The sequence below is a fragment of the Phoenix dactylifera genome, unplaced genomic scaffold (genome assembly GCF_009389715.1).
Source record: "Phoenix dactylifera cultivar Barhee BC4 unplaced genomic scaffold, palm_55x_up_171113_PBpolish2nd_filt_p 000357F, whole genome shotgun sequence".
NCBI lineage: Eukaryota > Viridiplantae > Streptophyta > Magnoliopsida > Arecales > Arecaceae > Phoenix > Phoenix dactylifera.
In genome coordinates this window covers 191,431-335,609 of record NW_024067815.1, presented here as the reverse complement: position 1 = coordinate 335,609, position 144,179 = coordinate 191,431, and the positions used below count along the sequence as shown (strand labels likewise).

Here is a 144,179-nt window from a genome sequence, read left to right as displayed (position 1 = left end):
GTTTATCTCATCTCTGGATCTTTTGGATCCTTTGGCACTCACATCTTGCTCGGTAACATTCACAGATACATCCATATGTAAATGATAGAGACTGTCAATCATGAAACCACGTGCGACTATTTTATTTCTCAAATAAATAGAACAGCAGTCTTTGTCAAATGTAAAAACATGACCTTCCTGTGCTAGACATGAAACAGAAATCAAATTTCTGCTAGCAACAGGTACATAATAGCAGTCTCTAAGTATTAAACTAAATCCAGACGGTAGTCGCAGATGGTAGGTGCCCACAGCCACAGCAGCAACTTTTGCCCCGTTGCCAACCCGAAGGGTTACCGCACCTTCCGCCAGCCTTCTACTTTCCTTTAGACCCTGCATGGTAGTGCACAAATGAGCACTAGAACCAGAATCTATAACCCAACTAGAAGTAGAAGAAACCGTTAGATTAGTTTCAATTATGAGCAAGTCTATACCTTCTGAAGGTATGACACCTTTCTTGTTCTTTAGGCTCTCGAGGTATGAAGGACAGTTTCTCTTTCAGTGGCCTTCGACATTGCAGTGGAAACATTTTCCTTTGTCGTTAGCCTTTTTCTTTTGAACTTCCTTTTTTGCTTCTTGTCTTTCTTCTGCTTCTTAGCAGGCTTCTTTTTCTTCCAAGTAGACTTTCTCTTGGAACCAGAAGTCAACTCAGCAGCAAGGACATTGCCCCTTGAACCTTTCAAGGCTCCCTCAGCAGTTACCAACATGTTGATTAGTTCAGTCTTAGTGCATTCAATCTTATTCATGTGGTAGTTTACTATAAACTGACCAAATGAATCAGGAAGTGACTGTAGGATCAAATCCACTTGCAATTCCTTGTGCATGTCCATACCGAGCTTCTCAAGCTCCTCTAGGTCCTTGATCATGGTCAGACCGTGATCATGGACAGACTGCCCTTCGCGCATCTTCGCTTTGAAAAGCCTCTTGGACACTTCAAAACGAGCTGTGCGACTCTGCTCACCATACAACTCTTGCAGGTGTGCCAGTATGTCCCTAGCAGTCTTTATATTTTCATGCTGGCATTGGAGTTCATTAGACATGGATGCCATCATATAGCATTTTACTCTAATGTCATCATCCAACCACTTTTTATGCAACTCACGCTGAACATCAGTAGGACGTGCTGGTAGTGTGGGGATATCTGAATCGAGTATGTAGCCTATCTTCTCACAGTCCAAAACTATTTTGAGATTTCTAAGCCAGTCTTTGTAATTGGTTCCGGTCAGTCGGTTGGTCTCAAGAATACGGGTCAAAGGGTTTGAAGCTGACATTGTATCTGCAGAGAGTAAAGATTCTAGTTAGACTTTTGTACTTGATCCTAATCTGTTCTAAGGTCTTTTAGAACAAATGTAACTCCCACTATTTTCTCGAATCCCTCACACTCCCCTGGTAGGGAAACGGAAATCCTACACGACTAGGGTTTCTAGTGGGTACTGCGGTCCCACCAATTTACATGCCACCTCACCTAACAGTTATTGGTGACACATAGATTGATGAATGTACAACTCTTGTACAATGCTTCTCAAGCATGTTGCAGTGTAACTTGGTCTCTAAGCCATGAAAACCTCACCTAACAGTTATTGGTCCCATTTCTTAGTTAAGTCAGACCCACCGTATAACCGTAGGAATAAAGTCGTCATTGGGTCCTCACCTAACAGTTATTGGTGCCCAACTCCACCTTTACCCTACAACATCTCATGTCTATAGAGAGGTCCAGCCCCCCGATGCAACTTGACCACTGTGTCCAGCCGAGACAAATCAACATCAGAAAGGCCTTAGCAGCTCTACTACAGTGGAAGACCTATTGACTTAATATTGGTTAATCAGGTCTTAGTGTTTGCAACCTGAGCCCTTCATAAGAGGTAATCGAACAATTGGCCAGGTAAGCAGGTGGGAGGCTCCCCTTACTCAGAGAGTAAGGTCCTAATTAAGTAACCACCTTTCATGCTTTCCTAGACACCAATTAGATCAATTAATCTAATATGACTTGCTCATGTCGGTTCACTCTCGACTTGATTGAGGAGGTTTTGATTTAGGTCTCAATTGGGTTTGCTACATCACATGTAAACCTATCTACCCGACTCGCATTCACATCTCATGCAAACGGTACATCACAGGCAGTTATAATCGCAGCATCAAATAAAGTTAAACTTTAAATAGGTGATGATCATGGATTCTAATTAGGTCGTATTACAAGCACATGCACATCAATCGATCAAGTGGTCTTCAACTCTTGAATTGGTTCTAAGCCACCTTGATTCGATCCTTGATCAACTCTTGATCCCATCGCCATCAACCGCTTAGATCACCTTTCATCTCATGCCTTTGCTTCAACTTGATCGTTGATGTACATCACATCACAGAAATACAACCAGATGTAAAATAAAAATAAAAATAATTTACATCTCCTTTTAGGAGGCACGCAGGCCTCTCAAAACATCAAACAAGATGCATGCAAGCATCTGAAAAATTACATGACATCGCAGATCACATCTCAGGTCATTACATTTGATACCAAAAGGGTTTGAATCCTATGATCATCACCGTATGCAACAATTATAATTTTCAGATCTGAAAACTAACTGATTGTATCATGACATAGGTCGCTGATCATGCTAATCATGATTCTAAACTTTGTAATCCCATTAACAATGCATTTAGAATCATCTTTTTATCACATAAAAATCAGCATGCAAAAAATCAGCACCCCTGAAAAATCTGCATGCAGAATTTTTCAGCATGCATGATCATTCAATTTTCAGATCTAATATACCTTTAGATATTTAATTCTTACCTTAATCTACGAAGCCTAGGCTCTGATACCACTGTTGGGAACCCGCCCATGCCGCTGATATTTCAAAACAAAAATCAGATGGCAGCGGAATCGGCATGCACGGGTTCGACGTTCATCGCATGAACGTTGTTTCTAGACCTTTCGTAATTAGGTAAGAATTAAAACTTTTAAAACTATTAGGAAGATCAAATCTTTACCTTGCGCTGGTAGATGATCACCGCAAATCTGAATTCGTGGTTTTGGAAGAGGGTTCGCTTGAAGCCGTTCAAACGTCCGGCCTCTACGGGTATCCACACGAAGCAGGATCCGATCCAAGCTCTCTATCTCACCGGGGTGCTAGCTCCCTTGCAGAGATAGCTTTTGATGGCTGATCTCCTCTCTTTCAATCAACCCTTGATTGTGCTTGAGAGGAGGAAGAAGAAGGATGAAGATGGGAAGAAGATCAAAAGCCCCTGCAGCCTTCTTCTTTTTCCATGCGTTGGAGCCAAGGAAGAAGACCAAGAGGAGGGAGACGCCTCCTCTTCTTTTCCCTTTGCTGATGGCGGCTGAACCAAGGAGAGATGGAGAGGGGGTGGCCACGTGATGAAGAGGAGAAAGGTCCATCTAGGGCGCCGGCCCTAGTCCTCCTTTAATAAGGATGAAGGGCTCCTACAAGTTAGGAGCCCTTGACTACTTTCCAAGAGGGGGCGCCGGCCCCCCTTCTCTCTTCATGTCGCACCAACTAAGTGAAGAGGGGCTGATGCCCCTCTTACTTGGTTAACCCAATCCTCTTCCAAAAAGGATTAGGTGCCTCTCTCATGGTTTAATCCTAATCTAATTAGGATTAGCCAAATTTGGGTTCAATCTACGCTAGTCCTAATCCAATTAGGACTTGAATGAATCATGACTTAATTGAACTCTTCAATCCTAATCCAATTAGGAGTCATGTTGATTCATTAGATTAATAATTAATTTAGACTTAAGAAATCCTAATCCAATTAGGATTTGTTTAATTTTAGTCCTAATCCAATTAGGACTTTATTTGAATTCGAAGTCCTAATCCAATTAGGATTTCTAGGAATCCTACTCCAAGTAGGAATCCAATTTTAATTCAAAGTTCCTAATCTCATTAGGATTGTAGGAATCCTATTCCAAGTAGGAATCCCAGTCCTACTCCAACTAGGATTCCCAGTCCTAATCCAATTAGGACTCTAGGAATCCTACCCAAAGTAGGATTCTTGTTTCAAGTCCAATTAATTAATTCCCTTTCCTTCTTCAACTTCTTATCAATCAAATTGATTACTTGTGATTCCTAATCACGATTTCAACCATCGGATCGGTCAATACTTCTAGTGTGCGTGACCCCATAGGTTCTACTCTGACTGGTAGTGAGATATATTGTGATCTCTATCTCAATATCATTGAAAACTCCTTTCAATGGGTTGGAACGATTCCAACTCAACTCATTAGGGTTTATCGATCATCAAGATAATCCCTATGAGTCCCACCATCCACCAGTGACACCTAGCAGCATGTAGTGGCTACCCAGTAGAATAGAAAGATGAACCTCTAGGTGCAGTTAACGTGTGATACAGTCCTACTATCGTGGATCCCTACAGGACGGAGGTCATGGACAACTCGTCAAACCCCATCGTCTGTCATATGTCAAGATTTATTCGACTTGAGTTCGATAGTGAAAAACTCTTTTTCACTTTATATTACTGCCCTGGCCAAGGTCTTAGAACTCAGTCTAACAAATCACATAGGATCACTCCTTTTCTATCAAGGTCGATAGATTCCTTATAGGTGCATACCCTACTCCTACAGTGAACCTACTGCAGCCAATCTACACTGCATGGACCCATATGGCTAGAGACCATGTATATGTGCAGTCAAACTACAATAACCTCACTGTGAGTAGCCGAAGCACCGCAGGTCAAAGGACCAGTCACACTACTGCAACATCAAGCAAGTCACTGACGAGTGGATAGACATCCAAGTGACTTCTTGTCTTGGTCACGCTCAGTACCCTTGTTCTCTAACAAGCACCTGCACTATCACTTCAGTGTCCCTACACTGTGGACTCAAGTCTCATCCATCTAGAAGGAAAGTGATCTGTGCACTGATCGGATCGATCACCGTCCTCGTGATGATTCATTGATCAGGAGCATTTAGAAATTAATCACCAATGATACATGGCTCAAATTCTCAACTCTTGAGAATATGTATCATCATCTTATTAATTTCTTGGACGATTCATAGACACATAAACAATATGAATGAAAAGATGCCTTTTATTTATTCAATAATAAATAGTCAAGTACAAAATTATGTCCCTAGAATCAACAATGTGTCAGCCAAATTGGCTTCTAGGGCATACATCTAACACTTCTTAGCACTTGCTTTCATCCATTTTAATTTATGCCAAAATTTTTCTTTGAATAGTTAAACATTTCATGAATTTATAAATGCTCTTTGATTTCTAAGTACTTGTCTTTTTATTATTTTTAAATAAAAAAAATTCTCTGGTAAATTAGAGAATCTATCATCATCCCCGACATCATGTTTTTCTTTAGTTATTCAAAAATCGATTTTGAATCCGAGTGAACGTTCTAATTTTTAAGCAACTCCAATCGCCTCCCTGTGGATCGACCTCTTACAACCACTATTCTTCGAGTAGGAAAGGTAAGAGTAGAATTTAAATTTAACTTTTGTTCGTCGGTTCTAACAACGATCTGTCTAGCATATTTTTAGGTAGACAGAAATCGGACGAACAACCCCAACAAAGTTTGGGTCGACCCCAGCACAAGCAAGGGCATAACGGCTAGTTCTGCGAAGTACTTTTTAACCTTCCAACGGCTAGTAACGGCTAGTTTTTCAAATCTAACCAATGGAGAATGACCAATAGATGTGGAAAAGTATTTAAAGTGATACTATTCATCAGAGGAATCATCTTTTGTAAACAAATCAAAGTTCATTCAAGAAAAAGCAAGTCCTAGCCATCTTCAATCAAGTGCTTCATTCAAAGAGCCAAAAAAAAGTGGTTGAACAGATTCTAAGAGGCATTAAGAGCTCCACGAACCCTTGAAGAGTGAAGTAATCTTGACAAAGAAGAGAAGAGCCTTATCAAAGCGATAACTATATTCTAAACTCTTCTTTGTAGCTCATAATTGTTATATTTGCTCATCTAAAAGTTTCAACTCTCTTCTTCTTAATCAATTTGTAAGGTTTGTTAGTGAGCCCGTAAAACCAACGGTGTAGGTTTATTGGTGAACCCGTAAAACCAACGATGAAGGTTTGTTGGTGAGCCTGCAAAACCAACATAGGTTTTTGGTAATCCCGGAAAACCAAAGTATAAAGATTTTTGGATTGTGAGTCCGAAAAACAATCCAACTGTAATCCGCGGGATTGTAGTAAATTCCCAAGGGGTCGCTTGGGGAGTGGACGTAAGTGCTTAGGAAAGCATCGAACCACTATACTTCTTGTGTGTTTGCATTGTGTCTTGTTCTAACTTCACTACATGCACTCAATCAATATTAACTAAATCATTCACTCATCAATTAACTCAATTAAGTAATTAAAAATTTAGAAAAACCAATTCACCCCTTCCCCCTCTTGGCTTGTCACCTTAGGCAACAGTAAGTTTGGTACTTACTATTTAGGTCTTGATTAAATTCAATAAGACCCATGCATGTTAGATAGCAGATACAATATTTAAGCAGAAAACTAGTCTAATCTTAGACAAACTTAATCTAGCTCAACATTTCAAAGGGAAATGAGTTACATAGGTCTTTTGCCATCCAAGTTCACTAAAATTTCAAAATGAGTGGAACCTAATGCAACTATCGATGGTCTATCTAGATATATCATGAAAGGAAACATAAATTATTAACATGACTTTTTCTATTTGGTATCATCATCTATCTTGTCTTACACCAAATAATTATACATGTATTAATTTATGTACAACTATGATATGCCAGTTGTTTCGCGATAAGAAAAATATCACAATTCAAGCTATATTTCAAGTTCTGACTCACAAGTTTAAAATCATTTAGTTTCAAGCTAAGATATTCCAATTTCTCTTAAGTCGTAAGTGAGAAATCAAAGTGGATATATCCTTGCTGAAAATGTTCAAGGAGCCAAATTTGGCCAAGATTTTAGTTACAACTAGAAAATGGATACTAGCCAGCTTTCAATAGCCTTCCCTAAGTTTTGCCCACCAAAACAATTGAGAGTATGGCATTTTAATGTAAGGGAAAACAAAGAATGGCATAAGATTGAAAGGGTGAGATAAGTGATACTAGTCCTTAATTACAAAAGGAAAATTGAAATGCACAGAGGCATCACATTGATCACCAGAAATTTGACTCGACTCAAAAGTTAGCCGAGTCAGGTTGATTCAAAGACTACCATGTATATATATATGTATATTCGAATATTAATTTTTAAGAATATAAATATAGATTTTTATATACATAAGCACATAGAACCATAAATCTATAATTTATTATTATCATACAATCTATATTAATTTCATAATAAAAATAAAAAATTAAGACATATCAATGACTATTTGACATGTTATCAACTACATCTCGGCATCGAGTGCTAAGAGTGATAGCTAGCAGAACCCTCAATAGATGATGCTTGATGGGAATTAGAAATGCTTGAATTATGAGAATGGGTGAGAATGCTGGAAAAAATCGGATTTTGGGATGGGTAAGGAATATAAGCTCCAATCCTTCAAATTCCATTTGCATTCTTATATTTTTATGCTAAGTATACTAGCATACATACTCCAATAACTTGCTTTGGATGAATCTGAAAAAAAGATGAAACTAAAATGGACTATAGTTAGTTTCTAAGACTTGATTTAGTGAGACAGTTTGGACCAAGTTTTGAATAATTAAAAAAGGCAGCCGAGTCAATACTGATAAATCTGAGTTTTCCACAAGTAGAGCCTTGCCAACTCAAATACTTTCAGAGTCAAGTTGATTTGGCCGAGTTTGAAGTCGATTTGATGAATTTTTGAACTATGGATGAAGTTACCATGTGAAGGTGCCAACCATACTATATTTTGATTTTGCACCCTGAAAGCTACTGATCAAGCGTATGGACTATGGATGCATAGGCCAAAAAGTAAATATTTATTTTATATCTAAAAAATGAGAAAAGTATCTTTAGATTTTTGTCTAGATTGCCCGATTGAATATTAATCAGCTAAAATAGAAATTCAGCCAATCAAGAATTACTTTTTTAGAGTAATAAATTTCTTATAATATTAATTCTCATTTCTATATATTTATCTTTCCTAACTTGATCACTTTTTTATATTTTCCAATCAAAATCCAATCAAATCATTCATGATCAACTAATGTCTAATGTTTTTTATTTTCTACTGTTTTAAAGATTGAATTAAAAATAATATCTTCATATGAATCTGTTCAAATCTCTCCTACAACAATTCATTACATATAAGATGATTTTTAACATTATTTTCTAATTTATATAATTATAATTTAAAATTTTATATTCACGATTTTCTCAAACATGTATTGCATTAGTTACCACTAAACCAATAAAAAGGAAGTGCAAAAGCCCAAACAATAGGATATTGGCAGGTATGAATTCTGCTGGTTAATTTCAAGATCCGAAGCATCGAAACAATTGCAATTGTCGCGAATGAAACTCCAATTTCTTCCGGTTCTTATCATATTTTTCACTTTGAATCTCTTCACCTTATCTTACTCATCTAAAGCTTCAACAGGATAGTTTCTACAAGCATTCAGCATGCTACCAAAAGGAGCTTCCGTTTGTATTTTCTGGTTTTATTTGGTTGCAGTCGTTTGAACCCATAAATAAAAAAATTAAAAAAATAATAAAAAAAAAAGCTTCAGATAGATGGAGTTGAAGAACGTTCACATGTCAAGGAAGCAATCACGCGTTTTCTCATGATGGTGGTCGTTGTTATACCATGACTCAAATGATTATTACACAGAAGTCCTTATCAGACAAGTCATTGAAATCTTGTCAACATGTGAGCATTGTTTGAGCCCAAACCTTTGGTATTTTTGTTGGGTCAGCGGGTTGGGTTATGGATTTGCCACCCTACATGCACGTTAAAAATAGGAAATGAGATTCTAAAAATTGAAAAAACAATTCATGTGATGTTAAAGAACAATAACAATGATTTAAGAGTTTAAACATATCATAAGAATTCATTTGACAACCATTTTATTATCTATTATTTAGTTATAATGACTGTTTTCGGACGAATATTGATTACTTTTTGATCTCTTCACTATTTACATAACAAAAAATTATTTTTATTACTTTGAGTTCTAATGAGTCATTAACTAAAAAAAAACATTATAATTCATTCATGGCGATATCTTAAAAATAATATTGTAAAATAAAAGTAATGCAGTATCACTATAGTTTTGTTGGCCGTTGTTTCTTGCTATTAAAACTAATGAAATAATAGCAATTATAACATGCTATGTCTACATTCCATTGTGTAGACATAGAAGAGACCAACAAAGTTTAGATTAGATTCTGTGTAATTTGTTGTTTTATAAAGATACATGATGAACGAGAGATTGCATTGATATTCAGGAGAATTGGAACTCAATATATATACTCAGCATATGTTTGGTACTAAAAGATAGGAGTATTTAAAACATTTATTTCTTCGTTACTTCGAAAAACTAATAAACTTAGGATTTTGTTGATGTATTTGGTAAAATTTCAGCGAAAAGTTATAGTTTATTTTTTTATTTGCAAAAAATTCCATACTACCAAGCATAAGATGGTGAATAGTGAAATGTACGGTGGACTGACACTGTCAACCACATAAATGAGGCTGGCAACGGGACCCACATTAGGCGCTGGGCCCGCGCACGTACATATCCAGCTGCCGGATCGTTGACTTACAGGTGGAGAGCCACGGGCGCAGGCGCGTAAATCTCGCCTCCAATTTTCCCATCCTTCCCAAAATCTCGTCGCACGTCGCTCTCCGTCCATCGCCGGTTGCTAAACGCCAACTGTGCCCACCTGTTGATGGCTCACCCAATTGAGTACTGCCTCGCCGAAGAGCCGTACATTACAAAAAAAAAAAACATGAATTCATTAACCAGTGACTTGATAAGATATTAGAAACCCTCGCCATCTACGCTTTCTTTAACAAAATTCTTCCTCTGTCCCAACTTTGTATACCTTTAGCGCATCTTAACATAATTTTTCAGGTTATTTTTTAATCTAGAAACTAGATTGTCGGAGGAGCCAATGATTGGTATTCCCATAAGTGACGCGCCTTTGCTGGCAGTCATATACGGCATCGGCTGATGGATTGTCGAAAAGTATAATAATAATCTGGCACAAGGACGTGGGAACGACCAACTTCATGCAATTTGATTGTCAAGCTGTACATGGTATGGTTAGATAAAATTTGGGCCCATCTTGAGTTCTAGGGGTTGTATATACCTGTAAGATTTTAGGACTGGGCTCGGTCCACTTGATCGGCCAGCCATAAAGTTTTGGCCTCACGTGCGACGCACATGAGGGCACGCGATGAAAGGGAAACCCATTCCGAATACTCCGGAACCTCTATTTTTTTTAGGGCTTCTTCTTCTCCTTGAGACCACCCACTGAAGAGGAGCTGCCAAACTCCGTTCTGGTTTGCAGGTTCTCTTCTTTGTGCGTCACCACCAGTCGCCTGAGAGAGAGGGAGAGAGAGCCGAAAAGCCACGACACGGGTGACCCTTTTCTTCCATTGCCGCCGGAGAGGAAGAGAACCTCCGGTCTTCATCGGGGCTGAGGTAAGAGTTCCTCGCCTTCTTCTCCTCCTCTTTTGATACTTAGCCATGGTTTATCAAGGTTTTGGAACCGGCCAATCGTCGGAAACTTGGGCCCAAAAATGGGTCGGCCGAGTGCTCCACCGTTGGCTTTGTGCGCCGCCGCCAGCCGCCAGGGGGGAGGTCGCCCTTGCTCCGTTGCCCCCTGCCGCCATCGGGGCCGGCCACCGCGGCCGCCATCGGGCTCGACCGAGAAGAAAAGAAGAAAAAATGGGAAGGGGGTGGTTTACGGTCCCTGTTTTAGGAGAAGAAGAGGAAGAGAGGGATCTCCTCCTTCCTCTTTCCTCTCATTTTGGTGAATGAAACCGAACTCGGAGTGCCAGGCACTTCTACAGGGTCGGCCACGGGAGGATGTTAAAAATTTAAGTTATATATATATATATATATATATATATATATATATATATAGATATATATATATATATATATATATATATTATGATGAATTTTAAAAGAAGAATATGATTTTTGGATATTAGGTTCTGCGAGGGATTTGCATAATTAATTGGATTTGTTGTGGATTGCATTTGCAAGGTAAGTGATATAACATCTTTACTAGATTTATCGGCAAACTATATATGTTTTACGAATCGAATTATTCATGATTACGAATTTGATAAATGGGTTATATGTATATTTTTAGAATATTGTATAACTCTGATTGAACGTATTTGCTTCTGATTTGGATTGTGCTTGATTGCTCTGACATTATACCTTTTTGTTTGGAACACTGAATATAATGTAAGAAAGGACAATAACATGAAATAGATTCAGACTCGCAGTCGGGCTATGTTGAGGGCCTTGCCAATGGGGGCTAATACATTGGTACCGCAAGAAGATTAGTCAGTGATATGAGCCTGCCATAGGGAACATATGGTCATAGTTTCTGGCTGTTGAGTTGAGTCTAAAAAATTGAAAGAAATGAAGATATGAATGATATTTGGTTTTGACATTGCATGTTTTCATAATTGAAATATGAAATAGGGAACTAATTGAACTTCGACCTGGCTATGTTGAGGACCGAGGATGGGGCAAATATATTAGCAATTGACTATCCCTAAGGACTCACCGCAAGAAAATTAGTCGGTGTTGATGAACCTACGACAGGAAACATGTGGTCATAGTCGAGGATCGATAAGATGAATTAAATATGTGAGAGAATATCGAAACCATAAAAGGAATCTTAAGTATGTAAGAAATATTTGACTTGTACCTTAGAACTGAATATATATTTATTTTCTATATATTATTGCTTGATTTATCTAGCTAGAGTGTTTATTACTTACTGGGCTGTTTAGCTCATTATACAATTTCTTATTGTTTTACAGATTTCAAGAACTAGTCTATTGGGGTTCCAAAATGGAAGAGCGACTAAAAGAATTGTAGCACAAGTTATCTTAGATTAGGGTTATTTAAGTTGAACTGTTATCTTGAACATTTATTATGATTGCTGAACATTGCAAGGTTTTGTTATTTTAAGAACTAAGTTTGCATGTTGCTAAATTATTATTCCGCTGCATTTTTAGAACTGTGAAACTTTATGACTTGAGTTAGTCAATGAAATAAGATTGCATTTATTTAGTTGAATTATTTTATATATAAGATCTTTGGTTAAGATGCCTTGCATGCTTGTGATGAGAGTTTTCTACGGGTGTGTGGCGGTTGGCGCGACCCCCGGCTCGCGATCTCGGGTCGAGGGCGTGACAGTACCAGTACAAATGGTATATACCGCAAGGTTGTGTGGAATTTAGCGATTGTTGGGCTTGCCTACATTGCATTATATATGCTGCTGATAAGAAGCTGGAAAATAAATTGTTATCAAATCTGGAACTATGATGATGAGAAAAGGATGGTAAGACACCTGTAACCACTATTGGATAAAAGATTTTTTTTGTTGGTATTCATGATATATCTCTTTTGATAAGGTGGATGCTCGATAATATATTTGATGATATATGTCTATGTTGTTTTGAATTAGTCTTTTAGATATTGTAATGATATTAATTTGTTTCATCCAATATTGTTTATTTGCTATTTTAAATTATATTATGTTGGCGTGGGTGTGCAAAGATTCTTAAGCGGTTGTAAAGCCCACACCCTTCAATTTTCTTCTCAAAGTCACATGATGCTTGTACTTGACTATGGTTAGGATCACGGGCGAAAGGATTGAATAGATAGAGTATCACCAATATTAGTTGGATAAATAAGTTTTGTATATAGTTTTGTTATTTGCTAATATGGAATATTTTATTATGCATTGAGATCATTATTATTTAGTTATGTTGAGGTTGTGATGAGCATTCAAGCCTTGCATGCATGATCTTTAGGCATCGTTCTGAGAGTCATGTGGCTATGTTACGTGATTGACATAGACGGTAAATTTAGGATGTGACATTGGTGAAAAGGCTACTTGATATGCCAAAGTGAACAAGTGTGGTACAAGGGAGCTGCTTAATCCAATTCAGAAATACCTCAAAGCATGGATGATTGTGGTACAGGATAAATAAAAGATGGATAGCGTGAAAAATCATAGGAAAGGCCGAATAAAGACTAATGATAGACCGAGACCAATTGAGCACGATTGTCGATTTATTAGAGGACACAAGATTAGCCACTTTAAAGAACATGGGTAGTGAAAAGATAACTGGCGTTAGTTACCAAAACTGTTAAGAGAGTGAAGGCCAGATATGGACTATTGCTACGAGTGGGTGGTTACGTTCGGATTATCTTCTAAAATAAATAAGTGAATGTACTTTGGATAACTTGGAAAACTCTAGTAATCTAGATCTTTTAGTAGGATTTTTCTCCCTATAATCATCTGCCCTAACTTCGAAGTTTTGCATAAGTAAGACAATATGGGAGCAGAATCCATAAAATATAACATTATTTTCCACTTCTGAAGAAAGATTATCGTGGAGCTAAATAATTCTAAAATTATCATTTTAGAATGTGGAAGATAAGAATATAATAAAAAGTACCATTATAGATGGACTCTCTTTTCGTTCAAAGAATATAAATTATTTTATTTCCTGCATGAATAAAAATTAATGATTTAAAATCTTGCTTACTTTGTTACAATCAAACAATCAATTTTTGATAACATTTGCATCCTTAATACTTTCAAATTAAGAGAATTGGTTCAAGAAAATAGACCTAACTCATCTTATTAATAGAACAAAGAATAGAATCTCCAGATTTTTCTGCTGATATCATTTATTTATTCTCTACATAAGGAATATAAGCAAATTCCAAATTTAGCACTTGTCCTCCTTTGATCTCGTCATCTCTGCAGCAAAGAGTAGTGGACTAGCTAAGGCTAGCTATCAAATGGGATTGCTGAGAAATGATATTTGCCATGGAGGGGCTTTCTGAAAATATTATCTCATAGCCATCTCTAAAGTTATCCATCCCTTGAGCCAGCATTTGCCAGAACAATCCACCTGCGCATGGTCCCCCAGCTCTGGCTGAGTTGTAGATCATGTTGTACACTGCCCAATAGAAGGAATCCTGCTCGGTCTTTCTCCCAAATTCCGTGATCATGAGTGGTTTTCCAAGTATCGCGCCAGCATCATCAATGTGGGATTGGATCCAACTTCGGAGGAATGCCATTTGAGCATCATCAGAGCCTGAAATCCTGTGGCAAAAAATGCCAACTAACATAAGTGTCTTGTGAATAGAAGCAGATTATCAGTATGAATAATATGCTACTATAATTCACAATTTGCCAATTATACCATGCACTCTCCTTGCAGAACATATAGTACATGTCCATCTTTTTTCTAACTTTTATCTTCAAGAAGTTAATGATCAGAGACTGATCAGCTTACCATTGATCAGGGTAGACATGAATGGTGGCAAAGTCAATTTCAGATATCTTGTTGTTGGAGATGTAATCAGTGCCGACCTCATAGCCAGGGTTGAACTGCTTTCTTTCTGGCATTGACTCCCCATAAAATCCTTCTAATCCAACTTCAAGCATGTGGTTGCTATCTATTGATTTAACATAAGCAGCCATCTCTGCAATCCAATTCTGTATTATAACAAACAAAATTGTCAATAGGATCCATTGACCAACTTTAGCTCAGTTTGTTGGCATCTCTCCATGAAGTGGAGATCTGGCATTCAAATTGCCCTAGTGCTAACGCCTCCATATTTCTTTAAAAAAGTTCGAGGACCATACAGAAAAAATACCAAGACTTCTGGCAGCTGGGTTTGGAGATAATATAATAATTCAGCAGAAAAGAAGTGTGTAAGTATTGTTATGGACCTGTACTGTCTTGCCAGAGAGGTCGCCATCACATCGGGGTTCGTTTATAAGCTCCCATGCAAAGATGGTGGGATCATCTTTGTATGCGACTCCTGTTATAGTGTTGGTCCTCGTGAGGACCGTCTGGAACAAAACATGACAAGTATATTCATGTCTGAAGTTATAATACTTGAACAAGCTAGCTTCTACTTAAGTACGTGGCAAAAGAGAGAGAAAATACTGTAAGCTAGCTTACAGCAAGAAAGGAGTCCATGCTCACTTAAAGGCCAAAATTAGAAAGGATCAATTTTGTATTCACCTTGACGTGACTCTTGTAGTAACCCTTGACAACTTCATGCCAGTAGAAGTCGTTATCCCAGTAGACATCTGCTCCCCTTTCCTTCGCCCACTGAACATACTGCTTCCTTCCCCCAAAGTCGGCATAGTTATTCACCAGACTCAGTATGAGAAACACTCCATGCTTCTTGGCCTCAGAGATGACAAAGTCCAAGCCCTACAAACCGAAAGAAATAAAATAACTTATTTCAAGAAAAATATAGGGTCGAATAAACTAAATAAGAAAAATCCATAAAAGTGCTCTGAAATCATCAAATGCAAGCATTTTTTCGTAAAATCTGAATCTGCTGTAGAGCATGCTTGCAAACACCGGAAGATGTAATGGATTAATGATAGGCTCTGGGCCTGATGCCTACCATCGAAATATGGACCAAATTACACTATAATTGCAAAGGACAAAAGATAAAAAAAAAGACCATTCATGATGAAAAAATCATCACCAAAAAAATATATTATTATAATATTTAGTGATAAAACAATTCGTCAAAGACACTCATCCCGAAAAGTGCGCCGCTGAAGATATACAGTGATGAATATAATATATTCATCAACAAAGGTGAATATTTGGTGACAAATTTTTCTAAGAAAATGGTTTTGGCCACACAAATAATTTCCGTAATACTATTTACATGAAGCTAATTTTTGACATCAAAATAAACTTTTGTGGACGAGTTTTCTTTGGTCGACAAAATTTTATCAGTAATTGTCTTTTTTTTTGTTGAAGTGTATACATTTTCTTAAGCAAAGCTAGTAGTACAAGTGGGGCTACCGCCACCTGCATGGACAGGAAGAGAATCAATTTATTGGTCGTAGTACATAGTCTCACATTAAGCCAAGTGACCAAGTGTTTTTGACTTGCCTAACTAAGAGAGAAACCTGACTACCATGAGGTACGGGTTTATATATATCATATATATACCTGAAACATGTTCTCATTGTAATAGCCTGGAGAGTACTGCAGGGGATTGCTCCCACCATCGCTGAAGGCCCACGTCCTTACCACACTCATTCCATAATCGGAAGCTTGTTGGAGAACAGATGACACCTTATATCTCTGTGTCGGGTCGGAGGCCATCAACATCAGCCAGTATGCATTGAACCCATTGGAGTAGAATGAGCGCCCATCCAAAACAAAATGGGTTCCGCTTGTCCTCACAAAACTAGACCCAGCATAAGCACTACAACCTTGGAGTACAAAGAGGGCCAAGAGACCAAGGCTGAAAAGGACTCTCTTTGCCACCATCTTTGACCTACAAAAATGAGATATAATATAACAACAGGATCGTGGAAGGGGAGGAGAGGCTACTCAGAACGCCCAAATGTTTGAGCTTGTGATGGTGAGGCCTGTAATGGTTGGGGGTTTATATAGAACTCAGACGAGTGCAAGAAGACAATAGATACTCCTCGTCTCACTAGGAAGATCTGGTGCAACTTGGATAGCTGTACGCATGGCCAACCAAAGGAATACTATGACCTCATGCAAAGAAATCCTGATCAAATGCGTATATAAGAAAGCAATCCATGGAAAACTAACTTCCCAAGAGGTTTAGTATAGCTTATGAGACTATTCTAGTCGTGCATGGTAATGACGTTGGATAACGATGAGCCGGCCTACATCATCACGTACCGTTACATGTGGAGCACATCCTGAATACGGAGACGCCATTTTCCTTTTTATATGTCGTTACCTGAGCTTTTTGTTCCGTCCCCGCGAGCTTTTACTTTAAATCGTTATGGCAGTAACAATGTCCACAAAAGTTCAGTCGCAGATAGATCTTTATCCTCAAAATTGGATGAGACTGGGCAGCACTTGTTCTCTTTCTAAAACCAATTTGTCTGCTAACTTTTTTTTGTTTTCTTTTTGCATCTGAAAAGAAAAGTATCTTTGCTCCTTCCATGTAGAGAATTCGACAAAATTGTATGCAAAGAGTTTGGTGACTCTGAACCGTCCGATCTTAGAAGGTGAAACCCCCCATCCGCCTGATTTGGGAGTGCTCGGGATCGCCTATGAAGGGCCAAACTTGGCCTCATCTCGATCTAGATCTAAAATATTTTTCATGGGCCTAACACAACCTGATGAGCCAATAGGTTGAGTCTTGATTTGAAGTCATGACCCAAACATTAAATTGGGTTAAGCCAAACCTGCCTACGGTAGGGTCTCGCTTTAATATCGGCGCTGGGGCCCTTTGCTTTAATATCCATGTAGCAATACATAGTTTGTGCCAAGCCACGTAGAGCCTTGAAGGATGTGTAGTGGCACATAGCAGGTGCAATCATGAAGTCTCGTGTTTTAAAAGCATATGAGAGAACTCAACTGACCTCATGCAATCAAGATTTTGGGATCATTACCTCATTCAAATGATGGCAAAATAATTAATTGACCATTCCAAATTGGTGGTCATGACGGACAACTAAAAATGTATGAAATAAGCATGAATTCATACCTATCTAACATAAACCTTAGATGTACTATAACGGTAGGAGTAAAATCTAATCCAAAGCAAAATCTTTGCTTCAATACATCTCGAAGGATGCAATGGGGATCTTTTATCATGATATAATGCAATGGAATAAAATATAAATCATGGATAAGATCGCTTTTTTTTTCTCTATAAATTGCCATGCTAATATAGATTACATCCATAACATGAGAAAAATATATATACATGTTATGAGATACGAAGATAGTGAAAGCACACAATCCTCTGAGGGACACTATCCCAACTACTTCAGTCCATGTATCTATCTAGAGCTTTGCATAGTTTTGAATCTTTAATATTGTAGGCCAAGGGGATGCTTTGCTATATAAGCTTGTTTCACAAGTTTTCTTCCTTTGTTTCACATTGAATCTTGGAGAAGGAGAAATCTAGCCTTAACACTTCCCTTCTCTCCCTTGGCGTGTGTGCGGGGCTTGGATGCCTCAATCCGGGATGTCTCCTTGTATGAGTCCTAAGAGGACTCAGGCAAAATCCAGGATGCCTCCCTTCTCTCCCTTGGCGTGTGTGCGGGGCTTGGATGCCTTAACAAACTTTAGACCTATAAGTTTATGCAATACCATCCACAAAATTGCCGCTAAAATTTTGGTTAATAAACTCAAGCCAATCTAACCTACCTTGGTATGTATCCCCTATGCAAGGTGCCTATTGTCACCTTATTCATTCATTATGTGCTTTAACATATTTTCTAGATTGTTGCAGCTAGCTATAGACAATCATGTGCTTAGGGCTTTTAGGTTGCAAAGGATGGGTCCATCTATCTGACATGTATTTCTCACTGATGATTGCTTGTTGGTAGCCAAGGCACCAACAAAAGATTGCTTAACCTTGAAAGTGCTTATTGACATATATTGTGCAGTATCGGATTAAGCAATTAATCAAGCCAAATCTCATATTAAGTTCGGCCCATCAATACCACTAGCAACTAAATCACAAATTAGGCGCATTTGGCATATTCCACTGAAGAAGGGTGTATGGCAATGCTTAGGCATTCCACTCATGGGCTCCAAACTTGTGCGTGTAGATTTCAACTTCCTCCCACATAAGAAAAAGGCCTGATTTGAGGGTTGCATAGAAAGTTCTCTCCTTTGCAGGGAAAGTAACCTTTGCTTCAATCAGTACTTGCATATATTGTTAGCAATATATCTCCTAACTAAATAAATAAATCTATAAATTCAATTAATAAAAAAAAATCTTAAAGGAAATAATATACATGCATATCATTCGGCATCCAAATAATTCTATTTTAATACAAAATAAATCTATTCTAGCACAAAGTAAATCTATGCATTTAATAAGTTTATATCATAGAATTTCAAATCCTACCAATCTACTAATATTAAATTAAAAATAAAGGTAGAAGAAAGTAGCCTGATTGAAAGCAGGTCGAAGCGCGTAGACGCTGTCCCAAAGAAGTATTTGCCCCCACGTACGGGTCACCCGGCAATCCTTCTCGGAGATACGACGACCCTACAACCTCTTCTTCGGCACGTCTCGGAAGAAGTCAAAGCGAACCCGATCGAACTTGCAGATCCAGCAAAGAACGGAATGAAAAGAACTAAATAAACTGAATAAAAATGTAAAAATAAAATTTGGAAGTGGCTAAGAGGGAGAAGAATTTTTCCAGAATTTTTTTTCACTATTTTTCTGAAATTTTTCGTGCTTCCAAAGAGATGAAATCAAGGGGTTTAAATAGGGGTTTTTACAGGGGCCGTTTGGTCATTTGCGGACGCGTTTTCAAACGCGTCCGTTTTCAAATGCGTAACGCCCGCTGGGCGTTACCTTTTTCTCAAACGCGCACGCGGCCCGAGATTTTGGCCGCGTGCGCATTTAAGTTTTTTTTTTTCAACAATCCCCCACAAAAAAAAACTTAAATAATTTTAAAATCAAAATAAAATGCTGGATATCTTATATTATGTAATAGGTGTAGGTACCTTTCGGTTTGAACCTTCACCTAGTGACAATTGATTACATCTGTGGAGCCAAGGTGGTCTTAACCTTGAACCTCGGTCCATGGCTCAGATTAAATCAACAACACACATAATATAGCCCGATCTGGGTTCTAAGCGGGTTGCGCTATTATGGCCATGCGCAGGTATCTATCATGTGCTTTTTAGGGAATCGCCCATTTCCCATAATCGCGGCCTCACGATTGCACATATAGGTGAGTCCTAATAAGGAAGCTAGCAAGGAAGCTCCTGCCTCTTGGGTCTCGGACTCATTAAGAGTTATACAAACGAACTCATCCTACCGCTTGCTTTTATGAGCACTAGCGCCATAGGGATGAGGAAAACATGAAATAGTGCTCCTCTTAGTCACACTCCGGTTTGTTTCTACCCATTGAACCTTTTAAGGTTGGGTTCCCACCGTGGTGATCTATCTTTATGGGCTAAGCCCCATCCCCCTCGACGACTCTAGAACCACTGTTCTAGATAAACCTTTTGTAAGCTGATCAGCCAAATTATTTTCTGATTTTACAAAATTCAAGGCAATAACATTATTTTTTAATTTATATCTCAATGATTTATGACGTACTTTTAAGTGCCTGTTCATTTTTACATTGGCATTTTCTTGGTTGCACTTATCTATTGCAGATTTACAGTCACAATGTAAGGAGACAGGTGGTAAATGTGACTCATCTATAGGAAGGTCTATAAGTAGATCTCTGAGCCACTCAGCCTCAGTGCTAGTAGTGTCTAAAGCTATCAGTTCAGACTCCATGGTACTCCTAGATATTAAGGTTTGTTTGGTGGATTTCCAAGACACAGCAGCACCTCCTAGGAGAAAGACGTATCCTGTGGTGGATTTAACATCTAAGGTATCGCTGATCCAGTTGGCATCACTATAGCCTTCTAGAACAGCAGGAAACCCACTAAAGTGCAAACTATAGGACTTGGTACCCTTAAGATACCTAAGAATTCTCTCTAATGCTGTCCAATGATCTCTATTTGGATTAACAGTATATCTACTAAGTCTATTTACAGCATATGCTATGTCTGGCCTAGTGTAGTTTGTTAGGAATCCGAGTGAGCCTATGATTTGAGCATATAGGCTTTGAAGGATAGGAGTTCCTAAGTTCTTCTTAAGATGTGTAGAGGGATCAAAGGGAGTAGAGACAGGCTGACAATCCGAATAATTAAATTTATTGAGTATCTTGTCAACATAATGACTTTGGGATAACTCAATTCCATTTGCACTTCTAATTATTTTGGTATTTAAAATTAAGTCAGCTTGTCCCAAGTCTTTCATATCAAACTTATGACTTAAAAATTGTTTTACTTCATCAATTATCTGAAGATCTGTCCCAAAGATCAGTATATCATCTACATAAAGGCACAAGATCACAAATTTGTGTCCAACTCTCTTATGATATACACATTCGTCTGTGCTATTGATTTCAAATCCAAATGTCATTATGGTTTCATCAAATTTCAAATGCCATTGCTTTAGGTGCTTGTTTAAGACCATAAAGAGATCTGACTAGTCTGCAAACTTTATTTTCTTGGCCTGGGGTTTTAAATCCCTCTAGTTGGTCCATATAAATTTCTTCATTTAAGTCTCCATTTAGAAAAGCTGTCTTAACATCCATCTGATGAATCACTAATCTATGAATGGAGGCTAATGCTATAAGGACCCTAATAGTAGTTGATGCGGGATTTGCACCCCGTCACCAGCAGAGCCCACACACCAGCCGAGCAGGGGAAGAGAGAGTGTCCCTCAGAAGGTATTGTCCGCTTTGGGTCCGATTTGGGGGTCGAGCGCACCCGGAGCCCTCCTCACGGCGCCTCACGGTTTTGCCCCACAAAAGGCGCCTCCTGAAGGAAGGGTTATTGAGCCCCCCATTATATGGCACAAACCTTCCCGCTGATTAGCCGCTAGAAGGAGGGCCTCGGCCCTCCGCCTATCCAGTAAGGAGCCGACCCGGGCCCCGAATTTAGTCCCACATCGGCTAATCAGCGGGAAGGTCTGTGCCATATAATGGGGGGCTCAATAACCCTTCCTTCAGGAGGCGCCTTTTGTGGGGCAAAACCGTGAGGCGCCGTGAGGAGGGCTCCGGGTACGCTCGACCCCCAAATCGGACCCAAAGCGGACAATACCTTCTGAGGGACACTCTCTCTTCCCCTGCTCGGCTGGTGTGTGGGCTCTGCTGGTGACGGGGTGCAAATCCCGCATCAGATGGCGCTAGAAGGAGGGCCCCGAATCTCAGAACGATCGTAATGGCACGGCGAGGTGGTCGCGGAGCTTCCAATGCTTCCGGTCGCGGAGCCTCTCGCGCCTCTGGCCGGGAGGCTGCTGCGTCCCCAACACACTCTCAGCAGCATTCCACCGCTTCTCCTCCCATTCAGACGGTCGAACCTGCTCAGTTCGACCAGCTAGCCCAGCAGGTTCGCACCCTCGCGGAGGCAGTGCAGAATCTACAGGGTGTGATCTCTCGGGTGCCGCAGCGGGCTCAGGAGCCGCTGCTCCCCGAGCACTCGCCTCTTCCTCACAACCCGCGCTCCTTCCTCTCCCATGGAGAGGAGCGCCGGCGCGAGGAGGATTCTCGAGTGCGGTCCATTCTGCCAGGACTTTCTCATCGGAGCTGCGCGGGGTACGAGAGGCGGACCCGGGCGCGTTCTCAGACACCCCAGTCCTCGAGGGGCCCGCACTCCAGTCGGTCCCCCTCGCGCCGCTCCTTGTCTCCCACCCACCGGTCGCGCTCCCTGGACCGGCGGGTGGACGATCTCCACAGACAGCTCCAGGTCCTGAAGGGCCACTCCAAAGATCCCTTCGCCGACTTGGAGATCTCCTCCCAGCCGGCGCTTGCCTCAAGGATCCTGCGGACCCTAAACCCGCCGGGGTTCAAAATGCCGGCGATCGAACCCTACGACGGGGCGGCGGACCCACGGGACCACGTGGAGAGTTTCAGGACTCTTATGCTCCTCCCTGGAGCATCGGATCCTCTCCTCTGCAAGGCCTTCCCGGCGACCCTCCGCGGCCCGGCAAGGGCATGGTTCGCCGGCCTGGAGGCTAATTCCATCCAGTCCTTCCACCAGTTCACCCGTCTCTTCATCAGCCATTTCGCCGTCAGTAGCCGGCGAAGACTGGTCTCCGACTCCCTCTTCGATGTCCGGCAGAACGAGGGAGAGAGCCTGCAGGATTATCTCACCCGCTTCAACAAGGCAACACTGGAGGTCCGGAATTTGAGCCAGGAGGTGGCTCTCTCAGCCCTGAAGCGAGGCTTCCGGAAGGGCAGACTCACCTTCTCCCTGGACAAACGCCTGCCGCGGAGCTTCCCGGAGCTGTTGTCTCGGGCAAACCAGTATGCAGACGCCGAGGAGGCAGCCTCCCACCGGAACAAGGAGGCCGCCGAGGCCCCTCTAAAGCCCGAGAAGAAAAGGCGAAAAGAGGCACCCCAGAGGAGGAGCCCGACGCCTCAACGCCGGCGCAGAAGCCCGTCACCAGCAAGGAACCACGGCGCCACACGCCCTCGTTCTCCGCACCGACGCTTCAACCGGTACACCCCACTCCTGGCCCCCCGGGCCCAGATCCTCATGGAGGTCAAGGGGCGGGAGGACCTCCCGGTCCCGAGGCAGATGAAGAAGATCCCTGGGAGGAAGCCTTCTCGGGCGTACTGTGAATACCACCGAGACCACGGCCACGATACCGAAGACTGCTTCCAGCTTCGGAACGAGATCGAGGCTCTCATTCGCCGAGGGCGTCTCGGTCGATATGTAAACGACCGACGTCCCCCCGCAGATCCGCGTCCAGCCGACCCGGCCCCTCAGGAGCCTCGGGAGCAGAATCGACCCGTTGCGGGAGTGATCCACACCATCACTGGGGGCTGCTCTCGGCCCGTGAGGAACGCAGGGGGCTCGGCGGAAGTATCAGGAGTGGCCGTCGCGAAGAGGCAGCGGGTCGGAAATGTAATCACTTTTTGTGATGAAGATGTAAAGGGGGTTCAGACTCCCCACGATGACGCCATGGTGATCTCTCTCACTATGGCGGACTATGATGTAAGGCGTGTTCTTGTGGATAGTGGAAGCTCAGCTGATATTTTGTATTACGAGGCCTTCCAAAAGATGGGCTTGTCCCGACAATTGTTGCACAAAACATCCACCCCCCTCATAGGATTCACTGGAGACGCTATCTCGGCCGAAGGTGTCATCGAGCTGCCTGTGACTGCGGGCATTGCACCCGCAGAAGCCACGGTGCGGCTCGAGTTCTTGGTCGTCCGTGTCCCCTCGGCCTACAACGCTATCCTCGGACGACCCGGACTGAACGCCCTTCGCGCGGTGGTTTCTACCTACCATTTGCTCATGCGGTTCCCCACGGCGGCCGGGATTGGAGAGGTCCGAGGTGACCAGCCGACCGCACGGCAGTGTTTCCTAGCAACTCTCAAAGGGAAGAAGCCCATGGAGGCCCTAAGCGTCGAGTCACTTGACGCCAGAGACGAAGTGGCCTTGCGGCACGGGGAGCCGGCTGAGGGCGTAATCGAAGTTCCCCTCGAAGAAGGCCGCCCGGACCGCACGGTCCGGATCGGTGCCAACCTCGACTTGGAAGCTCGGCTCCGGTTAGTGGAATTCCTCCGAGCCAATGCAGATGTGTTTGCCTGGTCGGCGGCCGATGTACCTGGGATCGACCCGGAGGTCGTTTCTCACGCCCTCAGCGTCGACCCGACCCACCGACCAGTAAAGCAAAAGAAGAGACACTGTGCCCCGGATCGGATCCGGGTGGTCGACCAGGAGGTAGACAAACTCTTGGAGGCAGGTTTCATAAGGGAGGTGAGCTACCCCGAGTGGCTGGCAAACGTCGTACTTGTCCGGAAGGCGAGCGGGAAGTGGAGGATGTGCGTCGACTACACCGACCTGAACAAGGCGTGCCCCAAGGATAGCTTTCCGCTTCCACGGATAGACCAACTGGTCGACGCGACTTCCGGATACCAGCTACTGTCTTTTATGGACGCCTTCTCCGGCTACAACCAAATAATGATGGCTCCACAGGACGAGGAGAAAACTGCCTTCATAACAGACCGGGGGCTGTACTGTTACAAGGTAATGCCCTTCGGTCTGAAGAACGCTGGCGCCACTTACCAGCGCCTCGTCAATAAAATCTTCAAGGAGCAGATCGGCCGGAATATGGAGGTGTACGTGGACGATATGCTGGTAAAAAGCCGCCATGCAGACCAGCACATTGCAGATCTGGAGGAGACTTTCACCACCTTGCGAAAGTTTCGCATGAAGCTAAACCCAGCGAAGTGCGCTTTTGGTGCTTCGGCCGGGAGGTTCCTCGGTTTCATTGTCAACCAACGGGGGATCGAGGCCAACCCGGACAAGATCAAAGCCATCCAAGATATGTCCCCTCCGACCAAAGTGAAGGAGGTTCAGGAGCTCGCTGGAAGGGTCGCCGCGCTCGGACGATTTGTGGCAAAGTCGGCCGAACGCTGCCAACCATTCTTCAAGGTGTTGAAGCGCCCAAAAGACTTCCTCTGGACGGCCGAATGTCAAGCGGCGTTCGACCAGCTCAAGGAGTACATGGCGTCTCCTCCCCTGCTGTCCAAGCCGCAAGAGGGGGAGATGCTCTACCTTTACCTGGCGGTCTCCCCAACCGCAGTCAGCGCAGTACTGGTTCGGGAAGAGGCAAGACTTCAGAAGCCTGTGTACTACATCAGCCGAGTCCTCCGGGATGCCGAGACGCGGTACACGAAGGCTGAGAAGATCGCCTTCGCGCTGCTGACTGCGACCAGGAGGCTTCGCCCCTATTTCCAGGCTCATTCTGTCACCCTTTTGACCGATCAACCACTGCGGCAGATTCTCAGCAATCCAGAGAATGCGGGACGGCTGGTGAAGTGGGCAGTAGAACTTGGTGAGTTCGACATCCTCTACCAGCCCCGACCAGCCATCAAGGCCCAGGTGCTCGCGGACTTTCTCGCTGAGTGCACTGTGCAGGAGGCGGAACCTAAGCCGCCGGAGACACCCAGCCTCGATCTCCCGATCTGGACGCTCCACATTGACGGGTCGTCGAACCCTGAAGGTGGAGGGGCTGGGCTGGTCCTCACCAATCCCGATGGAGTGATAGCCGAGTATGCCTTGAGGTTCGGATTTACAGTGACCAACAATGAGGCGGAGTACGAGGCCCTAGTCACGGGACTCAAACTCGCCAAGAAGCTCGGCGTCCGGCGTCTGAAAGTCTTCACCGACTCCCAGCTGGTGGTCGGGCAGGTTCGAGGGGAGTTCGAGGCGCGGAGCCCGACCATGCAGAGCTACGTCCGGAAGGTGCAAACACTCATTCCCGACCTCGGCAGTGTTGACATTCAGCAGGTCCCAAGGAGCGAAAATGCCAGGGCCGACAGGTTGTCCCGCCTAGTGGACGCAGACGCGCACAACTTGTCGAGGGCAATCTACCTGGAGACCCTGGATGCCCCGAGCATTGACGGGGCTGGAGCGGTGATGGCAATTGACCCGGAGCCGTCTTGGATGGACCCGCTCGTCGCCTACCTCGCCGAAGGAATCCTCCCTGAAGACGAAGATCAGGCCCGGCGGCTTGTAAAGAAGTCCGCCCACTACGTACTTTATGAAGGGAGGCTGTATCGGACCTCGTTTACCGCCCCCCTCTTAAGGTGCCTCCGCCCCGCGGAAGCGGCCTATGCCCTCGGCGAAGTCCACGAAGGCATCTGCGGATCGCACTTGGGGGCTAGGTCCTTGGCGCATAAGATCATGAGGCAAGGCTACTATTGGCCGACCTTGTTGGAGGACTCGAAGGATCACGTGCGGAAATGCGACGCCTGCCAGCGCCACGCCAACGTCCAGAGAGTCCCCTCTGTTCCCTTGGCGCCAATCACCGCGCCCTGGCCCTTCGCACAGTGGGGAATGGATATCCTCGGACCATTCCCCGTCGCTTCGGCCCAGCGGAAATTTTTGATTGTCGCCATCGACTACTTCACCAAGTGGGTGGAGGCAGAGCCACTGGCCACCATCACGGAGGCACAAGTCCGGAAGTTCGTAAAGAAGAACATCATTGTCCGATTTGGAGTACCTCGGGTCCTCATCTCGGATAACGGTCGACAGTTTGATAACAAGCACTTCCGGGACTTCTGCGAGGAATTCGGGATCGAGCATCGGTTCACATCCGTGTCGCATCCCCAAACCAACGGCGAGGCCGAGGTCACAAATCGGACAATCCTCCAAGGTATCAAAGCGCGGGTCGGCCGGACGGGGCAAGCTTGGGTCGAGGAACTCGAGAATGTCCTTTGGGCGTATCGGACCACGCAACGGACTCCTACTGGAGAGACGCCTTTCAGCCTAACCTATGGCACGGAAGCCGTTGCCCCCGTGGAGCTCGGACTCCCCTCGCCTCGGGTGGCCGCGCACCGACCCAAGGCCAATTCAGAGCAACTCCGAGGGAACTTGGATCTCTTGGAAGAGGCAAGGAAAATGGCTCAGGTTCGGATGGCAATGTATCAGCAGAGGGTGGCCCGATATTACAACTCCAAAGTCCGACCGAAGCTTTTCAGAATTGGAGATCTGGTGCTGAGGCGAGCTAAGGCATCTCAACCTACGGAAGGTGGGAAGCTAGCGCCAAATTGGGAAGGCCCGTATAAAGTTCGTTGGGTAAACCGACCTGGCTCCTACCAGTTGGAAGCCCTAGATGGCCGAGAAATTCCAAGGGGCTGGAATTCCGCTAACCTGCGGATGTATTACCAGTAGAACAACAAGGCCAGAAAGACAATTTAAAAAGGTGCAACACTTTTCATTTCAATAATTTCTGGTTACAATGGCGTGCTCGTGTGATTACAAGGAATTCCCAGAGGGGAATTAGGGAGTAAAGAAAGTAAAGAAGAGGTGGGGACCTAAACCCTCAACCCAGGGCGGCTGCAGTCCCGCCAGAAGTGGGTGCTTCTAACCGGAGGCGCCATCCAGCACCTCACCAAAAAGACGAGGAGCCGCCGCAGAAGAAGCTCCCGCTGCCCCCAGGAGAACGCCGCCTCCAAAGGATATTCCCATCTTCCCCAGTGGTAGGGAAGAGAAGGGATTCAAGGGGGAGGAGCATATGGTGGCGCGGTCCCGGATTGAGCGTCCGGCGCAGAGCTCAACCGGGAGGCTGAACTTCAAGGAGGGGAGATGTGATCCCGGATGAAACGCCTAGGGCGGAGTTCCGCCGGGGAGACCCTCCTTGTTGATCCCAGATGAAACGGCTAGTTGGCTGAAGTTGTAAGGGGAGCGCCTCCCCTTTCCTTCGACAGGAGTCTCTCAGTCATATGCCAAGGAGGAGGTCCGCGATCCATGGCAACCTGCAGCTCCGGCTTGGCAAATTCCATCGTACCTGCACCTGTATTTATAGCCAAGCTGCGGCCCCCTGGTAGTTCCGATACGGGTGGCTCCAATAAATGCAGGCGCACTGAATCCGGAGCCGTTCCGGCTCCCGAGGCGTATCTCCCCGCGATTTCCTAAGCGTCATTCTCCTTAAATCGCATTCTTTGTGCAGGACAATCCGGGTGTCGTATACCCCTAGGTCCACGTGTCTCCGCTCGCGCCCAGGCCGCATCCTCCTCGAAGAATCCGCGTATCGCGGCCGCTCAACTAACACTCCTCACCAGCAGCAACTGGCGATCTGATTTCCCAGGTAACGCATTAATTAGCGTTTAATACCCTTCTCGTGTTCCCCCCAGGCAACGCTTGGAGGAGAGGAGAAACACGGTCGCGGCTGGGCACGGAGAAACCCCGATGGGCGGCGAGCGACAAGTGGCCGATCAACGAGTGGAATGTCCCGGGGCTCGGCCCCCGGATGCCTGGCTAACCCGATGATCATCCCGGGAGCAGACTAGCCGGAAGCCCCGACCGGTCGCCTCGGCTTGCGCCAGCCTAGGCCGACCAACGAGTGGAATCTCCCGAGGCTCGGCCCTCGGATGCCTGGCTAACCCGATGAACATCCCGGGAGCAGACTAGCCGGAAGCCCCGACCGGTCGCCTCGGCTTACGCCAGCCTTGGCCGACCAACGAGCGGAATTTCCCTGAGGCTTGACAACCCTCAGATGCCTGGCTAGCCCGATGAACATCCCGGGAGCAGACTAGCCGGAAGCCCCGACCGGTCGCCTCGGCTTGCGCCAGCCTAGGCCGACCAACGAGTGGAATCTCCCGAGGCTCGGCCCTCGGATGCCTGGCTAACCCGATGAACATCTCGGGAGCAGACTAGCCGGAAGCCCCGACCGGTCGCCTCGGCTTGCGCCAGCCTTGGCCGACCAACGAGCGGAATTTCCCTGAGGCTTGACAACCCTCAGATGCCTGGCTAGCCCGATGAACATCCCGGGAGCAGACTAGCCGGAAGCCCCGACCGGTCGCCTCGGCTTGCGCCAGCCTAGGCCGACCAACGAGTGGAATCTCCCGAGGCTCGGCCCTCGGATGCCTGGCTAACCCGATGATCATCCCGGGAGCAGACTAGCCGGAAGCCCCGACCGGTCGCCTCGGCTTGCGCCAGCCTTGGCCGACCAACGAGCGGAATTTCCCTGAGGCTTGACAACCCTCAGATGCCTGGCTAACCCGATGATCATCCCGGGAGCAGACTAGCCGGAAGCCCCGACCGGTCGCTTCGGCTTGCGCCAGCCTTGGCCGACCAGCGAGCGGAAGAATTTCCTGAGGCCTAACCCTCGGATGCCTGGCCTAGCGCCGGAAGAGTTTCCTGAGGCCTAACCCTCGGATGCCTGGCTCAGCGCCGGAAGAGTTTCCTGAGGCCTAACCCTCGGATGCCTGGCTTAGCGCCGGAAGAATTTCCTGAGGCTTAACCCTCGGATGCCTGGCTTAGCGCCGGAAGAGTTTCCTGAGGCCTAACCCTCGGATGCCTGGCTTAGCGCCGGAAGAGTTTCCTGAGGCCTAACCCTCGGATGCCTGGCTTAGCGCCGGAAGAATTTCCTGAGGCCTAACCCTCGGATGCCTGGCTTAGCGCCGGAAGAGTTTCCTGAGGCCTAACCCTCGGATGCCTGGCTTAGCGCCGGAAGAATTTCCTGAGGCCTAACCCTCGGATGCCTGGCCTAGCGCCGGAAGAATTTCCCTGAGGCTTGACAACCCTCAGATGCCTGGCTAACCCGATGATCATCCCGGGAGCAGACTAGCCGGAAGCCCCGACCGGTCGCTTCGGCTTGCGCCAGCCTTGGCCGACCAGCGAGCGGAAGAATTTCCTGAGGCCTAACCCTCGGATGCCTGGCCTAGCGCCGGAAGAGTTTCCTGAGGCCTAACCCTCGGATGCCTGGCTCAGCGCCGGAAGAGTTTCCTGAGGCCTAACCCTCGGATGCCTGGCTTAGCGCCGGAAGAATTTCCTGAGGCCTAACCCTCGGATGCCTGGCTTAGCGCCGGAAGAGTTTCCTGAGGCCTAACCCTCGGATGCCTGGCTTAGCGCCGGAAGAGTTTCCTGAGGCCTAACCCTCGGATGCCTGGCTTAGCGCCGGAAGAATTTCCTGAGGCCTAACCCTCGGATGCCTGGCTTAGCGCCGGAAGAGTTTCCTGAGGCCTAACCCTCGGATGCCTGGCTTAGCGCCGGAAGAATTTCCTGAGGCCTAACCCTCGGATGCCTGGCCTAGCGCCGGAAGAGTTTCCTGAGGCCTAACCCTCGGATGCCTGGCTCAGCGCCGGAAGAGTTTCCTGAGGCCTAACCCTCGGATGCCTGGCTTAGCGCCGGAAGAATTTTCTGAGGCCTAACCCTCGGATGCCTGGCTTAGCGCCGGAAGAATTTCCTGAGGCCTAACCCTCGGATGCCTGGCTTAGCGCCGGACGGGGGAGGGCCCCCGATTAAATAGGCGAAAGGGCAAGTGACGCCTCGATGACGCCAGAAGACGCCTGGCCGCCGAAGGGTCGCTCGCACCCCAAAGGCGAATCGACACCATTAAGGAAGGATGTCCGCCGAAATCCTCAGGTTGCCAGGTCAGCAGCAACCGCCATACGCCATAAAGAAGGCGGGAAGCTTGAAGCGCGCGCGCCTCTCCGAAGGATGGCGTTAATCTCGAAACATCACTCCCTTCACCTGTTCCCCTTCTGGTTCCAGGCTCGGAAGTGGGGGGCTACTGTTATGGGGGAATTAAGCCGCCATGCCCCACGTGATCGGCACGCGTATCCAGGAAAGCTACAGTTACCCTTTGACCCAGCACTCCGACCCCGAGTCGGACCTCCTCGGCTTCGCAGCCCGACCCCGGGTCGGCTGCCCTATGATCCAGCACTCCGACCCCGAGTCGGACCTCCTCGGCTCCGCAGCCCGACCCCGGGTCGGCTGCCCTATGATCCAGCACTCCGACCCCGAGTCGGACCTCCTCGGCTTCGCAGCCCGACCCCGGGTCGGCTGCCCTATGATCCAGCACTCCGACCCCGAGTCGGAGATCTTTTGATAACGACAGGCTATTCTCCAGAGGCACGCCGCGGCCTCCTGCTCCACTACTCCCTGCAACGGCTGTACCCGATGCTGCCCACGATCTCCTGTATCAACCGTACAAAGCGGAGCTCCACTACGCCCTGTCATGGCCGTACCTAGCGCTGCTCCACGACGCCCCGTAACGGCCATGTCAGTGGCCATTCTATCGTGCCCCACGACGACAAACCCCCCGGAGGGACCTCCCAGCCAGGTATATACGCGGCTGGGGGGAGAAGGGGGGGTAAGCAATACCTCCCAGAGCACTCTCTCCCACTTGTGATTATCATCTCTCCTCCTCCAATCTCCTCTGACTTGACCGTCGGAGGGCCATCACCACCCTGGTGGTGGTGCAAGGCTTGTTTGCAGGTTCCTTGGCGGAAGGTGGAGCGCAACCAGCACCAACCAAGACAACTCAGGCGGAACCCCGTTCACACCGTCGTGTCAATCGTTCTCGGTTTGGACCACCAGCAACAGTAGTTATCCTAGCTACAGGTGCATAAACATCAAAGAAATCTACCCCAGGTCTCTGAGTAAAGCCCTTGGCAACTAATCTAGCCTTAAATTTATCTACAGAGCCATCAGGCCTAAGTTTCTTCTTAAAGATCCATTTGCATCCTATTGTTTTACAACCAGGAGGAAGATCAGTCAATTCCCAAGTATGGTTTTGGATAATTGATTGCATCTCATTGTCCACAGCTTCTCTCCAAAAAGGTGAATCCAAAGATTTCATTGTGTCCTCAAAGGTAGTTGGAGAGTCTTCTATTAGGAAGGTATAAAAATCATCTCCAAATGTTTTCTCTATCCTGGATCTTTTACTCCTCCTAGGTTCTGCTTCTACTTCTATTGTTCTTGTCCTTATTCTACTAGAGCTACTAGCTATACCGCTATCTACTCTAGTCTTAAGTGGAAAGGTGTCTTCAAAATATGTTGCATCTCTGGCTTCTATGATAGTGTTGTTACTAATATCATTTATTTCTGAACTTATTACCAGAAATCTATTGGCATTACTATTGGCTGCATAACCTATGAATATGGCATCCACTGTTTTAGGGCCTATTTTTTTTCTCTTAAAATCAGGTATTTTTACTTTTGCCAAGCACCCCCACATTTTTAAATAGCTAAGATTAGGTTTTCTATGTTTCCAAACTTCATATGGGGTTAGATCATTATTTTTAGAGGGAATCCTATTAAGGATATAACAGGCTGAAACAAGAGCTTCCCCCCACAAATTTTCTGGCACTCCTGAGCTTATAAGCATGGAGTTCACCATATCCATTAAAGTCCTATTCTTCCTTTCTGCTACTCCATTTGATTGGGGAGAATAGGGTGCAGTCACTTCATGAATGATTCCATGATCTTCACAGAATTGAGTTATGTCATTTGATGTATATTCACCTCCCCGATCTGATCTAAGAATTTTAATTTTCTTTTCCTGTTGGTTCTCAGCTTCAATCTTAAAAATTTTAAATTTGCTGAGCACCTCATCCTTGGTTTTAATTAGGTAGATGTAACAGAACTTCGATAGATCATCTATAAATGTTACAAAGTATCTGTTACCTCCCCTAGAAGTTCTACCAGAATCACAAACATCACTATGAATCAACTCTAATAGATCAGAATCCCTATTAACAGATTTAAAAGGCTTCCTAGGGAGTTTGGCTTCTACACAAGTTTGACATTTCTCATGGTTCTTGAGATCACTTTTTGGTATTAGATTTAGGTTCATAAGTTGCTTAATTGAATTATAATTTATATGACCTAATCTACCATGCCAAATAGAAGGAGGCTCTATATTCATAATCAAAGGATTTTCATTTATTGAAGGAGCTATTACATTCAATTTGAACAATCCTTCACTAAGGAATCCTTTTCCAATAAACATAACACCATGAGAAATTACAACCTTATTGGACTCAAAAACAAGACGAAAGCCTTGCTGGACAAGCAAAGAACCACTAATGAGGTTTCTCCTAACAACTGGAACATGTTGGACGCCGTGCAGTGACAGGACTTTTCCAGAGGTAAGCTTTAAGTCCACACGTCCTACTCCTAACACACGTGCCTCCGAGCTGTTTGCCATGATCACAGCTCCTCCACTTGAGATCTGGTAAGAAGAAAACTAGGAACGATCCGAACAAATATGAATACCAGCTCCGGTATCAATCCACCAATCTAGTGATTGTAAAGTCATGTTAACTTCAGGAGTGAAGGAAACAGACCTGAAAGCTGTCTCAGAGGAGCCAGCGCCGGAAGTCACCATGTTGACTTGAGCACTGGATGTGTGTGGACCCTTCTTCTTAGATTGAAGAGGTGCAGTCTTCTTATAGAAGCACTGTGGAGACAAATGGTTGGTCCGACCACACACATAACAGAAACGAGCACCACCTTCCTCTTTCTTCTTCTTCTGCTCCTGGGATTGAATAGGCTTCCCATTGTAGTGGTGGTTAGGGTTTCTAGGGTTGTAGGGTTTCTTCTTGAAATTCTTACGGAAGGGTCGGTTCTGATTTTTCTTAGGAGGAGCTTCTACATTATATGCATTATTTTTAGGTCCAGTAGAGGTATTATTTCTAAGCCTATGCTGCTCTTCAATCCTAATGGAGTTTAAGACTTGGGTTAGGGTGAGAATTCCTTGGGTATGGCTCAGGGTCTTAGCAAAATCAGACCAGGAAGTAGGTAGTTTATCTATCAAACAGGCTACCTGGAATGATTCATCCAAATTGGTTCCATTAGCCCTAAGCTGGTGGATCAGGGTTTCAAATTCATGAATTTGGTCATTCATAGGCTTTGAGTCCACCATCCTAAACTTATTGAAATCGGAGGCCTTGAACCTCTTTACCCCAGCATCATCAAGACCATATTTGCTATCTAGGGTGTCCCAGAGTTCTTTGGCACTCTTGGCTGTGTAATAGATATCATACAGCCTCTCAGAAAGAGCACCTAGAATTCTATGGATACAATGATAATCTATCTCATCAGGTGTCCTAGAGGGTGTGCTAGTGGAGGCAGAATGTTCAGTGTTGGAAGAGATAGTTGGGTTGGACCCGTTATCAACTTCGATCGTACTTTCACCTATGGCTGAGATTAACCCTAATGTGGTGAGCCAGAACTGCATTTGGTTCTGCCACCTCCTAAAGTTATGGCCATCAAATTTTTCAGGTTTGGCACTAAGATGGTCACTAGTGTTTGAGGCCATAGGATCAGGGTTACAGAATAGTGACAGAAACCTGATTGAAATCAAAAAAATCTATGTCAAAAGATTGCAGTAATATTTATATTGAACTTTGGATGTCTAATTGATATATCCAAAAAACTAATAGCCAGATCAGCTCCAGATCGGTGGTGGAGCACTAGGCTCACTTAAGTACCAGCCTTTCTTAGGCACGTATGCCTTTTTGACAAGCTTTTCTTAGACACTATTAGTTAGTGGATATAATTACTAGAAATCACACAAATTCAATATTTAAAATAACCTAAATGCAAATTTAAATTAGATATTGTGGATTAACTAATTTCAAAATTTTTCGTTTGAATTTTCCGAATTAGCAATGATTGATTACTAATTTAGTAGTAGCAAATCAATTATTTTAATTGAGATCTAAAATATCAATTTAATGAATTATATGTTAGATTTGAATTATTGCCTTATTGAAATAATTGATTACTAATTTTATGGCAAATCAATTATTGTAATTAAGATCTAAAATGTCAATTCAGCGAATTAAAATATTTATTCCTTTATTAGAATAATTTATTGAGATCTAATAAGTCAATTCAATAGATTAACTATTATGTATCAACCAATTTCCGAATTTCCCGTTTGAATGGGATCTGGAAATTACTCCTTGAGAAGTCCAAATGGAGGTATAATAAACCTCTTGGAGGTTAACCAAATTATTAACTCTTTAGAATAATTTATTATTGATGATGTGCTAGCAAAAACAATTATTGCAATTAAAATCTAATATGCCACAATTGTAATAAAGAATTTAATTAATTATATATTACTAACAAAAATAAATACTTCTTCGGATTGTTAGCAATATATCTCCTAACTAAATAAATAAATCTATAAATTCAATTAATAAAAAAAAAATCTTAAAGGAAATAATATACATGCATATCATTCGGCATCCAAATAATTCTATTTTAATACAAAATAAATCTATTCTAGCACAAAGTAAATCTATGCATTTAATAAGTTTATATCATAGAATTTCAAATCCTACCAATCTACTAATATTAAATTAAAAATAAAGGTAGAAGAAAGTAGCCTGATTGAAAGCAGGTCGAAGCGCGTAGACGCTGTCCCAAAGAAGTATTTGCCCCCACGTACGGGTCACCCGGCAATCCTTCTCGGAGATACGACGATCCTACAACCTCTTCTTCGGCACGTCTCGGAAGAAGTCAAAGCGAACCCGATCGAACTTGCAGATCCAGCAAAGAACGGAATGAAAAGAACTAAATAAACTGAATAAAAATGTAAAAATAAAATTTGGAAGTGGCTAAGAGGGAGAAGAATTTTTTCAGAATTTTTTTTCACTATTTTTCTGAAATTTTTCGTGCTTCCAAAGAGGTGAAATCAAGGGGTTTAAATAGGGGTTTTTACAGGGGCCGTTTGGTCATTTGCGGACGCGTTTTCAAACGCGTCCGTTTTCAAATGCGTAACGCCCGCTGGGCGTTACCTTTTTCTCAAACGCGCACGCGGCCCGAGATTTTGGCCGCGTGCGCATTTAAGTTTTTTTTTTTCAACATATATAGCTATCTCTTTGAACAAAATTGCAATTTGAGTCTCTGTGGGCTTAGGTTGTGCGTGCCAAGCATCTCTTTGAACAAAATTGGGTCCATTATCAAAGGCCACAAAACTATTCATATGGCACTGATTACATAAATTGCCTCTCATGTGCAATATAATTTTTTCTGGGTCTTAACAGATGGATCTCGGATTAATATGCTTCTTGATCTACGGTGTTCCTCAATTCCATGGGATGCTTGGCGTTATCTTTCTAAATATAGACATGGATTTGATACATGTACAGGTAGCTGACTGCATTTCAACTGATTGGTCTTGGAATTTGGGTGCCTTGGCAAGGGTGTAGCTAGCTGATATTATGTCCCCAATAGCCAACATCCCCACTGCGCAAGGTTTGTGGGCTGATCAACTTTGTTAGAGCACCAACCGACTTCTACATGTATCTTCTAAGGATCTCTATCACTCATTAGTTTTATCAAAACTAGGCACTTCCTCTTCATTTTCATGGATTTGCAAGCTCGATGTACCCATGAGGGTAAAATCTTTATGCTGGAAATATTTCCATATAATTGCATCTCCTCTTCATTCGAGGAATCACCATTACTCATTGCATGTTTTATGATCTATGCCCTGATCAAGTAGAGGATGTTCCACAATGTTGGCAACTCTTGGTGGGGGGATGATTGACTTTGGGTCGCTTCCTACTTCTTTGCCGGTGTTAGTCGATATAATGGCTAATGCCTTGGTAGAGAAGAGGTTGCGGTCTACATTGGCTTACACAAAAAAACCTCTCGAGGACAATCATCAAAAAAAGTCCGCGGCTGAAGATATACGATGATGAAACAAATATTTCATCACCGAATATATATATTAATGGTGGCAAAATTTTTCTTAAAAAATGATATTCATCAGAAAAAAAAAAAAAAAAATCTGCAATACTGGCTTCGTGAGAGCTTATTAATAAGCAAGCAATTCATTGAAAGCATCCCAAGAGTTTGAGTATAGCTTATGAGACTTTTCTAGTTGTGCATGGTGAGGCCGTTGGATAATGATGAGGCGGACTACATCGTCACGTACCGTTATCGACATGGAACGGAGAAACTACGAGAAGCGCATCCTGAACACGGAGATCCCTCGCTCCTTTTTATGATTCATTACTTTAAATCGTTGCGGCAGTAACAATGTCTGCAGAACTTTCAGTCGCGTGTGGGATTGATCTCTGTCCTTAAAATCAGATGAGATTAGGCAGCACTTGTTCTCTTTTTAAAACATATTTGCCTGCTCATATCATTTGTTTTCTTTTTTTTTTCATCTAAGAGAAAACTACCTTCGCTGTTTCCATGCAGAGAATTCAACAATTAAAAGTTGTATCCGGAAAGTTTGGACAAATCTGAACCATCCGATCCTGAGGGGTGGACCCCCGATCCGCCTCGAGACTGCTCATGAAGGTTCATATGGAGCGCAGTCCACGTTAGCTAGCTCAATTAATGCGGAACATTTTGCCCACAGGGTTAGTATAAAAAGTTAGAAAATATGCAAGAGTTTCATTTAGGGGAGCCACGGATTTAGTGCATGCACCCTTATAATTTTCTATTTTCTAATCTTATTGGCGGTATTCACACTCATTGAGTGTAAACTGCCGTTGTACCGAAAAAAAAAAAAATAGAAAACATGCACCACCGATAGGTCAAACCCATCTTCCAACCAAGACTGGATTCAGTTAAACCTAGCCTTACCATATTTAAAGACTTGTCACGAGATCAGGATCAAAATTAGAGTTATCAAAGGTTAGGTTATCTTATTCTAAAAGTTGTTTAAACATTTTAGTAATTTTATATTTAATTATGAAATAGTATGCTTTGATTTAAAAGAATAGCTAAATGCATATCTAAATTATTAGCTTGCCCTGCATCAATTTCGACCTGAACCTGAATATTTCATAACTTCGGTCTAAATGAATTGCAAGATCTAAAGTATTTTTTCAAAAACCTGTAGACAATTTAGGAACAAATCCGAACTGTCCCATCTCAATGGGTGAAAACTCCTATCCACCTGAGGTGGGAGTAATGCTCAAGATTTCTCATGAGGGGAGAAAAACAGTCCAGCTTCGGGTAGTGCCAAGCCCTTAAGCTAGCTCTCAATCAATGCACATCATTACACCAACAGGGCTGAGTTTAAGAAAATAGGGAATGTGATTGCCTAGGACCGCAAAGAGACTGGATCAACCCAAAAGCCCACCAAGCCCCAACCGGATTAATCCCGACCTCGTTCGTATCTAAAGACGTGGTTGGATTGGGATCAAAAATTAGAATAATCCAAGTTTAGGTCATCTTCTTCTTAAATTTATTTAAAAACTTTAGTAATTTTATATTTAATTATCAACTACTGTACGGTGGGTTATAAAAGAATAGCTAAAATGGGTTTTTTTTTGTATGAATACACTTCTAAATATCAGATTTTGCGTGAATACCCTTCCAAAATTGCTATTTGCATGTATACCCTTGTAAAATTTTGTTATTGTACAAATATTCCTAATATAACGATTGTTCTAACGGTGTTAAAAAAATCATATTTATATTAATTAAAAATAAAATTAAAATTTGAAGTGACGTTACTACCCTTACCCTCCTTCACCTCTGCCAACCCCCCTCCCCCCGGCGTCGGCGGCGGCTTTCCCAACCCCTGCGAGCTCCCCCCTGGTGGCACCTTCCCCACCCCTTCGGGCTCCCCCCCCCCCCCCCCCGGCGACGGCGGCAGCTTTCCCAACCCCCACGGGCTCCCCCCGGCGCTCGGAGCCGAGAACTGGTCAGAGACGAGAGAGAGAGAGAGAAAAGGCGGAGGAGAAGAGGAAGGGATGGAGTGCTGGTGGGATCGAAATGTAAAAGTTTCATTAACTTCTGATATTTGGTCAGCATCTGTAGGTAGTAATTGTTTTATTGCTATTAATGCTCATTATATTGATAATGATTGGCAATTAAATAAACGTATTCTTACTTTTCGTGCTTTTGATTTTCCACATTCTGGGCAACAAATTTCAAATGTCATTTATCAAACTGTATGTTCATATAATATTAATGATAAAATTATGTCTATTACTTTTGATAATGCATCTAATAATAATTCTGCTGTTACATTATTAAAAGACTCATTGCATCCCATGTTAAATGGAAATTTATTGCATATTAGATGTGCATGTCATATCTTAAATCTTTCTGTTCAAACTGGCATGGGCATGATTCAAGATGTCATTTCAAAAATTAGAAATGCAGTTTCTTTTATTCATGCTTCAAGATCAAGACTTCAAAAATTTAAGAAACTATGTATAAATCATGGTAAACGTTTTAAAAAATTTAAACTTGATGTAATTACTCGTTGGAACTCAACATACAGCATGATACATGATGCATATCCATATAAAAACTTATTAAGTGCATATATTAATGATCGTGGATTAGGCTTTACATTGACTGAAATTGATTGGAATAAAGAAAAAATTTTGGAAGATTTTTTGCTTAGTTTTTATAATGCTACTAATGTTCTTTCTGGTATTTATTATCCAACTTCATGTTCATTTTTACAACAAGCATATATGATTAGTCAAAAATTTGTAGAACATAGATATGATGATGTTTTAATGCCTATTATTGAACAAATGGAATCTAAATGGAATGAGTATTGGGACAAGATCTGTCCTATGCATAACTTAGCTGCTGTATTTGATCCAAGAGTTAAATTGAATGGCGTACTAATTTTACTTGATGCATATTGTGAAAATATGATTCAAGATCCTGAACCTGCCAAAATTGAGGTAAAACAACTTCTTTATGATATTTATGCTATATATGATGAAAAAAATCGTGGATCTAGATTTTCCGTACAAAGCTCTATTTCTTCTTCTAGTAGTTCTCGTTCATCATCTATTTTTTCATTCATTGTACAGAGAAAACACACACATGCTTCAAGTTCATCTTCATCTTCTTCATCTTTAAATAGTGAACTAGAATTTTATTTACGAAATGATCTTTAGTCTGTATATGATGAAAATCAAATAGAGAGTCTAGATGTATTATCTTGGTGGAAGAGTGTTAAAAATCAATATCCTGTTATGTCTGCAATTGCACGCGATATTTTAGTTGTGCCGATGCCATAGTAGCATCGGAATCCGCTTTTAGTGCAGGTCGGCGTGTTCTTGACGAAAAGAGAAGTAGGATGACTGGCGAAACGGTTGAGATGCTTCTCTGCTTCAAAGATTGGTTGGATGCTGAGGCGAGACTTCAAGATAAAAGTGGACATGATACAACATCCTCTGATGATGATGATACAAACACTACTGAATAGTGAATACTGATGATTAGTAAGATTTTGATCATTTATTTTTATTTCTTAATTTTTTATAATTGTACATTTTTATTTTTTAATTGTTAAAGTGTGTCATCTCTATTTTTTTTCTTTCTTATTGTATTCTGGAGGTCAGACCAAGGTCCAAACCTCCCTTCATGTACCATTTTGATTTAAATTGATAAACTGGTAGGGGTCTATGCCAAACCCCCCACCATTAAGGTGGCTTTATAATAATAAACCCTTAGTTCCCAATATTTATTAATTTATTAAAAAAATTTTATTTCCATTTATTTTAAGGGGGACGAGCCGTGCCTGGCCCGGCCCAGGCCCGGTTCAGGCCCTTATGGGCCGTTCCGAGCTGGCTCGCGGGCCGTGCCGTGCTTGGCCCGCGAATCGTGCCAGCCCAGGCCCTTATGGATCAACGTGGCTACTTACATTGGAAATCGCAAAACCAGTATTTTTTTTTTGATGATGCTTGTCGAACGAGTCGATCAGAACCATTCCGATGGAAGGTTAATTAGATTAGATTTATTTCATTCCTATTTGTCGCTATGAACCTATATTGAAACTCTATTTTTTGGTTCCTAACCGCATATCAGATACTTTATTTGAAGGTAAGAAAGACGAAATATCACCCATTTTTGATTGATTGTTGAAACATAATATGGTTGTATATTATTTTTTTATTATTATTTTGTTAGAATAGGTTTGATTGATAAGCACTCTCTCTTACAATTTATATCGTGTATATTTATTTATTCAATGTACAAGTTCTCAAATTAAAGGTAAAATTTAGAGGATACTATAAGAAGGTTAAGAATTCTACAAGACTTAAGTACTACTTTGGAAGACAAAAGAGCTAGTTAGTTGATGTTAACTGCTATAAAGGATTATAAAGACTATTACATTAATTAATGTATCTAAATTCTTTCTATCTACTACGATTTTTTTGTGTATATATACCCTTCTAAATATAGAAAATTGTATGAATATCCTTGTAAAGTTACTATTTACTTATATACCCTTATATAAATTTCTATTTGCACGCCTACCCATTAAGGGTATTTTAGTCATTTTAATTTAAAATTGTTAATTTTATAACGATGTTAGATGGTATGGGTATATATGCAAAAATAAGAATAAAAAAGGGTAGAATAGCAAAACAAATATTTTACGAGGGTATGCATACAAATATCAATTTTGGAAGGATATTCATGCAAAATCTAATATTTAGAAGGGCATCCATGCAAAAAACCCTAGCTAAAATATGTGTTTCAACTTATAGACTTTACGTGAATCTATTCCAACTAGGGTCTGAAAATCTTAGGATTGATCTGGGGCTTACTTGACCTCAACCCAACCCCAATGAATTGTTGTATCTAAGATACTATTTATAGATCTGACCCAACTTGATGAGCTAATGTGTCGAATCGTGATCCAAAATCGAGATCCAAACATCAAACCAGGTCAAGCTAGGATTAAGCAAGACCCGATCTAACTCAACCTGTATATGTAGTCCTATCTCTGAGGTATGGCATCACTTTAGTAATGGTTTTAGGACTCTTTGCTTTAATACCTGTGCAGCAATACATTGTTGAGCCCAACCACCTAGTGCTTTGAAGGATGCATGGTGGCATATAGCAGGTGAAATCGCAAAGCCTCTTGCGCTTCAGTTTTGTGCAGAAAGGGTGCAGGAGACATGATAACATGCAATAGCATATGGGAAACCATAAGGTCCAAGAAACTCATGCTTAGGGATATGCACAAAGGTGTAGCATTGTTAGAATGCTTTTTTATGCATTAAAAAGCAACAAAGAGCGGTCAATAGGCCCATAAGTTAAAATTTGTACAATGACACAATACAGACTCTAGGGGTGGCAATGTATCAGGCCGAGTTGCGTTCGAATCAGGATAAACTGGATTCGGGTTAGGTTGAAAGATGCAAAACCTTACCTACGCCATTTATTTTACAGAAACTCATACCCACCCACCAACCTATTTAAATTTTCACTCATTATTTATATATACAACTAAAAATAAAATAAAACTTATTATTCAAAGATCGTGAATGAAAAAATTAAATTGAACTTCAAATATCTCATCATAATAATAATAAACTCGGAAATTTAGGATATAAGATCGCCAGAAGCTAATTAAGGATAAAATTAGCTAAAGAAATGTTTGTCCTGAAATCCCATGAGCCACCCTTTTCATCACTTACTATCACTTTTTTTTAAATGTTAATCGAACCAAAAAAAATAGAGACTATCCACTATGTTAAGTCTGGGAGCCGATTGGTTCCTGACTAGTTCACCATAAGTGACCCATTTCATGGCTTTAAACCCAAACCTATCCATTTATAGTTGGCTTGATATTTGGTCGACTCAAAAACCAACCCAATTATAGATAAAGCTCTATCCAAACCCATTTTGTGGGTTGGATTCATACAATTTTATGGATTTCGGTTAAATTTTGCCCCTTAGCAGAGATCAAAAGTCCTTGATTCAAAATTTGTGTAAGGTTCATCTGTTTTAAAACTCAAGCAAAATCACAAGGCATGGTCAAAGGGCTTTAAAATCCATGCAATAACAAAGGACTATGTCAAGCTTCCTTCTACTTTAGGACATTTGCAATAACAAATCATGAGTTTCATATGCTCCTCGCTAGAGTTCATACAAAAGTATAGAGCTGAGGACAGCTATAAAGGACTTCTATAAGAATTGTGTGACACTGAAGAGCTTCAAGGACCACCTAATCCATATATGGTAATAAAATCCTTAGGAGCCTTTGGTACGGAGTAATCATCCCAAGATCAAAAGTAATGTAGGTGGAAATGATGAGATCACCACATTTAGTTGCACCACTATGATCCTACGTGGCAGTGATCCCAAATGACTCCCACCCCTCAAATCGCCATCCAATCTAGTAATGAGATGTCCATCCTTGAGGTCATTAATCCAAGATCACCTCAGGATCGTGATATTGGGCTAAAAGATGAGTATAAAAATACTCCTCAGTCCAACAAAAAAATTAGTATATCAATATACTATTAATATATTGTATCACAATTATATATTATATTATATTATATTAATATTATATATATTATATTTATGATATATTATTAATTATATTATTGTTCAATGATAAGTTTAAATTATAGTAGAAATATATTATTTAACATATTATGTCTATTTGCCTTATTTTCCTAATCAAAATAATTATTAGTACTAAAAATAGTGTATTGTAAGTATATTAATATTTTATTATATTATATTCATAAGATTAATAATATATTTTTATGGAATATATTAGGGTAACTTTGGTATTCTATAGTGAGTGCTTTTTGGATTTTCATGGAATACCAAATAGGTTACTCATATATATCTAAGAATCTTTAATTACTAAAATATAGCATACCAAACATGGTGATCTTACATCATCAAAATCAGATTGCCGCAGGATAAGGATCACCAGTAATCTTATCTGGATCACCAAATACCACATTAATGTATCCTCACATGATTTTAATGAACTGCTAGAGATAAAATGGGCAATAAAGCTGTTCATGAACCTACACAGTGTATGGCAAATAGAACCAAATTTAGTACTAATTTCAGCTAAGATAAGAGATACGTCAAGTAGTACACATATTCTCAAAGTACAAATTATAGTTGTGTTAGTTAGGTAATTGCAACTTTAATTGGTAATTTTTTGGTAGAAAATTCTGCATACTTTTTGAGGCATGGGTTGAAATCCTTGAGATGCAATTAGGACCAAGGTTTAATAAGAAGGTATTGTAAATTATAATGATCGTAGTTATGATGGTTTTGGCCATCCCTAATTACATTGTTGTAAATAAGCAAAAAATATAATAACCATTATTTTTCCATTATGATGGTTTTAGCAAGCTACTATACTACAAATAATAGCTGATATTTTCACTTGTACTTTCTTTTTAGTAAAATAATATTCAATACAAATTTCATTTTTTCCTTAAAATTTTTCAAAAAATGATTGTACAGTCAAAAAATATTATCTTATCTAATAAAAAATTGAAAAGATAACACCATTATTTTTCTATTATTGTCTAATATTATTGCAGTATCCATATGTTTCAATGATTTGTTTAGTTAAAAAATGAAAGTTTTTTAAGATAAATAGCGGCCGTTATAACTATTGTAACATTCAATAATGATTGTGGTTTTTTTTTTGGGGGGGGGGGGGGGGGTGTCAATATAATGCGATAACACATTATAGAACTATTGGTTATGGGATAAGGTTTAATGGAGGAGGTTAACTACATTATTAAAAACATGCCAAATAAAAGCCTTTTTTTCTAAGAAACTAATGGGCATGAAAAGCATATTATCATCGCTATTGGTACAATCAAGTTAAACCTAACCTGAGCACCTTCTAACCTATTCCCAAACTTGATGAGAGTTCGGGTGTCATTGGGTTAGATCATATATGAGTGCCTACTTAACCATATTTGGACATATTGATGATCTAGGTCTTTATATGAATCCCTACTATCTATCCGAAAATTGCATCAGGTATAATCAAGCATATATCAAGTCAAGTAGGGACTGGATCAGGGTTGGATTGAGTAAAATTTGATTCCAGTTTCAAGTTAGATAGAACTTAGATCAAATCTAAGTTAGATTTTGAATGGATATTGAATTAGCTATCAGGCCAACATAGATTTAGTTTATCGTGAGTTGTGTTTATAAAAAGAATCAAACACACCACCTAACATATATATGATTAAGTTTTTTTAGGTTGGGTATGGATTAAGTGAACTTCTAATAGCTCCATGTTTCGCCCTAAAAGAATTAATGAGTCACTTTTGGAACTTTTACTCGACCTATGAGACTAAGGTATAAGATCAGGTCTTGATTAGGCTTGGTAAAATTTGGGTTGGATGCAAGTTTATAATTTCTAGTGATAGCTCTAACTATCACCTTCATTACAACAACAATAATGATGATTATTTAGATGTTTGATAACAATATTGAACATCAATTTATCTCAATTTTGATGAATCACTAGAGTTGTTTAGTTATCAATTATATCCCAATTTTTTCACCATGTTTGATTACCAAGACATAAACAAAAAACATTAAACATGAAACTTTACACATGTTTCTCCATCCCGATCAAGCCTTTTTCATCAATCTCTCAGTGCTAATGGATCCAATCTGCTACTACCATAGACTAATTCACCCTGCTACTAGCATTGTTCTTCATGAACATCACCTCCAAGCTCAAAATATTTTTTCTTTCTCTTCTTTTATCTCTCTCTTTGCTACACCTTCACCATTGTAGCACACCCTCTACTTACCTTTTGCCTCCCTATCTTTCTTCTTTTCTTTGCTTAAATATGTTGCATCAAAACCAGCTTCCACTAACTCTAGCACTTTTTGTTTTCCCTCCTCTCATTAGCTAAAAATCCATGAGCCAATGCATGTGCCATTATATGTACCCTCACGAGGAACAGAATGGAGAGAGTTCTCTTGCTTTTCTACCTTTTCCCTCCTTAATACCAAAGATAGGCCCATAGATAGAGCCGTGGGCTCTCAATCCTTGAGATATTTTCTCTCTTCTTTTAGGGTTGTGACCTCTCATTTTTGATGCTATATGTTGTCATTCTCTAGAGCCATGTGCTATCAATTTTTCAATATATGCGCTTATGGAGTTGGAGCCGTGTGCCCTTAATTTCCAGAATGTATGCTCTTACTTTTTAGAGTCTTCTATTCTTACTTTGAACCTGCATGCTCATTATTCTTGAACCTATGTGCTTTTAAATAGAGCTCGTGTTCTCTCTGCTTTTAGATCCTATGCAGTCTTATTCATATCTATGGCTCAGGTTTCTTTTCAGCGTGCAATTTAGCTCTTGAATTAATCTACTCTTTAGCTGTCCTCAAGACATCATTCACTACCCTTAATTAGGATGTTTCTATAGATGTAATGAGGAAATGTCACTGAGTTTCTTTTGCCACATGTCTTCTACCAACTCTCCAAGCCACTGCTACTTTGATGAGGCCCATCACAACCGTCAACTCATAATGATATAATTGTAACAAATGAACAATGATTGCAAATATTGGTTTGGTCCCTATTAACATTGCTATTTTGGAGAGCCAAAAAGTTCCTGTTGGAGTGCCAAAAGCTTTCTTCAATTATTTTGAGATATTTGGTAAAAATTTTGAAATAGCACTTTTGCTCTTCCAAAAGTTAAAAATGGTCAGCTAGAAAAAAGCACCAATTTGGAGCTTTAAGAAAAAGCATTACTTGAGATGATAAGCAAGTTATTTTTAAGGGCAAAAACTTAGCCAAGAGAACCAGAAATGAGCCCCCATCAATGGAATTTTTTCAAAAATAATTTAAAATATCTTTTATTTCCATGATCATTTAAGTTGATGTCATTTTATTGCCATAATGATGCAATTAAGGATTTTTTTTTTGATTTTATCATGATGAGGAGGATCTACTTCTATCTAATTATTTAGATATAGACCAACTATAGGAAGAAAGAAGCACAGAAGTATTTACACCATATCCTAATACCCAAGGATCACCGTACATGTGGCAACTCTGAAGTAGCATATGAAAAAGATCGATTCTGAGTCTTAAGCCTAGACTAGAGCTTGAGTGATCACCCAAAGGGTTGGTTGTGAGGACCGGCCTGACTAGACTGGCGGGGCCTTGATCGGCCTACCAATGGCCCATATTGGAGTAGAGTGCATGGTCTGATGGCCTGCTCTAGTGAAGAAAAAGTGGGGGGAGCAAAAACCCCAATTTCAATTGGAGGAGATGGACTCCTTCTCTCTAATCTCTGACAAGGGGCTAGGAATAAGCTAGCCTCTGCTTATATTTAATGACCCCCACCCCTACTTATGAGCCACCATCATCGATATAGTTTACAATCCGCTGAATATTCTAGAAATACTAATAATTTAATTTTTTCAGTTCTAGGAATCTCATACATATTAAAATATATGATCATACTAGAGAACTTGCTTTAACCATGTTTGACAGAAATGCTAAACTTCTTATGAAAAAATCTATTAGCGAATTATACAAACTATACTTAGAGGTAATACAACCATGATATATTTTAATTAAACATTATTTCTTGACAATAGATATATTAATATAGTGCTTCATGTCTATATTATAGGAGGGTGAACCTATTTACACTCTATCTCAACAAACTAGCTAGAGACCTTAAGTACGCCTAGAAGTAGTAGTGGTAGTAGTAGATCACTTCGATCGTAGCCCTGGCTATACTCTGTTCTATCCTATCTATCTTCTTTCATGTGGGTAGTGCGATGGTAACAAAGGTCCTTGAAAGCCAAGGCATCTTGAATCTCTAGTAGTATAATCTTCCTTTGGATCTTTCTATCCTATTTCCAGCTAATATAATACCGGTGGTATGCTGGTGCATCTACCCCTAGCTGACTAGAGAACTTATCCAAACAAGTTCTTTTGACATGCTTGGTGAGATAAGTGTAGCTGCCATCATACTGTTGCAAAAGGAGATTAATGAAGTAGTTGCAAGTAAAATAGTCATTGTGCTAAGGCCACCTTTGGAGCATTACATGGAATTTTTGATTTTGATGCTGGTGCAAGTTGAAAGACTTGTTTTTGCTATTGATAGCCAATATTATGAACTCTAGTACATTCTAACATATACTATGGTGGAATTGGTCGGTTCTATTTTTATGGTGGATGAATTGACTCATCAATCTTTCTATGAAGATGTCAGAGACTTCGAGGAACCAAACTTTGAGATTTTGACTTATCAGAAGGAAGAGGCCAAGGTCTATCCTATAGAGTCCTCGGAATCTACCAAATAGGCCCTTACCTGAAGGGTGTTTTGATTGGGTTTTTGGAGCATCAAATACAAAAAAAAAGAAGAAGAAAGAAACTTGGAAAACTCTAGTAATCTTGCTCTTTAAGTAGGGATTTTCTCCTATAATCATCAGGCCTAGCTTCAAAGTTTTGCATCAGTGGGACAATACGGGAGCAGAATCCAAAAAATGTAACATTATTTCCCACTTCTGAAGAAAGATCCCCCTGGAACTGAATAATTCAAAAATTATCATTATGGAATGTGGAAGATACAAATATTATAAAAAGTACCATTATAGATCGACCCTTTTTTCATTCAAAGAATATAAATTTCTTTATTTTCTGCATGAATAACAATTAATAATTTGAAATCTTGCTTCCATTGTTACTATCAAACAGTCAATTTTTGATAACATTTGCATCCTCAATTCTTTCAAATTAAGATAATTGGCTCAAGGAAACAGACCTAACCCATCTTATTAATAAAACAAAGAATAGAGTCTCCAGGTTGAGATCATTTATTTATTCTCTATATAAGGAAAATAAACAATTTCCAAATTTAGCGCTTGTCCTTCTTTGATCTCGTCATCTCTGCAGGAAAGAGTAGCGGGCTAGCTAAGGCTAGCTATCATGTGGGATTGCTGAGAAATGATACTTGCCATGGAGGGGCTTTCTGAAAATATTATCTCATAGCCATCCCTGAAGTTATCCATCCCTTGAGCCAGCATTTGCCAGAACAGTCCACCTGCGCATGGGCCCCCAGCTCTGGCTGAGTTGTAGATCATGTTGTACACTGTCCCATAGAAGGAATCCTGCTCGGTCTTTCTCCCAAATTCTGTGATCATGAGTGGTTTTCCAAGTATCGCGCCAGCATCATCAATGTGGGATTGGATCCAACTTCGGAGGAATGCCATTTGAGCATCATCAGAGCCTGAAATCCTGTGACAAAAAATGCCAACTAACATAAGTGTCTTGTGAACAGAAGCAGATTATCGGTATGAATAATATGCTACTGTAATTCACAATTTGCCAATTATACCATGCACTCTCCTTGCAGAACATACTGTACATCTTTATCTTTTTTCTAATTTTTGTCTTCAAGAAGTTAATGGTTAGAGACTCAGCTTACCATTGATCAGGGTAGGCATGAATGGTGGCAAAGTCAATTTCAGCTATCTTGTTGTTGGAGATGTAATCAGTGCCGACCTCATAGCCAGGATTGAATTGCTTTCTTTCAGGCATTGACTCCCCATAAAATCCTTCTAATCCAACTTCAAGCATGTGGTTGCTATCTATTGATTTAACATAAGCAGCCATCTCTGCAATCCAATTCTATATAGTAACAAACAAAAATGTCAATAGGATCCGTTAACCCACTTTAGCTCAATTTGTTGGCATCTCTCCATGAAGTGGAGATCTAGCATTCAAATCGTCATAGTGGCAACACCTCCATATTTCTTTTAAAAAGTTCGAGAATTGTGCAGAAAAATACCAAGACTTCTGGCATCTGGATTTAGAGTTAAATATAATAATTCCGTAGAAAAGAAATGAGTAAGTATTGTTATGGACCTGCACAGTCTTGCCAGAGAGGTCGCCATCGCATCGAGGTTCGTTTATAAGCTCCCATGCAAAGATGGTAGGATCATCTTTGTATGCAACTCCTGTTATCGTGTTGGTCCTTGTGAGGACCGTCTGAATCAAAACAAGACAAATATATTCAATTATGAAGGTATCATACTCGAACAAGCTAGGTTCTACTTAAGTACATGGCAAAAGAGAAAGGAAATAATGTAAGCTAGCTCACAGGAAGAAAGGAGTCCACACTCACTCAAAGGCCAAAATTAGAAAGGTTGTATTCACCTTGATGTGATTCTTGTAGTAACTCTTGACAACTTCATGCCAGTAGAAGTCGTTATCCCAGTAGACATCCGCTCCCCTCTCCTTCGCCCACTGAACGTACTGCTTCCTTCCCCCAAAGTCGGCATAGTTATTCACCAGACTCAGTATGAGAAACACTCCATGCTTCTTAGCCTCAGATATGACAAAGTCCAAGCCCTGCAAACCGAAAGAAAAAAAAAAAACTCATTTCAAGGAAAATACAGGGTCGAATAAATTAAATAAGAAAGACCCATAAAAGTGTTTTGAAATCATCAAATGCGAGCATTTTCTCGTAAAATCTTAAATCAACTGTAGAGCATGCTTTTAAACACCGAAAGATATAATGGATTAATGACAAGCTCTGGAACTGATGCCTGCTATCGAAATTTGGTCCAAATTACACTATAATTGCAAAGGACAAAAGAAAAAAAAGCCCATTCATGATAAAAAAAAATCATCACGAAAAAAAATAAATTTTGTTATAAAAATATTTAGTGATAAAAAAAATTCGTCAACAAGTTCGCTGGTGAGGATATACGGCGATACATATAATATATTCATCAATAAAGGTGAAATATTTGGTGACAAATTTTTCTATGAAAATAGTTTTGGTCACAAAAAGAATTTCAGTAATACATTTTTCGTGAAGCTAATATTTGATAACAAAATTAAACTTTAGCAGGCGAGTTTTCATTGGTCATCAAAATTTTATCAGTAATAGCCTCTTTTTTTTTTTTTGTTGAACTGTATACGTACATTTTCTTAACCAAATCTAATAGTTCAAGTGGGGCTACCACCACCTTTATGGACAGGAAGAGAAACTTTTATTGTTCGTAGGCCAAGCGACCCAGTGTACTGACTTGCTTAACTAGGAGAGAAACCCGACTACCATGATGGACGGGTTTGTATATATCATATATATACCTGAAACATGTTCTCATTGTAATAAGCCGGAGAGTACTGCAGGGGATTGCTCCCACCATCGCTGAAGGCCCAGGTCCTTACAACACTCATTCCATAATCGGAAGCTTGTTGGAGAACAGACGACACCTTATATCTCTGTGTCGGGTCCGAGGCCATCAACATCAGCCAGTATGCATTGAACCCATTGGAGTAGAACGAGCGCCCATCCAAAACAAAATGGGTTCCGCTTGTCCTCACAAAACTAGAGCCAGCATAAGCACTACCACCTTGGAGTACAAAGAGGGCCAGGAGACCAAGGCTGAAAAGGACTCTCTTTGCCACCATCTTTGAACTACAAAAATGAGATATAATATAACAACAGGGATCGTGGAAGGGGAGGAGATCGAGGGTACTCAGAAGGCCCAGATGTTTGAGCTTGTGATGGTGAGGCTTCTAATGGTTGGGGGTTTATATAGAACTCAGACGAGTGCAAGAGGACAATAGATACTCCTTGTCTCACGAGGAAGATCTGGTGCAACTTGGATAGATGTCCGTATGGCCAACCAAATTAAGGAATATTATAACCTCATGCAAAGTAATACTGATCATATGCGTATATAAGAAAGCAATCCATGGAAAACTTCCCAAGAGTTTTAGTATAGCTTATGAGACTAGTCTAGTTGTGCATGGTCATGAGGCCGTTGGATAACGATGAGCCGGCCTACATCGTCACGTACCGTTACATCTGGAGCACATCCTGAATACGGAGACGCCATTTTTTTTTTTTGTATGTCGTTACCTGAGCTTTTTGTTTCGTCCCCGCGAGCTTTTACTTTAAATCGTTATGGCAGTAACAATGTCCGCAGAAGTTCTGTCGCGGATAGATCTTTATCCTCAAAATCAGATGAGAGCGGGCAGCACTTGTTCTTTTTCTAAAACGAATTTGTCTGCTGGCAATTTTTTGTTTTCTTTTTGCATCTGATAAGAAAAATATCTTGGCTCCTTCCATGTAGAGAATTCCATAAAATTGTATACCAAGAGTTTGGCGACTCTGAACCGTCCGATCTTAGCTGGTGAAACCCCCCATCCACCCCAAACTTGGCCTCGACTTGATCTAGATCCAAAATAATTTTTCAGGAGCCTAACACAACCTGATGAGCCAATAGGTTGAGTCTTGATTTGAAATCATGACCCAAACATTTATAAATTGGGTTAAGCCTAACCTGCCTACGGTCCTTTCTTTAAGGTAGGGTCTCACTTTAATATCGGTGCTGGGGCCCTTTGCTTTAATATCCATGCAGCAATACATTGTTGTGCCAAGGCACCTAGTGCCTTGAAGGGTGCATGCATGGTGGCATATAGAAGGTCCAATCATAAAGTCTCGTGTTTTAAAAGCATATGAGAGAACTTTACTGACCTTATGCAATCAATATTTTGGGGTCATTACCTCATGCAAATGATGGCAAAATGATTAATTGACCATTCCAACATGATGGTCACGACGCACAACTAAAAATGTATGAAATAATCATGAATTCATACCTATCTAACATAAAACTTAGATGTACTATAATGGTAGAAGAAAAATCTAATCTGGAGTAGAATCTAATCCAGAGCATAATCTTTGCTCTTTTACATATTGAAGGATTTAATGGGGCCTTTTTATCATGATATAATGCAGTGGAATAAAATATAAATCATGAACAATATCACTTTTTTGTATGAATCACCATGCTAACATAGATTATAGGCATAACATGAGAAAAATATACATGTTATGAGATACTAAGATAGTAAAAGCACACGATCCTCTGATAATCACTATCCTAACTACTTCAGTCCATGCATCTATCTAGAGCTTTGCCTAGTTTTGAATCTTTGATGCTGTAGGCCAAGTGGATGCTCTGCTACATAAGTTTGTTTCGCAAGCCATCTTTCTTTGTTTCACATTGAATCTTGGAGAAGCAGAAATCTAGCCCTAACACTTCCCTTCTCTCCCTTGGCATGTGTGGGGGCTTTGGATGCCTCAATCTGGGATGCCTCCTTGTATGAGTCCTAAGAGGACTCAACTAAGGTGGCAAATATGGATGAGGAGGCATCCTTACTAGGATGCCCCTCTCTAGTATCCTAAACAGACTCCAAGTCCAAGAGGGAGAGGGAAGGGGCACCAGGCTCACATGCCGGGCTCAAATTTTTCTTAAAATTATCCCCTAAAGTGATTGTACAGTTAAAGAAAATAATATTTTTCCAATAAAAAGATAAAAGAAAAGATAACGACATTGTTTTTTTCGTTATCCTCCATTATTTGCCATTATAACCCTATCATAAATGTTGTATCTTCCAATTATTATTTTAATATCAAAAATGTAAAAAATTGTTGTTTGAACAAATAATGATCGTTATAACCATTATAATAGTTAATAAAGGTTTTGGTAACAATTGTTATAATTGTTATAATGTGGATTAAGCAACAACTTGAGGATTATGGCATAAAACTTGATAAAATACTCATAAGATTTGATAATACAAGTGCTATTAACTTAACTAAAAGTCTCATACAATACTTAAAAACTAAACACATCGAGATAAGACATCTATTCATAAGAGATCATGTTCAAAATAATGATATAATGATTGATTTTATTTATTTTGAAAAGCAATTAGATGATATTTTTACTAAACCTCTTAGTGAAATAAATTTTGTTTAATTAGGAGTGAACATAGAATTTGCAATCCTTTCTATTAATATCATTTTATTGAAATCTGTCTGATAAACTCCTAATTATTATATTGAATTAATTCAATTTGAGTTTTATTCTAATGAAATTCTTGAATTTCTTTCCTTTGTATGCCGACTCTGAATCTAAAGAGTTGACTCTAGATATTGAGAAGTCGACCTCTTAAAGTAAGGGGGAGCTTCGAGTCGACTCGAAGTTAACTCGAAGTTTTGTTAGCAGTGGAGGAGTCGACTCTCAGAAATTGAGGGATGACCTCAACACTTAGGAGCTAACTCCAAAGTGAATTTAAGCTGACCCCTATGTCATGAGATGGATGTTATATCTAAATGATCCCAATTTCATTTCATTTCATCTACTCCCTCCTTTCATTCAAAACTCTCCTTTTTCCCTCCAAAATCAGTTCATCCTCGACCAAGAATTCTTTTCTTTTGGGTGGATTGGTCTCTTATAGCTCCTAAGAAGCATATTGCTTAATAAATGAAGCAGACATAAATCTTAGTTCCATCAGAAAGAAGAACTAAAGCTATGATGGACCGAGTGCCTTCGCAGGCTGAAGAGACAATTTTTTTCTCCTCCCCAAGCCATTCCAAGTCAGATTCCCCTCTCTAAAAGAGTAGTAACTATTGGTTGCAAGATTGATTTTGAATTTTTGGAACGAGAGGGTTTCTCTATTGGAAGCAAACTAAATCTGATGGGTTGGAAGTTCGTGTGCTCTCTAGATGTTCCTGCATACCCCAACCTAGTAAGAGAGTTCTACGAAAATATAAAGTTCGGGTAGGAAGCTTGGATCCACAGTCAAACAGACTCACATTCTGTTGGATATATCGAGTTTGGGAAGAATTCTGCACATGCCAATCGCTGGACTTTCAGATGACTACCTTGAATAGCGTCGGTTTTGACTACAGCTTATTTTGGATAAAGAAGAAGTTAATGAAAAGCAAGAAGTCAATGTAAGCCAACTTTTTGTAGAGATTAGACTTCTTCATCACATGATCAACAGGATCTTCTTCTCCAAGATGGAAAGTTTTGACTTTATCCTCATAGAGAGACATTTTGGTGATGTTTTATATGCTCAAGGTGAGTCCCTTGAATCTGGTTGCTATTTTAATAAGGAACCACCAAGCTTCAGTAAGTAAGGTGAGAGAGAAAGATTCAGATGTAAAAGGCTAGAAAGGGTCATGTCATTGCTTGCAGGCTAGCTAGTGGGTTCTATCAAGGAAAAGAGGGATGGGAAGAGAGAAAGAGAGGGAAAAGAGAGGAGAAGAGAGGAAGAGAGAATTGACGTAGCGAATGGAGAAGGGGGAGAGAGAGATCAAAGAAGGAGAGAGAGGAAAGGTAGCTACTCGCATGAAGCCATATGTTGGCCTACCATAGGTCTACCAAAAAAGAGTTGCTTTTTCCTATTGGCTTGCCACTGGACTCCAGCAAGTGAGGTGGAAAGAGAGAGGCATGGGAGGCTTTAGTTGCTACTTCCATTTGGCACCACCAAGTTTCGGTAAGAAAGGTGAGAGATAGAAAGATTCAAGTAATAGAGACTGGGAGGATCTTTGTCGATGCTTGTTGGCTAACTAGTGGGTTTTGATGAGGAAGAGAGGGATGTGAAGAGAAAAAGAGTGGGAGAATAGAGGGAAAGAGAGGAAGAGAAGAAGTTCTAGCTTATTTGGGATAGTTGGTGGCTGGTTTCCGGATATTTGTATTAGCGTTGGAGAGAGAGATCTCATTTAAGGTGGGAGAGGATGCAATGAGGTGTCAAGATCCTCAGGACATTGAAATGATGAGAAATTAAACCTAAATCCTTTTACAACATGAAACATCTATATGTTTAAAATCAGCCAGTTTGCTCAAACCTTAAATAGTTTGAATGAGTCGTTTTAATAATGGTTTAAGGCAACTCTTGGAAGAAAATAATTCTTGAGGAATTTTGAGTTTAAAGGTTATTTGGATCGAAAACCAAACTACTTGATATATGGTTCAACCACTTCAATTGATTAGTTTGTTCGGTTGTTGAACTATTGTTGATTAGAACGATGGAGAGGAGCACAAAGTCTCCCTTAGAAGCGAATACAAAATCTTAAACCTACATACAAAGTTTATTGGTTTTAGTTTAGCTCTTCATGTACACATACTAATAGACTAGTGTAGCCTAGCCAAAAATAGCTAAAACAAAGCATTGCTATACTCTAAAATTTAAGCAGCAACCTTTGTAAGCACATCCTTCCTTCGATCATCTTGGTTCTTTTTTGTTGTAATTTATACATGAGGATGATAGTGTTATTTTGATGATTAACAAGTAATTATCTAGAGCATGCTATAAGTTAAATTGATACTTCATTTATAAGTTCATTACTCTCAGTACATTTGTTTAATTGAAAATATATATATATATATGGTCTTATTCATTTGGATGAATCTAACCTTGAGAATGCAGCAAAGTGTGGATTGAGTCGACCCATAGGTTGATTGGGTCGACCCCGGCACATCTAGGAATCATCTGGCACACTCTTGCAAAAACAGCACAAATGAACAGTGAGTTGGGTCGACCTAAGGTAAGCATGAGTCGACCCAACCTCCAAAGAACCTCAAAACGCAAAGGAAGAATGCTCTCTGGATTCACTGAGAGGGTCGACCCACACAGTGCTTGAGTCGACCCAAGCTTGAGTCGACCCAAACTCTGAGAGGGTCGACCCAAAGGGCAAGACAGAAAGACAGACAGAAAACGGTTCTCTGGAATTACTGAGAGGGTCGACCCAAGAAGAATTTGAGTCGACCCAAGTGAACTTTGAGTCGACCCAAAGAATGGTTGGGTCGACCCATGGGAAGAAAGGCTGAAATTGAGGTTTCTGTGGTTTCTGAGAGGGTCGACCCAAGGAATGTTTGAGTCGACCCAAGTGAAGGTTGGGTCGACCCAAGGACAGGTTGAGCCGACCCAAACACGGGCTGAACATAACGGCTAGTTGTGCAGAAATGCTTTTTGGACTCCCAACGGCTATAAACGGCTAGTTTCTTCAATCCAACGGTCAGAAAGGACTATTTGGAGGTTGGAGAAGTATTTAAGAGGGAGTATTCATTAGAGGAAGCAAGCTTTTGGGAAAATACATTAAGTGCATTCAAGAGAGAACCCTAGCAAGGCAAGCTTCATCCAAGTGCTTCATTCAAGAATCAAAGAAAGGGATTGAGCAGATTCAAAGAGGCATCAAGAGCTCCATCCTCACTTGAAGAGTGAAGCATCCTTGACAAAGAAGAGCAAAGCCACTTCAAAGCGATAAATACTTTCTAACTCTTCTTTGTAGTTTATATTGTTTCATATGCTCATTTAGGAGTTTGAATCTTTTCTTTTCATTTGTTAAACACTTTGTAAAGGTTCGTTGGTAAGCCCGCAAAACCAACAAAGATTTTTGGTGAACCCGGAAAACCAAAGTGCAAAGGTTCGTTGGTGAGCCCGCAAAACCAACAAAGGTTTTTGGTGAACCCGGAAAACCAAAGTGTAAAGGTTCGTTGGTGAGCCCGCAAAACCAACAAAGGTTTTTGGTGAACCCGGAAAACCAAAGTGTATAGGTTCGTTGGTGAGCCCGTAAAACCAACAAAGGTTTTTGGATTGTGAGCCCGGAAAACAATCCAACTGTAATCCGCGAGATTATAGTGAATTCCCAAGGGGTCGCTTGGGGAGTGGACGTAGGTGCTAAGGAGAGCACCGAACCACTATATATTGTTGTGTTTGTGTTGTGCATGTGCTTACATTTATTCTTGCATTATCTTCCATCTTTGTTCTAGTTTAACTCATTCAAATAATTTAAGAAAGCATCCACCGCACTTAATTAAGAAAACTTTTAAAACACCAAAATTTAAAAGAAACCAATTCACCCCCCCTCTTGGCTTGTCACCTTGGGCAACAAGTGGTATCAGAGCAAGGTGCTCTAATAGTACTCATTGATCTCACAATCAAGAGTTAAAGATCATGACAACCCAAGTGGGATGTTCTATGAGTGAGGGACAATTAATTGATAGACCTCCACTATTTGATGGTATAAACTACACATATTGGAAAGCACGCATGCGCATTTTCATTCAAGCACATGACTACGATTTATGGAGTATCATAGTCAATGGGCTACACACAAACACTAATCATGATAAAGAAAGGGCTCAGCAAAATGCAAAAGCCATGAATATTCTATTTTGTGCATTAGATGATAGTGAATTTAATTACATATCTTCTTGCATAACTGCTAAAGACATATGGAATATGCTTGAGGTTAAATCTGAAAGCACTAACATTTTTAGCAAATCAAAAATTAGCTTTGAAGAAGATGAGAGGCAAGCAGATATTGAAAACCTATGCCTTGTGGCACACAAGAACGAGGTATGTGTTGAAACACAAAGTGTCTCCTCTTCTGAATATGAAGTATATGATAAAACTGAAGATGATTTTACACTTAATGAGTTACATGATGCATTTCTTGATCTAATGAAAGAACATAAGAAACTCATTTGTAAAAATAAGAACCTGAAGAATGAAAAGAAAATCCTAGTAAATGAAAAAATGAAACTGTCTAATCATTATGAAACACTAATTAAGAAACATACTAATGAAACTAAAATCTTAATTGAGAAAAATAAAGAACTAAATCAGAAAAACCAACTTCTCACTGAAAGCTATGATAAACTTAAGAAAAATAATAAATTGCTTTCAGAAGACAATGAAAGGTTAACTAAAGAAGTTAACAAATTTAAGCCTATAGTTGAAAAATTTACTATTAGCTCTGAAAAGCTGAACTTAATGATAAATAATCAAAGAGCTGAATTTGAAAAGGATGGATTAGGATATCAATCTTGGTACACACAAAAATCCCTTAATGACATGTGTGTTAAATCCTCTACTATCTGTCCTAAAACAGATTCTAATTTATCTGATGAACCTAATAGGCAAAAACAGAAAATTGTAAGTTTATCTACTACTCATGTTAAATCTATGTTTGTTAAATTTAACAAGATGATGCAGAAATTCACTCCTTGTAATCCTAAAATTTGCAAGTCTATGGACAAAATAGCTATTAAGAAAATATGGGTTCCAAAAGAAACAATAATAGCTAACCTACAAGGACCCAAAAGAGCTTGGGTTCCTAAGTTGAAAATCTGAATATTTTCTGTAAGTGTATCTAGCACTCAAGGCTCCAACCAAAAGATGTTAATTTAGACATTGGGTGCTCTAGACATATATTAAAGAATGAAACTTAAAATATACTTAAGAAAAGTAATTGAAATGAAAAGAATAATGAAATTAGTAATCCTTGCATATCATCATTCTTTTTGCCTTAGTATCCAATTAAAATATAAATTGCAGGTATTAATCATTTCTGTGATATAAGTGATACTTTTGGCATGAAAAGAAAATATATCCAAATCACTCCATCTTTCTATATTATGCTTCAGTTATTGATGGATAACTTGCTTAATCAATACTCTTAGAATAACTCTTTAAATTCTCTATATGCTTGATTGAGAGGTCTTATCCATGACATTATCTTCTATTGATCACAAACATAAGAATGTCTACTTGGTATAATTTTTTTTTAAATATATGCATTAAGAATACCAAGATTAAAGAGTCTAGTTTTGGCATATAAAATCAACTCATACTAGTATGGACTTGATCTCAAAAGACCTTGTCATTGGTTCACTTAGATTATTCTTTGCAAGGTCAAAGTTTGCTATGTATGTCATCTAGAAAAACAAACTAGAATCATTTCTAAATCTGAAAATATTGTTTTCACCTTTTAGCCTTTGAAAACTCTTCATAAGAACTTATTTGGATCTCTAAGATTGTGAACCTAGGAGATAAGCTCTCTAATTTTGTAATTATGGATGATTTCTCAAAGCTAATGTTGGTTTTATTCTTGGCACTTAAATTGAAATATTTTCTGCTTTGGCACAAACTTACAAAAGGTTTCAAATGAAAAAGGTTTGCAAACTGTGAAAATTCATGGCACAGCCTTGAAAACCAATTTGTTGATAAAATGGTATTGAATACAATTGTGCTTGCACCAAGAACACTATTGCATATAGGGGTTATAAAAATATATATAAAAAAAAATAGAACCTTTGTTGTGTAAGGACAATGCTTTGTGATAGCAGTTGATTAATACTATCATCACAGCTTGTCATATTATAAGGTTTCTATTAAATCTATTTTTAAAGAAAACCCCATGTGAACTCATGAAAAACAGAGAATCAAATGTTGCATACCTTCATGTTTTTCAGTTATACATATTATGTTCTCAAGAATAAAATATATGCCAAATCTGATAAAACAAGTATTTCTTTGGATATTACTCTTTGAACAATGCATATAGAATATTCAATGAAAAGATACTAGTTGTAGAAAGATCAATTTATATTATTCTTATTAAAACTATATCTTTTATTGAGAATATAGTTTATCACTTTGATTCTATGTAACAATCTGAATTTTGATAGAAACAATTGTTTAAGATAATTTGATTAAAACTCAACTTGTATATCTTATTGATAATTATCTTAAGCAAATAGAATCTAAGCTAAATTAATTCTGAAAATAAAAAAAAATTGATTTGACCTTGATGAATCCTTCTATTACCTCACATGCTTGTCCTTGAACCATTTTACTTAATGAAGTTATCTCTTTAGTTCAAGTGACTTGTGCTTGCTTATATTTAGACAATCTCTTGAGTGAAGTGACTTAATATTCAATTATTGTCATATCTTATGTTGAGTCATCTAGTTAAGAAATATGTTGTATGAATGTTTTTGTATCCTAGAGAACTTAATGAATTGCCTTCAAGAAAAGAAAAAGATTTTGCTAATGATACAGGATTTGTGAGCAAGAAATTTCAACTTGAAGGACACCTCGATGAAAGATACAATAAACATTCTCTTGGAAACAAAAAAAAGAGGAAGATTTTCTTCAGCCAAGGGTGTAAAGAATCTAAAAGGTATTTGGCTTGAAGAATGCTAAATGCACTGGTAATCTAAACTCTTCTCTTGTGAGTTAGTTGAGCAAAATCAATAGTCTGAAATTATATAGTAGCATGATTAAACCCTTAATTGCTGATCATCTTGATATCATGCTTCATTCTCATGCTAGTGATGATTGTTTCATGGTGTGATTAAATTGAAGTTTACTTTTTCCTATATAATGCATAACCATGAAATACACAAGTTTATGCCTCAAATCTCTAATTCAAAATAACTTGTGATAAGCTATGAATCATTGGGCATAATGAAAATGCTGTTTGCATGATATACATGCATATGCAGCATATAAGATTATTTCTTTATTCTGCTCTTTCATGTAAATTACTTGAGAATAACAAAAAGAGAGAGAGATAAAGAAAAGAGAATGGATATTATTCAAGAGAAGTAAAATCTAAGTAAAGACAAATACTTCAATCTTAAGAAAAAGCAAAACAAGCATAATACATTCGGCACAATTGTGAGACTAATATGAACATTCCTTTGGAAGAGATAAAATCCGTAATTAATTACAGGAAAAGTTTGAAGTGAACATTTTAAACCTTCTATATTGCTCATCATAGGGATGGTGTCAATGGGGAGGCTAGTGGTAGTACCCGACACTATTTGACCCAACTATTCGGTGTAGGGCATATTAGGGACGGCACAAGAGGGAGGCTAGTGGTAGTACCTCGTGCCCCTTCCAACTCCACCGGATAGGGAGCAAATAGAGTATAGAGCATAGAAAAGTAATACCAAAAGAAATGAAGATTAGAATGTTCACTAAATGGTTAAAGGAAGAAATTCAAAAATAAGGAAATGAATGACAAGATAAATGAAAGTATATAAAAAGCTTGTGAAAAGCCAAATGAAGTTTCGATCACTTGAAAACACACCTTAAGGATAAAATCAGTGTAGAATTATATATAAATAGGGAGAGTTTATTTGAAAAGAATAAATTTTGATCTTTGACATGCTTGCTCTTAATGTTTTAATACATGATGTTATGACTTAATGCATATTATGTTTTGCATGTGACATGATATTTTGAATTATGTGTCTTCAATATTCAAATAACAAAGATCTTTCCTAAATATAACTGGTAATGCTTCAGGCCTATAAAATTTGATTGAAACATGGTATTACCAACAACAACATCATTCTGAAAAATATATTTTGAAAAATAAAAGAAAAGCATAATTTGAATTTGCAAATTAGGCAAAATGAATTGATTCTGATTTATCTTTTATCTTGCCTAACATTAGAACATCATGTCCTCCAATTTGTACCAAAATTCAATATGAATTACAAAGATTCTGGATGTGCTCTAATGTTCTTGAAATATGTATTTTCAATCGTAATGATTTAAGATGAGCTACAATGAGAAGATACATATCTCAAATTACAACTTTGAAAGCCTCCTTGAGAATCTTTATGAAATTCAGAATCTGATTTTATATAAAAGCTTAAACTCAATATGAATTTCTAGATAAAATTACAGCTTAAGAAAAATAGAATAATTCTGATGCCTTGATTGCTTGCCCCGATACGCATCTGACACATATCATTTCTTATCTTCAAAGTGTACTAATATTGGTCTGAATGATGTGTCTTTTGATGATCTTGATTGCAAACAAATATTTTTAATATATGATTTTATTTTGATATTAAAAAGATTTATCGTGCTTCATACATACATTGCTGAAAAACTATGACTAAGAAATTAATATTTTGAATATACACTCCTGCATTATTAAATGCTTCTATCATTAAAGAAGAAAAGAATGATTAAAGAAGAATGCATCTTTTGAGGGGGAGCTTTAGATATTCTTATCCTAAAGTTACTTTAATTGGATGCATACCTTGAATTTTATGGATTGATTTTGATGAACCTCCTTATATTGCAAGACTTGCTTTAATTATATAATAAGTTTATACCTTGAGATGAGTTCTATAAAGGTTGTCTTATCTCAAACCTTGAATCTTATGAAAATAAGCTGAAATTTATAGAAAATATATTTTCGAGATTGACAATTTTATTGAACATTATCTTCAAATTCTAAAACTCTCAAATGGAATGATTAATTAAGGGGGAGAAAGAAAATTTCAGAGGGAGAGATCATATAGAACTTAATCATGTAAATTCACAACTAAAGATGAGAGAAAGAATACCAAATGTAAAGTAGTATTAAACTCTGTGCTTCATTGAATATCTTTTGAAAGTTGGATTTTCATCTGTACTTAATTGGTAAATCACTTGTTTTGAAAACTAAGTGAAAAGGATTCCATTTGTCTTAGTATTGGAAATTTACTTTGGAATCTACTAATGAGCTCTTATTGGCTTGCACTTTAGCATTTCAATCATGAGCCAATTCATTTTAATTGATTTTGATGCTATGATCTTTAAAGGAGTAAAAGAAAGTCTTTAAGAGAGCTTTAAAAGAACTTTCAAAGCCCTGAATTTTATGTATCCTACATTGCATAAATTCACATTTTGATATCTATGCTCCAATACTTTTATATCATGAAAGAACTTTGAAGTCATTAAGAACTAAGGATTCAACATGATCTTATGTTTTTCGAGTAAATAAGTTTTGATCTTTATCTGCTCTTATACTATACTATAAAAATTAATTAGATTGCTCAAATGTGGCTATATACTTAATATATTAAAAAAAAGGGTATTGGATTTTCATTCGTGCTTTCTTTGAATATTATTCTTGATACTCCTTGAAATAACTTGAAAAAGATTCCATCTACACTTGATTTCAAAACTATCTTTGGAATCTACATTTAGAGATCACTTCTGGCTTATATCCTAAATATCTCATTCCTAAAGCCAAACACATAGAAATAAGATATGATTTTATTAGGGATCATGTGCAAAATGGAAACATATGTATTGAGCATATATGCACTGAAAAACAATTAGCCGACATATTCACAAAACCCTTGAGTGAAGATAGATTCTGCACGCTAAGGAGAGAATTAGGTATATGTGATCCTTTTTATTGAAGAAATATAAAAGGGAGCAAGTAGTCTCATGATACATTCCTCCAATTTCTAAAAATCCATGAAACATGAGTCAAACTTGTTATCTATAGATTCCTTACTCATGTATCATTGTCCCAGAAAGAATTTATAAGGATTGGAAGCAAGAAAAATTTTTAGAAGCAAAAAGAAAGAGAAAAGAAAAATACTGCACTTGGGTCAACCCAACCCAGAATAGGGTCGACCCAACGTTGAGTCGTCCCAAGAAGTTTCTTGAGTCGACCCAACGTCGGGATCCCACTGTTAAAAGGGGGACCCGTGAGCTATCTAGGGCACTGTTTGCCCTTGTCCTCTTCTGAAAACCCTATTCCCCACTCTCAAATCTTCTCCAATTATCTCCAAACAGTAGATTACTTCAAGATCTTGGAGAAATTGGACCCAAGAGAGTCGTAGCCAAGCGATCCGGGAGAGTCTCATGATCTTGTTTAGAGCCTAGGATATGTATCTAGTTCTCATATGTATCTTGCTTTTCTCTTATTTCTTTAAATCTCGATTGAGGAACATTGTACTTATCTTTATTTTGGGCATTAATGTATGAAAATGTTCCTATTGTGATCAATGAAGTCTGAAGTTTGTTCTTAATTGCATCTTTTCCCATATATATGTTTTTGATGATAACAAAAAGGGGGAGAAGAGAAGGAAAGAGTATATAAAGGAGAAGAGAAGAAAAGAGTATATAAAGGGGGAGAAGAAAAGATAGAAAGGGGGAGAAGAAAAGATAGAATATTCACTTTAAGAAAAGAAAGAGTGAGTAAAGAAAAGAAAGAGTATTTCATTTGAGAAGTTAAGAAAGAGTATTAATTTTGGGAGAAGTAAAGATAGTGTTTAGAATATGTAAAGATAGTGTTTAAAGAAAGAGTATTAACTTTGTGAGAAAGAGTGAGTAAAGAAGTTATGAAACGAAAAGAGAAATAAATGGGCAAACAAATTGAAAATCATATAAGAAAGCTTATATATCTAAGGGGGAGCAATTTGTAACAATAAAAATCATCAGATCAAAAATTTCTATCATAATTCAGAACTTGGCACGCTTCTCTCGCACCCCGATACATAACCTGAAACTCATATGATATCTCAAATTTTTGAAGTTTCATTGCTAATGAATTATAAATGAAAGGGGGAGCCATTCAAAAAGTCAAATTGGCAAATTTTGAATAATATAGGGGGAGATTTCACAAGTATATATGAAAAGCTGAAATTCTGAAATTCAATCCCTTTTATAAACTGATTTTAAAGACAAGTATCAATAGGCTTATACTCTTTATTTTGTAATCATCAAAAAGGGGGAGATTGAGGATGATAGTGTTATTTTGATGATTAACAAGTAATTATCTAGGGCATGCTATAAGTTAAATTAATACTTCATTTATAAGTTCATTACTCTCAGTACATTTGTTTAATTGAAAATATATATATGGTCTTGTTCATTTGGATGAATCTAACCTTGAGAATGCAGCAAAGTGTGGATTGAGTCGACCCATAGGTTGATTGGGTCGACCCCGGCACATCTAGGAATCATCTGGCACACTCCTGCAAAAACAGCACAAATGAACAGTGAGTTGGGTCGACCCAAGGTAAGCATGAGTCGACCCAACCTCCAAAGAACCTCAAAACGCAAAGGAAGAATGCTCTCTGGATTCACTGAGAGGGTCGACCCACACAGTGGTTGAGTCGACCCAAGCTTGAGTCGACCCAAACTCTGAGAGGGTCGACCCAAAGGGCAAGACAGAAAGACAGACAGAAAACGGTTCTCTGGAATTACTGAGAGGGTCGACCCAAGAAGAATTTGAGTCGACCCAAGTGAACTTTGAGTCGACCCAAAGAATGGTTGGGTCGACCCATGGGAAGAAAGGATGAAATTGAGGTTTCTGTGGTTTCTGAGAGGGTCGACCCAAGGAATGTTTGAGTCGACCCAAGTGAAGGTTGGGTCGACCCAAGGACAGGTTGAGCCGACCCAAACACGGGCTGAACATAACGGCTAGTTGTGCAGAAATGCTTTTTGGACTCCCAACGGCTATAAACGACTAGTTTCTTCAATCCAACGGTCAGAAAGGACTATTTGGAGGTTGGAGAAGTATTTAAGAGGGAGTATTCATTAGAGGAAGCAAGCTTTTGGGAAAATACATTAAGTGCATTCAAGAGAGAACCCTAGCAAGGCAAGCTTCATCCAAGTGCTTCATTCAAGAATCAAAGAAAGGGATTGAGCAGATTCAAAGAGGCATCAAGAGCTCCATCCTCCCTTGAAGAGTGAAGCATCATTGACAAAGAAGAGCAAAGCCACTTCAAAGCGATAAATACTTTCTAACTCTTCTTTGTAGTTTATATTGTTTCATATGCTCATTTAGGAGTTTGAATCTTTTCTTTTCATTTGTTAAACACTTTATAAAGGTTCGTTGGTAAGCCCGCAAAACCAACAAAGGTTTTTGGTGAACCCGGAAAACCAAAGTGCAAAGGTTCGTTGGTGAGCCCGCAAAACCAACAAAGGTTTTTGGTGAACCCGGAAAACCAAAGTGTAAAGGTTCGTTGGTGAGCCCGCAAAACCAACAAAGGTTTTTGGTGAACCCGGAAAACCAAAGTGTATAGGTTCGTTGGTGAGCCCGTAAAACCAACAAAGGTTTTTGGATTGTGAGCCCGGAAAACAATCCAACTGTAATCCGCGAGATTATAGTGAATTCCCAAGGGGTCGCTTGGGGAGTGGACGTAGGTGCTAAGGAGAGCACCGAACCACTATATATTGTCGTGTTTGTGTTGTGCATGTGCTTACATTTATTCTTGCATTATCTTCCATCTTTGTTCTAGTTTAACTCATTCAAATAATTTAAGAAAGCATCCACCGCACTTAATTAAGAAAACTTTTAAAACACCAAAATTTAAAAGAAACCAATTCACTCCCCCCTCTTGGCTTGTCACCTTGGGCAACAATACATGACCCAACATGCAAGGTGACACTAGAGTATCCTAGACCGTATTGTACTATGAGAAAATAGAACCATGGTGCGGCGTGATTTTAAATCCCATTTGCATGGGAAAGAGAAGAAAGAGGAAAAACTAAAGAAGGAAAAAAGGAAAAAAGAATAGAAAAGGAAAATAAAGAAGAAAGGACAAAAAAAGAAAGGAAAGAAAGGAAAAAAGGGAAAAAGAAAAAAAAAGAAAAGAAAGAAAGGAAAAGAGGGGATCGAAAAAGAAAGATGAAAAAAACAAAAAGAAAGGAAGAAATGGAGAAAAGAAAGAAAAAGAGATGAAAGGTATCTATCTAGAGCCTAGACGGTTGGCAGGATGGGATGGGATAATGAGACATCTTTTTACATATATAAACTCGCACACCCTATACCATAGGATTCAATCTTGTTATTTATTCGAAAACAACTTGTAACGATTTTTAAATGAGTATAATATTTTTCTAAATATCCTGGACCTAAATTAGTATCTTAAAACATTTTCTCTTTTAAAATAAATTTTAAGGCATGAATTTCGAATTTAGTGTCTTCATATAGTTTTTAATTTTAATTACGATATCATGAGCTTGCGAGGTCTAGTTTCAAAATTAAAATCTTAGCTGTGGCGTATTACTAGCTTATGCTCAAGAATTTTGACAGAGCTATATCACAGTCCAGGGAGGTTATTGCAGCCTCAGCATTGTTCACTGTTGGGATGGCCGGAGACATCTGGGGCACTTCATCTGCTGTCATAGCGCCCAGGTTCGCCCTCGTTTCTTGGGTGCCCCCACCCCTTGGTCATCTTAAAGTGAATTTCGACGGGAGTATGTTGGTGGATGGTACTACTGGTGGTATTGGATTTGTGATCAGAGATTCCTGGGGCAGGCTGGTGGCAGCCGGGGGTCAGCGCACGCTAGGACTTACGGTTGTAGGGGCAGAGCTTCGGGCAGCATGGGAGGGGTTATCATTTGCGAGGAGAGTCCTCGGTGCCGAGAGGGTGCTTCTTGAGGGGGATTCCTCTGTGGTGATTGACTGGATTCGAGGTGTGGATAGATATGGCGATGGCCATCCTCTCATCAGAGATACTCGGAGACTAGCCCAGGAGTTGGGGGCTTCCAGGCAGCACACGTATTTCGGGAGGCGAACCAGGCAGCAGACTGGGTCGCCTCCTTCGTCGCCCGGCACTCTGGGGAGTTTCTTTGGACATCTATGGGAGACACTCCTCCCTCTTTGTACTCTTTACTTTTCCGTGATCTGGTAGGATGTACTCTTTTTAGAGCTATTTAATCTGTCGTTCTGACAAAAAAAAAAAATGCTTAAGAATTTTGTATTTACTATGCAGGCCAAGATTTTAATTTTTTTTTATAAGATATCCACGGGGATGCCGGAAAATATCAGTTCTTTTCGAAAATCTATACTTTCTCGCCAAGATCATCCGAGATCTCCAACCATCTATATGTCTTGGTCACCCATCAACATGATTGAGATGGGCCTTGGACAACCCACTTGGCAATGCGGATCGTGTGCCGAAGTGACGGCAAGGAGGTCCAGAAATGGGAGACCAGATGGGTCGACATTTCGCACAAAGTGGCGAACATGCCGAAACACGTACATTGGGAGAGGCGATCCAAATCCCGCTGATATTTCCAATGGACCGTCGTATTAATAATCCCATGCTAACTTCCAGAAGGCAAGACGCAAATCCACTACCAAACGGAAAAAGGCAGCCTGATACGTCTTTTGACTCGGCGTCACTCCTCGCTGTCTTCTATTAATATCATCACCGGTTCGCAACCCTCGTCTCCGCCCAAGAAGTTTTTCGAACCCCAGCTCAGATTGGCTCTAAGATGGAGCTCAAGCCCGGCATGTCCGCTCTCGTCACCGGCGGCGCCTCCGGAATCGGTAACCTGATTTCTCTCTTTATTTCTTTGCCGCGTATGTTTTCTTTGGCCGAAGATTGTGGTAGAAAATTCAAAATTTCTGCGAGAGGTTTGTTCAGGGACTGTCAGTCATTAGGAAACTGGGTGAGATTGCCCTGTTTGGTAAAAAAAGGGAGAGAGCAAGGACAGGACAGGCTCTCGCCCTTCTTCTCCCCGTTCTCTTTCCTTCCGTGTTGGAAAGTGGAGTTTTATGTTGAAATAAGTTCGAGTGATGCCTTTTTTTATCGATTGGCAATTGGTGTGAAGATGTGATGGATGACTCAAAGGGTGGAAAGTGGAAAGAGTTTCTGATCGGTATGAACATCAAAAGTATAGATCAAAAGTACAAGTTTTACTTTTTTTTGCCCTCCATTTTTTATAAATTTGGTCAAATAATGGATATGGTGATGGGTCGCTTTGAACTTGTGTAACAACATAAAACCTCATCCGAAAGGCTAGCTAAGAAGGTGTTACTTGGGTTCTTTGGTTGTGTACAAACAATCAAGATCTATTCAGTATATAGCTGATGTGGGGCCAAAAATATGCCCGTACAAGTCTTTACATACTTCTATTGAAGCTCTGATATTCTCATTAGGCTAAGGATCCAAATCCATTCAAATCCAATCAAAAGTACTATAAATCTAGTCATAAATACAACGATCAACTCTTGGTCAACCCAATTAGATCTATGTTGCAATATTCCCTAATCCACATGGGCCATGAACAGGTTCACTTTGATACTAGTGTTAAAAAATAAAAAATAAAATAAAGGGGAGGAATAGAATCACCTTCGGAATCTATTGAGATACTCGGAAGTTCACGTAGCCAGTATGTGGATATAGGTAGACTTGGTCTTGAGGTTTTGTCATACTTGATCTTAGAGTCCATCACTTATAGAAGTGCTCTAACATTCGGATTCCATAATAAGAGGAAAGTTGTTTCTGTTCCATCTCTTCTCCAACGGACATATTTGTTTGGGATTACATATTTGGTACAGTGGGGTATCACATACTCCGTTTATTTGGATTTCATTTTGCCACAATGGTCAACAACTTGGCGGCTACTTGATGGTTTATGTCCTGCTGAATACACTTACTTGCGAAATTTTTATTTTCTCTAAGCTTTTGGATTCTGTTTTATCGACATATGTGTTCTTAGTGATGCTTAAGGACAAAGAGCTGATGTAGAGACCATGTGAGTTTTTTGTTCTTGAGAGTACTGTGATTGGCAAATAAACTGGGGTCGGCTCTGCTGGAGTTCGGCATATGTTGAACTGCCATCATGACCTTTTTGTTAGAAATTGCTATTATTATTTTTTAGTTATGTGGAAAAAAGTATATAAACCATCTTCATCCATTACATAGTCATCACTATCATGGACTTTGTACATGGTGCAATCTTTTTCTCCTATGGTTTTTTACTTATATTGTTTTTATTGTTTTTATCATTTTATGAATCCATTACTCATTGCTTTGAGCTGAAAGCTTCTTTTACACCATGAGTAGCTAGGATTATAAATCTTGAAAATTGAAAAAAAGAAGTAACTCACATAAAATCTTAGGCAAATTGGAAGTTGGGTTTTTCCCGTCTTGCAGTTGCATAATGCTCGAATGGTACTTTGTCTGTTAAATAAAACCTTCTTGTGTATATAGGCTTATTCTACACTCTTTATCAGAGCAGATTTTCTGAACTATCAATCAAGTATATAGCATGAAGAGTAAATTCCTACATACCGAATATATTTAGGGCCTGTCTGAATCTCTGGTCACTTTACTATTTGCGGGCCTGTGACTGATGACAACAGAGGAAGTCTGATTTTTCAACATTTAAAACAAGTTACAATGCACTGACTGCTCTATTAATGTTTCTCCAAATGGCTCAAATCATAAAATATTCTGAAATATGATCTGTCAATATATTATAAGTTTTGTTTAGATCAGGATTCAGGAAATTTAAGAGATCAAAAGAGATCTTTAGATGTCAAACCAATGTGCCATTGTGCAATAATGTTTGTTATTACATGTTTCTTTGTAACGTAAAATTATCCTTATACAGGTAATGTGTATGTAAAGCCTATTACTAATTTTTCTATCAAACTTTTGTAGGTAAAGCACTTAGCTTGGCTCTTGCACAAAAAGGTGTATGTGTAACTGTGGTTGACAGCTCTGAAGAGAGGGGGAAGGAAGTTGCTCTTTTGATAGGAAAAGAGAATGAGAAGTTCCATCTGAAACTTAAATTTCCACCTGCTATGTTTATCAAGTGTGATGTGACGAATGCAAGTAAGTATTCCCATTTCCCAATTGCGTATGACAACTATCAATTTCTATACCTTAAGATATTTCTTTGAAATTTGAAACTAAATAGATTCTATTAGTTATTTTTTGCTGCTTAAATTTTTCCAAGCTTAATACAGCAACACAAATATCTAAACTTCTATCCATCTTTTGGATTGAAGTCATTGGCCTAAATATGTGACTGGATTTCTCATTAGCTGAGGAGGTAAACTACTATATTACAATTACAAAAGTAACTGCATATGAAATATAATATAGCACAGTAAGGGGTAGATACTGACTTACCATTGATGCTCTGCACATTATCGCCTGAATTATGGATGAAGGATTCCTCTTTCTTTGTTATTTACCTTTATTCTACAAATGGTATTGTATATACTTCTCAGAAAAATAATTATTTTTGTAGATAGCTATTCTTCCGTGCTTCTTTCTTTTAAAGCTTTGAATGTCCATGTACTAAAACAGACATATGAGAAAATCAATTGGATTATGGTTGTGAACATCAACCAAATGTTTCTAATGATTTATCATCTGCTATTACCAAGAAGCGGTTGGATGATATTCACTTGCTGATCCTATGATAATATGCACTTGCAGAAATTATAGTTGTACAGAAGATGATAAATGACCACAACTAATGTTGTTGTGATCTTGAGCCATGATCTGCTGCAAAACATGATATAACAAGAACAACGTTTTGGAAGCTGTTACCTATGTATGCATCAAGTGGCCACAAGATTAATATCAAAAGCATAAAAAATAAATAAATTTTCGGAGAGGAACTAAACCAATTGTGGCAGTCCACCTGTATCTTCAGATCTGCAAATCATGACAAATGTTTCTTTTTTTTGATTTTGATGGTGCATGATATACTTTCGCAAGAGGGAATAACTACGTTTAAATGCTTTATGAACATTAATGCCATCCTTATGATTACATTTTTTATAAAATGAATTGAAGAGAAATCCATAGTTATCTTAATTTCCACCATTTAACTTAATTAAATATTATAGGAAGCTTATTGGTTCATATTGATCAGGTACATCTTAGAAATCATCGGTATGTAAATAAATTATTTGTATGTAAGTTCTTGACTCTTTATTTAATGGCCTTGTAATTGAAAATTAATAATGAGCAGGTGATGTTGCTGCTGCTTTTGAGAAGCATGTGGAGACCTATGGAGGACTCGATATCTGTATCAATAGTGCTGGAATTGGCAATATTGTTCCATTTGATCAAGACAAAACTGATGGGAATGGCACATGGAGACGTACTGTCAATGTTAACCTGACTGCACTTATTGATTGTACACGCATTGGGGTATGCATACTCATTAATAACTGTTAGGCAATTCATTGTGATGACATAGCAAATTTCATTCTGAAACCTTAATCTAGAAACTTTTCTTTCTGCTACTTAAATATCTTATACACCCACTAAAATTGCGACTTCTTGAAGACAAAACTTGTGGATATATATTAGAGATTAGGTTATACTGAATATCCTACAGGCTAGATAGTATTTTTGAGCAGCAGAGCTGCTCACCTATATATCTGGGTGCTCTGTGAAATGTGAAGAAAGCTAGAATTTCAAGAAAATGATGAAAGGGATGAAACCTTTATCGCAAGAAGCCGAGAACTGTTGTGTGATGAAATTCATGATTGTATAAGTTGGCATTGTCAAGGTAGCAAAAAGCTATGGTTTGTAGTAATTCTTTGCAAGCAGATCAATATAATGCAAAACAGGCTGCCAGTGAGGTGCTTGGTCAAAAGAAAAGGAGAGAGCGGGAGTGAAGAACTTGATGAAAGCTACTATCAGTAGTAATTGAACACTTGAAGTCCTGCAACAAAAAATTCTAATGCTAGTATATATTGCGAGTTTGTGATCTGTATTATGCATACTAGTCTCTTGATTAAAAATTTTTAACCTCTTATTGTTTCCCAGGATACAAAAAACGAAAAGATAAAAGGAGAAAAAAGGAAGAGTTAATTAAATGGCTCAGACTACTAGTCTAATTGGATTTTTGACTTTCATTTCATTTTCTCATGATGGCAGAACTGGGGAAAGCTTAGACTAGATACTTGTAGAACTCAAAATTTTTACAATGATAGCACTTCCGTTCAATGGATGAGTTAACTCACTAATGTGTAAAATAGCTGGTTTTGTCCTACATCAATTGCTTCTCTCTTGTGGAGTTCCTCTTGTAGCATCTTTTAATGTTCTAAAGAATCTAAACAATAATGTGGACTCAACACTCAAAAGAACGACAAAATATATGATGAAGAATTATATTTTTCTTTTCACTAACTGCATCTATGTTTCTTTCTAACAATCTTGTAAGATTGTTACACTCAAGGTTTTGAGCAAGATTTTATGTCTGACGCGCTGAGGGGCACAGGGCATACTTTAGCGACTTCATAAGGTATTGGTTTGGTATAGGGACTTGGAACACCCTGTACCAACACGTTGTAAAAGTGCTCTGCCAAGTCCACCAGTGTACCATATATTGGTACTAGAATATACCATTGCCATACTATACCAATATGTCTTAGTTAGATACCAATATGGGGCACAATACTGAGGCTAAAAACATTAGGTTGGAGACTTGGGTTTCAGTTGGTCTTGTTGAGCAATGATTTTGATAGTTTGCTCCATGTTTTGGATTTTTATAAATGCAATATATTGGAAAACCAGTAAAATAAGAAAAATAATATATAAACAAAAAAAATCCAAGAGGGTGCATATTATGGTATTTGAAATTTTGAATACTTTTTATTGCTTGAAATTTTCTAAGTATGGTTGTGATATTTTTGGGGTGAAAGCTTGAAAGGCCGAAAACTGAAAAATAAAAATTATTAAAAAAAAGAAAAACATAAATAATCATTTTATATACGAGTCCAGTTTGCACCGTATCTTTCAATTTTTTGACAACAATCTACTCTTCTTATTCATAACATTGTAAGTATCTAAATATTGTACGAGTGTTAAAATGCATAGAAATATGAAGTTGGTATGTTGATTACCATTGTATATGGTTCTATATATCGGTACATGAGTTACAATTTAAATTTTGAAAAGATCTAAAGATATAGAACTGAGCTCGAATTATCCAAGTTCAAGTTCAAATCTTGTGAATCCACTCAGTGGGGGAGGGAGGCTCAATCTATTCCTTCAACTCCTTTTAACCTCTTCTCCTCAACAAAAATAACGCTATTTAATCTTAATAAAATGCTTTTGGAGTCTGGAACTTAGTTACCTGAAGTGGGAACAGTTGCGGAAATGGATTTAGGTGTAAGTGCAGGGAAATGAATCTCTCAAAAAAGTTTAGAATAGGAAGCACTTTGGAAGTGTATGGGAAGAGATTTTCCTTAGAGATTATGAAACAAGAATGAGATTCTAGGTAGAACTTTTTTGTTAGGTGCTTGTAAGGTGTTGAGTTATCATCATAAGTAATTGACCCTTATTTTAACTCGAAAAAGTAAAAGTAAAAGTTGAAATTGAGGTCTGTCCTTGTATTGATTGCCATTCTATATTTAAAACCTGTGATTGAATTTTTTCTGGCTCTTAATTTCTAGGGTCATTTCATGTTTAATCCCTAGCCCATGCATAACTGTGTATAAGACAACCATAACTGTGTAAAGGACTAAATGTAAGATGGCATTCAAACAAAAGGATTGGATATTAATTTCCCAAATAAAAATGATATCTGACACTAGTCATACTTGAAGCAATAAAGAAATGAATCCTAAAATACACTGAATAGCCAAATAATGATTGAACCTAGCATTGATGTTCATCCAGTGATATTTGGCTGAAACTCTGAACTGTATTGGAGTAATTGTTTTGGCTTTAGCTGAACAGATCATAAACACTATTCTATGATCAGGTCCAACCATGAGCGGTACATTATTCTTGAAACAGTTTGATTAGGTTCTGGCCAAAAGTTAACAGTTAAGACCTTTGTGATAAACCATACTTGTGCTTCATCCAAATGAGTTTCTTGTCAGTCATGTGCCTCAACCTAATAGAAAGTAGGTCTTCTATAAGAGGAAGTTTATTAATCCTTATCTTTTTGAATAGGAGGACATCATTGTCCTAAGCAGCTTATCAAAATTTAAACTTCAATGTTCATAGGCAAAATAATGGGTTATGAAAGTAAGACTTTGAATAGACTGATAGAATAAGAGGTGACTTCCACCTTGGTGTCAATGAGTTTGGTTTCCTTAGTTCGCAAGCAGAGCACCCCCTAAGAGCCTGGCTTCAAAGGCCTCCTTCCCTTGTGAATGTGATGAGCAATTTGCTGGAAGGCCTGGCCCACTAGCTAAAAAGAAAAAAAGAAACACAATAAGTCAAATTAGAATCAATTGTCCCTTCAGATTTTCGGATGGGGGAAATGAGGAAAAGTAATAATGTTGCACCACTATGGCATTCACTTAGGGCTCGTTTGGTTCGCGGGAAGTATTTTCCCTCCTAGGAATATGATTCCTGGGAAACAAATTCCTAGGAAAAGGATGCCTAGGAAAGTACTTTTGGCATGTTTGGTTGACCATGGGAAAATGACAAATTTTCAAAGTGCTTATGTTTGGTTGGCCATCCACTTTCCTAGGAAAGTTATGTATAATTTCTATTATGCCCTTAATAAAAATTAGGTTTTTAATGTCTCTTTAATGCTTCTTTAATGCTGAAGGGACTTTTTGGGAAAAAGTAAAAATGGAGTAATTCCTGCCTCATGGGAAAGTAACTTTCCCATGTTTCTCATGGGAAAGACTTTCCCATGAAATGTGGGAATCATATTCCCATGGGAATTCAACTTTTCCTTCTCTCTCCTTTGAAAACTCCAACCAAACAAGAGGCATCTCATTACTTTCCCGTTGACCACACTTTCCCCCCTTCTTTTCCCGCGAACCAAACGAGCCCTTACTGTCTGATGGGGAAAGATGTGATGGAGAATTGGATTGGCCCTGTGGGGGTACCAGAGGGAATAAAAAATGACATGCAGTCCCGGTAGTTTGAGATTCTGCATTGCAACATGTCTTTTCCAATTTCAAGGAATTTCTGGATCGTCCCTTCCATATTTAAGGCCTTTCCACCAAGTCTTTTTATGCTTCTCCTACCTATATGTTTTTCTCATCACTCTCCACAAACTGTAAGTGCTGAAATCAAAGTGCCCCAAGCTGTGTTCAACAAAAGAAAAATAAAAAATAAACAATGCCTCAGGTTGTTGATTTGGCCATGTCATTCTAACTCTGTTAGAAAATTGATAGGCTAGTAAAACAGAGTCAATTTTTCTTTTCTTCTTTATAGTCTTCTTGTAGAACATTTTCAAAGTCACACAATTTTTATGGCTAATAGATCTTGTAATTGGTTTAGTTTTATTGCTACTAAGCATTATAATAAATCTATGTGAAGTCTTACTAACCAGCATAAGTAAAAACAATGATAAGATGATTTTTTTTTTTTTTTTGTATTTTCAGAAGCTTTATTAGAGAGGTTGCCTCTTACTTATAAACAGCATTTCTTAAAAGTGTTTTGATTGTATTTCCTTTAATCGGCACAAATGTCTAGAAACAAGATGAAAGTCATAGTCAAGGTCGCATAGAAAGAACTAACTCGAGTAGTTGCATATGATGGATAAGGTTACTATGCTATAGTTATTTTTGGATTTTTGTACTATTTTCGGAAATAATTGGTTTTGAACACTAGTGCCTGAAATTGAATTAAAGGATGTATACTCTCCATATAAAGATCTTCTAATTTAGAGGATGCTCATTTCAAAATTTTGCCCTAGAAGATGAAGATCTATATATTGAGTATGGTTGCGGCATATGACAATTTATATTTAAAAATATAGTTTATTAGTTAAAAATATTAATTAGTTGATTTTTATTTTTATGGTTATATATGATATATAGGGTTGGAAATGGGCTAAAGCCAGCTTAAGGTCTGATGGGTAGGGCTGGCTTCAGGTTGGGCCTCGAGTCAAGCCCGATATTGTTCGTGTTGGGCTTGGTCCTAAAAATAGGACCCAAATAATTTTTAGGCTGGGCTTGGCCAATGCTTGGGCTAGTCAGAAGCCCAAGCCTGACTTCTGGCCCAAAGCCAGATTCGAAACTCGGCTTGATCTTAGCCCGAATTCATTATTAGGATCTTTTGCCAGGAATTCATTATTAGGTTAGTCTAGAGCAAGGTCCGTCGTACCGATGTACTGGTGGGCGCCGGTACTGGTTCGGTACCGGTCTTGGTTCACGCATCCAAAAGCTCCAAAAAAATTTGGAATCGGTACGGGTTGGTTCGGATCGGTATGGGCCGATATGGGCCGGTACCAGTTTTTAACACCGAACCGGACCGGTTAGAGCTGGTACCGGTTCGGTATGGGCCGGTTCAGCATTTCTTAGTCTAGACCATTGTGCCAATTGGGCCAAGAATTTTTGGTCAATTGAGGCAATTCAGGTTGGGCCCAACCTTTTAGCTAAAACAGGCTTATTCGGGTCATCCCAAAGGGGCTTCGAGCAGGCCTCAAGCTTTGGCTGGGATTTGGGAAGAAATTTTGAGCCTAAGCTCGGACCGAAGCCCTAACAAATTTTTTGGGCTGCACTTAAGCTAGTGTGTGGCCCATCCTGGCCTAGTTCCAAGCCCTAATGACATGACAAGATTGTGTTTGAAGTCTAACAAGCCTTTATTAAATAACATTATGGGCCCCCTACATAGGAATCCTGGCTTCTCCCATGGTTGGGGCATGACTTGGGTTGTCGGAAAACTTGCACAAGAAAAATAGTTAAGGCCACTTCTGCTGTGACCTATTTTAAGCGACGTGAACATTAGCTTGGCTAAATTCTATAAAAACTGGAAGAGGAAGATGACTTGTGGAATACTATTGTTACAAAGAGATATTAAAAGACTTGTTGGAATCAAGGTTTGCCGTATCGGTACCGACCTCCGTACCGGTACCGGATCCTGTACCGGTGCCATACTATTATAGTGTCGGTATGGTACGATATGCGGTATGTCTGGCAAATCGAGTGTCGGCATCGGACCGGTACTGTCTGGTATGGTACGGTACAACATACCATGGCTGGAATAGAATGCTTTCAAGTCTATAGCTTCAAACTTAGGCTTAACAATTTTGATTTTATTTATCTAATTTTTAATTTTCCATTGAAAATGGGCCTATTTTATCTGTAAGATTTTGTTGTTATAACAGATAAGAATGTTTAGTTAATATATACTGTGTAAAATATACTGAAAGCTCCTTCTATTAGTTATCTGATCACAAATATTTTTCTCAGATTCAAACAATGCTATCTAGAAAAAAGCCTGGTGTGATAATAAATCTGGGCTCAGCCTCAGGTCTTTATCCCTTGTATGCTGACCCTATTTATTCTGCTACAAAAGGTTTGTCTCTCTCTTCTCTGACTTCATTGTCCAACTGTCCAAGTTTCAACTTCTTAAATGAACTACACAGAATATGGACTTACAACCATCTTTTCAGCTTATATTTTCTGTTATGTTCTGTGTGTATCAATTTTGGATATATGAACGACAAAACATTCATATATGTATGTATGTTTGCATATGTGGTATAGTTATCTTGCTCTGGGTGGACCAAGTTTGTCACTTTTCCTACTGGAAGATGACAGTTGCATCTCCCATCTAATGCTTAAGCTAGCATAGGTGTATCTTTGTCATTTGACTGCTGCCACCAATGCACATTTTTTTGATTTATTGATTACTTCACTGTTTAATGCAGTAGTGGCCACATTTAAATTATAGAAGTACTCCCATACAACTAACACTATCTAATACAATCCATGGTGGTGAAACTGTCATCTTCCAGTAAAACCAAGATATGAACTTTGGTTTCGCAGGAACATTGCATCAACATATATATACTTTTGTATGTTTGCACATGTATATGCTGTTGAATTAGAATAATTTGCTCAACTAAGGCATGCAAACCATTAAAGTAAAACTAATCAGTAAAATTAATCACATGATATAGCAACAAATAATAAATTTCATGCACTTAGTCATGGCTTGGTGCAAGAATAAGGGTCATAAAGTTTTATTGTTGACAAGCAAATAAACCATCTATAATATTGTAGACTTGTCATTACATACAATGATATCAAGTATGACTTCACATTTTATCCATATGAGAATTTTATAATATACATTGATATAACAACTTGAAATTTAACTAATATTCATTAGGAATCCCTTTGTTTTTCAAATATGAAAAATGGTTCCACCAGCATTTTGATGTTATCTATGGACATGATTATGTTCATATGCTCTTGCTAGTATTAACTTAAGAACCAAGACTCTATCTAGCCTATTTTTCTTCTTTTTTGTTCCGGGGGTTTTTTTGTTTTGGGGGGGGGGGTGGTTAGGATTCTATCTTGCTTTTTCATATGCACAAGCATGAAATTAAATCACAGTGCAATCTCATGAGAACATAAATTAACTGGCTTGGATTCATTTGAATTGAACATAGATTAAAGTTTTCCAAGTCTGAAGGACATAGCCAAGAGTTTCACATTAAATATCATACGAGCATAATGTCAAACCATATGATGGTTGATATTAAAATAGTTTTGCACTAGACAGGTACTAGAATTGGGTTGTTGCGGTTCAGGTTGTCTGCAGGAAACAATTCTTAGTTGGATATGTGCGTGTGCATTTTTCCAGCTGCACATTAATCTAGAGTCCATTATTCTTGGAAGAGTGCCTAGATTTGCCCAAAAATCAAAATGAATCTGTGGAGGCATGGTTAGAGAGCCATGTCACTAGGATTTAGTCAGGTATTGGACTGTAAATCTGCTTTCCTTTGATCATGGAGCTTCATCATGGTGGCACAAGAGGTGATGCCCCATCTTATACATATGTTGAGGAAGAGCACCCAGGTGACACTATGCTGGTCGTTATTCAAGTACCATGCGATCATCATGTTTGTGGCAGCATTATGTCTGGAGAGTTTACACAATAGGAAAAGGAATATCATGGTATCAATCAAGGTTCGTCGGACCGACCGTACCGACGTATCGGTGAGCACCGATACCAGTTGGAACCGGTACCGAACCGGAGACGCGCACGCGGACGCGACCGCGCGTGGACGTCAAAAAAAATATATAAAAAAACAAAAAAAGGGTCTGCGCGCGGACGCGTTAAATGCTGCAGAGTGGCATCGCGGCCGCGGCCGCGTGTGAACGTCAAAAGAAAAAACAAAAAACGCGCGCGGACGCGTGCCACTTTGTGGCATTAAATGGCCCACGCGGGCTGGCATCCCGCATGGGCGCGCTGCCGCACGAGGAACCGCGTGCAGGCGCGATTCTTTGCTGGGGAACCAGTCGCGGGCGTGGTTCCCTATGCGGAGAATCGCGCGCGGGCGCAGGGAATTGCGCGCGCTTGCGCGCGATTCCCATAAAAAAAACACTACGCACGCGATTCTCCGCTCGCGCGTCTGCGCGCGATTCCCAGAAAAAAAAAGCACCATTCTCTTGATATATTCTTTGGTCTGCTTCTTTATGTTCAGTTTCTTTTGCAATTTTGCCCTTGGCAAGTCTACAGAAGCAACATGGGCCACCTCATAGTGCACGTGTCTCTCTTTCTTTCTCTCTCTTTTGGAGCAATTTGAGCATGTGAAATTCATTGCCTAAATGAGCCACTGAATTAACACATTATATCTAGCTCAAGAGATATGTAGATGGTGCAGTTGGTTCAAAACAAATACCAATATCAGGACTAAATATTACTTCGATGGCAGGTATATAGAGCTCATAGGAACCTTAGAAATGTACATATAAAAATGACATTAAAATACCAATAATAGAATTGAAATTGAAGAAAAACTTAAGGGTGTCAACCGGCAAAGTTGGTAAAGTCTCTTGTATTGATATAAGAAGTTTGGGTTTGATCTCAGCCTTATCCTGATTTTGAGCTAGACTTCCACCTAGTTCTCGAGAAAAATGGAAGTAGAAATTCTCATGGAGAAAAATCACAATAATAAAATTTTCACATAATGTGGACTAATAATCATAAACAAATTGCAAAGGTACATGTTCGTTGGTCCATATCAAAGTGACACCACCTAACAGATGAATTACGTAACCACCATAACCATTCAACCTATTCTCAACTATTTGTGGTCTGCTTTATGGATCCTCATTCGTCAAGTATTGCCATTTAGTTTCTCCATATCTTTTTTATAAACTCCATCCATGATTCCATGTTATCTTATATATCTTCTGCTCTTTTTCTTACAATTTTAAACATAAATTAAAGTACCTCCTCTTGCTGGAGCATTTGCAAATCTTTGTTGTATATATCTATACCCAAGGTTTGTTGAATCGATATTGAAGGCCGTACTAGTTGGCGACCAATTAGGCAAGATATAGGTCCATATTGTGGCATTCCGGGCTGTTGCCCAACGTGACAACCATGGTCTGCCGTACCGGTCCGTACCGGCCGGTACGTACCGGTCCGGCCTGGGACCGGTACCGGATCAGCGTAAAATTCGGTACCGGTAATTTATTGTTGAAGAACCGGTACGGGACCGGTACGGACCGGTACGGGACCGGTTCGGACCGGTACGCCACCGGTACGGATCGGTACGCCACCGGTACGGACCGGTACGGGACCGGTTTCGTACCGGTCCGGGCCGCCACCGGTACGCCGACCGGTACCGGTACGGCGGACCTTGGTGACAACCCAAGAGGGGGGGTGAATTGGGTTTTTCTGAATTTTTGGTGCTTTAAATGTTTTCATAGTTAAGTGCGGTGGAAGCTTTCTTAAGTTACTTCTGTGAATTTACCTTAGAGCAAGAATCAAATATAAAGCAAGAATAAATACAAGAACAAGCACAACACAAACAAAACAATGTATAGTGGTTCGGTGCACCTCAAGCACCTACGTCCACTCCCTAAGCCTTTCCTTGGGAATTCACTATAATCCCTCGGATTACAGTTGGATTGTTTTCCGGGCTCACAATCCAAAACTTTTACAATTTGGTTTTTCGGGATCACCAATAACCTATGTTGGTTTTGCGGGCTCACCAACAACCTACACCGTTGGTTTTACAGGCGCACCAACAAACCTATACCGTTGGTTTTACGGGCTCACCAACAACCTACAATGTTGGTTTTACGGGCTTACCAACAAACCTTACAACAAGAATAAAGAACAAGGAACTAAAGCTCCTAAATGAGCAAATAAAACAATTATGAGCTACAAAGAAGAGTTTAGAATATAGTTATCCCTTTAATAAGGCTCTTCTCTTCTTTGTCAAGATTGCTTCACTCTTCAAGGGTTGGTGGAGCTCTTAATGTCTCTTGGAATCTGCTCAATCACTTCCTTTTGGCTCTTTGAATGAAGTAATTGAATGAAGCTTGCCTTGCTAGGGTTTTCTCTTGAATGCACTTGATGTATTTCCAAAAGCTTGCTTCCTCTGATGAATACTCCCTCTTAAATACTTCTCCAACCTTCAAATAGTCCTTCCTGACCGTTGGATTGAAGAAACTAGCCGTTTATAGCCGTTGGAAGTCCAAAAAGCACTTCTGCACAACTAGCCGTTATGCTTCTGCCCGTGCTTGGGTCGACCCAAACTTTTCTGGGGTCGACTCAAACCACTGTTCATCAGACTTGGGGTCGACCCAACTTTCACTGGGGTCGACTCATGCTACATTGGGGTCAGCCTTCTCAGGAAACACAGAACCTTATATTTCAGCCGTTTTTCACTGGGGTCGACTCAACTCTTTTTGGGGTCGACTCAAGGTTGGGTCGACTCAAGTTCCATTGGGGTCGACCCTCTCAAGGATTCCAGAAACTTGTTTTCTTGAGGCTTGAAGATGGGGTCGACTCAACTTTCACTTGGGTCGACCCAAGTACTGTTCATTCCGTGCCATAAGTGCTAGAATGTGCCAGAATGTTTCTAAAACGTGCCAGGATCGACTCCATCTCTTCTAGGGTCGACTCCTACTCTGTGCCAAGTGTTCCAAAGGCATGCCACTTCGTTCCAAGGCGTGCCAAATGTATCGGGGTCGACTCTAAACTAATTGGGGTCGACTCTAACCATGTTTTTCTGCACTTTGAAGGTTAGTTATGCACATTGAAACAATAATATGATATTCCAAGCAAATTACGATGCATGGCACAATAGAGTTTCATACCCTTAACAGTAGAAATTACCGAATTGCCCTTTTAGGTATTTTTAACGTGAAACTTTGCCAAAATGGATTCTTGAGCTTTCTACCATTCTCTATTACAAATTATATCTCGTTATCAATTCTTGAGAGTGGTTTTGACCATATATTCTTAATGTATCGTGAATGTATCGAGGGTGTGTCATATATCAATGATGTATCGAATATTTCTTCCTTACTCACTTATGTACTGGATTAATTGAGTTAATAGCATTAGCACTTCCATATGGCCTCAATGGATTTGTAAGCATCAAAATAACACTAGGATCCTCATGGGCATATCAAAACAGGGAGAGTTGGAGAGGAAGGGAGAGAGGGAGAAAGAGAGGGAGGGAGAGGGATGAAAGGGGAAAGAAGGAGAGGAAGGAAGGAGAGAGAGGCCGAGAGAGAGGCTTGGATTTGGTGAGAGAGAGGGGGAGAGAGGCCGAGAGTAGGGGTGGCAATCGGGTCGGGTCAGACATAAATGGGTCGGGTCAGATGTAGGTCGGGTCAGAAAATCATAAACTTGAACATGACCTGTTTATTAAACAGGTCAGAAATTACAACCTGAACCCGACTTGTTTATTAAACAGGTAACCCGACCCAACCCGTTTAACCTGTTTAATAAACTGCCGAACCCGACCCCACCTACCTGACCCGATCTGACCCGATCCGTTTAATAATTGTCCTCGGGGACCTCGACAGCTTGAAAAATTTCAACAGATCGGAGCTCTCCGAGACTCCAATGCGTTGTCGAGCCTCATGTACCGCCCGTCGTCAGAGGAGATGGGAGAGGCGAGATGGGTCCTCTGCTTCACCGATCGGAGAAAAAGAGCGTGTTGAAGCTGTAACTGCTGCTGCCTCTCCATCTCGTTGAGCGACCGCTTTAGTAGACCTCCGGCCGCCGTGGCTCCTCCTTCGCCGCCGGCGGGCTTCGATCGGTTCGGCAACAACAGCATCTGGATCGTGGATCCGGCTCCGAACCCGAAGCCCCCGCGGAGATCGCGCCCCGGGAACCCAGATGCTATGGCTTCGTAAAGATCACGTACCAAGGGATGATCCGGATCCTTGGAGGATATCTAGAGTTAGGGTTTCATACCTCTCAGTCTTTGGATCTGAACCAGAGAGTGGGGTTGATGATCGGGGGGGCGGTAGGAGCGAAGGAGAGCTAGGTTCAAGCCTTTGAAGAAGGGGTGGGGCCTTGACGTCGGCCGGGCCGCCAGCTGGGGGGAAGGCGAGGGGCTGCTTGACGATGTTGCGGAGGGTGGCCTTGTTGTTGGGCCTGACGAAGGGTGTTCGGTCGTAGAGAAGCTCGTAGAGGAGGACGCAACGCTGCCATGGGACTGTGGGAGCGGCCGGCGGCGACCTCGTGGGCGACATACTCGTGGGTGTCGACGAAGGAGCAGGACCGGGCGGCGACCGGCTCAGCGACGAATCGGCGGGAGGGGAGAGAGGGGGTTGGCTTGCGGGGGTGGAAGAGGCGGTCGGGGAGGCAGGAGGGGTCGTCGGCACCGTCGGAGGGGTCGGAGGCGGCGAGCTCGAGGTTGGGGGAGGAGGTGGACTAGAGGGAGAGGTCGAACCAAAAAAAAAGGGGGCACCGATGCCCAAGTGAACTTGGAGAGAATATTTTAAACGGGTGATGGATCCTTGTGGGCTGTGGCCCTTATCCAACCTGACCCATATATTAAACGAGTTATACAGGTTAAACAGGTTAGACATCTTAAACCTGTATCCGACCCAATTAATAAATAGGTTAAACGGGTCAATCTGTTTATGATCCGAACCTGTTTAGGCCAAACCCAAATCTGTTTATGGGGGGTCGAACACGGGTCGGGTTGGCGGGTCAGGTCATATTTTGCCACCCTTAGCCGAGAGAGAGGCTTGGATTTGGTGAGAGAGAGAGGGAGAGAGTGGGAGGGAAAGAGGAGGAAGAGGGAGGGAGAGGAAGGGAGGGAGAGAGAGGCTCGGATCTGGTGAGAGAGAGCGACTTACCTGGGTTGTAAGGCGTTGCTGTAGAACCGGCTGGGGACAGAGGGGTTGCGGATAGCATTTCGATATGGCGAAGGGGGCAAACGAAGGCAAAGAGGGGCTATTGGGCATTTTTATGTTGCGAACTGAAAGGGAGGCTTGAACCGTGGCGGTAATCGATTGGCCCGGCTTGGCATGCTCCAAACCGGCAAGTTCGGCAAACTATGTCTTTACCATTTCAATCATTTTCCATCACTTTGTTTTTATCCTTAATTTGTGCAATTCATAAACTTTTTTTAACATATTCATTTCTTTATTTTTCTAGTTTTTTCACAAATCCATCTTAACATTCTTATTTTTTTCATACTCAACTTGTTTTCCACACATACTATTGTTTTTATAAAATTGCTCTTTGAAGCATGCTTTATAAGCCTCAGATATTCTGCATCAAAAACTTCATTTATGATGGAAAAGAAAATTCCTCTATATAAACCAACTCTCCCCTAACTTCAAATCCCACGCAAATGGTTGTCTCCTCTATCCGTCCTTATTATTCAATATTGTTTCCTTTCGCTTAGCCTTGCTATCACCTCTCCTACTTTAGCTTTACCTAGAATACCTTGCACTTTCCTCCTACAAATAGCACTTGCTTTTTGGATAAGTTATTAGAAATCTTTCACTATCGAATGCAAGCTTCCTTGCCTCTGTTTCTGTTTCTTTCTCCCCTAACATTTCAGCCTCCAATTTTTCCATCTTCATTCTCTTTGAGTTCGAACTCTTCTCTATTAGTTTACTAGTTAATGCTTCTGACTATGAACCTTTTGCATTGCATAAACAGCTTCTTCCAACCACCAAACCCAGGGATGGAATTGGTGTTTTGCGTGAAACTACTCTACCTAGATTAGACTTGATTCATCCATATGAACAGATGACACTATCATGGCTTGACATGAGATTCTTCACTAGGTCCATTGATGCTTTTCATGTGTTCGGATCTAGTGGGCTTTCTCCATCACTTATCCAAAAGGAGTTGGCATCTTAGTGCTTTCATTAGTCTTCTTAACCTTCTCTCATGGCATTCCAATGGTTGTATATTGCATTACCATCCCTCCATGATTCACCCAATGACTGTTCCCGAAGTACTTAGAGAATTACAAACTTTTCTGCAAAACCTTCTAAATTCACATGGTTGGTAATATTGGAGCCTTTGCACTTTCTTTTGAGGAGTGCTTGACATTTGAGTTCCTCCACTTATGTCGTTGGTGCGTTGAGGTTATGTCTCAAGCTCCTAATTGATGTTGCCTTAGCATTAATTGCTTTTTGGTATGAAACTTAGTAACTTGCAAATAAACTTAACCAAGACAGCAATTCACCCCTAAGTTTACCCGATTCTTCTAGGTAAATGGATTTTTTTGACTTGCAACATTTGTTCATGCCAAACTCCTAATTCATTGTATCTCCTCCATACCTAAAAAATTCACCTTTCTCCATGATCAACCTTTTCGCAAATTTATACTATACCCATCTATAGGAACCATTCTTTCAAAAACCTACTAGGAGTTTGAAGAAAAGAGGAAAAGACTCTTTGAGCCAATCAGCCAACCATCAAGCACGATTCTAATTCTGTGTTATTAAGCTCCCATTATAAGCTCTGTGATGTCTAGGAACTTGCAAACATCATTGCAGAAGATCATAGCTTTGAACTTCTTAAGGTTGTTCCACTTATATGCTTCCCATTAAAAGCAAGATCACTTAACATAAGCTCCATTTCCCCCTAATTTTGACAAATCAATGGTAAGTATAGAAGCTTGATGTAGATAGAGCATGCTATATCCATTCTTAAGTTCTCATATTCAACCCTTTTAAGTGTTTGATAAATAAAAATCACTCATATCTCCCAATCTATTGTCCTGATGGGAAGTTGATAGATGTTTCTTCATCATCTAAAGATCATGCTTGCCATTTTTCGTTTCTTTTCCACATAATAACCCAATACCTTTTCCATACTCCTCTCCTTAATCTTGGTCCAGTTTTGCTAGGAAATTTTCTTGGTTGCATAGGATATTAAAATCACATTTCGCCCTTGGTAAAGTAACAATTACGAAAGCTTTCTCCTGTTCTTCCCTCTTAATGACCTCCACGCCTCATCTGCCCTTTATGTAGCTACGAGGAAGATCCCTATACCAAGGATCGCCGAATCGGTACTGGTAGGCATACCGATTGGCACCGCTACCGGTTCGGGACTGGTACGGTTGGCCGGTTCGGGCCGATACAGATCGGTACGGGCCAGTACCGGTTTTTAACAACTAACCAGATCGGTCAGAGTCAGTACCGGTTCGGTACAGGCTGAATCGACCGGTACGGGCCGGTTCAGCATTTCTTGCACTACATTGGGCTCTTGTGTTTGAAGCCTCCGCATCAAAAGCACCTCATGACATTTCTACAAGCTTTTCTAACATGTATCAGTGACCTCAAGATATAATAAAAAATCTTTTTTGGGAAATTTGCTGAGAAGAGAGTAGCACTTCACCTTTTGCTTTGTGGGCAAATGATTCATCATACCTCCCCCCCCCCCCCCCCCCCCCCCCAAAAAAAAAAAAGAGGGGAAAAATCTGGCTATTTTGATATCCTTCCTAAGAATCAGATCTTAACTTGGCCTGCTAGAAAGCCCTTATTTGATGATTAAATCTGGTTTCTCTAAGTGATTAGTGCTATAATGGTGCTCCTTTGATGCTCTAGACAACATTTTGTGGACTTAGATGTCCACTAGAAAAATTATGCTCTGTGATCCGAGCCACTGATTTCATCTGCTTCATCATTGATGCAGGTTAAGGCTTGGTCATTGTCTTCATCTCTATCAGAAGCATGTGACAATAGCTGGAATAATGATAAATGGATAGGGGGTACAAATATAGTCCTAGTGTTACTTATACTTTTTCCCAATCTCACGGGAAAAGGAACCAAAAGCTTGATGTGTAATTATAGTTTATAATCATGGGTTGATTGAGTAAATGCTTAAGAGCCAAAAAGCCTTGCCTAACATATGCTGTAAAAGCAAGCATCAAGGATTTATTCCCTTGCACACATACATGCATGCATACGTACATAAGTAAATGCATGTGTGCATGTATGTATGTCTGATTCACTGGGCTATATAGAATGTTTATGCACTCAGAATTTTGTGTTTAACAGGTGGTGTTGTCTTATTCACTAGAGCACTTGCTCCACTAAAACGCCGAGGAATTCGTGTCAATGTGCTTTGCCCTGAGGTAATGTATACTTGGAAGTTGGAATTAATGAAGTTAAAATTATTTTTACTTCTCGAATAATTTTTCTTTTTTAAAATTCAGAGTTCCTTAGAATAAGATTTATTTAAGCTTATTTCAAAATGTCCTATATTAATTATTGTTAAGTACCATACAAAGCCAACTCTTAGTAGTTGGGAAAAGGCTTGATAATTATAGTTAGGAGGCTGTTCTTAAGATAAATAGAATCTTGGAGTCAGTGTGTTCATGTCAATAAATATCCAGACTACTTATGCCATGTCCAAGGTGTTAAAAGAACCATCTACTTACTATTTCTATTCAATATCATACATTGTAGAATATGTGAACGCATGTTTCGTTTTTTAAATTAGTTAGAAAAATTAAAAATTGAAATTATTTTAAGAATGCGAAATTGTAAATTTATGAACTTTTGATTTATTTGGTGGAAATTGTTGTTTGATAGATACAATCATATTTATTATGAGTAAGATGTGTTTTCGAATCAATTTCTATGTTTTAAGTGAGTAAGTGCAAACAAGATTATATTTCTAAGAATCCTATACTTTTCTATTTCTTTTTTTCTTTTTTTCTTTTCCCCCTGATTTTAAACTTGTAATGGATTTGTCAGCTCATACTTAGTGAGTAACATGATGAAGATTTGTATCAATATCAGTTAGCGTCTTTTCATGTGAACTGAATGTTCTCTAAAAATCCATGTAGTGACGAGTAAATTTATTTTCTTGTTGTTCCTAAATTATACAGCAGATATGGAATAGTGCTTGCTCATGATCTTATTATTGATCTGTAATTTGTCTACACTCACTCTCTAATCACATGCAGTTTATTCAAACTGAGATGGCATCAAAGGTGGATCCTAAACTAATTAACGCACTTGGTGGCTTCCTCTCCATGGAGATGGTTGTGAATGGTATGCTATCTTGATGATGGTTGCTAAGTTTGTACAAGCTTCATGAAAAAACTTCAAATTCATTGAATTTAAATATTTCAATTTTAAAGTTATGATTTGATATTATTGGTATCTATATTTGATTGCCATTCACACTTTCTTTCTTTGGTAGTTTTATTATTAGTCTTGAACTCTTGATATTATTTTATATCTTGTTGTACTAGTAGTTCTGGTTGCAAATTTTTTTAAAAGAATTGATGCTCGTAATAGTTAATATAGGTTGCAGTGTGATGCTTACAATTATGGTTCCCAGCATGGTTTGCCATACTAGCTGATATTGGTGCGTACGACCGTACGATATAGTACAGATATTGGATCGGTATGTGGTACGGGAGGCGCACTGAGTGTCGATATGCCAAACCAGCCCCATACAACCGACACAGTAACAAGATGGCACTGGCATAGAATTCTGGTAGTGAGACAGTGAACCTTGGTTCCCATTACTAGTTTCAGTACCTGTACCGATATCTAGCTGGTACAATGTTAGTACAAGGTGGTTCATGATACCGACATTCAGTACACTCCTTGTACCGAGTATGGGTTCGCTACTGGTATGTTATGGTATACTCAGTATCAGGCAAAATGGTCTAGTATTGTGTACTGTTTATTTAAGACCCAAAAGTAGTTGTTAATTTGAACAAATTTTGGAGTATGCATCTTTATCACGTCTACATAATTCTTCCATTATAATTACTATATTACCTCTTGTAATATGTATTTGGGATTATGCACATACCAGATACTTTTAAGATATCTAATTATAGTACTCTTAGAATTAACATACAACTAGAATCAGATTGGAAGATTTGGACCACATGCAATTGTATGATAAAGTATACTACATGAGAAAAATTATAGGGCTTCAACTAGCCAGCTTGTATAATAAATGATTGTAGATCTTTTGAGAGCATATGCATGTACAAAATTATTGGCATATACAATAAACAATAAATCAAAATTAAAGGTTTTGTCTGTTCATGATTTCCTTCATATTTTCTAATATATCTCCATATTTTACTTGACGTAGGTGCATTTGAGCTTATTAAAGATGAGAGCAAGGCTGGTGCTTGTCTATGGATCACTAAACGTAAAGGCATGGAGTATTGGCCTACACCAATGGAAGAAAGAAAGTATTTATTGCAGCCATATAAGTCAAAAAGAAGATTTGTGTACACTACAGCTTCTAAAATTGATTTACCCGATACTTTTGAGAAAATGTGAGTTGCTCTGTCTTTTGTTACATAACTTTTCTAGATAGCTCTTTTTGGCCGAAGTCCTAGGTTATTACAAATGGTATTAAAGTGGGCCTAGCTCATGGCCCATGTTTAACTAGAGGACACTGTAGGTCCCTTTTGGGGATGAACACAAGTTGGTTGTGATGTTTCTATTTTAGATTGGACAATTCCTTTGTGAGGAAACCAAGTCTTAATGGGGGGAGAGGACCTATGTGGGCATGTGTTTAGTCCCACATTGATCATTTGTTTGGGAGGTCTTGGGTGTTTACATAGAATCAAGGATCCCAATTATGAACTTTCTGGCTAGCCCTTTTAGGGTGAGGTCTTGGGTCGCTATTAATTATCTCAAATTTAAAAAGATCATCAATCATGTAATAAATCTTATATCACAATATAAAGAAACTGGTTCAATCAGAGTTACAAGGTTCCTTTTATTTTACCTAGTTGTATGCTAGATTTTTGAAATTTCTCAGTGATTCATTGGTACTTTAATGATAAAATTTGAAGTACAGTTTAGGATAAAATGTGTAGGTTTGCTTCTATTCAAATTATTTAACGTGAAGTACTTGAGTCTTGACATGGGTGTTATAACGGAAAGATTGTGTTAGCAATTAGATCAGTTGCTTTCTATTCCACTCCATGAGGTAAATGGCCTGTACAATCTCACAGCTGGTAATTGGTGTTAACTTTTGGCGTCATTAACCTTTCAATATCTAGGAAACTTTTATTAGCTTTTCACCCTGAGGCCAGCTATTCTAGAAACAGGTACTTTTTGTAATCTAGTCCCTTACATGGAGTCTACCACTGTCAATCTTGTTGCTAATGAAAGCTGCCTCTGTAACTTGACATCCTAGCAGACTCGTCCCAAATATGATCAACTTGATGTTTGTCACAACTTGACTTCGTCTTGGGTTATCGGCTTCCTCCTTATCTAGCCCTTAATTGTGTGTTTACTGCAAATGCCATGCCAACTGAAATAAACTTGTTCGAAGTCATTGAAAAAGCATGCACAGATCCTGAGTCCTTTTATTGTTGTTAACCTAAGATTTGATTACTCAGATCAGAGAGTAGCTCCAATAGATTTATCAAGTTGGCTCCACAGATGCTCTGTTTTCCATGTTTGCCACCTAGAATGTTTGATCATTATGGACATTGGATTATAGAGCCAAACACAACATTGAATCAGCTGCTTCTTTTCTCACAGCTTGGACTTGACATGTTATTCGCCTCTTTGATTACCATAAAAGTAATCTTCACTTCTTTCTGATAACATGAGTTCATGATTCCATGTTCTAGTCCCATTTCTTTTCTGAGTTCTGATCCTTGCAGATGTTTCCGAAATCTTGTAGTTATTGATAAATCTACAATATGTTAATGATCTTTCAGTTTCCAGTTTTATGTTTACTTCCTCTACTTGTTCAATCCTTGTGTAAGCCTGAGAAATGGGGTTATTTGTGGAGAAAGGAAGCTTTATCATCTGGATCTTTCATGTTCTTCACCTTTGCTGTAGCTTTTCTACAGTGTCTTAAATTAATCCCATTTGTTTTGTAGCATCATATACCAGGTTGTGGTTCTATTTTTTGTGTTTAGAGATTATCTTGATCAAGTGTAATGGGTGATGATTGACAATTCCTTTTCCTTTGTCATACAGAATGAGCTGCAAGTGGCAAAGCGCCTGGTTGTACCTATTTCAACTTGTGAAATCAAGTCTCTTCTTCCCTTTGACCTAGTCTGTTCTAACATACTTGGACTCACCCCTTGCCTTGTGATGACTTATTGTTATTATAGTTATTCTAGTCTATGCTTTGATTGATGATCCTTGTTGCTTAGATCGCTGTCTATCTTGTCCATCGACAATCTGAACCTTCTGTCATTTATAATTCTTTGCTGCCATGATTGATTTCAAATCTAACCGACCAATTAAAGACATCTGTTCTATCAGTTTCTCTGAGTACCTCTCATCTAAAATTCATGGTGCCATTAAAATCTCTTGGAACTGCTCCTAATTAGTCATATCCTTACACACTTGAGAAGAGCGATGTTCTCTGGCAGAAGCGTCATCACTTATTGATACTTCCTATTTCTCTGCCTAGCCTTTATATTGAAAATACAGCTTCACATGTTCTAGATTGCTTTGCCTGGCTTTTGACTGGTTCTTTTTCAAATCAATATTTGCTGTTTCCCACAACTCTTCATGCTGAACATGAATCTCAATCTTATTGTGATATGGTTTGACATTCGCACTGCAAAGTTATAGGTTCCATGGATGAGGAGCTTTAGCTCTCTAGATCATACTAAGATCTTGTTTTCCTGTTTTCCATAAATATCTCCATTGGCTGCAATTGGATCTACGCAAGGCTAAGATCTGCTTTATCTTTTATCTAGTGCAAGACATGACTGTTTTCTCAAGCCTGTACCGTATCACTATCAACTATGAAGTCATATCTGTTCTTGTAGCCCATATGATTTTTTTTATCTACTGATCTTTGTCATTGTAAATAATGGTTAATCCCACTATTAGATTGAATGGATACAAATAATTCCTTTCTATGTTAGTCATCACTCTAAAATCTATATACTTACTCTGGCTTGCCTCGCACACTCTTGTTGTAATTTCCTCCATCAGACCAATGAGCTAGAATGGATTCTTCTTGCCTGGTTTTAGCATATTAGGAATGTTGTTACTAAAGGTTTATGGAGAGGTAGCTTGACTATGTGCTTATTGCTCCATGCTATGTTTTCAGTATATCTATAATTCTATATATATATATATATATATAGAAGGCAAGCCTAATTGCTTTGATATAGGGATAAAAGGAGATACAAAATAGCCTAACTGCTATTCTTGCATCATTATCATTCTATTCTTAAATAATTCACTAAATAAGATGCTTCCATTTTCCTTTGTAACTAAGTCATCATCTCAAAAGTAAATTTGAGATAAACTGATAAAGGGTGTTGCGCTCTTTTTGCTACTTTATGTAATTTGAGGCTGCCATATCTCATTAGATGTACTTGTTTCTACAGCTAAACTACTTCTCCATTTCAATCTTCCCATGCTTGATTTATATTGTACTGTCATATAGCTTCATTTGAAAGTTGAAACTAAGTCCTGCTTACGACAAGTTACTGGCCAGAGGTGACTTTCTCGCTACTATCGATAGCTAATAAGTTGTTTTTTCCTTTGGCCATTGCTCAGCCTTATATTGATCATGAAGTACATGTGATAAGTCATTTGCCTGTGTATCTTGTTTTCTTCACTTTGTAACTGCTGTATGTATCCTCTGGAACCTCAGGTCCCATTACATGCGCCATTTTCTTCTCTTTTGACTTGTGAGTGCTTCAATCTACTCCAATCGTTGAAAGTTTTACAAATTGGAAGACCTTTGAAGATTTCTTAAAAAACTGCCATGACCAATTCCTTTTTATGTTGGATCCAATCTCAGAATGAATGTAATAAATCACGATCATAAGTTAAAAACTGTAAGTAGTAGTCAAGGAATTGTCAAAATCAATAGTAATAATTGTGTAAAGAACATGAGTAGGCTCTAAAACATATCCTTAAGAATGTCAACTAAATAATAGATGGCTAATGTCACAAAAAAATGCCTTTATGATGAGTACACTGTAACACATGGGTGAAAAAATCTCCAAAGGTGTCAGAAAGGACACTGTAACACATGGGTGAAAAAATCTCCAAAGGACTTGCTATCAACAAATTGAGTGATAGACATTTTTAGTTCAGAGCAGCCTCCTCATGTTAATGAAATGCTTTGGAGCCAATTTCATTAGAACATCCAGATGGAAGAGTCAATAATGGACTTCAGAAAGTTATCTCAGATGGTCAAGGGATCATAGAAAGATCAACACAATGAAAGTTAACTCAAGATAGGACTACTAATACATAAAAGATAGGCCGATATTGCTTTTTTTGTTGAATAAAAACGAATAAAAAAGGGCACTGAGTTAAGAGAAGAAGAAAAGAGATGTCAATTAGTCCAAATGTCACAAGATCCGGGCAGAATGATCTTTTGATAAGAGATGGTGGTTGGAATTATTGGTAACTAAGTGCTGTCCTTATGGAGATGCAAAATAAAAATGTTTTTCAAATCCTTAGGATGTTTTGCCATTAGAATCTAATCTTTCCTTATTCGAAACCCAGTGGTTTCATGGTGTTGGCAATTCTCAGATGGGTATTGGACTATTGGTGATACTTTGAAAATGCTATTCAGTATCATATGAGGATAGTGGGATGTTACCTCACAGAGCTTTGATCTAGTGGTTGTGATGGGAGATGGCTGAGTGAATAACCAGATGTGTTTCAGGAAACTAACAGTGGGCCTTGATTTTATGCTACATGAAGGAGAATGGAGAAGAAAGAGTCGGCAATGAAGTGATCATCTAATGGGAGCAATAGCCTAATATATGTACGCAGCTTTATGGTGGCTTGGAATGATGTTAATTTTACTATTATATATAAAAGATACAAAAAATATGACATATACCTTAGCAAGCATTAATTATTTTATAGTTTCTTCAGGTTTATTTTCTCTTGATAGTGTGTCATCCTGAAGATACGTTGTGGATGAGACTATATTGTTGTCTTACATGAATTTTTCTCCCAATTTCTGTTTTTAAGTTGGATCTGGATGGCATGCATTTATTCAAAGTAGTGGTAAATTTTAATTTTTCTTGTTATTGATAGGTCCTATTTCTATATAATAAGAAAATATTTTATTAGAAACATAAGAAATGAGAATGTAGAAAATTTCAAGAATTTTGTAGTAGTGAAGAGAAATCAATATTTTTAAAATTATGCCAAATTGCCAGTTGAGATAATAGACACTAAAGGATGGTTGATTATAACATTACAAGTTACTAATAACTTGTATAAAAAAAGTTTCTAACAGTTGTGGGGTTTGCAGTTGCATTGCCCTATACCTGTACCTTTTTATGTTATTGTATATGGTATTTTAGATTAATCAAACTTGAGCAGGGTTCAACACTGAATTGAAACTATGGGGTAAAATGTTGGAGAAAGAGGGACAAGGTCTAGCTGAAGCAAAAAAAGTGTATATGGAGTGCAACTACGGTGAAAAATGTATGGAATATTAAGCACCTTTCACAATTGAGGCACAACCGTTGCCTAAGAAAGCTAATTGCTCAAAGTCATATAGTTGCATGATAGTCTATTGATGATGAATCATTTATAGGTTCGCTGAACTGGTACTGGGACCCATATCAGTTGGCGACCGGTTTGGTAAGTTACCAGTTTGGTACTGTACTGATATACGGTATGGGGTGGCATGGCCATTACGAACCGGCATGCCATTTTTTAAAATCTCTTTTAAGCTTCAATGAATGGTAATTAATTTTTTTTTCAATTTCTTGAATAATTTTAAGTGTAACTTGATGTTTCTTGATGTGTTGTGATGTTTTTATCACTCCGATACATCCTATCATGAAATCAAAGATTTTAGTGTAATTTGATTTTAAGTATAATTATAGATTTAATTAAAGGTTTTAGTCACATTGTGTAAATCATCCATAGATCTTTAACATATCATGAAATCATGCTAAAATCAAAAATTTTGCCATGACCTCCCCTTATTTTAGAATTTTTTTGGGTATTTTTCGATGTTGAAAAAACGAAAAGGGAGAAAATGAGGTAGGGGAGAGTCATCTTATCTTGTTTTGGATTGGATCATTCTTTAATCGTCGAAATCATTGTATTTTTGGCAATTTTGGTGTGTGTTGGGGGTGGGGGGTGGGGTTGAAAAGAAAAAAAGAAGAATGACCTGAGAAGGCTTCGGGCTGGTTCGAAGCGGTTCAGGGTGGTTCGGGGGAGGTTTTCGAAAATTAGGGCCAAACTAACCTAATTCCGCACTGGTTTGGTTCGGTACGGGGTGATCCGAGCGGTTCGGCTGGTTCGGCCTGGTTCGACATACCTTAAATCATTATTTTATTCTTGTTAGATCAGTGTTGGTGTTTTTAATACTTTTATACTTCTAATACAATTCTCCCCTTCCAGTCTCTACTTTTTGGTGCCAATTGGTCTTGCCAAGTATGTTGGTATAATCAGTTGGATGATTTATGTGAAGTTCATGGCTAGTTGTGAAAAATCAACTAGATTTATGCTCCATAGGCAACTTCATTTTGATGGGGTAATGCATGATAGCTGTTGCTATCATTATCAAATTAAAATACTATGACTGGAATGTCATTGTATTTCCACAACTTTACATGTCAATATAAGTATCTGTTATTCTTCTATTGCCATATGGTACATGTTAATGAAAGCAACATGTGATATAAATATGAAGAAGTGTAGGCACAAACAAGGTCCGTCGAATCGGATGGAACCGTCTGGTTCCGGCCACATTTAATCAGATTCTGGCCCCTAGGAGGACGGAACCGTTTTCTATTGGAGAACCGACCCGGTCGGAGACGGGGTCGGCTCAGTTCAACAATCCTTAGGCACAAATGCTATGCTTTTGAAACTTGAGTATGCTTATCATGCATCAAACGAGACATGCTGTTTACGGTCCTTAGCTTTTTTTTTTTTTGGATACAGTTTATTGTTCTTAGCTGATGAACAGATTTCTTACTTGAAATGACTCAAAGATCACATAACCATCTTAAGCAATGGAAAACTATTTGAGATGTGTAATACTTCTTGGATGATCTTTGTGACAATGTGTTAATTGATATATTAGTTGCTTCATATTCAATTAATTTCTACTGCTAAACCTAAAATTCTCTAATTAACATCTTAGTTCTTTTTCTATTAATTATCAATTCTCAAATTATCTAGTGTTATTATCTATTGATATTTATGTTTTTATTTCTGTTGCTTGTTGTTAGGGTTGTCCACACTCTCAATCATAAATTCCGAAGTGCTACTAGCATTGTTCGAACTAAGTTGAGTTTACCCATTAAACCACAGCATGCTCTCGTGAAAGTCATCTATGCTGGTGTAAATGCCAGTGATGTAAGTTATTGCTATTTTGCATTTTACATTACCAGTTTTTCTGTAGATAAAACCAATGAATGTTTACTTGATTCTTTATGCTCTTTATGGCACTTAACTTTCTTGACTAATGTAGATTGCATGCATCATAGGTGAATTTTAGCTCAGGGCGTTATTTTGGCGGCAATAAGAATGAAGTTGCTGCACGCCTTCCATTTGATGCTGGTTTTGAGGTTTGTAAGATCTTAACCTCTGCATGAATATATGAATATTTTGACATGTTGTACTGTTGCACATGTTTGCATTACATCTGCAATTGTTTGTTGATGCTGTAGCATCAAACTCATTAATATTCAAGATATTTGCTTTACAATATATTAGTCAAGCACTATAGTTGCAATCTTTTGTATGTCATTTTCTATTCCTTTTTCTTCATCTAACTTGTAAATTATTTCCTTTTATCAACCTGCTAAATTTTCAAATTGTTCCAGAATTTTTCTTTTGTTCTCCTGGCCTAATATTGATGCTTTTGTCCTTCTAGGATTTTAATGTATTCTTTTCCATGTAATACTTGTCTTACGTGATCTGGTGAATTTGTTGATCTTTGTGCCTCCATTTCCCCACTTTGGTGCATGTGTGTGTTAGGGTGGGGAGGGGGCTGTGCACTAAAATATATAGTTTTCCCAAAAATCATCAGTATCAACTATCAAGAATCAAAATAATGCTCTATGCTAGTCCAAATCAACTGTCCCATATCAGACCAGTGAGATGCTGGGTCTTGGGACAGGTTTAGGACCACACTATATGGAAAAACAAGTTGCCCTGTTTGGTATTGCTTGGCATATCTGGTACAAATTGGGCCAATGATCGGCACTGACAGTACTCAGTTGTGTCAACCAAGATGCATCAAAAAGAGGTGCCCGAGGCCTTTTCTTTCCCCTAAGAAACAAAAGATGGAGAAAACCTATTCCAAGTAGCATTTACCATTTCAAATAAGTACGTAAAAAAAGAAAAAAAAATTAAAAAAGTGACAAATTGGTGTTACAACCAAGGTCCGCCGTACCGGTACCGGTCGGCGTACTGGTGGCCGGCCGGACCGGTACGGTACCAGTCCGATTCGGTACGTACCGGCCGGTACCGGTACCTATCGGCCGGTTCGCGGTGGTTTCAAAAACCACAGCGCCAGGCGCTGTGGTTCTAAAAAAAAAAAATCGTACCGGCGCGAACAGGCCGGTTCGCACCGGTACGAGGCCGGTACCGGCCGGTACGGGCTCCGAACCGGTCAGTACGCACCCGTACCGGCCGGTTCGGCTAAAAAATCGGGAAATACCGGTTTTTTAGTGGTTCTGGTACCGGTCTAGGACCAGACCGGTACGTACCGGCCCGTACCAGCCGGTACCGGCCGGTACGGCATTCCATGGTTACAACCAACACCATAAATCTCATCATTGGCTCAAAAACCTCCCTGATCCTAAATTATGACCCTAACAAACCTTAGAAGGCCTCTAAATAACCATTGGAAACAAGAAACAAGAGGAAAAAGTAGAAAATAACAAAAAATATTGGCATCCAAGTGAATTACTAGGATGCCAGACCATCTCAAGTGTTCATACAGTTTTGTCTGTTACTGTATGGATCCAATTCCTAACCAACTGATTCTGGTCTAGAAGTAGATTTTGTAACTTCGATTAGGATGTCATGCTTATGCTGGTTGCACATCTTAGACATGCTTCCAATCTTGCATATGTCAACCGTCAATTGATTTCTGGAGGCTTTAGTTTCCAAGTAACCAAAATTATTTAATTAAAAGGTGTGATGGGATGGTGATGTGTGCAATCTGTGTCACCTTAGCATTTCAGTTTTTGTGCCAAAGAAATCCTGCAAATGCCATTATCTCATGTTTGTTCACTCTTACATTGCTTGATGTTGTACATGGACCATGTTAACATGTCTACATCGATATAGAAATTTTCCTGTACCAATGACATCTATTAATAGCACTGTATGCATACATAATATATATATATATATATAGAGAGAGAGAGAGAGAGAGATTGACTTGGCTATACTCAAGCGGATATCCATTTAGATATAGTCAAGTATAGGTTGGATGCTGGGGGTCCCTCGATAATCCGAGCTATTGGATCTGATTTCCTACCTCAAAATTGCTTACATACAAAAAGATCAAATGATTTGGAGACTCCTAGTTCATGCATCAAGTGGCAAAAAAAGCATGTATTTTGTTTCATGTTAGTTAAACTGTTCATTTTTTATTTTGACCAATTGATGTGTGGGCTAGGGGTCTCCAAATCAAATGATTTTTGGTGTACAAGTAGTTCATCAATGTGGGATCCCTATCATCCAATGTAGACTTGACCGGATCTAAGTAGAAATCTACTCGAGTGTAGCTAAGTCAATCTCTCTCCCCCCCCCCCCCTCTCTCTTGGAGTCCTCATACTACTATTACAAAATTTCTATTTCTTTAACAATCTTAATCCGTATCCAAAGACAATAACTGTCTTTGCATCTAATTGTAGACACATCTGAAGTCATTGCTATTCCTGAAATGTATTGTCCCTCAAAGCCCTTGCGATCAGGATATGAATTTACTGCTACCACCAAAATTTATCAATGAGCCAAAATGGATGTATGTGTAACATATATACAAATGTATGCATGCATGGATCATGCATCCATCCATCTGTCCATCCATCATGATGGATGGATGCCGTAGGCAAACTTTCTGTTTTCCATATCAAATGCTGTTGATTGTTGTTTATAGGCTATTTGATACAAGTTTAGCAGGCAACACGCTGCTGCTATTATTAGTAATCAGATTTAATGCTGCAAAATACTAATGTAGTAATAATATGGATGGAAGAGTGGGCTGGTTCCAGTAGCATTCCATCTACCTTGAACTTTATAGAAATTGTATGCTTGCTATTTCTATATAAGAATAGTTGATGAGGCTGGCAAGCGGCGAACATTTCAATGATATTGTGGGACAGATTCTACGGACCAAGTCTAAAAGAATAATCCAACCAAAGTGAACTCTGTAACTGCAAATATAGTTGGTATATGTGGATTCTAGTTTTGCAACCGAGGGTAGAGATTGTCTAGAGAAAATTATTTTAGTTATCTTGATCCTGTTAATTAAAAGAGCGATACATGGATAAGATTGATAAAGTTCGAACCAAGGTTTACCGAACCGATACTAGGTGCGGTACTAGCTGGCGACCGATTCTGTAGGGTATAGGTTCGTAGTCATGGAACGCCATACTAGCCTGAGAGAGGCCGAGAGGCCCATCAACGGGGAGCTTCGAGAAGAGAGGGAGGGAGAGGAAGAGAAAGAGGGGAAAAAGGAAGAGGAAGGAGAGGAAGGGAGAGAGAGAGGGAGCGGGGGGCGGGGGGCGGAGAACCGGATCTGTTAAGAGTTTGAGAGCTCCAGTTCCAGTGATGGGGACCCTAAGAGAGGGAGAGAGGGGGAGAGAGAAACCGGATCCGTTGACATGGAACTTCAAGAGCTCCAATGTCGGCAATATGGACATCGAGAGAGAGGGAGAGAGACTCGCTGGGGGCTTTGTAGGGATGACAACTAGCTTCAGACTAGGGGGAGAGAGATGCAATTAATAAGCCATTTTGTAAGGGTAAATTGTGTCTGTAACCAGTCCAGTTTGGTATGCCCTGATCTGGCCGCGGTTTGGCTTGCCTACTTTGAAGCATGGTGGATGAGGAGTGGTTCCTTTGGAGTGCTACATGATCCAAAGTACTATGGTCATTAAAAAAAAGAAAAATTATACGACAAGTCAGATGATGATCGATAAATATGGTATCTTTGGAGTGTTGACCTTGCCAATGACCGACCGTAGTGACATTAGTGGTAGGCATATCTTACTTTTAGTCTCTAGTCATAATCAAGGATGTGGACAACTAAAATAACTTTCTAACCTATTATTTTCTTGTATCCTTGAGCTTATTTTGGAGCTTGGATAAGAAACACTTATGCACAAACACCTTAACAAATAATGTTTTTTAATTTTTCTACTCTACTATATTTTTTAAAAAATGGATATATAATCTAGTTACAGTTATTTTCTATCTGTTGCCGCATCCCCTTTCCTTTCACTAAGTTAGACACTTGGATGTATGTTTGAATCTTATTCTCATTGTTGTGCCCATGCAACACTGATTTGTTCGTAGATCAAATGAGTAGTTATTAAGACACCATTATTGAAACATAAAATCTTTGTATCTTAAAAATTATAAACTCATATATGGCATATACGAGCAAGGTCTGTTGGACTGCTTGCAGGGCTTGTACCGGCCAATGATCGATTCAGTACGATATGGGTTTGTGCTATACTATGTCGGGGTGTACTAAAATAGAAAGAGGGAGGGGGAGAGGGAGGGGGGAGAGAGAGGAAGCAAGGGAGAAGGATAGGGAGATGGAAGGAGAGAGGCGTACCTATGTTCGGCTGCGATTTAGGGCATCGAAGACACTGTCGGCATTGATCGAGGGGAGTGTCAGTGTCGCCATCATCGGTGGAGTCTTCGGTCGAGTGCTGTAGAGCTTTAAAGCTCCGATCATGGTGGAACTGGGGGCGGTAAGGGGGAGAGAGAGAGATGTTGAACAATCGAAGAGGTCGCGGAAGGAAGGGGGCTTGGGGGTTATTTAAGGGATCGAATTGCCCCAACCACCCGAATTGCCCCGATCTTGACCGGATTGGTTCAATATGGCCTGAACCAAAGCTTGCCAAACTAGGCCGAACCGAGTGGTTCGGCCAGTACCAAGCCGACCCAGTGCGAGACCGGGTCGAAACTGATCAGAATTGGTCCCGAACTGGTAGGATCCAGTCCGAAATCGGTCGGAATTGGTTCGAACATGTCGGAATCAGTTCTCTCTCTCTTTTTATATGTTGGTAGTCTCTATTAGGAAGGCTTGAGAACTTTCTCAGGCCTTCGTTGAATTCTTCTTCAACCCTCCCTCCCCCCATGGCAAAAAAACGTGACGATTCAACTAGAATCCAACCCAAAATAAGGTATGGTTCACCCTCTCCAAACTCATTTTCCTTTTTTTCCAAGGCCGAAAAATGCCTCGAAATTTGCAAAATGATAAGAGTTCATGCCAAATTTTTTGATTTTGGCATGATTTCACAATATACTGTAGATGTATGGATGATCTACACAATACCACAAAAAATTTTAATTTTTGGATTATATATAATTTTTAAAATTAAAATATATATATTTTTGGATTAAAAATTAAAATAAAATAAAATATAATTCAGAAAAATGACTGTAAAATTAGAAGCTTATTTAGGGGCATGAAAGCTATTGTCAAGATAAATTTAGTGTCCATTTATTCAAGTTTTCATGCGATTATGCACATAGTGGTTTAGGTTTAAATTTTAAAAAAATAAAAAATAAGTAGCCTTTGATACATGCCCACGGGCTTAGAAAAATATATGGAGCATCCATGGTAGGGTTCTACATAGATCTGAGCTCAATTAATTTTCTAAAATATTTGTATTTAAAAATTATTTTAATTAAAAATTGATTAAAAATATATAGTTAATACAAAAAATTATAAAAAAAGATATATTATATATTTCAGAAGTATTTTTTGAAGTAAAAAATATATTTTTCTGAATTTATGATATTTAAACATATTTTTAAATTTAAAAATTATTAAAAATATATAAATAAATCAAGAAATATGAAAAAAATAGTACTATGCATTAGATGAGTTAGATGTATATTCTGAAGTAGAAAATATTTTTTTTGAATCATAATAAAATTTTGCTATTTTTAAAAAATTAATAAATTAACCTGCTTCATAAACCTGCAAGATGGAACGATCAAGAAAAAGATCTAAAGCATGACATTGGTTGGAATAATGGGCAAATGCTTTCGGGTTGACACCACTTTAAGTGCAATTGGTGCAACATAGAGTTAAAAAGAGGATGGATAACTAAGTTGAATTAGCACCTAATTGGTGGTTATCTCGATGTATATATATGTGCCGAAATATCCACAGAAAGTCCAACAGTTGATGAAGTACTTCGCTGATTCAGAGCAGCGAAGGAGAGGGTTTACAAAAAAAACAGAGGTGGAGAGTCGAGTGGTAGAGCCACCTTTCTATCACTCGAGGGAGTCGGAGGCGTCTGCTTTAGATGATAAGGCACAAATTCAACTTGTCCTTTAGGTGAGCCTGGATGATCAATAACAACAGGATGAGGTGGCTAGGCATAGGGCTTGATTTTGGCCCTCACACTACGAGTCAAGCTCCGATTTTATGACCAGCAGGGTATATTCAAATTTAGGAGGATCTTCTCAATTAGGAAGGTCGTTAGTAGAGGAGTGGTCGTATTGCATCTATGCTGGGAGCTTTTTGTAGTAGAAAGAAGTTCTTCAAAAAGATTCTACCAGGAGCCACCATCCATGATGATTCGAAGCAGCAGAGAGTTGACACCATGCTAAAGGAGTAGAAGAAGGATATGTGGCGAGCTGTTGGATCGTGATTTCACTTTAGCCACATTCTAGCGAATGCTGCAAAGACAATACATACTATACGTCTGCTATTTTCTCGATACAGGCTGCCGATTCCGGTGTAGATTTTTCAAGACTGAAGGACTTTATAGTGAGCTTTTTGATAATAATATGGAGCTAGAGAAGTGGATTGCCTACGGTGATGTGTGATGGTTGGACTAGTCCTGTTAGGTGAAGCCTCAACTTTTTGACATATTGTGATATGAAGACTTTTTTTCAATGTTGATTGATGCTTCCGATCAGGTGCACGATTATATGCACATCTTTAGATTGATGAGGAGGTATGCAGGGGGAGAGATCTTGAGACTAACTATGTTGCACTTGATAGCCTCTTTAAGAGAAGCAACCCTACGTCAGATGTTTGTCAGTATTGGGTGGCAGAAAACTAGATTTGTGAGGGCCGACACTGAAGAAAGCATTGTTGAGGATTTGGTGATGAGACAGACATTCTGGCAGTGGGCCAAGAAGTAGTGAAAGGTATCAAACCATTGTACGAAGCGTTTCGGACCATGGACAGCGAGAGGTATCCTTAGATGGGCTTCTTGTATCATATGATGGAGAGAAAAAAAATCAAATCAAGAAGGCAGATTCGATGCATGCTCAGGAGTATATCGACATCATTGAGTGGCGGTGGGATTACCAGATAGATAGGGACTTGCATCTTGCAAGTAACCAATAATATAAAAAAAAAAGACTATTCCTGTACTTGTACAATTTTACTAAAATAATTACGAACTTTATCTGCAGCTTACTATCTGAACTCTAGGTTTCAGTACACTATATATGGAGTCGATAAAGATGACGAACTTTTGGCTATTCTGCATAATGTGATGTATAAGATGGAGCCTGATCTAGAAGTCGCAGCCTTATATCTAGAAGAGGTAAGTTAACTCAAGTGACATGCGTAAGTTAACTCGTATCTTTAATGATTAATATATTACAACACAATTTTTTTTACAGACGAAAATATTTAGAATGGGCACCGACAACTTTGGAGTCTCGATAGCTGTCGTAAATAAGAAAAGTATGAATCTAGGTGTATTACATATCAACGATAATTATTATCTGACGTTAGATGATTACTAATATAATACTATTTGATATGTAATTTTTTTTCAATTTTTTGTAACTGAATGGTGGATTCATTTTGGTTTGTCCGCGACAAATCCTAAGCGGCTAGCTATCTAGATCCTCTTTTAGACGGTCTCCTTGAGTGGCTGTGAGCGCAACTGGTCCACTTTTGCCCCCATCCACAGCAAACAAAAAATCGTTTTACATGAAAGCGCCTCAACGATTCTGTATATGTTTACTATAATTTGAGGTTGAGGTTGAAGTGCATTTAGGATGAAGTGGAGCTGAAGTATACGAATCCGATCTATAATGCTTCCGTTAACGATGAAGATGATCTTTTGATCGGATGGCTCGTGGACCAGCAACAAGAGTCGAAGCTTGATGAGCCAAGATCGCCTCCATGATCGGCCAGTTTCGTAGCCAGCGAGATTAGAATGGATACTGGGCAATGGGCAGATCACAACATTCCACGCATCCTTCTAGCTGATCACCCACAGCCATAGAGGTTACTGGAGAGCCGATCATCACATGACTCCTTGTCCGAGACATCTTTTTCGAGATATGATCTAGAGTTGCTTAGACGAGGCCACCATGCTTTCCAGTTGACTCAGGAGGGCGACATCTATCCTCCCAGTATAGCTAGGTACAGAACAAACTCAGCATAGCAAAAAAAAAAAGACAGTTGCAACCCCGATGGAGAGTGTGGAGTCAATGCACTTAGATTTAGAGACCAGGAAGAGCAGCGATGATAGTTCTGGTGGTCATAGATTTGATAGCTAGAAAGAAAGTGGAGGACATGAGGCCATCATTTATGAGATAGTCGTAGGGTGGTCTTCGATTTACTGGCGAGTTTCAGTTTATATATGCCATACAAGATAAGGACCATGGTGTACGATCTGATAGAGCCCGCGAGATTACGATTGCATATAGAAGATGAGCTCCTCGAGGTCATTCAAGAGGACATGATGTAGTTACAGATGATCTCGCATGTGGAATAGAATCCATAGATATATCATGTTTCGAGTCGTATACTGGATCCTATTACTCACAGCCACATACAACCTATGACCCATACGGATACGAATATTGTTTTGGTGCAACTGAGGCATCGTCTTTCCGTGGCTACTATCCTACGTAGTTTGAAGCATCTTACGGGTCGGATTTTGCTGTCCATTCAGATGGACTCCTCTATAGCTGTATTATCAGACAAAGATACATCTCAGAGTCAGAGCTTTAGTGAAAGATTTGAAAGTGGTTGTAATCTAAAGTGTGTTTCTTATGGGCTGAACATATAGGACTATAACGCCGCTTAGTTAGAAAGGTGGGTTGATGTACCTATTGATTATGCTAATGATTCGAATATATACGAGAGGCATCGCCACTCGACAAAATTTTAAACATCGGTATGTATGTTGTACTTTAAATATATGTAATTGATTGTATCATTTTATATTTTGTATCTCACTAATTGATATTAGAATATTTCATGTTGCTTCTTGTAATATGCAACATCTCACTAATCATTTTATGTTTTGCATCACTTTAAAACAAGATGCATCATTAGTTGTATCGGAATTATAGAAACACCAAAAGACATCAAGAAAATCAAATTATACTTAAAATGATTGAAATACTAAAAAAATTGATTACCAATAAATCAAACCTAAAAGGCATTGGAAACAAAATTGGCATGCCAGTGAACCGGCACGTCTCTACGTACCGTGTTGGTACGGTATCGAACCGATCGTCGACCAATACGGGTCCCGGTACCAGTTCGGCGGACGTTGGCCCGAACTACCTGATTCGGGACGATTTGACGGACCTTGTGTCTGAATAACAGACGCCATATTTAATTATTTAAATATGGTTTTACTCCACTGCATAGGTACATAGGATATCTCCATTTGACCTCCCACCCCCCCCCCCACCCCCAAAAAAAAAAGGAAAAGAAGAAGAAAAACTTAGATATAGGCATATAAAGCAAAGAAAGAAATGCAATGTCTTCATCACCATCATTATCATTATTATGAGGTTTAATATACAAATCACCTCCTTTCCTTCTGCTTTTCTTTTCCCTCCCTTATTCACAGCTGGAACCTTATGCAGCATCTTGAAAATGATTTTTCTTCTTAACCTTTAGAAATTGGATAAATACCAATTTTTTGATTAGGTAAATACCAATTTTGGTTACAACCAACAAAGGCATGTTTCGCCCATTAAATGGATTGATTTGGTTATTCTCTCAGGTAGAACATTGATTTGGTAAATACCAATTTTGGTTATTCAGAAAATTGAAGAAAAACAAATTTGATTATCGGTCTTAGATACCAAAAAATTAATGAAACTTTAAGGAGATTGCTTATCTTATGTTTTGGAAGCTTACTGATGATAAATTAGTCATTATTATAGTCAAATAAATTGATTGATAGTAAATGATGGATGTTCTAATTACTCTAATACATAATAACATGAGCTATATCTGGGTCTTATGATCCAAAGGATTGTAGAATCCATGATTTGGTATTTCAGATCTTAGAGTGCAGTTCCAGTTTTACAATCCAAACTGATCCCAATCAGGGCTTCAATCGAGATTGCCTAACACCATTTGATCCAGCTAGTTTGTGGATCACAGGATCCCAGCAGCAATGTGGAATTGTGTATCATGAAGAAGTGAATAGAGCACATGATCATCATAGAAAGACCTTGTGGTAAGGTTTTTGGTGGAAGTGTAGTTAAACTAGGAAGGGTAGAGTTAAAATTCATTACAGAAAAAGGATCTTCATGGTACCCAGTAGTGAGGCTGAACTAAACATGATATGTTTGAGATTATCTATCTAGTGTTCATGGTCTAGAGATGACCCCAAGGTTGAGTATCTGCTGAAATTGAAAGCATCCAGTTAAAACAGAACATTTTTGCCCAATTTAACATCACAATTTTGTTCATAGTTGTTAGACAACTTGGTACTGGCTAGTTGATTTTTCAGAGGCATAACTCTTTTATCTCTTCTTTTCCCTTGCCAAATTGTCACATCATCTTTTTACAGGCTGTGGGCATAGTTGCAGCTGTTGGTGATTCAGTCCATATAAAAGTTGGCACTCCTGTCGCTCTTATGACTTTTGGAAGTTATGCTGAGTTCACAATGGTACTACTTTTCTTTGACATTTTTTATTTTTAAATTTATCCTTATTTGATGTTACTTCTGACAGTCTATTTCATTCTTCTAGGATTTTATATGTGTTAATTAACTACTACTACTTCATACCTTACTTTTGATTGCAGGTTCCTGCAAAACATCTTCTTCCTGTACCTAAACCAGATCCCGAGGTTGTAGCAATGCTAACATCAGGTTTGACAGCTTCAATTGCTCTAGAAAAGGTATGTCATAAGTTTTAAGGTCTGGGTATGTGCTTATGCAGAAACTTTACTCATTCTTATATATCAGTATTTGGAGTTTGGTTGCCATATCATCTAGCAATATGTTTATGATTGAAACAATGAAGATTAGGTCATTTTGTGATTATCATGTAGCTCATCGTTTGTGAGATTTAGTATTTTCTTTAATATATAAATATCAAGATATAATGTATTCTTCATATTCATGTATGTAAGTATCTGCCGTACTTCTAGGCAGGACAAATGGAATCTGGACAAGTAGTTTTAGTTACAGCAGCAGCTGGTGGGACCGGACAGTTTGCAGTTCAGGTCAGCAACTACAGCAAGATTTTTCTTGTTCTTGAATTAATGTCATCTTCATCTTTTAAAACATCATTATCAGCTTTTCTCATGCTATTTTGCTCTATTGTTATGGTTGCAACTTGCGAGGAAAATTGAAAACAGGAAATCAAACTGTAAGCACACATGGAATAAGAGATCGTCGAAATTGATAACTTAATGATAATTAAGGATTATCCTGTAATACCAATTCATAGTGTATCAATGTAATGTTGTAGCATAAGCACAGAGCTGGAGAGAATGATCAATCCTCATGATTCTAATTGGTAAGCTGTTCATGCACATAATGTGACAGCTGCTACAGCTACCATATTTTAACTAAAGCATGTGCATTAATACCAAAACTTTTACAATTACGATGACAATTTTTATCTGACTTAGATGAATTTCTTGTGCAAAATGCTTCAAGCAAATTAGTTTTATTTACAATTTAGCAATCTGTTGTGTTTATCTTTTGTTAATAACTCCTTTAAAGGGTATGTGGTATACTGCATCCAAGGCTGAGGATGATAGTGTTATTTTGATGATTAACAAGCAATTATCTAGAGCATATTATAAGTTAAATTGATACTTCATTTATAAGTTCATTACTCTCAGTATATTTGTATGAATTGATAATAGATACATAGCTTTGTTCATTTGAATGAATCTAACCTTGAGATGCAGCAAAGTGTAGATTGAGTCGACCCAAAGGATGATTGGGTCGACCCCGGCACATCAAGAAGTCATTTGGCACACTTCTGCAAAATTGGCACAGATGAACAGTGAGTTGGGTCGACCCAAGGTAAGCATGAGTCGACCCAAACTTCAAGAACCTCAAAACATGAAAGAAATATGTTCTCTGGATTTACTGAGAGGGTCGACCCAAACAGTGGTTGAGTCGACCCAAGCTTGAGTCGACCCAAACCCTGAGAGGGTCGACCCAAAGGCAAGACAGAAAGGCAGACAGAAAATGGTTCTCTGGAATTACTGAGAGGGTCGACCCAAGAAGAAGTTGAGTCGACCCAAGTGAACTTTGAGTCGACCCAAAGAATGGTTGGGTCGACCCATGGGAAGGAAGGCTGAAATTCAAGTTTCTGTGTTTTCTGAGAGGGTCGACCCAAGGAATGTTTGAGTCGACCTAAGTGAAAGTTGGGTCGACCCAAGGACAGGTTGAGCCGACCCAAACACGGGCTGAAGCATAACGGCTAGTTCTGCAGATGTACTTTTTGTCCTTCCCAAGGTCAGTAACGGCTAGTTTTTCAAATCTAACCATTGGGGCTTGACCAAAGGATGTGGGAAGCTATTTAAAGGGGCACTATTCATCAGATAGAATAACTTTTGCAAGGAATATCAAAGAGTACACAAGAAAACAAAAGTGCCCTAATCTTCTTCATCAAGAGCTTCATTCAAGAATCAAAGAAAGGGATTGAGCAGATTCAAAGAGGCATCAAGAGCTCCATCCTCCCTTGAAGAGTGAAGCATCCTTGACAAAGAAGAGAGAAGCCACTTCAAAGCGATAAATATTTTCTAACTCTTCTTTGTAGTTAATATTGTTTCATTTGCTCATCTAGGAGTTTGAATCTTTCTTTTTGTTTGTCGAACTATTTGTAAAGGTTCGTTGGTGAACCCGTAAAACCAACAAAGGTTTTTGGTGAACCCGGAAAACCAAAGTGTAAAGGTTCGTTGGTGAGCCCGCAAAACCAACAAAGGTTTTTGGTGAACCCGGAAAACCAAAGTGTATAGGTTCGTTGGTGAGCCCGTAAAACCAACAAAGGTTTTTGGATTGTGAGCCCGGAAAACAATCCAACTGTAATCCGCGAGATTATAGTGAATTCCCAAGGGGTCGCTTGGGGAGTGGACGTAGGTGCTAAGGAGAGCACCGAACCACTATATATTGTTGTGTTTGTGTTGTGCTTGTGTTTACATTTATTCTTGCATTATCTTCCATCTTTGTTCTAGTTTAACTCATTCAAATAATCTAAGAAAGCAACCACCGCACTTAATTAAGAAAGCTTTTAAAACACCAAAATTTAGAAGAAACCAATTCACCCCCCCTCTTGGATTGTCACCTTGGGCAACAAGTGGTATCAGAGCGAGGTGCTCTAATAGTGCTCATTGATCTAACAATCAAGAGTTAAAGATCATGACAACCCAAGTGGGATGCTCTATGAGTGAGGGGCAATCCACAAATAGACCACCTCTATTTAATGGCACAAACTACACTTATTGGAAAGCTAGAATGAGGATATTCATTCAAGCTTCAGACTATGAACTGTGGCAAATCATCACTAGAGGACCTCACACACCTACACTTAACATAGAGGGCACTATCATACCCAAAGCAGAAATGGATTGGAATGAAAGTGATAGAAGACTAGCACAGTTAAATGCAAAAGCTATAAATATGCTTTACTGCTCATTAGATGTTAATGAATTTAATAGAATATCTACTTGCACTACTGCCAAAGAAATTTGGGACAGACTTGAGGTCACACATGAAGGGACCAATCAAGTTAAGGAATCAAAGATAAACATATTAGTACACAAGTATGAATTGTTTAAAATGGAATCTACCGAGTCCATAACTGATATGTTTACTCGTTTTACTGACATTATAAATGGGCTTAAGAGTTTAGGAAAGTTTTATTCTAACTCTGATTTGGTGCGAAAAATTCTCAGGTCTCTACCAAGGAATTGGGAGGCCAAGGTAACCGCTATTCAGGAAGCAAAGGACCTCAACACACTGCAGTTAGAGGAGCTTCTAGGATCACTCATGACCCATGAGTTGACAATGAGACAAAATTCAGAAGATGAGGTCAAGAGAAGAAAGCCCATTGCCCTAAAGACTACCACCCCTAAACAACTAACTGAATCGTAAGATTCAGATGATGATGAAGAAATTGATGAAGAAGGGATGGCTGTGTTTGGGAGAAAATTCAGAAAATTCATGAGAGGTAAGAATAGATTCCATAAAAAGAAACCCTTTCTTAAAGGTAACTCAAGCAAAGAAAAGGGTAAGGACAAAGAAAAGGAAAAAGAAACTTCCATTTGCTATGAGTGTAACAAACCCGGGCATTATAAGATAGATTGCCCAGATTTGAAGTGGATGGCAAGAAAGTTGAAAAAGAAGAATTTCATGGCTGAATGGAGTGAAAGTGAGGAATCAAGTTCGGAGGAGGAAGATCATCAAGAGACGGCCCAAATGTGTCATATGGCCAATGACGATGAGGTGTGTCTTGCAGCTGATAAAATTGAAAAACGTTGGTATCTAGATAGCGGCTGTTCAAGACACATGACCGGTGATGTAGATCAATTTGTCACCTTGGAATCAAAGAAAGGTGGAGTAGTAACCTATGGAGACAATGGTAAAGGGCATATCATTGGAAAGGGTAAAATTTTCATTGCTCCATCTATCTTTATAGAAAATGTTTTATTAGTTAAGGGCTTGAAACATAACCTTCTTAGCATAAGTCAATTTTGTGATAAAGGGTTTAAAGTTACATTTGAAGCATCTGTATGCATAATCACAAATCCTAAAGATAATAGCATTGTACTTGTAGGACAAAGGCAAAGAAATATTTACTTAGTAGATCTTCATGAGTTAGGCAAGAAAAATGGTTTATGCTTAATTACTAATGAAGAAAAGAAAAATGAAACTAGTTGGCTTTGGCATCGAAGACTAGGACATGCTAGCATGGAATTAATATCAAAACTAGTTAAGAAGGAATTAATAAAAGATGTGCCAAAATTGATCTTTGAAAAGGATAAAATATGTGGACCATGTTCTTTGGGAAAACAAACTAAATCATCTTTTAAATCAAAGAATGTAGTATCAATAACTAGACCATTTGAACTCATACACATGGATTTATTTGGAACTACTAGAACTACAAGTCTAGGAGGGAAGAAGTATGGACTAGTTATTGTTGATGATTTTTCAAGGTATACATGGGTTTCATTTTTGGCACACAAGAATGAAGCATTTTCAGAATTTTTGAAACTATATAATAATATCATAAATGAAAAGAAACTTACTTTAGTAGCAATTCGAAGTGATCATGGTACGGAATTTGAAAATCAACACTTTGAAGAATTTTGCACTAAAAATGGAATATCACATCAATTTTCAGCACCTAGAACGCCTCAACAAAATGGGGTTGTTGAAAGGAAAAATAGGACATTGGCAGAAATGGCACGCACAATGTTGTGTGAGTCAAATCTTCCAAAGTACTTTTGGGCTGAAGCCATAAACACTGCTTGCCATGTTTTAAATCGAGTCTTAATACGACCAATAACCAAGAAAACTCCTTATGAACTTTGGAAGAGTAAGAAACCTACTGCAAAATATCTTAAAGTATTTGGATGTAGATGTTTCATCTTAAACAATGGCAAGGAGGATCTGAGTAAATTTGATGCCAAGTCAGATGAAGGTATCTTCTTAGGATACTCCACATCTAGCAGGGCATACAGAGTATTCAATAAAAGAACCTTAGTGGTGGAAGAGTCAGTCAATATTATATTTGATGAGTCTGATAGTGAGTCTGCTAGGAAAGAAAATATTGTTGATGATGATACAGGAATTATCGATTTTGAAAAGTTGAAAATTGATGACGTGCCAAATCAAGATAAGGGAGATGATTGCGTGCCACCACAACCCCAAGACGTGCCAAAAGAATGGAGGTATGCACATGGACATCCTAAAGACTTAATCATTGGTGATCCATCTCAAGGGGTAAGAACTCGATCATCTCTTAGAAATTTAAATGATTATCTTGCTTTCGTTTCACAATTAGAACCTAAGACTTATGAAGAGGCTGAAAAAGATACTAACTGGATAAATGCCATGCAAGAAGAATTAAATCAATTCAAAAGAAGTAATGTATGGACATTAACTGAAAGACCAAAGCATAATTCAGTAATTGGAACAAAATGGGTATTTAGAAATAAATTAGATGAAAATGGATTAGTTATAAGAAATAAGGCTAGACTTGTAGCTAAGGGATACAATCAAGAAGAAGTAATAGATTTTGATGAAACATTTGCTCCCGTAGCTAGATTAGAGGCTATTAGATTACTTCTAGCATTTGCATGTTTCATGGATTTCAAATTATATCAAATGGATGTGAAGAGTGCATTCTTAAATGGTATTATTGAGGAGGAAGTATATGTAGAACAACCTCCAGGATTTGAGAATCATGAATTGCCAAATCATGTGTTTAAACTGCATAAGGCATTATATGGATTAAAGCAAGCACCTAGGGCTTGGTATGATCGTTTAAGCAAATTTCTGCTTGATAATAACTTTAGTAGAGGAAATGTAGATAAAACTCTATTTCTCAAAAGAAAGGACAAAAATCTGTTAGTGGTACAAATATATGTAGATGACATAATCTTTGGTGCCACAAATGATTCTCTTTGCAAAGAATTTGCTGATTTAATGCATGGAGAATTTGAAATGAGTTTAATGGGAGAACTAAGCTTCTTTCTAGGATTACAAATCAAACAAACTAAAGAAGGCATTTTCATTCATCAAACGAAGTATACAAAGGAAATACTAAAGAAGTTTGGGAATGAAAATCATAAGGGAATTGGCACTCCAATGAATCCTACTAGTAAGCTAGACAGATGAAAAAGGAAAGAGTGTTGATATTAAGCTCTATAGAGGACTAATTGGATCCTTGCTCTATCTTACTGCTAGTAGACCCGACATTGTATTTAGTGTAGGGATATGTGCTAGATACCAATCGGATCCTAAGGAGTCACATTTAAGTGCTGTTAAGAGAATCCTTAGATATTTAAGAGGAACTACCAATATAGGATTATGGTACTCGAGAGACTCCTGTCTAGATTTGCTTGCATATTCAGATGCTGATTTTGCCGGATGCAAATTAGATAGAAAGAGCACAAGTGGCACATGTCAATTCTTAGGAAATAACTTAGTATCATGGTTTAGTAAAAAGCAGAATTCAGTGGCACTGTCCACAGCTGAAGCTGAATACATAGCTGCTGGTAGTTGTTGTGCTCAAGTATTATGGCTCAAGCAACAACTAGAGGACTATGGAGTTAAACTAGATAATATTCCTATTAAGTGTGATAATACTAGTGCTATCAATCTTACTAAAAATCCAGTTCAGCACTCCAAAGCCAAACACATAGAAATAAGGTACCATTTTATTAGGGATCATGTGCAAAATGGAAATGTATGTATTGAGCATATATGCACGGAAAAACAATTAGCCGACATATTTACGAAACCATTGAGTGAAGATAGATTCTGCATGCTAAGGAGGGAATTAGGCATATGTGATCCTTTTTATTGAAGAAATATAAAAGGGAGCTAGAAGTCTCATGATACATTCCTCTAATTTCAAAAATCCCATGAAACATGAGTCAAATTTGTTATCCATAGATTCCTTACTCATGTATCATTGTCCCATAAAGAGTTTATAAGGACTGGAAGCAAGGAAAACTTTTTAGAAGCAAAAAGGAAGAGAAAAGAAAAAGTCTGCACTTGGGTCGACCCAACCCAGAATAGGGTCGACCCAACGTTGAGTCGACCCAAGAAAAATCTTGAGTCGACCCAACGTCGGGACCCCACTGTTAAAAGGGGACCCGAGAGCATTTCTAGGGCACTGTTTGCCCTTTGTCTTCTTCCGAAAAACCTTTTTCCCACTCTCAAATCTTCTCCAATCATCTCCAAACAGTAGATTTCCTTGAGATCTTAGAGAAATGGGACCCAAAAGAGCCGTAGCCAAGAGATCCGGAAGAGTGACACGGATCCAACGGGAGGAAAGGCAACCTACCGAGCCATCTCCCGTGTCTCCACGACGTGAGGCACGTGCGGAGGGCCCTCCTCCTCCTTCCCCCTCAGTGATACTTGCAAGATTTGCGGGGAGGCCGGTTACAACGGGGAGAAGGATCCATTCCGAGTTCTTCAATCAAGAAGGGTTTCGGATTTGGGAATGGATCCAAAGGCAAGGTTGGGAGTATCTTTGCTCTCTAGATGTGGTTATCTACCCCGGATTGGTACAAGAGTTCTATGCCTTCCTCAAAACTGGTATGGGAGGGCTTGTTTCGGAAGTTCGAGGGGTTCGAATTCGAGTTTCCGAGGAGAGCTTGAGTGAGCTACTTCATCTACCCTGCATAGGAGCCACTCCGGAAAAGCCAGAAAACAAAATGAGAGCTCTACAGTTGATCATGGAAAATGAGAACTTCGACTTTTCCACGAAGGTAATAGCTAGTTCTCTTTCCGCTGAAATGAGATTACTGCTCAATATGATCAATAGGATTTTATTTCCAAAGACCGGGAGATTCGATCTCATCACAGAGCGAGATCTAGCTGTGATGGAGTGTATGATTCGGGGGATTCCCCTAAATCTTCCGGCTATGATACTGAGACAGATGAGGAAGGTAATGTGCAGCAACAGGGTATCACTACCTTATGGTATGATACTCACCTTGATTTTCCGTCAGCACGGTTTACCTCTCGAGGAGGAGGCATCCAAGAGTCTGCATCATACTGATACATACACTGCACGGACACTTATACGCATGGGATATGAGAAAGTGAACGGGCAGTGGATTCACACTGGAGCAGGCATTCAGGGTGAGGCGCCAGAGGGAGATGCACCAGAGGATGAGGATGAGGAGCATATGGATCATCCACTGCACCCTCAGAGGCTGGACCATCGTCATCCATTCCTCCGACAGATACGGATGAGTTCTGGAGCAGGATGACTGAGCTCATGTCAGCTCAGGCGAGGACTATCACTGACGGGCTGACGAGCCGATTGGACGCCCGATTAGACGTCATGTCTGCTGAGATCAGTGATCTGAGGCAGCAGATTGGAGCACTCCGGAGAGAGAGACCCATGGACCATCTGTGCCACAGGCTGCTGAGTCAGAGATATCGGCACAGAGTCATCCAGCTCGTCGTGCTCCACGCCAGACGCAGTCTCACCAGGCTCGACCTCCCCTCGCCACGTACACTAGGAGGATGAGGACTAGATCCCAGCCGTTAGAGTCTCCCTAGGCTGTTCTTAGCATGTATGTTTAGAGCCTAGGCTAGATATCTAGTTCTCATATGTATCTTGCTTTTCTCATGTATCTTTAAATCTTGATTAAGGAACATTGTATCTGTTTTTGTTTTTGACATGAATGTATGAAAATGTTCCTATTTTGATCAATGAAGATTGAAGTTTGTTGTTTATTGCATCTTTCCCATGTATCTTTTTGATGATAACAAAAAGGGGGAGAAGAAAAGAAAGAGTATAAATTTTAGGAGAAGTAAAGATCTTAGGGGAGAAGTAAAGATATCTTTAGAGCAAGTAAAGAAAGAGCAAAAGTAAAGAAAGTTAAAGAAAGGAGAAGTAGAGAAAAAGAAATAAGAATTTATGCAAGAAAAGAGAAATAATTGGGCAAACAAATTAAAAATCATATAAGAAAGCTTATATATCTAAGGGGGAGCAATTTGTAACAATGAAATTGATTAAATCAAAAATTTCTATCAAATTTCATAATTTGGCACATATAATTTCAGAATTTGGCACGCACCTCTCGCACCCCGATACATAACCTGAAACTCATAGTTTATCTCAAATTTTTGAAGTTTCATCGCTAATGAATTATAAATGAAAGGGGGAGCAATTCAAAAAGTCAAATTGGCAACATTTGAATGATATAGGGGGAGATTTCACTCTTATATATGAAAAGCTGAAATTCAGCAATTTAAATCCTTTTATAAACTGTTTTTAAAGACAAGTATCAATAGGCTTATACTCTTTATTTTGTAATCATCAAAAAGGGGGAGATTGAGGATGATAGTGTTATTTTGATGATTAACAAGCAATTATCTAGAGCATATTATAAGTTAAATTGATACTTCATTTATAAGTTCATTACTCTCAGTATATTTGTATGAATTGATAATAGATACATGGCTTTGTTCATTTGAATGAATCTAACCTTGAGATGCAGCAAAGTGTAGATTGAGTCGACCCAAAGGATGATTGGGTCGACCCCGGCACATCAAGAAGTCATTTGGCACACTTCTGCAAAATTGGCACAGATGAACAGTGAGTTGGGTCGACCCAAGGTAAGCATGAGTCGACCCAAACTTCAAGAACCTCAAAACATGAAAGAAATATGTTAACTGGATTTACTGAGAGGGTCGACCCAAACAGTGGTTGAGTCGACCCAAGCTTGAGTCGACCCAAACCCTGAGAGGGTCGACCCAAAGGCAAGACAGAAAGGCAGACAGAAAATGGTTCTCTGGAATTACTGAGAGGGTCGACCCAAGAAGAAGTTGAGTCGACCCAAGTGAACTTTGAGTCGACCCAAAGAATGGTTGGGTCGACCCATGGGAAGGAAGGCTGAAATTCAAGTTTCTGTGTTTTCTGAGAGGGTCGACCCAAGGAATGTTTGAGTCGACCCAAGTGAAAGTTGGGTCGACCCAAGGACAGGTTGAGCCGACCCAAACACGGGCTGAAGCATAACGGCTAGTTCTGCAGATGTACTTTTTGTCCTTCCCAAGGTCAGTAACGGCTAGTTTTTCAAATCTAACCATTGGGGCTTGACCAAAGGATGTGGGAAGCTATTTAAAGGGGCACTATTCATCAGATAGAATAACTTTTGCAAGGAATATCAAAGAGTACACAAGAAAACAAAAGTGCCCTAATCTTCTTCATCAAGAGCTTCATTCAAGAATCAAAGAAAGGGATTGAGCAGATTCAAAGAGGCATCAAGAGCTCCATCCTCCCTTGAAGAGTGAAGCATCCTTGACAAAGAAGAGAGAAGCCACTTCAAAGCGATAAATATTTTCTAACTCTTCTTTGTAGTTAATATTGTTTCATTTGCTCATCTAGGAGTTTGAATCTTTCTTTTTGTTTGTCGAACTATTTGTAAAGGTTCGTTGGTGAACCCGTAAAACCAACAAAGGTTTTTGGTGAACCCGGAAAACCAAAGTGTAAAGGTTCGTTGGTGAGCCCGCAAAACCAACAAAGGTTTTTGGTGAACCCGGAAAACCAAAGTGTATAGGTTCGTTGGTGAGCCCGTAAAACCAACAAAGGTTTTTGGATTGTGAGCCCGGAAAACAATCCAACTGTAATCCGCGAGATTATAGTGAATTCCCAAGGGGTCGCTTGGGGAGTGGACGTAGGTGCTAAGGAGAGCACCGAACCACTATATATTGTTGTGTTTGTGTTGTGCTTGTGTTTACATTTATTCTTGCATTATCTTCCATCTTTGTTCTAGTTTAACTCATTCAAATAATCTAAGAAAGCAACCACCGCACTTAATTAAGAAAGCTTTTAAAACACCAAAATTTAGAAGAAACCAATTCACCCCCCCCCCCCCCCCCCTCTTGGATTGTCACCTTGGGCAACAAGGGCTATCCTTAATTGTTCCAAACACTTTGTCTATTATTTTAATCAAGAGGAACGTTGCATCTAAATGTTTCTGAGGGAAAAGGGGAAAAAGAATTTAAAGGTGCTTTTGGTTTTTATTTGTAATGCAGGCACAAAATATGGAAGCAAAGATGTTTCTGTTTTTGTTTTGAACCCTCCAATGTTTTTATCGATTTTGAGTTGGTATTTTGATTTGATCGTATAATTCAATTCTATCTAAATCAAGATAAAATCTATGATCATATTTATTGCAGAAAGTACTACTGTTTATTTGGTTTATCTGCGTAGTTTTATTTTCAAATTTCTTTCTGATTTTATATTCCGATTTTATATTCCAGAATTTATTCTGTTTTCCTTTCAAAAGTGTTTTGAGAAGTTCAACAATTAAATATATTCTATAGGTCGTTTCTAATATTTATAATTGATGAAACGTTTTTATATTATTCTGGCACTGTAGAAGGTAAAATAGGTGTTGAAAGCTTAATGGACTGGACAGCTAGGAAATTTTGATATATGAAATAGCATGGCTCACATGCCAGTTTTATGTGACCTATGGCTCCTAAATTATCTTCAATGTGTTGTGTTAGCTTGCAAAATTGGCGGGAAGCAAGGTGGTTGCAACATGTGGAGGTGAAAAAAAAGCCGCACTTTTGAGGTCTTTAGGAGTTGATCGTGTTATAGATTATAAGAAGGAAAATATAAAAGCCGTATGTCTCTTACATCTTTAAAGTTATTGTTCTGTCTTCTTTAGTTTCATTTCCTACAACATGCTCATGAATAGTTATCATTTTCTACTGATTATCGATAATTAATTGGATTTCATTGTTCTATGGGAAGGTTTGGTCCTTCTTTCTGCTGATAGAGTTACTGCTTTAACGTGTTTTGCCCTCCGATAGGGGCACTTGAAAATATCTATGGCTTACTACAAGATTGTTCACTGGTATCAATATCTTTAACTTCATTTTTCATTTTCATGTAACATGAGCCCGGTTTCATATAGATGTTATTGATCAAGCACAGGCCCATTCCAGGGTAGAATGATTAATTGGAAACATATTACATATCAAGTTATGCTAATTTCATTACTCATTAGCACCATCTATTCTTGCACTGACACCATTAGAAGGAATATAATCTATTCATCTGATTTTTCCAAATTGTTTGTTGTGCTGTTTAACATTAACTTAGATACTTAAAAGGGATGTAATTGTCTCGACGATTTGCAGTGCATATAGCAACGGTACATCTGATTCATTGCTATGTATTTCTTTTGTTTTAATTTGTAATTTTTTACTTTAAACAGACTTTATTGCCCTCGTAATTGTATGGATGATGTCATAATCTCATAGGCTGTTGACAGTAATAATGCGTCTTTCAAGGTTGCTTAACATGGCATTCCCATTATTTTCTGTAAAAGGGACATTAACATGCATTCTTAAATTTAAAATATATTATTATAAATTTGAAGATCACGAACATCCTGAAACAGGATTGCAGTATGCTCCATCTAAAAATATTAAAACAAGAGTTAAATAGGTGTCATGCCAAACTATTCTAGGTTCCAGCGCTAGCACAGCATGATATGCGCCAGCCAGCACAGACTGGCACTGCTGACAGTTGAAAGTTCAAACCATTGTTGAGATGCAAAAGGCTAAGGCTTTTCATTGATGAAACATATGATAATAGAAAGAATGAATCTAAAATAGAAACATAAAATTTGGCATGATTAACACTAGCTAGTTTCTTTTTCTTTCGAGAGAAATTTAGCATAAGCATGTTTCTAGGGCTACAAAATGGTCATATATATGTAGCTGTTAATAGGTTGTGGAGAGGTGATGGCAAATTTTCTTTTCTTTTTTTCCCCTAAAAGGCTACATTTTGTGGGGCATTTTGGTTGATTACATGTTAACTTTGACTGAATGTTCAGGTATTAGACAATGTAGGAAACCCATGAAGGAATTTTACACAACCAGTAACAAAGAAGAAAGTTTTCTTCTACACTCTTAGTCTTCATGGTTCAGAAAGAAAAAAACTGAGTAGTTTCATATAACTGTTTGTTAAAGTGATGTATTTTTCTTTTTCACTTTACAATCATTATGTGAAAGGTTCCCATATATTTGCCTTGGTCAATTTCTCACCATTTTTCAATAAATACTAATATCGAACATTCGAACTGTCAAATCCACTTATTAAGATATATGCTGTATGGTCCAACTCCTTAACCAATGTCTATATGCTGGAGCAAAGTTGCTGATGATTTATTTTAAGCCATTGATAATTTTGTTTAACGAAAGCGATCTTCATCAGAGAACATTTTTACTGGTAGCCATGCTCTATTGATCCTTCCTTTCATCCTTAAATACATTGAAAATTGTTGGAGCGTCACATCCTCCTGTTAACTTATAACAGTTAAAACATAGTGGTGGATTAGTTAAGGACAGGAACTTTCAGAGTTCTGCTTCTCTAAAATATGATTTCCTCAGTTGCAACTCTTTCACTTTCTTATACACATTCTATTTTATTATAAGTATAAAAATTCATCTTTTGTAGTTCTTGATTCTGTCATTTATGAAGTGTGGAACATACTGTTTAACAAGGCAAGGCTCTTTTTTTAAAGGAACACTTACAACATGTTTTTTCAGTTTTTATTTTTCACATGTTTACTTGATTTCTCCTGCATGACAAAAACAAAAGTACACCTTTTGTAATTTGTGAATTTCTTGTTAAGTGGTTGATATGAGTGTTCTCCTAAGTTCTAATCTGAAAATAGCTTTGCTCATGGAAATTATTAACCACCATGTTATTGAAATTTTGTTACTCACAACCTGGTTGAATTGTTTGTAATAACAGTTATGACTGGAACATCATCTGCTTCAGGTGTTAAAGAAAGAATTTCCAAAAGGTGTTGATATCGTATATGAATCTGTTGGTGGAGAAATGTTTGATCTATCCTTAAATGCTCTAGCAGTTTATGGACGACTTATTATAATTGGAATGATCTCTCAGGTAGTTTTCTATGCTTTTTCAGTTTCTTAATTTCTTTGGATTCTAAAATTGTTGCTTTGATGGGGTTATTATCGTGCTACTTGTCATAGTTCACCTCATTTTGTAATTTAACTGACATCGTACTTGTTATGGACATCTTGGAAGCAAGGATAGAGTAAGGACTGATCTCTCACTCTGTACTCAATTTTGCTCTGTTAATATAAATTTGGATGAACAAATAATCCGTTAACTATGATACAAAACAAGTAAATTTTGTCCGGTCCGATTCGGACTTGGACTCGGTGTGAACCGGTCGGTTTGCACCGAGTTGGGGGCTTGTGGCCCGCCGTGGCAAATGCCACAGTGGGCGTTGTGGCAATAATTGCCACAGCGTGGGCACTGTGGCGTGGCGTCGGCTTTAAAAGCCGAACGCCACTGAAGGGGGAGGCCGAAGAAGGCCTTCCCAACAGTCAGGTACCGGTTTTTTCTTTTCAAAAAATTCACAAACAATACTGATTCAGACTATCAGAAGGAAGAGCTAAGGCTAAATAAAGTGTGTTTTCTTTCTCCTATCCTTTTTTAGGGACCTTAAAAATAACTCAAAAATTGCAACATAAGAGAAGATCATGCCATTTTTTTTGATTTGGGCTTGTTTTTTTTATATGTTGTAGATCTATGGACAATGTATATGCTGACATAAAAAATGTTAATTTTTGGATTATAATTTTTAGAAATTATAAATATATTTTTGAATTAAAAAAGATAATTTTTTTAAAAAAAATAAAAAAATTATAAAATCGAAAATGTATTTTGGGGCATACAAGCTTATAATCCGAAAGTGTTATAACTCGATACGCATTCCTTATGGGATGAACATACAAGACTACAATGCCGCTTGGATAGAGAGGTGGGTTGATGTGCCTCCTGATTATGCTGATGACTCGGATATCTACGAGAGACATCGCCATTCGACCCGATTTTAGATATCATGATATATATTTGTTGGACTTTAAAAGTATGTAATTGATTGTATCTTGATTTGAAGATATTTTATGTTCATTTTATGATTTATATCATTTTAAAGCTATAAGATGCATCATCTAACTTAACCGGGATCATAGAAATATCAGAAAATATCCAAAAAATATCAAATTAGACTTAAATTCATAGAAAAAGTTTGAAAAGAAAAAAAACTCAAAAAAAAAATTTAGGGCGTGCCGGTTCGTGAACGGGCACGCCCAACCAGTTCGGTATCGGTTCGTACCGAACCGTATTGGGTGTCGTAGAGCCGGTTCGACGATCCTTGCTTATACATCAACTATGAATGTTCTTATCTAGCCTAAAAATAATTAAAGTATTGTTTCTCCTATCCTTCCCTGTCACCAAAACCCAGAAAAAGTTTATTTGACCATAAGAGTCAAATTTCCCTTTCTACCTTATGTCCAGAAACCTAAATTAAACTCATCCATGGGACCATCCATGCATATGTGGGCAATCACTATTTTGTCCTACATCAATTTGGTGTCGGAGCTAAAGGGTCCGATTCTTTCTTCCTTTCTTTGTCTAGTTCTTCTTTGTATCCTTTTTCTCTCCCTCATCATCATGTTAACAAACAAAGAGTTAGTTTCAGGTTCGGTGCCTTTCATCAGCATATCAAATATGAGAAAAAAAGGTGTTTGGGCAGATGCATTATGATATTGTATCTATCAAAATGATCTTGCAACAACAAAGGATTTGTTGCAAACACTTGTAAAAGCCCGAGGCATTGTGCATCACGTTGATGTGCTTTCATCTTCTCTAGCTTCTAATCATTTAGAGGTTTTGAAGCAGATTTTTCAACACAAGCCCATGTTGAGTTGCAAGAAGAGCCTGAAACTGAGGATTTGTCATGCAAAGATCAAACAAATAATGATTTGATTGAAGAATAACTCAACAGTGATCTTATCAAGCTATGAGGGGATTTTCAACAATTTTATCAAATTATGGTGTCGTCAAAGGAGACCAGAAGATTGGATTGTTGAAAGCAAAATTAGTTCTTATGGACTTACACAGTGATTAATATTCAGATCGTTGCTATGACCCGTTCTTGGCCAATTTAGGTGGTTCCTCATGTTATAGTGTGCACCAGGTGATTGGGAGCCTTCAAGCAGTGGATCAAGATGCATCAGAGTTGTCGTCAAATGTTTTGATTTCAAGATTGCTCGTGGGACTCCATCATCAATTTCTAGGGATCCAACAGTGGAGATTGTGTGTGGGCACCATTCAAGAGATTGCATGGATGAGACCTTCCACAGTGAAAGCAAATGAGGACAAAATAATTTATATATTTTTGAATGTTTTTCTTAGGCATTTTTTAGAGTTGGTTTTAGAGTACTATATTAAGTGAAATTGGTGCAAAAGAGTCCTATCCAAGGTATATATTGGGTTAGACAAGTCATGTGATAATTAAGATATGATTTTTCACTGTTTTAGGCGACTCTCTATATTGAGTTATGTGGTATTCCGAATTTCTTTTAGGAAAGATTTTGGGGATTCTTAGAATGGTTAAGGGAACCTGCTTATTTTAGGAAAAAATGAAGAAATAGAGTGGTAGATATACATGTAGCAGGGTACGTCATACCGGTACTGGTAGGCGAACCGGTCGCCTACCGGATCGGTATGGTTTCGGTTCCTACTGGTTTAAACCGGTACCGAACTGGCGCCTTTTCCGCGCGTGGGAGCACACACGGACGCGCGGGGGCGCCTGAGCCCCACGTTAAATGCCACAGAGTGGCATTATGTGGCATTAAATATCCCGCGCGGGGCAGCGCGCGAGGTTCCCAGCTAGCGGGAGCGGTTCCATGCGCAGGGAAGCGCAGTTCCCACCATGGGGAACCACGCGCGGCCCCGCGCCTGCACGGGTGTTCTTCCCTGCGCGCGGCGCACGCTACCGCACAGTGTTGTACATGTCAGGTAGGGATGGGTAGAAATCAAACAATAAGCTTGTAGGCACTGTTGTTTACTCCTCGTGCACTGTGGCAGGACATCAGTTTTGATTTTATTTTAGGTCTTCCTAGGACATTTAGAGGTCATGAATCCATCCTAGTTATAGTGGACAGGTTTTCTAGGATGGCAAAATTTGTCCCTTGTAACAAGACTACTAATGCATCCTATATTGTGAATTTGTTCTTCAAAATAGTTAGCTTGCATGGTCTCCTAAGAACCTTGTCTCAGACATGGATGTTGAAAGTTCATGAGCTATTTCTGAAAAACACTCTAGAAAATGCTTGACATGACACTCCAGTTTTCCAATAGATCTTTTGAGATTTTTTGTAGAAGGCCATGTGTCTGGTTGGGATCAGGTGCTGGTAGAATTTATTTAAAACAATTCCATCAATCAGTCTACAGGTTATACTCCTTTAGAGATTGTCATGGGTAACCAGCCTAGGAAACCTATAGATTTGATTCCCGTACCTATTGTATCTGGACCTAGTAAGTTAGCATATTTATTTGCATATCATATGTGTCATTTGAAATTTGCTGAAAAATAGCTTTGAGCAATGAAAGCTACAAATCTGCAACAGATGTAAATCGCATGTACCAAGAGTTTGGAGAGGAAGACAAGGTGAAAGTTTGAGTCAGCATAACGAGGTTTCCATGCTGGAAGGATAGGTCCCTACCATGTCTTGTAATGGATTGATGCAGATGCTTATGATTTGGATTTTATTAAGACATGGGGATTGGCCATGTGTGAAATGTAGAGGACTTGACACTCTTCCATAAGTCCATATATGTACCTTTTAAGTCTTTCATTCCTTCTTTCCTACTACACCTACTGCTGCATTTGCATCTCCACCAGGTTCAATGTTTACGCTCCTAAAGCCTCCCACTCCACCTCATCTACCATTGAGAAGGAAGAAAGAGGATGAGATTGAAGACATCATGTCTGAGCAAATAGTCTCTATTAGCACTAATGGATTTTGAAAATACTGGGTCAAGTGGAGAGGAGTGCATCTTTAAAATGTTACATGAGTCATAGCTGATGAGTTACAAAAGCTTAACCCAGAGTTGCTTGCGAATCATCTTGATCTTGATTCATTGGAGGGGAATTTCTCCAAATATGGAAGACTTGATGAGGATCATGATGCATTTTGAATGGAACATTCAAGCTTTTGTATTGAGTTGGATTACATTGTGCCATGATAGGAGCTTCATGTATATTATTGAGCATCCTTGGAGTTTGTCGAGTTTTGGGCCTTAATATCATTTGCTTTTTATTTTAATTATATTTTCTTTTTAGTCCATGTTTTGTTCAGTATAATGTTGAAAAGGACTGAATTTCACCTATACTATTAAAGAGTCAAAAACATTTTAGGAATTACATAAGGGGTGGATTACTATTCATGACATTGTAGCACAAACCAATGTTTGCCATAGTGCCCCATAGCGTACCGGATTGGAACCAATATGAAAACATCAATCGGTCGTTACAGGCCCTATACCCACCCAAACTGACCCTCCTGCTTCGTACTATGGCAGCACGTTGTATTGGTACCAGTAGGCGTATCGGTTGCCTATCGGACCGGTATGGTTCCAGTTCGGACCGATTTGTACCGGTATCGAATAGGCCTATCAGACCACATTAAATGCCATGGAGTGTCAAGGACTACTGCCTCAAATTGGACCAACCTGTACTGACCTATACTGCCCGATTTTGGCTAGTACTATGATGAAAAGTGAGAAAAGGGGGTCTTTGTACGAGATGCTTACCCGTACGAAATAGATAATGTATCGGTGTAGTACCCGGTACCAAAATTGAGAACCTCGGCATGAATAATAATGCTATAGTATTGTGCCTTTAAGGCTTAGTTTTAAGGCTTTCCATAGATATTGTATGTGAAATTTTCCATCAATGAAATCCAAGTTTTTTGTCTCTTTTCTATGCATGTTAGGTGTAGAGAATGAAATCATTCTCTATCGGACTAGTGTGAGATCGGTTTGTTTTCCTCTTCTTCTTCCTTTGCAATCATATCTCCTCATTGTGTTTCTATTTCTTTCTTTTCTTTTCTTCATTTCTGTCATATCTCCGCTTAAAGCAAACATCCCTCTACGGCTCTACCCTTGTTGTCGTTCCCTCATAATACACTCTACAACCATTAATCAACACCTATTTCAGGCTTTGATCTGTCCAAAATCTGATCTGCGTGGGTCCAATTAGATCAGCAACTTTACAGATCTGTCATCCCTCTTTCTTTTGTTCTGAAAAACCTTGCAGTAAATCAGCAAATCCTATACCTAGTACGAGGAGTGTGTCAGTTCCTAGTATAACTAAAAAGAAGGTCTCGGCTCTTGGGCTGTTGTATATGATCTATGAGCAGAAAATGTGAATAGACTTGATTTGGATGGCCATTGCACCGTATTCACCTAGGCGAATGAAGATCCATTGCTTTGCATTCTTTCAAGAATTCTGGTGACTTTCAATACTTTTGTGGCAAGGTCATATGCTTTATTGCGAAAAGCTATTGTCCGGATCTAATTTCAACAAGTGGCATTTAGGCATTTATATGATATCCTCTTTTCATTAGTTGTAAATTGAGTCCTAAGTGCAGTAGTTTTTTCTTGGTTTGAATTTCAGATTGTTGTTTAGGTTCGTATAGCATCATATTTTCAGATATTTACATCCATAGATTTAAGTTTGCATAACTTTGGGTTAGAATTTATCATTATTTGTGTGACATCAACTATTAGGTTCTCCAGGGCTGTCGTACATGACTCATGTCCGGATCCTTTTATCCCTCTTTATCTTCTCTATTTCTTTCTTCTTCTTCTTTTTCCTCCTCCTCCTCCTCCTTTACTTCTCTACTTTTTTGACCCTTGCTCTTCTAAGCTAATTTCAGTTCTTTCTTTAATTTCTTCAACTTTCTCATATATCATCTGTTTTCTTTAAATAAAATTGCATGCACTGTTTGCTGATTTTTCACTTACAGGTCAAAAATGAACCTTCTTATCTAGACTGAAAATGATTAGACTATTGTTCCTCCTATCCTTCCCCATCACCAAAACCCTAGGGAAAGTTTATTTGAACGTTTATTTGGCTATAAAGTCAAAATTGTCGTTTTCTACCTTATTTCCAGAAACTAGAGAACAAGGTCTTAAACCTAGATTAAGCTCATCCATGGGACTATCCATGCATACGTAGGCAGCCGCTAGTCTGTTCTACATCACAGGTTCTGCTGACCTTTAAACTTTTCTTGAAAAACTCTATTTGTTTAAAAAATATAAAAAAGGATTATATGGGTCCTGTGCGGAACTAGCTCTAATTTTGGTACTAGCCAAGAAAACCTAGCACATACTGGCACTTGAAAAGATTTGCTCCTCTCTAACAAAGTGATAACCCACTTTTCTATGCTTTGTTCACTTGGATACACAAGTTTTCAAGCTATATAGATTATATTATTGTCACAAAACATTTTCTCTGAGCCACTAAGGAAATTTCTTTCCTATGCTGCCATAAACAATATCATCTCATGTATCTTAATTCTTAAGTGCCACATCATTCTACCTGTATTTTATGCAAGACACTGAGTCGGATCTGAAAACTGAGGCTGACTAAGCAATGGGAACTTGAATTAGACTTGTTCCTTGTTCTCTACCATGATATTCCATCTAAAATTCTATATTGCCTCATGTTGGCCTCCCAAGAAGATCTAAACACATTTCTATAGTGTGATTAAGCAAACAAGAATAAGATATTAATCCCACCACATTTACATTCTCTGATAAGTTCCATGTTTGCAGGGGCATTCCTTTCATTGATACTATTCTGTATGCTAAGGTTCTTTGCACGTGTTACCACACTTTGTACAAAGATGGAATCCCACTATCAATTCAAATGGATGCATGAAATTTCTCATATTACAGTCTGAGCCTACAAGAATATTTAGCAACCCCAAATGTTCTCTTTCTTTGAGTCTCAATGTTACCATGGAGGAGCAGAGATGGATGTTTTGCAAGTCCTACAGGAGGAATAGTGCTATATAAGAGACAAGTTTCCTAATGTCTTCAGAATTGATTTAAAGGATCTAAAGATTTCAAAAATTTCTCAATCTAATTTAAAAGGAAAGAATTTGGATGTAGAGGAAAATTGTATTGTTCAATATCCTTGGTTTGGCCTTATTCTTTCATATGCAGACCATTATACTGACCTAAATCTTGAAGAAACCAGTCTTAATATTTTAAATAACTAATAATAATAATGGCCTTGTGTCCGAAACCACAAGCTGTATCTAATTTTAGTCGTGTCACTTCATTATTCAAGTCTCTGTTATGCTATTCACTGTATGATCATGTTTTAATGCATACTTTACAAATAAGATATGAGTAATGTGAACTGATTGGATATATAATTTGCTTAGATATTATATTCTATCCCTATGATGATTGTGTAGAACCATGAGTAACTTTCAATCAACCTTTTTATTGGCAGTTTTATTTAGATTTAAACAATCTAATATAGAAATCATATGAAGGTGGTGTTTAACTTGCCTATAGTGCTTTAGGTTCTTTCGAAATGTTACATTCTATTCAAAGGCTAAAATATAAAAGTATATAAACATAAAAATATATAACTTCACAGTCATTGATAATATTATTGAAGATTTATATTATTATTGCAAAGAATTTGTCTTCAGGAAGACATTATTCTTGCATGACAATTCTAGAATTTCTAAGCAACTTTTTCCTGTTAACTTTTCATTTATTACTGACATAAAAATTTTGTGGTTGTGTGGGTTTCTTTTTTATCTTGTTCATGCTGTATTGCTCAAAGTTCAAGATAAAATAAGCATTAGTTGATACACTAAGCATCCTGTTTGCTTCAAAAGCTGTTCAATCAAATACTTCAGGCTTTCCTACCTTTATGTATTCCAAGGCTATTTTTCTACCTTGACTAAATTGCTTCTATGGCATGCATAACAGAACGTGCTCTATAAGCTCAATAATTTTTGCTTGAAATATGTGCAATTCATTTAATGTTACCATGGAGCATTCATTCAACTAAAAGATTTCTAATAATTGGGAGATTGTAATTTGTTCATATATGTACTCTTTCATTTAATTTTCTTATTAATCAGCTCATTGGTTTTTCAGTATCAGGGAGAACATGGATGGAAACCATTGCCATATGCAGGGCTTTGTGAAAAGATTCTTGCAAAAAGCCAAACAGTGGTATGTCATATTCTGAACTTTTGTACACATAACTTGATCAGTTATGGATGTGGTATAATTTCATCTCTTCATGCTTAATGCTGGACTTTGCAACTATATATTGTTGAAAAGGATTGAAGTGTCGCTCCTTGCTGGTCCATGCGGACCTTGTCAAGCCCTGCTGGACTGGTGCCCGCACTGGACATGCATGTGCTGTGATTCCCTGCATATCACAGTGCATCAATCCCTGCTGGCCCATATCAATCCATGCTGCTTCGGCACGGGCCAGTACAACCCTCTATCGTGCCATGCCCATCACTGGTGGCACAACTACTGGCACTTGAATTCTTTTGTTGATAGTATCAATGGTTTGATAATCCGTTGTTTTGGTATTAAAATGTTACCGAGGTTCCTTTGTAAATTTGTTACAGCAACTTTCATCCATATCAGAATAAAAGTTTGAAAAAGTTTAGATGAATTCATCTTTCAATTCATTGCCTAGAAGGTAATGTTAGCATGGGCAAATATTATGGGGGAGAAAATTTTAGGAAAGTAGACATTTTGGAAGAGTGTGTTATCACATGTAGTGACAATGCCAAGCTACATATATAGTATGGATGACAATGCCAAACTACATTTTGGAAGAGCATGTCTGGATATTCTCTAACCATGAATCCAATCACTTCATTAGTTCAATATTTGTAAGGTCGGTTGAATAATAGCCATTACATTCATAGTAAAAGTTTCCATATGGTAGTCCATACTTGGACAGTGTAAATGATGAATGGTTGATCATTGATTTGCATATGTCTGTGGTTTTTGGCACCAAGTCATGACTTATTTGTAACCTCGGAACATCGAACCATCCCTACAGATTTCTACGTATAAATGAATGTGTTGCATAAGGAAAACCATGTATTATGAACTGCTCTAATATCAAATAACTCTATCAAAACTAATCAGGCGGGCTAATAACTGAACTAATAATTTCTAATATCTTTTAACAAAGTATATGTATTGGGATTTCTACATTGATGATGGATATTTAAAATATTAATTTGTGCATATACAAAATTGTGCCTCTTTTGTCTAAATGTATTATCTTTCACAGCATACATAAGATGTTTTGATTTTTGTTATGCATACATAGATACATTTAACAAAATTCTTAGAGAGACATGGAGTATGTTGTTTATTTTTTTTTTTACTATTTTGAGATTTGTGTTATAAAGAGTTGGCAGTCAGTTATAAAATCTGCTCAATCCTTCCATGGAGCCTTTTCAGCTTTAGAGTTTTCAGCTTACATAGATTGCAAGGATAAGTATTCACTAAGGTAACTAGAACTGCTTCTGGGTCAGATAATAGCCTAAGCTATGGTTTTCTATCTAACCCATACTTAACTTGAGTTCGTATATCAGAAAGATATATCTGAAACCAAACCAATTTTATATATTTTATATCAGTCAACATGGATCTGACCTAATAAGTGAAATTTAACTTCAATAATCGACACTGTAAATATAGATCAAAGAGATTCCAGATTGATTTAGTTTTGATCTGGTTAGCATAGACCTTATTCAATTTGACTAAATTTAACCCATTAATGAAAAAGCACAGCACAAAACAAAAGGATTTCAAATTGTTTTGGTTTTAATTTGGTCAACCTGGACCTGATCGAGAATGAATTTTAAGCCTTATAGTAAAAAAAATCAATTTCAGAGATTTGCAGGCCTAAACATGAGGTTTTGATTTGGATTTTTGGACCCAGTTTTCAAACAAGGATATCCAGATGTGGCTTTTACCAGTGTAGGCTGGTTTGGTTATACAGGTTGGAAAAAAAATTTGCCACCCTTGTTTTCACAAGAATAGGTCTTTTGCAGAGGACTAGGTAAACTGTACAGAAAACTAGAAGGGAGTTTAAGGAATTGAAATATTTCATAAGTATTTGTAACTTGAGATAAATAATATGAGACATTTTTTGCATGGGTTTTCAAAAAAATAAAGAAACTTGCAAGACACATTTTGTACATGATTCATGTAAGGAACTTAGGACTATGAATTTGAATATTAATTTTTCTCAAATGATATTATAAATAAGTTTGAGTAGATTGTTCTTTTAATATTCTGAGTGGGTGAGAAAACCTCTAGATCCTAGTTTGCTTGTTGGTTCTAGTTTTTTCTATGAACTTCTAATGTATTGCAATAGTTGAAGAATTTATATTACAGATTCTCAAATGCCATGGCCTCAAATTAGTGATTAAAATCATTTTCCAAGGTTGAAGGCCTAAACTTGATGTTATAAGCATATCCATGTCAGCTCAAGCTAGTCTGGTCTGGCTTCTTCCAGCCATCAATTTTTTTATGAGTTGTGGCGATAATTGATTTTCTAGATCACCTGGGGGCTTCCTTGTGGCAATTGAGGAAAAGGGGAATGTGCTTCCGTATCTAGTTTATAGCAAGCCAAACTGTTTATGATCTTTCTCTTTCTCCAACCTTTCGGTTTCCGACACCTTCTTTTGGCATCTTTACTTTAATTTTCTCTTCTACATCTCTTAGGATCTCCTGGCCTATTAGGATCTATGTCTTATTTTGCACTCCTATGGAGTCTCAGGTTCATTTAGTTGTTGACTTTCCTAGTGTTTGACTGTTGGGCCTTGCATTGAGGAATGTATTTTAGGCTATTCTCATGAACTATCAACAGAACTTACTGGGAACGGAGTTCTGTTATGACCTTATTCACTCTTTGTTATAGACTTTAGCCTTTGTTAAGTTATTCCATCAAATTAAACATATGACTTTGCTAAGTAAGCACTATCATACTTGTTTTTGTAACATTGCACTACTTCCTCTCATAACTCCTATACTAAGTATTGGGTCCATGATGTGAAGATGATCAAATCATCTCTGAGATGGACTGCTTCTATATGTTTGGTTGCCATGAAAAATAGCTATCGAGTTTAAAAGCTGACAGTCCTGAATTTGCTTGCACAACTAGAGGATATTTCTGCATTTGCCTTCCATGATAAATTAGCACTGTGTCTTGGTAAGATGATTTATTACATTCAATTAAGTTTTCTTTTTGAAACAAAATCTTTTTTGTTAAGTCTCATTTGTGGGCTGTTATTGTGACAGGCTGGCTTTTTTCTGGTTCAATATGCTCATTTGTGGCAAGAACATCTCGACAGGCTTTTTGATCTCTACTCTTCAGGAAAACTTAAGGTACTCTCTATAATCCTGAGATCATAAGGTCAAGAATTATGATTCACTCAGACAATGATTTTGGCTGACCAGCTGATATCAGCCAGTAAATGTGTAAGTGACTTAAGAGAGTCTACTCATAAATATATTGTTAGCAACTAAGAAAAACCTTGTCAAATATGTTGGAAGGATTAGGATTTAGCTCTTTGAGCAACATATTTCTCCACTTGTATTTTAACTGAATATACAAATGGCTGTGTTCACATTTTTACATCTATACTTTTTTTATTGAACCATTAGTTCGTTTAATATTTGACTCTAGCAATTCTTATGTCTCTTCACGTGTGTTACAATATTGGCTTTTTTAGCTTTTAATAAAATTTACCAGTTTTTGAATCCTCTAATCTAGTCTTTAATCAAAAATTTTCAATCTTCGAGGTTTCGAGTGGGTGAGATATAGACATTGAAAAATTATGGCAACAAAGGATGGACATGGGTCAGAATTATGGATATGACACAAGGAATGCTGAACCGGCCCGTACCGGCTGGTTCAGCCTGTATCAAACTGGTCCGGTCTCTGACCGGAACGGTTCGGCGACAGAAAACGATTCTAGCCCCTACGGGGCCGAGACCGGACCGATTCCGTCCGATTCAGCCAGGACTTGGTGTGAACCAGTACCGAGTCCGGTTCGATTAAATGCCACAACCATAGAGGTTGTAGCATTAAATGCCACAGTGCGCTATGCACGCACGCTTTTGGCCACAGCGTGCATCCGAATCAGACTGGATCAATACCGAACTGGTTCGGTGGCCGACCGATAAGCCGACTGATATTAGTTCGACGATCCTTGATATGACATGACATGGATTGCTGATACAACAAAAATGAAAAAGAGAGTACAACGCCTCACACACACACACACACATGTTAAAAGCAATCATAAAGTACATTCATAACACAATAACATAGTCCATACTCCATAGTTCATACAATAGCATTTACATCATGAACTATAGAATTAATCATCCATCATGTTCATCAGTAAAAGGTTTAAACATTATTAAAAAATAATGAACAAGAAGGCCCTCTCTCTCGTCCCTGTAATATCTGGGAACTATCTCAAGCATTTCTCTGTTATTTTTCAAAAATAGGACACTTAAAAAATGCGCCTAATACTCTTCTTGCCATATGCTACAAGTATCAATATATACAAAACATGCAATTTAAACTACAAGATGTTATTTAGAAGTACTCGGCAAGGATCCAGAAACTGAAGCGTGAATTTTTTTTTTTTTTGTTGTTTCTTTAAACTCTTTTTAACTGAAGAAAATGAATAACTCATTAACCTAACAGCAAATAAAGATTGCTGATTTGCAATTTTGTATATCCGAAAAATATCCAAATTGCATGAAGAAAGATTGATCGTGAGAATGTTTTTTAATTCATATCATACTTGCCATCCCAAATAAATGATACCAAAAAGGAGAAACGTTATATTTGGTGTTGTTTTTTTTCCCTCCGATGAAGAGAAGTTTGGTTCTTAGCGGTACCATGGCTGCAAAACATAAGAATCACAGTTTGCTTTTGTAGAAAAATTTGCAAATGAGCATATTATCACACCTATATGACATGAACTTTGAGATGTATTGTTGAACTTGTAGATGCAGTTATTGCATTATATATTTACATATATATGACAGACAGTGACCATGGGGGGCAAATTTTGAATATTTATGTATGTATTTATGTATGTATGTGTATGTATGTGACAGACTGTGACCATGGGGGGCCAAATTTTAAAGATGATGGACCTGAGAAAAGAACTAGATGAGAGAGGGGGGGTGGGTCTTATTCTGACCCTAAAGCCTTGGGGAGAGATCTGTGCAACTTAATCTCAGATGTATCGTTTTGTTTTCATAATGTTCACCTTTCCATTTCGCATATTCCCGTTGTAAAGAACAAACAACAAACAACCTCTTAGGAGCCCCCAAAAAGAAACACCGGCATCTACTGGCTGAATTAGCAACCAAGTGTTGGAAACAATTTTTAGAGAGTTTAAACATGACACTCCAAACACCTACATTCTAGGTGTACATTTTGCTAATAACAATGATATCCAGAGGAATGCATATAATGGCTTCTCGCCGATCAAATTGCTTGTTTTAAATAAATTTCATTCTGCAGGTAGCAGTGGATCCAAGAAATTTTTGGGTCTTGGTTCCGTAGCAGATGCAGTAGAGTATCTCCATTCTGGTGATAGCCTTGGCAAGGTAATTCAGCTTATGAGAATCTGCATTCTCTTTCTCATCTTTTAATTTTACTCTTGTATCAGTAGAATAATTATTTTCTAATTTGGAGACAACACAAACTGCAGGTTGTTGTGTGCGTTGATCCAGCATTCAATCAGAAATCAGCAAAGCTATAAGTGATGGGTATTATCATTTGTCAAATGTTAAGCAAGCAGCATTAATATTGTTTGGGTATCTCCTCAAATAGTTACAGACCTGTCCTCCATATTGATCAAAATATTTCAGGAAAACATTGATCTGGAATCGGTCTATCAAGGTAAGAAATTAATTGCTACAGGGTGTTTGGAGCTCAAGTTGGAATAAGAACTCAAATGAATGAACAACAAACAACTATAAGATGCCTGGTGTTAAACATATAGCAATAAAGTGATTATTTTCCTCAAGCAATATCAGTGACCCTTCAGATTTTGTTATTTGAAACACAAGCTGGAGATGTATCGGCCTAACCCCACCAATTTGATCCCCATTACATATGGACAAATCTGTTCGGAAACAGCTCTTTTATTGTGGAATTAGATCAGTTATCAATATTGGCTTATCTGTCAGTTGCATCGGGTCTGCTTGGTAGAGAGCTACGAAATAATTTCGTGGCAGTTCAAAACTGGAATTTTGCGCAATATCGTGAAGCGGCGGCCTTTGCTCAATTTGGATCAGGCCCTGATGCCGCGAATTAGTTTTGGTGGCCCATCTTTGGAACTAAGATTATGCAAGGAACTAATTGACTAATTCCAGATACACCACCAATGACTGACAAACATGTGCAAACATGAGAGAGAGAGAGAGAGAAGTTAGTCGCCGGATATTATAGTTATCAAATCCGGAGTAGAGATAAACCCATCTAAGAGGACGGGTCACTGGGCCTGTCCCAACACATTTAGCTGGACTGCACTTATAAATAAAATATATTAACAGTAAATATATGGTGATCATGTTGTATTACAAAAAATATGCAAGCATATTGAAGAAGTTTGAAGAAACCCTTTTAATATTTTAATTATTGAACCTCATCGATGTCCAAATTTTGCCTGACCATGTTCTAATGATATGGAGGAGTGGATGGTGCAAATTAACCCGCTCAGTCTATGGTGGTAGATGGCTCGGCTAGGCTTCCTCTAATGCTAAAGGTAAGCAATGCTTTGGAACAACAGCATGAAATAGCAAAAGAATAGAAAGCATCAGAGTAAAGGGATCTTTCTGAATCATTAGACTTTTGAGTGTATGTCCTGAAGTACTTGGCCCAGAATGCTCGGCATTGGAGCGCAGCTTGAGAGCTCGTAATGGGAGCTTGGCCTTGGAGTGTGGCTTGTGAGCTCGGCATAGCTTTGGTTGGTGGTCGTGGGTCTTGGTCTCTAGGAATTCGTGTTCTGATCATCAAGGATGGACGGACTGGGAGCGCAGACTAGGAGCTTGACTTGGAAGCTCGACATGGGAGCTTGGGAGCTCGGTATGGCTCTGGTTGGAGGTCGCGGGTTCCAATCTCCGAGGGCTTGCATCTTGATCACTAAGGATGTGCAGACTGGGGGAGGAGATAATGTGCGGGAATGGCGGATAGAAGGGCAAACCTCTCAGAGACTCGCATCCCAATCTCCAAGGATTCGGATTTTGTCTGGAGAGGAAATAGTTTGCAGGACTAGCTGTGGAAGAAGAGTTGGGTGCAGAGGTAGCTATAAGAGCTTCACCATGAAAGCTTAAGAGCCTCTCATTGGAAAGCTCTTGTGCTTAGGAACCTCTAGTTGCTCCTCTCTCCCCTCTCCTTTCTCTAGCTTTGTTTTTAAGGATGGAGCCTGGATCCTTCATGATTTGGGGGTGAATATTAAGAGATTGTCTATGGACTCTTCCAAGGATTCGAAAAGATTTAAAATCTGGATCTTTTCAAAATGCTCGCTACATGTTGACCTGTGATTGGAGGATCAGATTTTGGTCACATCACTTGCCCCCCCCCCCCCCCCCCGCCACATTTCCGAGTACGAGATATTCTTTCTGTCCCGGGCGAAGGAAGTAGTCAAGCTAGTCAACTATAGATAGGTTCAAGCTCATCTTGCCTCACCCATCTTCTTAAAGTCACAGATCAAGAGTGCAATCAAATACAGAAACTTCATGGGGCTTCCCACATGGATTAGCACCCTTCCTCAAGTCGCCTTGACTCTGCTTGGGCCATTTTCGACTTAGAGAGATTAGTTGGCACACCAAGCCTTCGACATAGGTTTTGACCTTCTGCTTGGGCTGTTTTTCGACCTAGAGAGGTCGGTTGGCACGCTGAGCCTTCGGAGAGGGGACCAGCTTTCTCTTGGGCTGTTTTCAACCTAGAGAGGTCTATTGGTATGTCAAGCCTTTGGCGCGGTGGCTAGCCTTCTACTATGGCCATTTTAAACCTAGAGAGGTTGGTTGGCATGTCGAACCTTTAACACGGGGTCTGGCCTTCTGCTTAGGTCGTTTTCGACCTAGAGAGGTTGGTTGGCATGTCAAACCTTCGGCGCGGGGCCCGACCTTCTTTGGAGTCATTAAATGGCTCATCCGACCTATTACACTTGAGATCATTTTCGTTAGTGGTCATAGTGGGACGCACCTGACTAGTAAGATCGTTGTCGAACGCACTCAGATCTAGCAAAGAAAGAAAGTGGGATGTGTCCTTGTTTCCATAGATGACGCCAATCTATTGATGCTCAAATCCTGCCTGACCATGCTCTGATGATTTGAAGGCATAGATGGGCATAGATCAACCTGCTCGGTCCATAGTGGTAGAAGATGGAATACCAACTACTGGGGAGTGTCACGGGTCTACACATAAAGAGAAGAAAAAGGCCCGCCAAGGGTGGCTCCAGCTAGGCCTTCTCTGATGCTTAAGTCAGGGAATGCTTTCAAACAATAGCATGAATAGCAAAAGCATAATAAGCATCAGAGTCGAGTGATCTTCCTAGATTGTTAGGTCTTGAGTTTCTAGCCTGGATTACTTGGCTCGGAGTGTTTAGCATTGGAGCGCGGTCTAGGATCTCATAATGGGAGCTCGGCCTTAGAGTGTGGCCTAGGAACTCATATTGGAAGCTCGGCATGGGAGCTTGGGGAGCTTGGCATGGCTCTGGTCGGAGGTCGTGGTCCCAGTCTTTAAGGACTCGCATCCGGATCACCAAGGATGAACGGATTGGAAGCGCAGATTGGGAGCTCGGTATGGGCTCTAGTCGAAGGTCACGGGTCCCTATCTCTAGTGACTTGCGTCCTGATCACTAAGGATGCACAGACTAGGAGTTCGGCTTGGGAGCTTGGTATGGCTCTGGTAGGAGGTCTCGGGTGCTAGTCTCCGAAGACTTGTGTCCTGATCCACCAAGCATGCACGGACTGGGAGCGCAACTAGGACAAAAGGGCAGCCTCCGAAGACTCGCATTCCAGTCTCCCAAGGACTCGGATCCCATCCTAAAGAGGAGATAGTGTGCGGGAATGGCCATGGAAGAGAAGTCAGGCACAGAAGTAGATACAAGAGCTTGTCGCCATAAAAGCTTGAGAGCCCTCTCATTGGAAACTTCCCGTGCTTAGGAACTCTAGCTAGTCCTTCTCTCCCCCCCCCCACCCCTCCCCCTCCCCCTCCCCCTCCCCTCCCTCTAGCTTTGTTTTTAAGGAGGGAGCTGAATCCATCATGATTGGGGGATGAATATCAAGAGATTGCCATATCTTCCTTTTCTTATCTGTGGACCCTGCCAAGGATTCAAAAAATTTTGAAATCTGGATATTTTCAAAATGCTCGCTGCATGTCAACCCGTGATAGGAGGATCAAATTTTGGCTATATCAAACCTAATCCAAAGAACGGTCTGGCCAAGGGGCCAGTTCACTAGTTTTGTTTCCAGGTCAATCGGTCTAATTTATAACTAAACTATATTATTAAAAATTTTAAAAAGTATGAAAAATGAGTTATATTATAAAAAATATACATAAATACTGAAAAAACTAATTTACTTAAAATATTAATGTTTAGATAATGGGGATCTACATTTTAAACTAGTCTTTAATTGCAACATAAATAGAAAATATCGTGAATCATCTACTTGTGAAAAAATTGGAAGGTATGGTATATATGATGTAGGGAAATATGTAAAACTTATTTGATATTTCTGGTTATTCTAAATAGTAAATTGTTAAAAATATCCAAAAGAATAACTTATTGTAAAACTTTTTACATGTTTATTTGTTTCCTACCTAAAAGAAAAAGAATTTATTGAAAAGAATTGATTATTAGAAGATATGACAATCCTGCTCTTTTAAAAGTAAAAAATTCACAAATTATCCACTTAGTGATATTATAAGTATAATAAATCATAAAGTTATTATAAATTGTATTATAGTGGTTGAGGGATTTGTGACCATTTAAAAAGTTAGAGGTTCAAATCTTTCTTCAAGTATTTTCATGCTATTTTACTGAAACTCGTTCTCTCTACCAAGTCCCTTGACCACCAATTTTTGAAAACATCTCAGTGTTTTTGAGAACTTTCCAGTTAACCCAGTTTTTACTAGGTCGAACGCAGTTTAGGTCTAATTACAAAACTGAGTTTTTTACATTATTAAATTCCACATTGTAGTTATTTGCAATCCAACCCAAATAAGTTTATGCTTTATCTTGACAATATCCTAGGTTAAGGTTCTCTTGATTGATCACGGAATAGAAGTTGATGCAAGTTTGAAGGTGCGGTGCCTGTTGTAAATACTACGAACATTGCTCTCCCTTCTTCCTCCTCTACCTGTCCCAACTAGTGGCGATGCCACCATCTTCATCTTGGGAGCCACCGCCATAATTGCTGTTGAAATCATCACTTAAGCTTATAGAATGAGGTAGATTTTATTTATATATTTTATATTTTCTTCCTCCTCTACTACCTGCATGAGAAGCTGACACCTCAAGACTATTGGAGCAGGGCCCCCCATTGCCACCACCAACACTCCCTCCTCCTCCTCCTCCTGTCTTTTCTCCTCCCCCCATTGCCACAACGCCTACGCCCATCGCTGGCCACTAGCCCCTCCTGCTCACCCTCCTTCACCTCCCCTCCTTGCTTTGTTTCCTTCTACTCTATATCTGGAAGAAAGAACAGGAGGAGGAGGAGGAGTGGGTGGTGGCAATGGTGGGAGAGAAAACATCAAATATGATAAACTTCAACTTATACAGGAGAACTAGAATTTTAGTTTCAACTCGAGATGGTCTTACCAGTTATAGGACCTTTTTGAACCTACCAATGAATGTATCTACACTCATTTCTCGTTGCTAGGATACTTTTACAAACAAGGGCCTATTAGAAAAATCCAGCAAAATTGGGCTAGGTTACAGAAATCGAGCTGGGCGGCCTATTCGGCCTCTTCTTCTTGTCTTGGCCTAAATCCCATATATTAGCCTATTGGACTATAAGATTAAAATAATAAGAATAATAAAACCTATGGAGGTCTTTTCTTTTTTTCACAGAATTTAAAGTTGGAGAGGGATTGGATTTATATTGGACTTATTTAAATAAGCTGTGTAATCATGATCCAATAGAAAGTCCAGCCCAATCTTACTGGATTTTCCAAACAGGAAAAATAATCTAAAAAAGAATTCTACGTAATCTACTAGGATTTGATCCATTGGAAAGTGTCGAAGAAGTAATCTCCTCTTGATTGGAATAAAATCTTGGAATTCTTGATGTTGGGTCCCTTCATTTGCCCATGATTGATTGATATCAGCCTTAATCAATTTTTGTAAGATTATTTCCTAATCTGTAGCTATTGATTTAGGTCTGAACCCAATATCTAAACCCCTTTGCTAATTTGTCAAACTTTGACAAGTACCGGAGCAAATACATGTCAGCCAAATTTATTTCACGTGCAACATTCCTCATGGGTTTGGAGAAAACTCGTCTTGAGTTGAAAGCTTTGAACGTATTTCTCCAACAAAGTAAGAGACAACTTGTTGACTTCACCTATGAGATTCAAAATTCAGTGGGATGTGGTCCGGTGATGTTGGAGAGTTCCTTCAGGATCTGCTCAATTGAATTTTTTTGGTGTAGTGTTTGTAATTGAGTTGGAGTCAGGAGCTTTTCATCCTTATGTTTAATGAAAGTCGAGAAAGAGCTACAAATTGAAATAGGAGAAATATCATAGCCCTCAGGAAGCTCCACGTGTTAAGCATTCGTCGTTGACTTTCATAAGATTTTACAAGGGCCAATCTTTTGTTGTTTAGCTTTTGTAGTTCCAGCAAAGAATCTCTCCTTGGCTGCAAGAACAATCAAGTTTAGCCTTTTGCCATAGAATCCTCCAGAAGTGAATCATAAATTTAATATCATAATTTGAAGTGATAGTCTTGAGAACCCATCTGTTTGAACCATCTCTCTAAAGTACGAATCCACCCTACATTAAACATTCATCATCTTCCAGGAAGGGATGAAGTGAACCATTTTGGTAAAACCATCACCACTATGAATATAGAGTCAATATCCCATGGTGTTATTGGAAAATTCAAGAATGAAGTATGCATACCCTTTGATCCATGGAGTTGTAGGATAGACAAAGGGACACAAAGATCCTTGTCTTGCACATGACCATTCGGCATCTCACTAGATTACATCACACCGTCATTGAGACTAAAAATGATGCTTTTCATTTATAAGGTCATGGTTTATCATGTCAAAAAGGACCTCTCGATCCTCCAGATTGCAGCTATTCAGTGATCTTCTATCTCATAGAATAAGTTGAGATACAAAAAGTCAAAATTTCAAAGAAGAGAAAACCATTATTTAGAGAGAATTTAAAGGGTTGACAAGTTGCTCGAAAGATGCATCTCATAGCATATCATCTTCTCAATGTAATCTTCTAAGGTAGCATCATGGCCAATTGCATGATCAAATTGTGAGAATAGGCCCCAAAAAGGGCTGAAGCTGGTAGGCCCAACGACTTCAAAGCCATGGCCCTTTAAAGAAAAAATGGAACAGAGGATCGTGATCGCGATCCTCTGCTTGGGCATAATGAGGGTGGAGATGCCGCAGCAGCTTCACGGCAACCCCGCATCCATTTGAATGGCCCCCGATCCCGCTTAATTGCTGCGTGAATTGCAGCGGTGAACAAGCCATGATTCCCTTCGAGAACCTTGTATAAATCTCTCTCCTTCACGATCGACCCCCTCGTCCTTGAGAGCCTTGTCGAGCCTCTCCTCCCTCCTTCTCTGGAGGCTGACATGCCGCCCCCGGTCGAGCTCCATCCAAAGTTTTTTCTATGGCCCTATTTTCTCTGTTCCAAGACTTGTTCGAGCGCTGCTGCCATCACTACCGCCGGACCGGCTACCCTCGACCGAGACTCTTCCCCTCCGGCGACACACCGGTCAACTCCCTTCCCCTTGTTTCTTCTATTCCTAGATAATCCGAGCTTCCTTCCCTTATTCCGAACCCAAATTGAGAATGATCTCAGTTTCTTCTTCTTGCCAGCCGCCGCCGCCGCCACTATGTCGACTGGGCGTCAACCGGACGCCGCTTCGACCACCCAGGCTGGCCACCCCATCGGCTACTCTTTCCTCTCTTCTTCCTCTTCTCCTTTCCTCTGTGTTTCTAGTTCTCAGGATGAAGAGTTTTTTTGTTGTTTGGGCAGTGTTCACCAATTCGGGCCCACTTCATTTTTTGGCCGGTGCTTGTCCATTATAGTGAGTTTCAGCCTTGTTCACCCTATTGGGCTTGCCCATCGTGGGCCGAGTTTGGGCCCTATTCATCCTATTGGGCTTTGTCTATTGTAAGTTTGTATACCTTTAAGCCCTGTTGGTCTTGTTCACCCTGTTGGATCGTGTCATCATGGGCCGAGTTGGGCCCTGTCATCCTTGGTCATGTCTATTGTGGGTATACCTTTTGGACCCTGATAGCCCTTATTCACCCTATTGAGCCATGTCCATTATGGGTCGAGTTCGGCCCTGTTCACTCTGTTGGTCTCAGGGGAATTTAGACCCTATTCATCATTTTGGGTCGTATCCAATTAGGTCGTATAGCTTTTGGGCCCTGTTCATACATTATGGGCCAAGTCCGCATTTTGGGCTAAAAAAAGAGAGAGAAAGAAACCTCTTTTTTCTCTCTCTACTTGACTCTGGACTAGATTTATTGATCGATCCAAGTCACCTAGCCAAATCTTTTTCCTATTTTGGTCAAATCAGACTGAATAGGTCATGCGTCTGATTGACCTAATCATATGGATTAGGCCCGAAACTAAGTGTATCAGGCTCAAAACTCAACTAGCCTTGATTGTGAATCTCTCTCTCAAGCAAGCCCAAATTCGACTAGATCTAGATCTTTCCCTTAATGCTCAATCCGAACCACTCGGACCAGCCCAAAATCAAATCAGACCAAATTCAGACTGAACTGAATTCTCTCTCTCCTTTTTCTCCCTCTAGAGAAGCTCGGAGATCCAAGT

The 144,179-nt window shown here is 39.2% G+C and overlaps 4 protein-coding genes across 4 annotated transcripts; 2 read left to right on the top strand and 2 right to left on the bottom strand.

Annotated features, from left to right (window-relative positions):
• Positions 1–13,971: 13,971 nt before the first annotated feature.
• On the bottom strand, positions 13,972–16,364 carry LOC120105750 (mannan endo-1,4-beta-mannosidase 1-like). The gene is made up of 5 exons (XM_039118481.1): positions 16,188–16,364; positions 15,231–15,425; positions 14,933–15,055; positions 14,493–14,695; positions 13,972–14,299 (listed from the first exon to the last, which is right to left on the bottom strand). Exons 1-5 carry the CDS (start codon positions 16,347–16,349, stop codon positions 13,972–13,974), a joined length of 1,011 nt encoding a protein of 336 aa, XP_038974409.1. The 5' UTR covers positions 16,350–16,364.
• A 32,328-nt stretch (positions 16,365–48,692) lies between these two features.
• Positions 48,693–51,060, bottom strand: LOC120105749 (mannan endo-1,4-beta-mannosidase 1-like). Its single transcript, XM_039118480.1, has 5 exons — positions 50,884–51,060; positions 49,942–50,136; positions 49,651–49,773; positions 49,211–49,413; positions 48,693–49,020 (listed from the first exon to the last, which is right to left on the bottom strand). Exons 1-5 carry the CDS (start codon positions 51,043–51,045, stop codon positions 48,693–48,695), a joined length of 1,011 nt encoding a protein of 336 aa, XP_038974408.1. The 5' UTR covers positions 51,046–51,060.
• Positions 51,061–67,214: 16,154 nt separating this feature from the next.
• LOC120105754 lies at positions 67,215–67,835 on the top strand. The gene has a single exon (XM_039118490.1). The coding sequence runs from the start codon at positions 67,215–67,217 to the stop codon at positions 67,833–67,835; it is 621 nt and encodes a 206-aa protein (XP_038974418.1).
• Positions 67,836–68,266: 431 nt separating this feature from the next.
• Positions 68,267–136,204, top strand: LOC103718677 (prostaglandin reductase-3). The gene is given in 19 exon segments (XM_039118483.1): positions 68,267–68,476; positions 70,599–70,772; positions 71,926–72,107; positions 78,074–78,179; positions 88,124–88,200; positions 89,038–89,125; positions 90,192–90,381; positions 97,264–97,390; positions 97,522–97,602; positions 108,034–108,132; positions 108,270–108,365; positions 108,618–108,692; positions 119,695–119,814; positions 121,985–122,113; positions 130,220–130,297; positions 133,409–133,495; positions 135,660–135,672; positions 135,675–135,745; positions 135,850–136,204. Coding segments are annotated over 19 exon segments (1,899 nt in total). The 5' UTR covers positions 68,267–68,421; the 3' UTR covers positions 135,901–136,204.
• Positions 136,205–144,179: the final 7,975 nt, after the last annotated feature.

Excerpts from the sequence above, each read along its gene's own strand:
- LOC120105750 (XM_039118481.1), bottom strand. The coding sequence starts at position 16,349 with ATGTTGATGGCCTCCGACCCGACACAGAGATATAAGGTGTCATCTGTT. Across the intron at positions 15,426-16,187 it reads ACAATGAGAACATGTTTCAG|GGCTTGGACTTTGTCATCTC; the intron begins GTATATATATGA and ends TTCGGTTTGTAG. Across the intron at positions 15,056-15,230 it reads ACTACAAGAGTCACGTCAAG|ACGGTCCTCACGAGGACCAA; the intron begins GTGAATACAAAA and ends GTTTTGTTCCAG.
- LOC120105749 (XM_039118480.1), bottom strand. The coding sequence starts at position 51,045 with ATGTTGATGGCCTCGGACCCGACACAGAGATATAAGGTGTCGTCTGTT. Across the intron at positions 50,137-50,883 it reads ACAATGAGAACATGTTTCAG|GGCTTGGACTTTGTCATATC; the intron begins GTATATATATGA and ends TTCGGTTTGCAG. Across the intron at positions 49,021-49,210 it reads CATGCCTACCCTGATCAATG|GATTTCAGGCTCTGATGATG; the intron begins GTAAGCTGAGTC and ends TTTTTGTCACAG.
- LOC120105754 (XM_039118490.1), top strand. The coding sequence starts at position 67,215 with ATGCTCAAGAATTTTGACAGAGCTATATCACAGTCCAGGGAGGTTATT.